Source organism: Hippocampus bargibanti, linkage group LG04 (assembly GCF_051943395.1).
Source record: "Hippocampus bargibanti isolate YZ-2025 linkage group LG04, ASM5194339v1, whole genome shotgun sequence".
Lineage (NCBI taxonomy): Eukaryota > Metazoa > Chordata > Actinopteri > Syngnathiformes > Syngnathidae > Hippocampus > Hippocampus bargibanti.
Genome location: NC_142737.1, coordinates 8,770,813 through 8,914,010, shown reverse-complemented (window position 1 = coordinate 8,914,010; position 143,198 = coordinate 8,770,813). Strand labels below are relative to the sequence as shown.

Sequence of the window (143,198 nt, the reverse complement as noted above, 5' to 3'; positions counted from 1 at the left end):
ATTTTTTTTAACCCAGGCTACGTTAATAAGAAGCAAGAAGCAAGAGGAGCTAAACTGTTGAGTAAAAGTGTAACATATACTGTTAAAAAAAAAATTGTGGCTGGGACAAAGATGATTTTTACAGATACCTTCAGCTCATACTACATTAAACACATACAGAAGGGAATGACACAATCAGGAATGGAAAATACTCTGTTAAAAGTATTTATGGAGGCTTACAGTAACGGCTCTAACCAGAAACTCGTTTCAAAAATTTAGAAGGGGTTACAACTAATAATAAATCAAAATTCACTGCATATAAAACAAAAATGGGAACGCGATGGCAATTTAGTCTTAAATAAAATTAAAAATTGAAAGAGAGTAAAATACGAACATATACTACTAGACAGTGAGACCTCAACTTACGAACTTAATTGGTTCCCAGACAGAGTGTGTAAGGCGAAAAGTGTGTATCTTAAAAAAAAATTCCCATAGGAAACCATTAAAATGGGAATAATCCATTCCCGGGTTTCCATAAAATATACTTTTCAACTAAATAAGCCTAAAAAACTACACACAACATACCTTATTCTATGTATAATAAATGTGCTATTGTATTGTAATGAAAGAAATACACTGCATTCTATCATAAAGTCACTTTTTTACATTTGTGATGGTCATTTATGGCTTGATGGAATGGCGTTGGAGGACGAAGGTCAAAGGGAATTGCTGTTTGGAAAGAGAGGCGCATTAAATGAGGACTGTAATTAAATAAATAAACTGTGCTGTAAAATAAAGTTTTATTTACCTTTTTGATGGTCCGTCTGTGTAAGCTCTCAGTCGTACAGGAGTGGTCCATCGATGAGAAGGTTTCTTCAGCCGTCATCTGTACAAAAGTGAAGGTTTCGGACGTTTCGCCTCCTATCCAAGAGGCTTCGTCAGCGAACTAAAGTCTGACTGGTCGTATCGGCCCCATTTATATATCCCTAATGTCCAGACATGGTGGCGCCGGACACAGCTATGATAGGTCCCTACTCTCAGGTTGGGGGGGCAGGGGACCCCTCCCTGTGGCCCCACTGATTGTTCCTACATTCCTGACTAACGACTGGCCTATTACCCCCACTCCCCCCGGTATCACCTCATCAGCATAACGACCCTCATCAGCATTGCGAAAGTTGCCTAACCTGTTTTGCCTAAGCAGGCTGTTGTATGAACGATCCAAATTGAACCTCACACCACCAGACCGGTTTAATGAAGGATTTTGTTGTTTTACAAGAATCGCTTTTTGATGGTCGTTGATGGCTTATGGAAGGAGAGTCACCTTCCATAAGGACTGTTGGTAACTTAACCTCTGGTGCTGTTCGGTCGTGTCCTTCCGCCGAAGATCACTCCGCCAGCCGTGGTGGGTGTATATTATGAAAATAGTGCTTATTATGAGGTTTAATTTTCATAAATTTGACGTTTGTAAGACGAAAAGTTTGTAAGATAAGGTGTTTGTAAGTTGAGGTCTCACTGTAACTATATTATAATTGTCAATTATACTCAAAGTAGCAAATTAACTCCAAATGATATAAAATTATTGGAGAACCTAAATTACTCAGCCACATTGTACATGAATGAGAGAATAGATTGAGAGATAGAGAGAGAGAGAGAGAGAGAGAGAGAGAGAGAGAGAGAGAGAGAGAGAGAGAGAGAGAGAGAGAGAGAGAGAGAGAGAGAGAGAGAGAGAGAGAGAGAGAGAGAGAGAGAGAGATGCACACGCAAACACACAGTAGTTTATGCTGATGTTTCTTACCTCTCATCTTGCTTTCACCATGGACGGGTAAATTACATTTTTTTTCCCCACTGAACAATGTTTACTCCAATGTGTGTTTGTGTTCCCAACATAATGGAAGAGTGGCCTTTGTGTCATCACCCTCAATGACCCCTGTAATGTATTTAGGTTGCTTTCACATCACAAGCGTGACACTTACCAGTGATCTCAGCGGCCGTACTGCCAATTGGATTAGAGCCAGGTGTAAGAGATGCCTGCAGGGGTGGGTTGAGGTGGGGGGAGGGCATAAAGGCGTACATGTCTGTTTTGTCATCTATTTATGTACCTTCATTGTTGTGAAATATTTTCCAGCTCCTTTATGTACCATAAGTGGTATACATCCAGTGCTCCAAAATTACAAATGTTTTTCTCCATTTTCCTGTCACATTTCAAAAACATGCCGAATTCAATGAAACTTGCAAGTTGAAACAACTGACAAACTGCAAAAATAAAAGGGTCAACTGTAGTTTAAAATTTTAATAAGACCAATCAGCGCGATATGCAAGACATGTCTGAGTTGTGCTTTCACTGTGTTTTGTGTTTTGTTATGCCCTATATAAGAATGTGGTTATGCCAAATGCTTTTTAAGGGGAGGGGGATTTGGAATTCTATGCAGGAAAAACATCCATCCATTTTCAAAACTGCTCCTCTTTGTCACATTTGTTTTAGCGACCAACGGGTGGCACTGTACGGCCCCGCCAGCAGCTGCACAGGTGTTGTTGTTTTAATCAGTGGCAGTTAAAAGGACCCCAGGCATGACCATTCAGTGTCGGGTCATTGCTTGTTTCACCCATGTCAGGTTTGTTTTGTTTTAGTCATGGTTTTGTTTGCTACTTTGGACCTTTTTGTTCTGATGACTTTATTGTTTGAGATTTTGTACCTGTTGACTTTAATATAATTTGTCAAATACAACCTGATCCTCCCTCCTGCCTGGAATTTTGAGGTCCACCACCACCCACCACCTTGAAAATCGTGACAATCTTGTATAATAATAATAATAATAATAATAATAATAATAATAATAATAATAAAACATGGCATTTCTAAGCGCCTTACAAAACTATCAAGGTCACTTTACAGTCCAGAATCAGTTTTTCTGTGGGTGAGCAGCGGCAGCCACACGCGCCAGCGTTCCCTCAACCCAGAAGTAACTCAAATAGATAGAAAGCTAGCTAGCGAGCTAATAGACAGGTTATAGCTAGCTAGCCATTTATCTAGCTAGCTAGACAACTAATAGAAAGTGAGCTAGATAGCCAGCTAGCTAGATAGATAGCAAATAGATAGCAAATACATACTACTAATAATAATAATACATTTCATTCATAAGCGCATTTCATTTAGAAGCGCCTTTCAAAACTCTCAAGGTCACTTCCCAGTCACAGATCAGCCCCTCTGTGGGTGAGCAGCGGCAGCCACAAGCGCTAGCCCTCACTCAACTCGAAAGTAACTCAAATTGTCACGGTTTTGCGAGGTGGTGATGGCGGGTTCGGATCCCAAAAAGCAGGCAGGAGGGAGCAGGAGGTTGTTTGACAAATTGTATTAAAATAAAGTCAGCAGGAACAAAATGTAAAACATCAAAATGATCTGAATGGAAAAAATACAAAGGAGCAAAAGAAGACAAAAAGTAAAAGCCCTCCAAGGTTAAACAAACACGTACATGATGCATGCTGCAACCAAGCAGCAAACAAACAATGAATCGGCACCGGATGATCGTGCCAGGTGTCCTTTTAAGTGTCATTGATTATAACGACCAGCACCTGCGAGGCTGCCGGCAGGGCTGACGTCGCTACCCGCTGGTCACCAATCTGATCGGGACGACCAGCACCTGCGCAGGTGCAGGCGGGGCCGACAGCGCCCCCCGTTGGTCGCCAACCAGATCATGACAGTACCCCCCCTTCAAGGGGCTGCTTCCAGAAGTCCCAACAGTCTCCCAAAAGGTCCACTCGCCAGGGAACGGTCGGTGGAGAGGGCAACCGCTGCCTCTCCAGCATACGACGGGCGGCGGCCTGATGGGAACGGGACTCGGCCTGGGGTGGACGAAGCCGCGGCACGGATCGTCGTGGACGTGAGTGCGATCCCTCTCGCACGTTCACGCGACGGCGCATGGCTATGCGTGGACGTCGAACTGCCAGGCGCAGAATGGCACCCCGTACGGCCGTATGGGACCAGGTCTTGTCCGGACGCCGACATGGGCGTGAACTGCCCGGCTCCGGGGGAACGAGACCAGTCCAGAGCCGCTCCGGGATCCAGCGGTGAGTGGGGTCTCGGACTGACGTTGACGCGGACGTTGCACGGCTCGTCGTGGATGAGACTCAATTCGTCATGCACGACGACAGCGTGGCTGGACGTGGGCGTGCAATGCCAGTCACCCAGTTTCACCCTGGACGGCCACCTGGAAGGAGGTCTCGGCCGGACGTTTACGTGGACGTTGCGGCTCGTCGAGTGACGCAATTCAAACTCGACGAGGCTTGCGCTAACGTGGACGTAGCATTGCCAGGCACAGGGTGGAAATGAGACGGGTCCGATGTACCTGCGGGATCCGATGGTAGGCCGATTCATTCTGTCACGGTTCGCGAGGTGGTGATGGCGGGTTCGGATCCCAAAAAGCAGGCAGGAGGGAGCAGGAGGTTGTTTGACTAATTGTATTAAAATAAAGTCAGCAGGAACAAAATGTAAAACATCAAAATGATCTGAATGGAAAAAATACAAAGGAGCAAAAGAAGACAAAAAGTAAAAGCCCTCCAAGGTTAAACAAACACGTACACGATGCATGCTGCAACCAAGCAGCAAACAAACAATGAATCGGCACCGGATGATCGTGCCAGGTGTCCTTTTAAGTGTCGTTGATTATAACGACCAGCACCTGCGAGGCTGCCGGCAGGGCTGACGTCGCTACCCGCTGGTCACCAATCTGATCGGGACGACCAGCACCTGCGCAGGTGCAGGCGGGGCCGACAGCGCCCCCCGTTGGTCGCCAACCAGATCATGACACAAATAGATAAAAAGCTAGCTAGCGAGCTAATAAATAGCTAGCTAGATAGCCAGCTAGTTAGCCAGCTAGATAGCCAGTTAGATAGATAATAGATAGCAAATATTGTACAAGGTTGCAGGGCGGTGTTGGAGACGATCTTAGTTGACGATGAGAAAGGCGGACTACACCGTTAAGTAGTTGCCAGTCAGTCGCGGGGCATGCAGGAAAAACATGGAGTGTAAGAATTTTGAATACATTGATTTTCATATGACAAAAAATCTGAAATGAGTTCTTGGACTGTCTATCAAACATTAAAACACAACAATACCCATCTCTTAGTGACACATGTCAATGTCTACGAGAATGATGGGGTAACAAAAAAAATGGTGAAAAGCTACATTCGGTCTTGAGCATATGTCCCAGAACCATAATCCACGATAACAAACATTGGTCTGCATAAAGGTAACAGCAGGGAGGGGGAAGCAAGGGCAAGTGACGAGGAAATTAATGCCAATTGGCGAGATGGCGCAAGGCGAGTAAGAACCACAGAATGTCAGCATGAGAGCCCCGCCATGTGCAAAACAAGACAATTACGTGAGAGACTTCGCCGTAATCAGTCGAAGCATCATGCAAATGATGTTTTTTTTTTCTTTTTCCACCTGCCAGTGATCGCTTTAATATCAGTCGCTATCACAGAATACAAATCAGGGACTTAATTTTGATGAAAAGCCTGCGTGTGAAAAGGGTCCTCGGTAAAGGCTCTATAAAGGAGGTAATTGGGAAGAGAAATAACGCTGTTACACAACTTGATATGAAACCACTTCAGCCTTTCTTTGCCCCTCCCCTACCACTCCTTTGCACGCAGTTGCCATTCAACCTTGTGTCATCAGCCTCATTTGGATACATGACACAAGAATTTTGAAAAAAGAAAAGTCATAACAAATTTGCTCAGATTCCAGCTAGGTAACAAAATGTCCTTTTGCTGAAGGAAAAAAATGTCAACATGTGAGCCAACAGGCTATGCAACATTTCCCAATTGTTTCCTACTGTTTCAGCCTCAAGTTAATGAACAAATACAGCAGAGCTTCAACCACAAAGGCCTGCAAAACCTCTGCACTCATGTCATTTCAGGGTCATCAAGGTCAAAGGGTGCACTAAAAGATTCAGACCAAACATTCTCAAAATGATTATTACCGGTCGGTGTCTGGAAACACATTGGAAATGAGTGTTATGTGTCTGCAAAGTGGCATGGGTTGATTTAACTGTGGTTTCATCATGACATCATCACCATTAAGGCCTCTGTTTTGGTTAAAGACAAGAGGCTCAATATTTCAACAGGTTCTAAGTCTCTACACACACATACACACACACAAAGTAAGCAGAGCTGCAATGAATTTATCATTTCATGATCACGGAAAACAATTTTATTCTCTTTATGGGAGCTTGGTCATAAAATCTGTCCTTATCATTCATCCAGCATTATGTAGGGTGGGCTGTATAATTATTTACTTTTGTGTGGCAGTTTTTTAAAAAGGGGACAATTTCAGTCGGATGTGAAATAGGCTGTGTCAAGCATGTTATAATTCCTGACATTAAAACACGTCACAACATGTAGTTAGCCGGGGAACTATTTAAATACATATGTGTCTGCCAGACATGTAAAAATGTGTCCACTCCAGTGCCAGGGTTTTTGTCATTTTCACTCAAATTCCAGGACCCATAGAATATTGAGTTTTAGGACTACATAAACAATCAATGCAGCATAAAAACTTGAGATTCTTCTTTTATTATAAAAAAAGAGTTAATTCCTAAGTTATATGGGTCTGGAGTATTCAGAATCAGAAAACCTTTATTCGTCCCACAATGGGGAAATTTGTATTCTGAGCTTTAAATGGGGCGACTGTCCAAAATACAATTTCCCAATTACCATGCCATTATCCTCTTTACCATCACGACTCTAGTAATAATAATAATAATAATAATAATAATAATAATAATAATAATAATAATAATAATAATAATAATAATACATTTCATTTCTAAGCACCTTACAAAACTCTTAAGGTCACTTTACAGTCTCAGGATATGTTTTTTCTCTGTGGGTGAGCAGCAGCAGCCACACGCGCCAACCTTCACTCAACCCTGAAGTAACTAAAATAGATAGAAAGCTAGCTAATAGATAGCTATTAGATAGCCACCCCCGTAGCCATTAGCTAGCTAGCTAGATAGCTAGTAGCCAGCCAGACAGCTAGTAGATAGCCATTAGATAGCTAGCCAAATAGCTAGATAGATAGCTACCATATAACTTCTGCTGAAGTAAAATAACACTCTTGAACTGATTCATAATATGCCGTCATTTAATCTGTTACCAAATTAATGCGTTTGGGTGTTTGACTTCAAAGGTTCCATTATAGCTAAACCACAAGGTTATATGGTAAGGGGGTCCCACAGCATTAACGCACACCCACAAAGGGGTTGCCTCCCCACCATCCCTTGAAAATTCATTTGCCGAAAAATAAGAGCACAGATAAGTCAACCTTAATGTCCTGAAATTGCATCAATCGGCAGACTATTACCAAACATGCGCATCAATAAAAATGGTTATGGAGGCTTTGAAACATTTTGATAGGTCGGTTGGTACTTTTAGATTATTTGCAGTCACCTAGGTAACCGGAACAAAAGAGCGTGAGGGAGGCACATTATCTTGTCAGCACCTGCAAAATCATTGTGAACTGTAAACGCAGAGAGTGCTTAGTTATGAAGCATCAACACACAAACAGCGCACGCTAAAAGCATACATGATGTGCTGCATTTATTCGGAATATACCACACAAAGGTGGAACGGTGAAGAACTGGTTTGCACGTCCGCCTCACAGTGCCGAGATGCATGTTTCGATTCTGATTCTGCCCTTCCTGTGTCGAGTTTACACGGTCTTGACGTGCCTGGGTGGATTTTCTACGGTTCCTCCAGTGTCATCTCACATTCCAAACAAATGGATGGAGGATTAATGGAACACTCTAAATTGTCCCAAGGTGATTCATGGTTGTTCATCTATGTGCAATTGGATGGCAACCAGTTCAGGCTGATTTTTTTTAGGGATGTACAATTTGGAAAGGGCGGTCCCGGAAGTGATGATACGAAAATTGGTCCCCAGAAATGAATAAAAACACGAATGTGTGTGTGTGTGTATTTTGATTTATAATACAGTTTGTGTGAGGTCCCCATTAATCAGGTGTATCTGGCGTGAATTAGTGAAATATATTTAAATATATTGAAATTTAGTCCCTGTTACGCATGTGAAATTGTTTCTTCAGGTAGAGTGAATGCTGGCGCGAATGGTGGCCGCTGCTCACTCGCACAAAAAAAATCCAGTGTCCTAGAGTTTTGAAAGGCGCTTAGAAATGGAATATATGATGATGACGATGATGATGATGATGATTATTATTATTATTCTCTGGCTAGCTAGCAAGCTATTAGCTGTCTAGTAGCTAGCTAGCTAACTTTCTGTCTATTAGAGTTACTTCCGGTTTGAGTGAACGCTGGGGCATGTGGCTGCCGCTGCTCACCCACAGAAAAACTGATCTTGTGACTGTAAAGTGACCTTGAGAGTTTTGAAAGGCGCTTAGAAATCAAATGTATTATTAGTATTATTACCTAGACATCATAAACATTAACACCCGAGGATCTCAGCAACCAAGAAATACCATCCAGAAGACCTGACAGGGATTCTGCAACTGTGTCCTGCACCTGGTTCAGAACAGACAAAGACAGGATGCATGTGGGCACTTCGGTAGAAACCAGGAAGCCGACTAGAATTTTGACCACAGCGGCTTTTGAATCCACTTGATGACCACAATTCATTCATTTGAAATAATTACCATCCAGGGATTTGGTAACTGAAGAAGGTTGAGTCTCTTTGCCATGTCAATACAGGGTGTTTGTCGGCAGCTTTTCATTCTGGTGGTCCCAACTGCTTCACTTTCCTCCCTGGAGACGCACGAGAGGACCAGCAAGGGTTTGGATGCGGAGCACAGCAGAGCACTGATTTGAGACCCCTCAGACTCTCCTTCACCTGTGTGGTGAGTGAAAATCATGATACTTTGCAGAATAGGAAAATAATGTGTTCATGTAATTCCAGCAGAAATTGCGTGTGAAGGCCCAAGCATTTCCAGGAGTTCGACTTCGCTCAAGGAAAGGTGAAAATGACGCCAGTTTGAGTTTCATACCTGTCAACCTTAGCTAAAGCTATCTAGCTAGCAGCTATATAGCTATCTAAATGGCTCGCTATCTAGCTAGCTATCTGTTGGCTATCTGTGTATTTAATAGTGGCATTCAGTGACTTAGCTAACTAACTATCCAGCTAGCTATAAGCTATAGAGCTATCTAGGTGGCTATCTATCTATCTAGCTATCTGTTGGCTATCTATTAGCTATCCAGTAGCTGGCTAGCTAGGTTTCTATCTATTTACTTCCGGGTTGAGTGAACGCTGGCGCGTCTGGCTGCCGCTGCTCACCCACAGAAAAGTTATCCTGTGACTGTAAAGTGACCTTGAGAGTTTTGAAAGGCGTTTATAAATGAAATGTATTATTATTATTATTATTATTATTATTATTATTATTATTATTATTATTTTTATTATATTTTTATTATTATTATATTTTTATTTATTATTATTTTTATTTTATTAAAGTACCCAGAGAAAACCCAACCTGGAACAAGGGGAATATGAAAACTCCACAAATAATAATAATAATAATAATAATAATAATAATAATAATAATAATATAATAATAATAATAATAATAATCATCATCATCATCATCATCATAATACGTACATTTCATTTATAAGCAAAGGAAGGTTAGTGCATGTTGGCGTGCTGCCATAATTTGGACCAATTAACTCATTCACTGCCATTTCCGACGTTATTCGGGAATTGAAAATATGACGTGGAGCGCCATTCCCGTATTTGTTCGGGTTTTGGTTTTTCTTGCGCAGTGGTGCCGATAAAGCGCTGGTCAGACCTCTGGCAATGTTTTTTTTTTTTTTTTTTCCCATCCACGAGGGGGTAGCATTTGCCTTTTGTACAGCCACCCCCATTTCATGCTCAGATAACTTCAGACTCATATAACTTGGGAATTAACTCTTTTTCTGATGAAGAGAGTCTGAGGTATCTTACGTTCGATTGAATCTTTATGACATCTTAAAACTCAATACTCTGTGGGTCCTGGAATTTGAGTGAAAATGACAAAACCGTAGCATTGGAGTGGACACATTTTTGCACGTCTGGCAGTGAATGAGTTAATTGGAATTGATTCCTTACTGGGAACATTGGTAGAGTCTGCTTTGCATCATTTGCACATATAAACCCAATTATTTGTCTCTTACCTCTCCCCAGCTCGGCGTTCGCCACATAGATAACCCCTTCCACAACATGGCACACCTGCTGCACTTGAGGGGCTGGCCTGTAGATCGGCTGGCCCGAGACGTTAGTTCCTACCAGAGTGAAGAGTTTACCACTCATGTACTGCTTCTGTAGTTTGGCGCGGTCCCGCTCTGCTCTGCACACAAACCACCATCTTACAATACAATATAATACATATAGATTTATATAGCACTTTGACAACAGCTGAAACTGTAACAAAGCGCTTAACATGGACAACTATCATATACAAGAAATAAAACATCTCACTGTACATACAATACAATACAATACAATACAATACATATTGATTTAACATTCAAGGTACATAACACTTACTTATTAGTCGAATAAAGTGTAAAGATGTTGAACTTGTGCTGATTGTTGAACATATAAGCGATGCCTGAGCCGATCACTGAAGGTCCTGAAGGATGAAAAAGAAGTTTGTTTTCGTAGGGGAAGAAGTGGGATGACATAAAAAAAAAAACAAGACTGCCACCTGTCGGTGGACAGAGCACAAAGCATTCTTGCAAAGCACAGTGCAAGGGTGTGTACACTAAGGGTGTACACAATTAAATATAATAGTGTATGGGGTACTACACCATACAGTATTATATTTAGTTGTTACGTGATGCTACATCCAGAAACGTACATTTATGAAAGTTCCGTAGCATTTAACTTCTTAATTAATACTGTTCAATACAACCGCAGCTCCAAATGTCACACTGAGTCAGTCAATTTGTGGGTGAACGGAGACAACCGATTGAATTGATACCCTGAAAAATGAATAGAAGTCACTGCAGATATTTGGAGATGAGTCTAGTGTGTATGTGTACCATTGATCTGACTGCTCGGAATGATGGCCATTGGTAGAATATCAGAAGCGTGCATCAGCCTGGTGACAAGAGAGACATCCAGTTGCTCCATACCGGGCCCGAACATAACGTAACGTGGTTCAGCTGAGGGCACCAGAGACTGCAGAAAGGATGTCAATACTCGATATGGTGGCCATGAAGGAAGCCATTTTTGTCTGCATGCAGGGCATGCTTTTAAATACCTGCAGGGGACGCAAGAATCATTGAATTCTGTACAAATAAAAGTACTATATCAGCTGATTGCAATGTTACCCACTCTGCCATGTAGTCAACATTGAATTGCGTCCTCTCGTAATCATCCCGTTCTGCATCATCACTGATGACTGGGCCTCCCGGAGCGTCCAGTTGTGGCATTGTTAAGTGATCAATGGATGGCCATGATGGCATGTCTCTGAGAAGAAAAAACTTCCACAGCAATGGGTCTCGAGCCAAGGCCCTCCAGTACCGGCTGGTTGCTCCCAGGCGACAGATGTCCAAAGACGACAGTAAGGTCATGATCTGGAACTGCACGTCTACCTGTGGAGTGGACTATGTTTATTACAGTAAAGTCTCGTTATATCGATATCGGATATATCGATAGTCCCGGTTATATCGATACTATTTCTATGCACGCACAGAGAAAATTACATGCAAACAGGGTCGGATATATCGATAGTCCCGGTTATATCGATATTTTTTCGGACTATCTTGAATATCGATATAACGAGACTTTACTGTATCTACATTTATGTAATTTGGGATCTCCATCTGAAAAATGTTGATAGCATTTGTATAGTTCATCGTTATTTTATTTGTTTTTGTTTAGTTTTCGGATTTGAAATTGTGTCTTTTTGTTGGGGGGGGGCTTGCTGGGATTTGATTGATCATCCCACAATTCATGTAGCTTTATCTCTTGTTTCTATTTATAATTTCATTTTATTTATTATTGTATCTATGCACGTCCGTGACTGCAAAGTGTCCTTGAGAGCTTCGAAAAAGATTGACGACTGTCTGGGTCTTTTGTGTTGTGTCACATTATTTGTGATTCGTTTTTTTTTTTTGTTGTTTTTTTTTACTTCAAGATGGCGCTGCGAGTGGCTGCCTTTATAGCACCTTCTGTATTTTTTTTTTTTTTTTTGCTGCTGTGAAATGCCAATTTCTTAACTGTGAGACAAATAAAGGCTCATGTAAACTAATCTGTACTTTTCTTTCATTTTTTTGAGTGTTTTGGGTTTGTTATACTTTCTTTTTTGTAGTTTTGCACTTTCCGTTTCAAGTTTCATTCTACACAGTTGCAGGCATCACCATTTAATGGCGTTCCAAAACAGAAACGGTATTATAACATGTTCGATTGTTTTCTTCTCCAGAATGACATTTCCTGGCACGTGGCTATTTTTAAATGTAAAATGTTTTTATCCGTGTCTAACGAGACACGAGAGTATAATTCTTGATGTTATCAGTGCTGTCTTTAATGATGTTCATTAATTTCGGGAAGAACGATATTTGATTCGCTCATTTATTCGAAAATTGTCTCAACAATTTCTACTTTAAGATCACTTTTAATTAAAATGGACCTTTAATTCAGGTGGATAAGGAACTCTTTCACGTAAGAAACTCTTCAGTCAAAACTCACAGGTAAACATTCCAAAAAGCCGGGTGCTTCCTCTTCGTGATCCAAAACGACGACTCTCACATTGGAAGGCCAATAAATCTCTTTTAAGCGCCGTAGGCTTCGAATAACGACTGATTCGTTATGACTATGAATCTTCCCTGCCATGATTGTTGAGTCTTTAGGTTTATATGCCGGTTGTGCAAAAATCATGCAGTTTCAAGAAATATGACGTGCAGCTTTTGACTCACTTCCTGTTGATTACAGCAGCGGTGGGTTGTGGGTATTGTAGTCACTAGAATAGGCACACGACGCGCATATTAAAACAACACGGACTTTATTGTCACCAAGGACATAAAAAACTGAAAATTGAATCCAAAACAGCACGTTCTCTATTAAAAGCTAAACAAAGGTAATTATGTTGATTTTTTTTTGCAATAAAAGGGGGAATACAAGTAATGGACTATGAATAAATCTGAGGACTTTCACTTTCTGGAAAAAAATCCTTTGCTATGTGTGTATTTTATACACATTTACAAACGTGCGTATAGATTATAAACATATGTCAAATATTCAAAGCATACCAAAATGGCAACTTAAGAATAAATAAAAATGTTACTGTGCAATGTTTCATTTCAGGCTGTTATGAAATAAACCTTAAAAAAGGAAACATTTTTACTAAGAATATTTTATATTAATGTTATTATAACAGATTCTTAGAGCAAAACAAGTGCCCTAGTCAACAGTCTAGTATGAAGAAAACTGCTTTGTTCCAGCTGAATGGGTAAAAAATAAAATACAACTAAAAAAAACCAATACGTCATTGTCAGCTTCAACCAACTTGTCTTATAATGCCACTGAACTGGATCATGTGATGTGGAGTGAGGTCAAGCTGACCTTTGCCCAAATATTTTTTTTCTTCCCATGCCTCCTCTTAACCTTCCATTACACATACTCTGACTTGCTGGCTTCTTTTCATCAATTTGTAAAAATTTAATTTAGGGATTGGGGTGGGGAGACATAGAATACTGATGTCAGATCTGTGTCCGAGGACAACCTGGACACGGTGGCGGCTGAGCTTCACTGTAAAACACTGAGGATCTCCTTGGCGTTCTCTGTATTCCAGCCCTGGCCCTGGAGAGGTCCCTCGCAGGCGACCACATACTTGTTGAGGATCTGCGTGCCAATGTCCCTAAACTGGAGGCGATCTTCTTTACAATCCACCATGTCACCGCTGTAGTCTTCGTACTTCACGGCCCAGAAGCACATTTCTCCAATGTACATCATGGTGAGCAGGTGCGTATCTGAGAAAATATCTTTGGAAACAAGCGATATGTTGTCATCACAATATTTAGGTGATGTAAAAATCAGTGATGTCAAACAGTTCAGGGTGGCCTGCTGCCCCAAGACAGCTGGGAGAACCGGTTTGGATAATGATGGATGGCGACTTCTAATTTTAGAGTTCACTTTCATTCAACATTTAATTAAGTTAATGAGTTGAATAAGTACATCTGTAAGTATATTTTATGCATCTGTAATTATGGAATATTAATTACGGAGACTGAGTACTTTTCATTTTTGCAAAATATGGATGAAAAAAAATGTACCTTCAGATAGGAAGCCTGCGGTTGCGGTGTCATGGAGGACCACCCCATCATTGAGCTTCACCGAATTCCTCACCTGCAGCATCCGCATTAGATAGCGCACTCCTTCCTGAATACACTGCAGGAACACATCAGGGTGACATGAAGCATAGAGACAGGCTAGCTTGCATTCAGGCTTGTAAAGTAACAATTGTGAAAATAGTAGCCTACGCTGTCATATTTGATGTGCTCCATATTATTTACTGTGTTATCTCATCTTGCATAAAATGTCCAAGGACAACCGACACAATTTTTTTGTTTCCTGACATCAGAAAAAAGTTTTATAGCATCTAAAATACCCAAGAAACCCAAAACACGCAGGCTGATATTTTTAGTCAAATACAAAACACCAAAAAAAAAAAAAATGACTTAGTGTCCCAAAAATACCACAATGAGCTCGGAACTGGGGAAATTCAGAAAGTCCCGCCCCATTTGTTCGTGACGTCACACCTGCCTTGCTCCAGAATCAAAACAATGGCTTCAGAGAGTTCAGATTCAAAGATGCTTTCTTGTTACTCATCCAGTTATGAATATGATTCAAATAGTTCTGAAGAGGAAAGCATAAGTGTTTGCAATCGATTAAAGAAGTCCTTCTGTATCAATTCGAGCCGTCTGGACTCCAATGTAGCGCCCAGAAAATGCACACGATAGCCCACAAGCTCCGTTGGAAATGGGCTTATTGGTCCGCTGGGAATTTGTGTAAACGTACAACTTCTTTATGCATCTTACCGCAATTGGCTGCGACACAACGATTCATCATCACATTATTTATGCAGTTTTCATTCTAATTTCGCGATCAACGCAGTGTTTTCAGACACAAAAAAAAAAGTACCCAAAATGCATTGTGTGCCGCTTTCTCAGTCAAGGGCGTTCCCTCTGTGACGTCACTTAGGGCATTGTCATCAACTCAAAAACAAGACTTCATGAATATTCAGTGCGTGTCTTGAAACGTAAAATATAGCTATATGCGGGGGAATCTTTGTAAAATACGCTCAGTAGAAGTCATTTGAAGTGATTTTACAAATTATGGGTGCAACTTGTCCGGGGCGTCGGTTGTCCTTTAAGGCAGGGACATACAACTCAAACCAGTGAGAGGCATGTTTTATTAGTTTTTGGCAATTCTGCAGTTTTGACCATAGGGTACCTTCAGGAATGTCTCCTTGTTTTCCTTGATCCATTGCTTCCGTTGATGAAGGGTATGGCAGTACATGTAGAGCAGAGCACCACGTCTCCAATAGAGGCATTCTAACAGCTCTAGACCCAAAACAACTTGCACCTGGTAGACCAAGAAACAATGTCAGAGTCAATGTAGGATACATAATTAATTTGTTTAAAACGCCTATCATTGTTGGACTTTGTCACTCTCTTCTGATTCAGTGTCACTACAGGCCATGCTGCACAAAAAGAAGAGACATTTCACACAGAAGGGGCAACCAACCACACCTCTTGAGATGGTGCTAGTCTCCCCACTAGGACTTCTGGCTCAGTCAGATCTTGCAGGAGCTGCTGGATTTTGAATGGTGAGCAGTCTTCTGGAAACTCTTGATCCACCAGTTTGTTCTCTTCGTAAAAGGTGATATCTAGGATCACCTGCCGTGCACAAAGTCTAATGTTAATATTTGTTCTTGTTTTTTTACAACAGCTCTACAGGGTCTACAGAGTTCAGTCACAAAATGAAGTTGTTTGGTTAAGCTAACTGTACAATGTATCAACTTTATCAATTTGCAATGACCGTGAGAACTTGGAAGTTAAGTAATCAGAAATCGTTTGTTTCTTTGCAATAACAATTGTGTATATCTCCCACATAGAAACAGGTGAGGAGTTTAGTGTAACCATGCAGCCAAGTAGCAGCAGTGCCTCTGGTATGTGGAAATATTATCTGAACAATGAGACGGACAGGAGGGAAGTCTATCCGTGACTATTGTTGTTAATATGAATGAATATGACTATTATGAAATGGTAAAACAGTTTTATCATTTCTCAAGTTTGCACTTTGATCACATGTTTAACTGAAGACTACCTGTCCAACAAATATGGCATGTTTGATGCAATGAAGTACCTGTGTATAATCCTGAAGCAACTTGGAAAGGTTGCTGCTTTCCCCTCCTTGTCTGTAATAGCTTTTCAACTTGTCCAGTATGACAGAAGCATTTTGTAAATAATCATCATCTGTGGGAAAACGTGAAATCAAAACATTACTCATTGCAGATGCTTCACTACTGTTTGCTGACAGTAGTGAAAAATCAGCCACCCGCTTTATAAAGAGTGCTGTCATTCATCATAAGGGTTGAGGGTGGATGAGATGGCAACATTCCCAGCTGACACTAGGCGAGGAGCGGAAGCCACACAAAGCCAGACGGCATCCACACATTAGGGCAATGTGGATTTTTTCAATTAACCTAAAGCGCATTTTTTTAGGGATATGGGAGGATGGACCTATAAAACATTTGAATCTTTGGTCTCCAAACTTTAAAGTAGCTCTGGGAACTGCCTTGTACCATGCTGTTATTAGTATTTACATATTCTGTACTTCACCACAGGAAACAACAGAGGAATGAATCTGAAAATAAGATAATCACTATGAAAACACAAACACAATATGGCCAACGTTCATTAATTTTTTTGTATCAATATGTCGATTGCGATCGACCGGTCAATCTCCAAGGTACTTTTGGTAGATTGCATGACAAGAATCCTCAATATATTTCTCAACAAATATAACGGGTACATCGTTTCAAAAGTAAATCCCATGCTGAAAGCGTGTGACCACCCTCCCCTACAGCAATAGAGCTTATTAATTATGACAACTTCCCAAAACCATAAGCATGCAAATTCACCACAACAGCTAATTTTGTTGTGATTCCACGTGGTTTTTGAAAACTGACATGTTTTTGAACTGTCCCATGTAAAATGGAGGCCTAAGACCCGATTCAAAGCGAGAACCTTACAATTGCGAGGCAGCCGTGCTAACAAATTCGAGTTTTAGAAGGGTGCAGGGAAAAAAAACATTCAATGTGGAATGACTAAACACCAAACCAAATCGGCATCAGCAAACGAACAGCTGGTTGAGAACAATAATGGATCCGAAGTCAGCAAGTTTCGAAGGTAAGTGGTCACATTGTAGGCTTAAGTCAGGGTCGCTAGCCAAATGTTTGCTTCTTAATGTTGAAATTCAGAAACCATTCACGGGTTGAATAACTTTACGATAGTTTTATATCATTGCCCAGTGTGCATACATTTAGCGATGCCTCTTAGTAGGTTATTAAAAGTTATAAACGTTACAGCGGTGCAGCTGCAGTGGTCGCGTCGCACGATAAGGCTAACAACAGCGAGCTCGTTAGCCGGCTAATAACGAAGCACGACAGGCAGGCGACGCCAACAGATAGCAAGAATTAGATTATTGCCATTTTTGGATCGTTACCTTGCTTCTCTGCTTTGAGAGCAGAACACTTGGCGTCAAACTCGAATATTCTTCTCTCCAAGTCGAGGCCTAGTCGCCTGTAGTCGTCGGCCATGACTAAAACTACTAGTCACGTGAGGGTAGGTCACGTGTCCAAGCAATGCGACGACGTTTTGTTTATATTATTATATTATTCGAATGTAATTCTGTTTCCATAAAGAAAGTGAAGTGAATATGAAAAGTGTATTCGTAAGAATTTATAGGGCTCTCCGTAATAATGCAAGCACGATAAATAAGTCTTCCTAATTATGTCGAGTATGACGTAATTCAACGTGACATCTTTTGTTGACACGTTTTGACGAAATAACGTGCACGTGTATGTTTATTGTCAGAGGAACCTTTCTTTGTTACATAGTCCAGTTGCAAATTGTGTATGGTTTAAGTTTAGAATTGCATTACTGTTGTCATTAACACATGTTTTGCACTGCACGTACAAACATTTTCGCTCATTAGATTTACATCATCGTTATTATGGATGTCTGTCTCTCCAATAAAAGATTATTCGAAATGAAAACGTAAAGATATAAGAATATGCACGAAATTGTCTCTGAGATATTGCATATCCTTGATGAAAAAAACACGTTTTAAAAGATCATCACGTTAATTTATATTTACAGTAAATGTACAATGACACCAACAAACTCATTGCATCCTACCCTCTTGAATTAATCAATATCACATCAAAGAAACATAATCCCACTGAAACAAACACAATCACATCCTTCCACTAGAAGCATTGATAATTACCCAGACGGTCCCCTCTTGTTGAAGGACACATTGACAAGGTCGCAATGACCAGGGATTGAACCCCAAACCTCTGGGCCACTCTCCCATGTCACCACTGATATGATCCCATTTTTACAAATACAAGGTGATTTATTCACAGTTTATTTTAATTTCGGTTTTGTGGGTTTTGTGAGATGGAAACCCAAATGATGTAAAAAAAATAATCATTTAAATCAGAATCATTTCTATTGGGCAAGTATGTAGAACACACAGGGGAATTTGTCTCCAGTAGAACATGCTGCACAGGTATCATAATAAATACATGTAAAGACATGACACATAAGTATGGAAACGCATTCCTTAATGTAAGTTGTACCTCTCAGGAACAACTGTGTGACAATGTGCATTGTGCAGAGTATCAAGCACAGATAAAGTGATCAGTAGCAGAATAAAATATGATAACAGGAGTACAGTTGGCGCAGAAAATCAATAAACCATGTTAAAGTGATCCGTCGGTGTACTTGTTGCACTGCGTAGTGCAACAAGTGTGCAATTAGGCAGATGTCCATGGGCACCTCAAAGTCACTTTGAAAGTGTCTGGAATCATGTGAGTCCGGAATCTACAGTCTATGAAAATGTAACTTTTGAATATAACGATGGTAATAAACAGCTCAATGCAATGCAGAATTTATGTAAATGTTCTAGTTTTAAAAGGTAATAATAATAATAATAATAATAATAATAATAATAATAATAATAATAATAATAATAATAATAATAACGAATATTATTATTATTATTGTTTTTAATAACACCAATTATTATTATTAATAAAAATATTATTATATTACAAATAGTACTACTACTACTACTACTACTACTACTACTAATAATAATAATAATAATAATAATAATAATAATAATAATAATAATAATAATAACTAATAGTATTATTATTAGTAGTAAACTAATTTGCAAAGAAAAAAGTGAGCTTACTTTCGTAAAACCTGTATTTAAAAAAAATGATTCTACAAATGGTGTTTGTAACAAATCAAATATAGATTATAAAAATTATCATTGTTATATACATGCTATTGATGTCACAATATTCAGCACGCGTATCGCATGTTTTTTTTCCAAATTTTATACGTATATCACACGTAGTTCTTAGGTGCGTTTACTCATATAAACATCGAAAGCTCCACTGGCTCCCGGTCAAGTATACTTTTTAAAGTTGATTCTATATATATATATATATATATATATATATATAGAATCAACTTTAAAATTCTTCTTTATACATTTCCAACTCGTACGAGCGGACAGAAATGAAGGCAGCGGTAAGCAGAAAGGAGGGGGGATTGCTGTATTTGTGAATGACAAATGGTGCAATCCTGGGCACATCACGGTGAAGGAAAAACTTTGCACTCGGGACATCGAGCTGCTAGCCGTTAGCCTTCGGCCGCATTACCTGCCACGGGAATTCTCACACGTCATAGCCGTGACGACGTACATTCCCCCTACGGCAAATGGCGGCGCTGCCTCCGATGCCCTCATATCTGTTGTAAACAAGCTGCAAACCCAGTCCCCCAACGCCTTGTTTATCATCTCAGGGGACTTCAATCACATTTCCCTGAAATTCTCCCTCCCAACATTCACACAGTATGTAACTTGTGCCACCAGAGACAATAACATATTGGACCTATTTTATTCAAACGCCAAGGATGCATACAAACCCTCCCCCCTCCCCCCTCTCGGAAGAGCAGACCACAATATGGTTTATCTCCAGCCTGTGTACAAACCCCTTGTCCAGAGGCAACCAGCTGTGACCCGCACGATCAAAAGATGGTCCACAGAAGCTGAAGAAGCTCTGCGGGACTGCTTTGATTCAACCAGGTGGGAGCTCTTTACTGAGATTCATGGGGAAGACATTGACTCACTCACCAACACCATCACAGACTACATTAACTTTTGTGAACAAAACACCGTACCCACCAGGACTGTGCGGTGTTTTGCCAACAACAAACCATGGATTAATCCCGACATAAAAGTCCTCCTGAAGGAGAAGAAAAGGGCTTTTGTGTTGGGCAACAGAGAGGAACTGAAGGCCGTGCAGATCCAACTGAGGAGGAAGATCAGAGAGGGGAAGAAGGCCTACAGGATGAAAATGGAGGAGCAGCTGCAAGCCAGCAATGTCGCTGGTGTCTGGAAGGGCCTGAAAAACATCTCAGGCCACAAAAGCCCAGTGACATTGAACGAAAAAGACAAGGACTGGGCAGATGAACTCAACCGCTTTTTCAATCGGTTTGACAAGACGCCAGCCGCCCCCGGCCCACCGTCAACTTCACCTGTAGCTGCACCTGCACCAACTCTCACTGTGGCCTTACCCTCCCTGCCCCCTCTCACGACCAGCTCTCCACAACCAACATCTGCCCTCCCAACCGTTGCCACACCCTCAGCCGCCACTCTGCCTCCTGGTTCCTGCCTGTCTGTCACAACTGCGCAGGTGAGGAACCAACTAAGGAGGATGAAGGTGAGGAAGGCAGCAGGTCCGGATGACATCAGTTCCCGACTCCTCAAGACCTGCTCCGACCAGCTGTGTGACATTGTCCAGCACTTGTTCAACCTGAGCCTGAAGCTGGGCAGAGTTCCACAGCTGTGGAAAACGTCATGCCTGGTCCCAGTGCCCAAGATTGCCAACCCCAAAGAGCTCAACAGCTACAGACCGGTGGCGCTGACGTCTCACCTGATGAAGACGCTGGAGAGACTCGTCCTCGCCCACCTGCGACCGCTGGCAAGCTCATCGCTGGACCCGCTGCAGTTTGCCTACCAGCCCAGCATCGGTGTGGAGGATGCCATCATCTACCTCCTCCATACGGCGTTGCTGCACCTGGAGAATGCTGGGAGCACGGTGAGGATCACATTCTTCGATTTCTCCAGTGCCTTCAACACCATCCAGCCCAGTCTACTGGGGGACAAGCTGCAGCATGCCGCAGTCGACCATCACCTCACATCCTGGATTACAGACTACCTCACAAACAGGCCACAGTACGTGAGGGTAAAGAACTGTGAGTCGGACAGGCTTCTCTGCAGCACCGGAGCGCCGCAGGGAACAGTCCTGGCTCCATTCCTCTTCACCCTCTACACCTCGGACTTCAACTACAACACCCCAACCTGCCACCTTCAGAAGTTCTCTGACGACTCAGCTATTGTCGGCCTCATTACAGAGGGAGACGATAGGGAGTACAGGGGACTGACAAAGGACTTTGTGGACTGGTGCCAGCAGAATCACCTCCAGATCAACACTGGCAAAACCAAGGAGCTGGTGGTGGATTTCTGCAGGAAACAATCGTCACCTGCACCATTGAACATCCAGGGTTCGGACATTGAGAGGGTGACCTCCTACAAGTACCTGGGTGTTACTCTCAACAATAAACTGGACTGGACAACAAACACGGATGCCCTAATCAAAAAGGGACAGAGTCGCCTCTTCCTCCTCAGGAAACTGAGGTCTTTTGGAGTTCAGGGGTCACTCCTAAAGACTTTCTATGACTCTGTGGTGGCATCAGCCATCCACTATGGCATTGTCTGCTGGTCAGGCAGCATCACCACCCGGGACAGAAAAAGACTGGAGCGCTTTGTCAAGCGGGCCAGTTCTGTCGTGGGCTGGTCGCTGGACTCTCTAGAGGAGGTGGGCAACAGACGGACGCTAGCTAAACTAAAAGCTATGACGGACAGCCCCTCCCACCCCCTCCTGCCCATCCTGACAGCTCTGGGTAGCTCCTTTAGCCAGAGACTATTACACCCGCGCTGCAAGAAGGAGAGGTACCGCCGCTCGTTCCTACCGACTGCTGTCAGGCTTCACAATTCCCAATGATCACATGTGAAAAAAAAAAAAAAAAAAAAAAAAACTGGACACTTGTAAATATGGGTTGTTGCAATATATCTAAATGCATCTCTTGATTCTGCACTATGTACAGTCTTGTTTATAGAACGGTTTTTGCACATCTACATTTGCACAGTATACAGTTGACATTTTTATTTTGTTATGCTTAGAATATCTTGTTTTCTATCCTTTCACTCCCACCCCAACCCCATCCCTCTTCAATTGCTGCTGTGGACTGCAAATTTCCCCATTGCGGGACGAATAAAGGTATTCTGATTCTGATTCTGATTAAAGCTATCCATAACCTTGCCCCCCATACCTATCTGATCATCTGATCCTCTTCCTCCCCGTACCTCTGTGTGCCCCTGCCCATCTCAACACGATGGGGGACAGAGCTTTCAACCGCTCGGCCTCCAAACTCTGGAACTCACTCCCAACATTCGTAACATTGATTCTCTTCCCACCTTCAAATCCCATGTCAAAACCCACCTATTTAAAATAGCATTTTCTGTGTAGCTTTATCTCTTGTCTCTATTTATAATCGTATTTTATTTATTATTGTATCTATGCTTGCCTGTGGCTGTAAAGTGTCCTTGAGCACTTTGAAAGGCGCTTGAAATAAAATGTATTATCATTATCATTATCATTATCATTATCATTATCATTATCATTATCATTATCATTATCATTATCATTATTATTATCATTATTACTCCCTGCATATTTTGAATTCATTTGTATACTATTAACTATGGTTATATACTCGCATTTCTAATTTGATTATTTTTTCATTTATATAATATTTCACCAATTATTAAATGTTTCGTCGTCCCACACGCTAAATAGCTTGATTACGACGACCACGAATGCATCAGAATACCTGCCCACAGAGTCAGCCAATGCGATTGCAACATTGAGTTTTCACCGAGCACGAGCTATTAGCTGTTAGCTTGATGCTAAGAGCTCGAATCTGTCGTTTCTATGCCTCTTCTCCTGTCAGCTCCCGTCCGGTGCATGAGCCTGAACATGGCCTTTAAAGGCTTGTGTCGATCGGACACTTTTAAATACCTCATTGGGCCATGCAGAACCACGTTAAACTTCGATAAGCGTCCATTAACCAAGGTTTGTATTTGCTTCTCTTTTGTTTGCTCCACAAATAATGTGCAGAAGGTCAGAACGAACAAAATTTCCCATACATAGGTATAGTTTTGCTTTTAATTTTTTTGGTACGTGCTGGTTAACTGTTCTGAGGCCAGTCACTTCATGAAATGCTTATGTGGTGATATTTTTTTCAGCAGTATGAGCAAAAGCAACACGGCAATGTAGTGACTGAAATTTCTCATATTGGAGGTCACAATGGGCTTGCATGATTCACCTTCACTGCCACAAATTAACCCCCAAGCAAGTTTTTCCATCATGTTTGCCCGTGATGCTTGGATGCTATTTATATCAACCAGTGTCGCGCCCGGCATCTGATTAAAAAATATCAGAAGCACATTTAGTCGTAACTACAAAAACAAGAAACTTGAGCTGAATTTCCGTTATTGATTCAAAACAAGAATTAACAACGTGAAATGGGTGTTGCCTTATGTTTGTACGTTTCCTTGTTCACAATTGGATATAGAATTTTGCGAATTTTGAATTCAATTCCTGTTTGAGACACTTGTTTTCATTAAAATAAGTTTGCTTTGTTGCAAGGTTACAATTGTTCGGGAGCTGATCTTATCTTCCGCTGACTGGTGTGCAAACAGCTCTTTATCTTGGACAATCCTAATTTACCTTCTAAAAAGCTAATTTATCATGCCTTTTTCCCCAAGATACACACACACTTAATAGGTGTGTGTGTTTACTTAAATCTGTCTTCTTTCTCTGCTGTTTACAGACATGTAGCTGCTACTTTTCGACTTCCAGGCAAAGAAGTTCAAAATTCTACTCCGATCCTGCTGAGGCAGTTAAGGATATTCCAGATGGGGCAACAGTACTGGTCGGAGGTAAATGCTACAGGAAGAGTTTTTTCTAAACTTTTATCCTTAATATCATTGTTTTCTATCCTTTCACTCCCACCCCAACCCCATCCCTCTTCAATTGCTGCTGTGGACTGCAAATTTCCCCATTGCGGGACGAATAAAGGTATTCTGATTCTGATTCTGATTCTGATACAGTCAATTTTGGAGATTACATTTCTACCTGTGCTTTCGTGGATTTTCTCCTGGCACTCTTTGTCCTCCTCCCTTAATACAAAAACATACATGTTCAATTTATTGAAGACAAAGTTGTCACTTGGTGTCAATGTGACTTTGACAGGGTCAGTAGCTTTAGGTTGCAACTTCCAAGGTTGAATATATGACAACAAAGGCCCTCATGTAAAGCTGTTCTTTAGTTGCATTTGTCTTTTGTTTTTGTATGATACTTTGATAACCTTTTGTTCATCATTGTAAAAAAATAAATAGAAATCCCTCCATCTCGGTTGATCGCTCTATCTTAAATACAGCTCCTTTGCTGTCGAGCTGTAAACTTCTCAGGTGGACTTTTAGATTTAGATGAACAAACATCAACTCACATGTATAATTTTGTAGATTTAATCAATTTATTCTGGTCTTGTGTGTTGTCTGATCAGCTGCATGCACATTCCACACTACACACTCAACCGCTTATATTTATAGTGAAGCCAGCTGAGACAACTATAAAAAAATTCCATTGTCCTTGCCTACATTCAAGACTGACCACATAGAGAGAAATAACCATGGCACAGTCTTTAATTTGTAAAATAGATTGGGTCAAAATATTCAGTGTACATCTACATCAATATTTGTCTTAAGTAATATAATAAAAACAGCACAGTTTTTGTGTCCAGAGTTTTATGTGAAATTATTAATTTTTAAGTTCTGAAACCATATGTTACAGTACACTGAATACTCAGTTGATGTGGTAGCTCAGTTAGGAAATCATAAGTGCTGAAATTGGAGCTATAAATGTTTGTTTTTGCTCTAACATAGGTTTTGGATTATGTGGCATCCCCGAGAATCTCATCAACAGTTTACTGAAGAGTGGTGTGAAAGGACTTACTGCAGTCAGCAACAATGCAGGGTGGGTGATATTGAATATTCACGCACATGTGCTGAGACTCTTCTTTTTACATATATTGGAAAGTTTTTTTTCTGATATAAAACTGGTCACAACTGCATACAAAACCGACTGTGAATGTGGAGGGTAAAATGCTGTTTTGTTTTTACGCATATGAGAGCAGGACATTGCATTTTCAACAAGGTCAGCAGGTTTGTGGCCAGTATTCTCCTGTTAGTCCGATTTAAAACGTGAAGCAGATCTTCGTATTTATCAAGCATCAAGGAAAATATTTTTCTGGGATCACATTCCTCCTTAATTTTGTCTATGGGGTCATTTTAGTTACCGGTTATTAAAAATAAAATTTATTTATCTGCAAACATAATGTATGTGACTAGTTGATGCATCACATTCTGAAACCAGTAGATGGCAGCAAAGTACCCAAATTTTATAAACGTCAAGACAGAAAGGTTCTCTCCACCAGGACGTTATACTGAGTGTACACTGTACAGCCGTTTGTATAATTGTGTACGTTTATAACCTGAATAATCATCGACAGACTCTCGGTCCTGGAGTAGACAAACAGGAGTCAGAAGCGCCTAATTAGCAACAGATATACCAAAAGTACCCCCCCTCCAGAAAAAAAACATATCCGCATGTAGTATCATGTAGAATTGTACCACATTTTTCAGTGGTTTAATTCTTTATCCAATAAAGTTGCGGTATTTTCTGGTGTATAAGGCGCACCGGCGTATAAGGCGTACCCCCAATGAATAGTGTATTTTAAAACGTTTTCCATTTATTAGGAGCACCTGACTATAAGGTGCACCTCCCATGAATGATAAAAAGTTTTACAAATCTAATATATAAATGCATAAAAGTGTTCCAAATATAAGGCACACCACATTATAAGGCGCTACAGTAGAGGCTGGGGTTACCCACGACTTCTTCCATGGGGGAAATTGAGTCGTGGCTGCTGACAGTGGTTGCAAGACCAGTTGTGGCTCCATATTAGGCAGTATAAGGCGCAGGGTCAACCTTTGAAGAAAATCCCGGGTTTTGGGTGCGCCTTATACACCGAAAAATACATTAAATTTATCAGTATGACATTTTATGTATTGACTCTTGCATTAATTTAAAAAAATCCTCTTCTCAACAAGGCCGTCACTGTCAACAATATCAGTTCAGAAGAAAACGCAGTAAAAGTCCGACTCGATTTTTGCCCCGCAGGGTAGACAACTTTGGGCTCGGCCTGCTTCTTCAGACCAAGCAGATCAAAAGGATGATCTCCTCTTACGTCGGGGAGAATGCAGAGTTTGAACGACAGTATTTGTCTGGAGAGTTGGAAGTGGAACTCACACCACAGGTTAGTTCGGAGAACAGACTTTTTTAGTTCATGTTTTGACAACAGAGTTGTCAACATGGTTGTCAGCAACTTTCTGCTAGTTCTTTATGACATGCCATTATCAGTTTTGTTCTCTGTAAAGAAGTTTATACAGTACATATTTTTGTTTTGCAATCCTCCTATTTTGCCTCATTTCCACCACAGGGCACGTTAGCGGAGAGAATCCGAGCCGGCGGGGCAGGGATCCCCGCCTTTTTCACCGCGACTGGCTATGGCACGCTGATCCAACAGGGAGGCTCTCCTATAAAGTACAGCAAAGATGGCAGCATCGCCATCGCGAGTGAAGAAAGACAGGTACAATTATTGTTTTCATTCCTTTGAAGACATGTGGGAATACATTTCTTGTGGTAAATTGTGGGAAACAGATAATGACTTTTGGAGTGGTTTTGCTAATGAAAAAGCCACATGAGTTGACCAAAAACCACAGTGCAAAATACGTCTGAATTGCCATAAACTATCATTTTAGTTTATTGTGTTTTCCTTGTTTACATTCTATATTGTGCAAGCTTGCTGTCTTGAAAAAAAAAGCAGAAAACAAGCAACAAATTCCAAATGCATTTGTCTTTGTATGACATTTGACCGCATCAGTTATCGGTACTGAAACTCAGTTTGATCTTCAACTGTGCTTTGAATCAGGTGCAGGAGTTTAATGGCAGACATTACATAATGGAGAAGGCCATCACTGGAGATTTTGCTCTGATCAAAGCATGGAAAGCTGATCGGGCCGGAAACGTTGTGTTCAGGTAACAACTGTCATGGAACAAAGAAAATAAAAATACTAAATTCATTCGCTGCCATTCCCGAATTTATTAGGGAACTGACATTTTTCTCCAGCCGTTCCAGCCTGCCTGGACACGCTTCTCCACCTCTTTTCCACACTCTCCATTGCTCTGGACAGTTGACCCCAAGTACTAAGTCCTCCACCTTCTTTATCGCTTCTCCCTGTAGCATCACTCTTGCACTTAGATCCCTCTCATTCACACACATATATTCCGTCTTGCTGCAATTGATCTTCATTCCTCTCCTTTCCAGGGCATACCTCCACATCTCTAGTTTCTTCGCCACCTGTTCCCTGTTCTCGCTACAGATCACAATGTCATCTGCAAACATCATGGTCCAAGGAGATTTTTGCCTAACATCGTCTGTCAGCCTGTCCATCACCATAGCGAATAAGAAGGGGCTCAGAGCTGACCCCTGGTGGAGTCCCACCTTCACCTTGAATTCCTCCGTCACACCGACAGCACACCTGACAACTGTCTTACAGTCATGATACATGTCTTGCACCGCTCTGACATACTTTTCTGTCACTCCAGACTTCCTCATGCAATACCACAGCTCTTCTCTGGGCACCCTGTCATACGCTTTCTCCAGATCTACAAAGACACAATGCAATTCCTTCTGCCCGTCTCTGTACTTCTCTATCAGCATTCCTAAAGCAAACATTGCATCTGTCATACTCTTTTTTTGGCATAAATCAATATGTATGGTATTGTATTTTGTGGAGCTGCCCCCATTTCAAGGTCAGATAACTCCAGACCCATAGTCCTTAGGAATTAACTCTTTTTTTATGATGTAAGAAGCGAGTCTAAGGTTTCCAACGCTGCATTGAATGTTTATGTTCTGTGGGTCCTGCAATTTGAGTGAATGACAAAAACCCTGCCACTGGAGTAGACACATATTTGCACATATTCGTCTGGTCGTTAATGAGTTAATAAAATACTCGCTTACTTGACAATGCGACAAGTGGCGTTTGCCTTGTAAGAACTTTCTTTAAAAAATGCAATGAGCACAAATGGAATGAGAAGCCTCCAAAACCCCCATAACAAAGCTAAATTCAACCCCCCTCAAAAAAAAAAAAACTGTTAGAGTGCATGACCTGCTCCACTGCCCACATTTCTGTTTTCACAAATCATGCTTCATTTGCGTTGGTCAAGTTGAATATTTGAACCGTTTCACATCGAAGTAGCAAGCCTTTATTCTTAAAAAATCATCCTTGCTAACTTTTATATAGTGTATTTTATGTAGACCTTGACCAGAGCAGCACCATCGGCTCGATTGAATCGATACTATTTAGCTCGGCATTAGCTGCGATCTGTCATGAAGATGAACCTAGCAAAGATAAGGTTGATGAATGATTTAGCCTTTCAACTAGACAACTTTTTCAAGTGCAATTTCAACAAAGCTATATTCTGAATCGCCCATTACACCGTAACCTTTACTTCTATATCAGATAATTGCTTTCTGCAACCTAACTGTGGCCCTTCTCACCCACCTGATTGCATTTTTTTTACCACAGTTGTCGCAAACGGCTGTGGTACCATCCTTGGCCACTAGGGTGCGTGACGTGCAATAGCTTTAATTTGTGCCTTCCAGTTTGGGATAATCCTACTTTGTGTTTGATTTGGCTGTCACAGGAAAACTGCGAGAAACTTCAACCAACCTATGTGCAAGGCGGCCAAAACCACAATAGTTGAGGTGGGTGCCGTCTGATTATACATCATGTTCAAATAGCTTTACAGAGTTTTGAGCATTGTCTTTTCTCACAGCTGATTTTTTTAATCCTTAATGCATTGTGTAGATTTCTATTTGCTGCGTAATGGCCCCACATGTATCTCCATAATCGAGACCAATGTCACTTTTGAAACGCCACATGCAAAACAACTTGATAGAATTTAAATCACCACAGTACAATATGACCCACAATGGCACAAAAAAAGTAAAACAGGCTTCTTTGCTTGCCGTTTTTCATGTCATAGGAGTTGGAGGCAAATGGAATTAGAAATAGCCAGATCTGAAACAGGCCTCTTCCAAATGCGGCTCATAATCAGATTCGTGTATCGTCATCTGTATCCCGCCAATGCTAGCCTAACATCCTCGAGATATCATTGATTGTGTGTGCGTGTGCATGTGTGTGTGTAATCAATGCTACAGTGAAAACGTAGCCTATTTAATAGGATGTGCATTGGCGGTGCACAGACTATTCCCAAAGGGAAACGTAAAACGAATCAGCAAAGGCCAAAAGAATGGCATGTAACGTTTTACAGATGCATGTAAATACACCGTCAAATCCCATGGAGGATAAAAATGGAGCCCCGGGAACCCTGCATTGTCTACCCAGCCACCAAACAATTTACATATCAATGCAGTTATTTTCTCTGCACTAGAGACAGCCATCATATCTGCTGGTTAGTTATGCATCAAAGTCACTGTAAAGAGCACATTCTCTTGACAATTGGAGTTAAAAATGCCTTCATACCACCTCACCTCCTGTGAGAGCAAGTCAAGCAACACCAAAACAGCATCGGCCTATGCGGCACATTCATCACATCGAGCCACCTACAGAGGACAAAAAGGTTCCCTCTTTCTTTTTTTGTGTGTGTTGCCGAAACATTGGAAGTTTTAATATCTCCAGTGAACTGCCGCCTCGGCTCATTTACGATGTCAGGTCGCTTGGCTTCGTGTCACATCTCGTTTCAATCTCTGCGTCTGGTTATCCGCCGATCTGTCGTTTGGCAGTAAAGAAATATGAGGGCCAACCTCTTTTTCTGTGTCCTCTGTGCATTCTCAGTTTCACACCTCCCATACACTGTGGGCAACCGTTGAGTCCCTCGGGTGTGTGAAAAACTTGAGAGAGAGAGACAGAAGCAGAACTGTTGGCTTTTAATGTCGATCATTGTCTTCTTTGACCCAGCAGTTTAAAGGACAACCGACATCACTTTTTTGTTTCCTAACTGACATCAGAAAAACGTTTTATAGCATCTAAAATATCCAAAACACGCAGTATGATATTTTTAGTCAAATGCAAAACACCAATAAAAATCACTGAAAGTGTCCCAAAACTACAGTAAAGTCTCGTTATATCGATATTTTCGGAAGTCGGAAAAAATATCGATATAACCGGACTATCGATATATCCGATCCTGCGGCATGTAAATTTTCTCCTTGCGTTCATAGAAATAGTATCGCAATAAGCAGTACTATCAATATAACTGATATCGATATAACGAGACTTTACTGTACTTCGAAATGACCTCAGAGAGTTTCAGTTTCAGAAGGTCCCGCCCCCTTGTCCGTGACATCACGCCAGGACATCTTGCCTTGCTCGAGAATCAAAACAATGGCTTCAGATTCGGAAAAGATGCTTTCTTGTTACTCATCCAGTTATGAATATGATTCAAATAGTTCTGAAGAGGAAAGCATACATGTTTGCAATCAATTAAACAATTTATTCCAGTCATTTTGATGCATCTGGAGAGAAATGTAGTGACAAACTTTTTAGTACTCACAGTACGCAAAAAAAGGCAGAAGATGGCGACAAAGCTCCGTGGAAATTGTCTCCTGGGACGTTTTGTAAGCGAACATCAAATACACTGTAGAAGTCTTGGCGCAACACACGATTCACCATCGTGTTATTTATGTGTTTTCCTTCTAATTTCGCCATCAACACAGATTAACACGAAGTTTTCAGACCAAACAAAGTCCCGCAAAATGCATTGAGGTGATGCAAGGTATGTCCTTTCTCAGTTAGGGGCGTTCCTTCAGTGACGTAGGGTGAGAACTCATCACCAATTCAAAAAGACTTCCGGAATATTCAGCGCGAGTCTTAAAACGTAAACTATAGCGATATGCGGTGGAATCTTTGTAAAATACGCTCAGTAGAGGAACGCCCCGGACCGAGAAAAGACACATTGTAGTAGTCCTTTCATTCACGTCAATGCATTTTGCGGTACTTTGTTTGGTCTGAAACTTTGTGTTGATCCGTGTTGATGGCGAAATTAGAAGGAAAACACATAACGCGATGGTGAATCGTGTGTTGCGCCAAGACTTCTACAGTGTATTACAGTAAATTACAAACTAGAAAATTGTGTTTTATGGGACCTGGGAACGGATTATTCTCATTTTAATGGTTTCCTAAGGGAAATTAATTTTTGGGATACACACTTTTTGCCTTACACACTCTGTCTGGGAACCAATTAAGTTCGTAAGCCAAGGTATCATGTCAAATCCGCACATGGATCAATTTAATGAGGCAAGACAATGCCACTTTTTTTTAAATATAAAGTTACAAATTGAGATGAACATGTTGGCCTGGTTCTCAGCAGCCCAATTTTCAAAATTAATTACCCAGCTGCAATAACAAAATAGCCCTTTCATACACCTGTCGTCCACATAGAAAAAGATACAAACCTAAATGGTGTGTAATTAAGATATGAACATTATCTGCACCCAACCGGCTAATTGATGACTACAACTCGTTAATCCCCCAAGAGAAGAAGCAGCGGTCAGATTGTGAGAGAATTACCATCTGGCTGAAAATAAATATAGCCTTGGCATTCTGTGCAAGCCAGGCTATAAATTGGCCGTCTGTATTGACACGACGGACACGTCACGGTTCGTTGAAGCCGGGAAAGAAAACAATAGTTGGTTTGGTGTGTCGATTTGAGCAGGTGTTTTCTGCTGTCAGTCTGTATGCTCAAGCAAAGCATGCAAAAAAATGATCTAATAGGAAATCTTGTGTGTCTCCAGATCCATATTTTGTTCCCCAAAGGTGTGTTAGTTTTGTTGTTGTCAATTTAATTTTTACTGCCGTATTTTCCGGTATATAAAGCGCACCCGAAAGATGACCCTGCGCCTTATGCGCAGCCGAGCCTTATATGTGAAGTAATATTGAGCCACAAAGGGTCTCGCAACTAATTTCAGCAGCCACTGACTCCATTTCCCCCTGTAGAAGAAGCCGTGCGTAACCCCAGCTTCTACTGTAGCACCTTGTAATGTGGCGTGCCTTATATTTGGAAAACTTATACATTTACATATTATATTTTTACTTTTTTTTCATTTATTGAAGGTGCAAGGTGCACCCTATATATGGAAAAAGTTTGAATATACACCATTCATTGGGGGTGCACCTTATACACCAGAAAATATGGTACAGTAAAGTCTCGTTATATCGATATTCAAGGGAGTCCGAAAAAATATCGATATAACCGGGACTATCGATATATCCGACCCTGTTTGCATGTAATTTTCTCCGTGCGTGCATAGAAATAGTATCGATATAACCTGGTCTATCGATATATCCGATATCGATATAACGAGACTTTACTGTACTTTGAATTGAACTGTCGAAAATAGACAAAAGGCATTTTATTTTATTCTATTTTTTTTTACGAATTGAGACAAAACATTTTTTTTTCACAATGAACATAAGAAAAGAAAATAATGCATAGGATAAAATAAAGCAGTTTGAAAATTGCCAAATTCCAATCAGCTATTTCTGTGGTTGCCAGGCAACCAAAGACTGCCATTCAATTGTTGAACGTACCATGGTATCCAGCTGGTGCCTTATCACAGGTACACTGAAAGGCCCTGGTGCTTGGCAGAACACGACACGCCAGGAGCCGCATCAAAGCAATGCTTTTTTTTCTGCTACACACACATATAAACACACACGCAGACACATCTGTCCTACCGAATGAATTCAGCTGTATCCTTTTGTGCATCATGGCTCAGCATTATGTTTGTGTGTTTTTCTTCACAACCGCCCAGCGACCATTAATTACGGGATGATACTGTAGGTATGCATGCTTTGCATTTCTACCAAATCTTTTGTTACCTTGCCTCAAAAATAATGCTATTTTGTGTTTCTGAGTTGACACTTCCTCTTGGAATGTAATTTATACCCGGCGGCAGACTTTCGGCAAGCTTTTATAGTTCTAATGAAATCCAAAGTAGGAGTTGTAATGAAAAAAATATACTCAGTGGTAACTTGAACTCCATGAATGGAGTATAATGAATTTGGGATGTTTGTTACATTCGCTTATCATCAACCCTGAAATTTAAATGTATCATTTGTCTTTACAAAGAGATTTCTCAATGAGCCTCTCTGTGCGGAAGATGTGTATTGGCCCAGTTATGCAAATTCTGACCGTTTTTGTGTTTTGCTAGGCATTAGCAACATGGTCCAGTGGATCAAGTGATGCAAAACGCTTTGAATAATGAAAAAAAGGTGTGGGGTGAGGGGGGTGGCACTTTTGCTTAACATATGCACCAACTGAATGTTTGAAGTAGCATATTTGCACATCACACATTGTGACTGTTGGTTCAAAGTTCTGCTACCTATCATCTGGAACTGAAGCAAATGGTACAGATATACAAGTGTCATTTGAAGGGTCACCATTAAAGTAGCACCAATACAGTGATACCTCAGCTCACGAACTTAATTGGTTCCTAGAAAGTGTGTGTAAAGCGAAAAGTTCATCTGTCGAACATTTATTTCCCATAAGAAACCATTAAAAATGAGAATAATCCATTCCAAGGTCCCATAATTTTCTACTAAATACACCTATTTTAGTTAAATAAATAAACTGTACTGTATAATAAAATCGTTTTATTTAACTTCGTGATGGTCGTTGATATAGTTGCCTCTTGATGATATCCGAGTAAAGATGCTGTACTTTCTCACTCGCATGGTACCCCGCTAGCTGCTTTTCGATAATCCAAATCAACAGAAGTTTTTCAACCTCTTCTATTGCCTGAGACCGTTGCTTAGACAACACAGAAACACCCTTAGCCACACAGAGCAATGGTCAACTTAGCATACTGGTACTGGGACGCTAAGTCACACAAACGCACACCCCGTTCGTGTTTTTCGATGATCTCCTTCTTCTGCTCGACCGTAATTTCCTTTTGTGTTCTCTTCAGCTTCACACTAGCCTGTGATGGGGTAATTTTTGGTCCCTTCATAGCAAACATACTCAACTCGATAACAAACCACGTCTGCACTCAAAGAAAGGGGATGACAAAAACGAATCCGCCAGCCACCATGGCGCTGTTAGACTGTGTGGTTTGGTGTTCATCCGCCGAAAAGTAGTCCGCCAGTCACCATGGCGCTGTGTGCTTTGGTTCATCCGCCGAAAACTAGTTCGTTAGCTATATATATGCTTGCGAATTTAATGTTCGTGAAGCGAAAAGTTCGTGAGCTAAAGCGTTCGTAAGCTGAGGTATCACTGTATCTCCAAATTGGCCTCTTATTTATTTATTTATTATTTTTAAGCACAACACGTATGCCTCAAGATACCCCAGCTTCAACAAGAGGTGCTAAGAGGGAAACTATAACCTGGAAGTTAAATAAATAAAACATACTAACTTGAATCACATTGAAATCCGAAGGGCATGCTAACATTACTGAATATTTCAGTGGCATTCAGAGATGATGCAATGTTGACATAACTAACTTTAAGATTGTGAGACTGAAGACTTCCAGAACGCAGGTTCAACTTGCCCATCTTAACTCCTCGCGTTAGTTGCTAACTAGCTAGCCGCTTGTTAGCTAGTTGCTGTCTTTAGTTGGCAACGGTGCTAGCGAGCGATTTATTTAATTCTGTGATAAAACACTGAAATGTGCAGGTGATAACATTGTATTTATTTCATTTTTAGCTTTAATTAGCAGTCAGTCTGATTAGAAATATGTCATTTTAAGAAACCTTCACTTTTGTACAGATGACGGCTGAAGAAACCTTCTCATCAGTCTGATTAGAAATATGTCATTTTAAGCTTGTGTGATATGTTCTCCCGTATCTTTGGATGCTGGAACCCGTCCGTTGAGAGGAAACACATTTCTGTGTTGTCACAATTCTGGGCAGTGTGAGCATCTGGGTGCCGAGTCCACCTCCCCAAATGTGACAGTGAAGCCTTGTCCGATTGCCCACACATTGAAACATAAGGAGGGAAGATAGAGGGTCTATAAATACATGGGGATAATGAGAGTGTGGTGTCGCTGTCCTCCTCATCCACTTGTCGCCTCTTGCCGCACCATCCCTTTTCCTACATGTTGCATCTCAGGTTGCCTGTTCATAAATCGATCCAATGTGACTCATGGTAAAAGATAAATTGCAATTAACGTACACATTATCCACCCGAGAAGATAAAATATGACAAGTGTGAATCTTGAGTGCCCCAAATGTTAATATGAGAGCTTTTTTATGTGGTGTGGCGTCATGAGATCATGGAATGTGTGTCAAAATGGAACGTGTTGTCTGCATGGTGTTTTTATTTTATTCTTTTTTTTTTTTTATCCAATTTGTACAGTGAAAACACTGATATATTTGCAGTTTTATGTAAAAGTATTAGTTGAACCGAGATTTTTACATTTGGAATGCGCAGTGATAGGGGTACTGAATCATTCCTCATCTCAGGAAATTTCAAGAATCATCTATCATGACTTGGACCTGTTGCATTTTTATCTTCATCATGGAAATCTCCCTTGTGAAGATTCCTTTATACAGTTTTTAGTATTGTGCCCTAGATAATGGCGATTCACATACATTGATTACATTTTCAAAATGCAAATTAGTTCTGAGATGCTGGGCATCCAATATCCAACGTTTTATACCATATCGAAAAATGATGCAATTAGAAATTGTCTGTTTGTGCCTTATTTCAATTACAATGTGTCCTTTTTTCAGTCAGGGGCATTCCTTCAGTGACGTAGAGTGAGGACTCGTCACCAACTCAAAGACAAGACTTCCCGAATATTCAGCGCGAGTCTTAAAACGTAGAATATAGCTATTTGCGGTGGAATCTTTGTAAAATACGCTCAGTTGAAGTCATTTGAAGCCATTTTACAAATTATGGACATAACTTGCCCGGAGACGTCGGTTGTCCTTTCAGGGCACATGTAGACAATCATTCACACCGAACACACAATTTAGAGCACAGGGGGGAAAACGTCAAGCCAGATATGGTGCACTGTGTAATTTTGTGTCATTTGGCACCTTTTTTCTTCAACTTCTGTTCAAAAGCTGCTGTACCTATCATCAAAATAATTGCATTTGTGTTTTTTTTGGGTGTAGGGGTGAAACTGTTGGCATGAAGCATTTATTAACAGCGTAAAAATAAGTTAACCGCTGTTTGCTGGTTGCAAAATGTGAATGTGAATTGTTCTCATACATATGCGCATACCACCACCTAGTCACAAATGAGAAAGTGTTCCGCAGACCTGGAAAATTTGGTGTTATTGGATTAAAAAGAAATTGTAGTTTATTTAAAAGAAATTGAAGTTTATTATTATTTCGTATTCAAGCAGCCCAAACATTTGACTACCCCTCAGACACTGAAAGTCTTAAAAATGGTCCCTCCGGGAGACTTTGATTCCCAGAGCATCCCAGCTAGCTTGCCTTGTTTTGCTCTCATTGATGTGAAAATCGACTTACTCCGTCCGCACACCTGCTCATTTGCCTTTGTGTGTGTATGTGTGTGTTGTTTTTCTTCTTCTTTATCTATGTTGTTCATTTGTGTGTCTATCATTTCACTTTCTAAATTAGCATTCCATGTGTTTTAAAGCGGCTGTCAGAACTGCATCTGAGCACTTCATTCAAGCTGGAACAAAACAGAGATGAAAGTGTTGTTTTTTGTTTGTTTGTTTTTTATGGGGGGCGTGGTGTTTTTCTCCAAACTTGTATTTATATTAGTTGAGCTTTGTATGTCTCGACTTAGCCGTGTTTGGCTAATGAGAAATTTAGTGACAAAAATCATTTATTGACAATATAAACACTGAATCGAAACTCTGAATATTGGTAATTTTGTAAAACAACAATGCTTAACTCATGTTTCAGTGTGGGCGAGGCGAGGAAAGGCAATGAAGTGTAGCTAAAGAAATGGTAATCAACAATAAAAAAAAGGAATGCGCGTGATCCGGGTCTTTCCGAGAATCGAAACTGAACGGATAGAATAGCCATGGAAAGGCTGCCCCCTCCTGGAAGGGATAAGGCATTAAATATACAGTATAGTCTCGTTATAACGATATCGGTTACATCGATAGTACTGCTTTTATCAGCACCCGAACAAGAAAAAACAAAACCCGAACAAATTTGGGAATGGCACTTCATGTCATATTTTCAATTCCCGAATAAATTCGTGAATGGCAGTGAATGGGTTAATGTTTCCCTTTGGCCTGTCTGCCCTAGTTTAAAGGACAACCGACACCACTTTTTTGTTTCCTAACTGACATCAGAAAAACGTTTTATAGCATCTAAAATACCCAAAACATGCAGTATGATATAGTATCATATGATATATTCAACACAAACAAAGTACCGCAAAATGCATTGACGTGATGACAGGACTGCTACAGTGTGTCCTTTCTCGGTCAGGGTCGTTCCTTCCGTGACGTGACGTGAGGACTCGTCACCAACTCAAAAACAAGACTTCCGGAATATTCAGCGTGAGTCTTACAACGGAAAATATAACTATATGCGGTGGAATCTTTGTTAAATACGCTCAGTATAAGTCATTTGAAGCAATTTTACAAATTATGGACACAACTTGTCCAGAGGCGTCGGTTGTCCTTTAAAATAGCCGTCAGGGCTGAGCTCTGTCTTGCTTTTTGAGAGCGTTTATGCAAATCGGCAGTCTCACAGAAATAGGATGAAGCCAATCAGAAAGGCGTGGGAGGATGTATGGGACCGCGTTATCGGTTCCCCAAACAGACCAATCTCATCTTGCGTGGCCCAGTTTTCACGGCGAGGCTGTAGATTTACCGTATCCCAATCAAAAGGAGAAGGGAAAAAGACTTAAACGGTCGCAGCTTCCTCAATGCCGACAAAAGTCTGCGTATCCATGACAACACCAAGACCCACTCTTAACTGCTGACTCCTCTCAGTCAGCGCTGAGTGCTGAGGGAGGAAACTGAGATAAGAAGCGATTAAATTCAATTTTCGCTAACGGCTGCTTGCCCCTTGTGTAAATGGATTAAGTAGGTTACACAGCGTTACAGGCGAGTACTGTACTTTCTCGTGGTGGGGGACAGGAATTATGTTATGTCATGTCGGCATTTGCTCTCTTGTGATTGGTTGTCATCTTCTGTTAGAAATGTGTTCACTTTAGAATCTTCAGGAAGGAGGAACCTTGTTCTTGTTCCCACCGGGCTCTTTATGTATTGGCTGCTCTCCAAAAAGTGCAAGAAAAAAAAGGAACTACCGGCCTCTGAGTCAAAAGCCATGTTCCGGACACGGCATGTTGTGAATGTCAAGACAGAGTTTTAGATGCTAGAGTAGAGACTCCTTTTTTGGAACATTGTTATCAAAGGGGAAAGGAGCAGGTGCGTTCATTCCTGGACCTATAAGTTATTGCCCCACCTCTCTTTAAATCAATGTCTCTTTGCTGGGTCTTGTTAGTTAGCTACAAAAGACCTCTGACATCCAGTTCGACCTTGCTGTCACCTTGAGCTCGCTTCTGCCATTTGTGGCCACTCGAACAGCGTGGTGTGATGTAGATGCAAAGTTGGTCTGGCGACAAAGTTGTTGTGAGGTACACTTTGTTGAATAAATGCCTACTCCACAAAATCCCATCAATTTTTTGGGCTCTGGGTGCTTTTGTTTAAATTGAATGATTCCCCCATTTATGTATTTATTTATTTGTTTATTTATGAGCAAATTCCATTATTCAAAGCATGTCTTAACTCATTCACGGACATTCACGAATTTATTCGGGAATTGAAAAGCATGACGTGGAGCGCCATTCACGAATTTGTTCGGGTTTTGTTTTTTTCTTGCGGGTTTGCCGATAAAGTGCTGGTCAGATCTCTGGCAAAACATTTTTCACTTCCACGAGGGGGCAGCATTAGCCTTTTGTCCAGGTTAGTTCTTTCTTACAACTTCAGCTGTTGTTAAGGTGCTATATACATCAATATGTATGTAATCTATTGTATTTTGTACAGCCGCCCCCATTTCAAGCTCATATAACACCAGCCTCATAGAGCTTAAAAATTGTGTTTTTTTCTGAGTGAAAAAGAAGAGCGTCTAAGGTTTCTTACGCTGCATTGAATGTTTATGTAGTCCTTAAACTTAATATTCTGTGGGTCCTTTAATTTGAGTGAAAATGACAAAAACCCCCGGCACTGGAATGGACACATTTTTGCACATCGTCTGGCAGTGAATGAGTTAATGGATGTTCTTTGAACAATATGACTGTAAACAGAACTTTTTTTTGCTGCCGCATCTTTTTATCTGGTGTCCTTGAAGACAACTTTCTTTTACGCCTGTTTTTTTTTTTGTCAGTAGCCGAGAAAGCCTAAAAGAAAATTGAGTTTTACAACCGTATCCATTGTCTAGAGCTCCAGCCTCGTACATTTGCCTTCCTGTTTCAATAAAAAGAGTTCTGTTTTGAATTTGTCACACATGGCCCAAATTAGCATTTTGTATTTCCACAATCATAATAACAATACTAATAATAATATGGTCAATATGCCTTCTTTTTGACATGAGCGTCTGCCCCCTTAAAGGACAACCGACGTCTCCGGACAAGTTGTGTCCATAATTTGTAAAGTGGCTTCAAATGACTTCTACTGAGCGTATTTTACAAAGATTCCACCGCATATAGCTATATTTTATGTTTTAAGACTCGTGCTGAATATTTTTGAGTTGGTGACGAGTCCGTACGTGACGTCACTGAAGGAACGCCCCTGACCGAAAAAAAAGGACACATTGTCGCAGTCCTTCCATCACGTCAATGCTTGTTTGGTCTGAAAACCTCGTGTTGCACCAGAAAGAGCCAGAAGAGGGTGTCCAAACTCCATGCAAGGAATTTATCAGCCTGTGGAAACGGGCTGATTCATTCCTCACAGGAGCTCGGTGGCCATTTTCTGCCTCTTTTTGGGTGAGACATTTCCCCCCAATGTTGCCTCAAAATGGCACGGAATAAATTCTTTAATCGATTGCAAACATGTATGCTTTCCTCTTCAGAACTATTTGAATCATATTCCTAACTGGATGTGTAACAAGAGAGCATATTCTCCGAATCTGAAGCCATTGTTTTGATTCTCCAGCAATGCAGGACGTCTTGGCGTGACGTCACGAACTGGGGGCGGGACTTCCTGAAAATGCCCAATTCGCAGCTCAATTTTTTGCAGATTTTGCACACTTTAAGTCCTTTTTATTGGTGTTTTGCATTTGAATAAAAATATACTGCGTGTTTTGGGTATTTTAGATGCTATAAAACGTTCTTCTGATGTCAGTTAGGATACAAAAAAGTGACTGTGGTTGTCCTTTAAAAGAAAGGTCTCTGCACACCCTTGTTTAGTGATATTGCTCACCCTGGTCACGACTATTTTTCAGAAAATAGTCTACAGAGTTTAATTTCCGCCATGAAACAGACACCATGAGCGGCATCACTTTTGCAAAGTGTACTTGTCCTTATGACCCGAGAGAAGCACGGTGGAAGGAAATCACTGAGTCGCTCACACAGGGCATTTTCATCCCAAGGTGTTGTTCCCTTTTATTTGTTGAAAAGTAGTGATTTATCACTGTCAGATACTTTTGACTCGAGGTACGTGCTTCGAAGCTGGAAATATATGAGCAGGGTTGCTTGAGACCACCCCTGTGCAGCTCTACATTGGAGATGAGATTGGAAGTGTTCAAATTGATAATGGAGGCATGCAGCGTATCACCTCTTTTTGCAATGTTAAATTACATTTCATATGTAAACGTTGAATACATTTAAAATGTACATTTTTGCATGCTTTGCATTGAAGCTGTTTTTCCAAAATATATCATTTTCTGTATTTTCACATTATCTGCAAGGAACAAATATTTTTTTGTTCATCTGTGGTTATTCATGCTATTTAAGTACTGTATGTGTATTAGCGGAAACAAATTTTAGACATATTTTACACATTTCAGAAATAGGGTTTATATATGTCAATATTGTGCTTGTTTGATTTAAAAAAAGGGAAATTGAATTTATCTGAAAATCAACCTGAATCAAAAATATTGCCGATATGATCAACCTTTTTGAAAATGTTCTATTTTGCAGGTAGAAGAGGTGGTGGATGTCGGCAGTTTTGCTGCGGAAGACATTCACATCCCTAGCATTTACGTCCACAGGGTTGTCCAGGGAGGAAGCTATGAAAAAAGGATTGAGGTAAAAAAACATTGCAAAAATGGCATTGCTGTCCCTTGAATTTCGCCCCTTAAATGATGTCATTTACAGTATTTTCCATTGTATGAGGATCACCCCAAAACCTTAATTTTCTTCAAAAGTTGACCCTGTGCCTTATATGCAGGTGCGCCTTATATGTGAATATGAGCCCAAACAGATCTCGCAACTACTGTCAGCAGCCACCGACTCCATTTCCCCCCCCTTTGTAAAAGACACATTGCATAATCCCAGCCTTTACTGTAGCGCTTTATAATGTGGTGTGCCTTATATTTGGAAAAGTTGAATATATTTATATATTATATGATTGGTATATGATGATAAAATGATTATTGAAGATGCGGCGTATACTCCGGTGCGCCTTATACAGGTAACATCCGAGTTACGACCAGGTTCCATTCCGACAAAGCGGTCGTAAGTCAGACGGTCGTAAATTGAAATCCATTAAAAATGCCCGATGTGACGTTTACACGACAGGATAGTTGTTTTTAAGCAACGTTTTCTATTGACTACTATTATATACCAAACTGTTTACAGTTCATTTATAAATGTTATAACTTTTAGTGTCATTTTTATCATTTTTATATTTCGTATTATCGATTTTTATTACTGTATAACTGTACTTGTAATGTATACAAAACTGTTTACTGTACAGTTCATTTATAAATGTTATACTTACCCTGCTCTCCCTGCTAACGGCCAGAAGAGGTCGGACGACACACGCGCTCGGACTCAGGCGAACGGCAAAGGAAAAAAGCAGTGTACAGTACTACAGAAGATGTTGCCGAGACAGCCTCTGCACTGTATAACTACTGTATTGAGTGTAGTCACAAATTGCTGTGCAAGTGTGTGACATGCTGGCTGGCCAAAATTGTAGTACGTGTTGCCAGTTGCTTGTGCGTTGCGGTGCCAGGCATAGAATAAAAAAAAAAGGGGGGGGGGGGGTCTTGGTACGGGTGGTCGTAACTCGGGCCGGTCGTAACTCAAATGTTACCTGTGCATGGAAAAAGTTTGAAAATACACCATTCATTGGTGGGGCGCATTATACTCCGGTGCCCCTTATGCATCGGAATATACGGTAATTTTCCCAACGCATCACTTAAGCAACCTTTTTACTGTTTCTAGAAACGCACAGTAAAGAAATCCCATGACGAGAAGCCCAAACCAAAGAAGGATTCCGATATTGTCCGGGAAAGAATCATTCGTCGAGCAGCTTTGGAGTTTGAAGATGGGATGTATGGTATCCTTTTTTCCGGAGATTTTTGGAAGGCGTCTTCGTTGCCGTTGCTCCATCTCATTCGATTGAAAGCCACGGGAAGCCGTGTTCCGGCTTGCCTCCTTTTCCCGCTTTCCTAATGAATTATCTACCCTTTGCACAACGGTACCAAATTATTTATTTAGTTATTAATGTCAAGTGATGTGGAATTTAATCAACGGGCCACGCAGAGCTTATGATGGAGAGCACATTAGAGAGATTATTTGTCCTATGCCGCTGCGAGCAAACATTAAATGACCGCCTTTTAAATTGACAAGTTTCTCAATACGATCCTTAAAAAAATGTTGACCAGCTAACCTCGGGATTGGCATCCCGATGTTGGCCAGCAATTTCATTAAGCCTGACATCACTGTGCACCTGCAAAGCGAAAATGGAATTTTAGGACTGGTAAGTATTTCATTTTGAGCATTTTTCATATTTTTCTGCTCTGTGCATTGCGGGGATTGAGAAGCCAATTTGTTATGCAACTCATTATGGCGCATCGACTAATTTTCTTTATTTGTGTGTGGGAAAATCATTATTGACTAAGTGCAGAGAAAAGAATGCTGCTGCAGAGATGGAATAACTTCCAAGCATTTTTTTGACAGGCGAGCGTAGGCGTCCATGGCAATGCCTTATTTGTCAAAACGCTTTAATTATGTGTGCCAGCTTTGAACAAGTGATGCACTAAGCTCTCGTTGAGTGAGAGAAATGCGATTGTCTCCAACAGTTTTGAGTCACTGTGTGTACACGTGAAGCAAATCCCAGTTCATTATATTGTTTTTTTTTTTTGTAATCTTTACAGGGCCCATACCCCGCTGATCCCGAAGTAGATGCAGACCTGATTAACGCAGGTCAGTCTGATCGATACGCATTAAAATCTTCACAATGAAGCGTGGTCGCAAGCCTAATAACACGAATACAAATTGATTTAATTGGTTATCTTTGTGCATGACCACTCAACATTTGCTCGAACTGAGAGTTGTGTCAATGTTCTGCAGGAAAGGAGACAGTCACAGTGCTTCCCGGAGCTGCCTATTTCTCCAGCGATGACTCATTTGCCATGATCCGAGGGTAACACTCAAAAAAGTTGTGCCAATCTGATATGCTCGGCATATGAAAACAAATTTAGATTTAGCCAATGAATTCAATATTCTCTTCAACGGGTGTGTTTGAATCAGAACCTATTTGATAAACACCACAGCGAGCTTCAAATGTCAATTACTAAGCCGCATTTTGTACAAAGGCAATTGCGCAGCAACCCAGCCAATATTCCCAAACACCTTGGTTACCATTGATTTTGTCAGCCGTCTGGTATTGCCCACCTGTGTGTGCATGTGCGCGTACACATGGACACCCCGTGGAAATCCAATCATGCTCAGAAATAACCCTTTGCAGTCACACAGGCAACGGTCACACGGTGAACCTCAGTTTTGGCCTTTGTGCAAGATTGGTGGAAGTTTGGCAGGAGTCATTAAAAGTGTTTTTATTGCCCATGCCACAACGTGCGGCCGGTGCTGCACGCACAAGGTTCGACATCAGTTCAAACAAGAAATTGTGACCATTTCAGGAACACAGTGGGTACATCAATGATGCAAAAAGCAATGCTAAATATTTAAGAAGCTCTGTAAAAAATGCTAGATACTAAATTAAGTACGACAGAGGTTTCCAATAAAGATTTAGGCAAAACCCTGTGTACAGTCAAACCTCAGTTTTCGACCATAATCCGTTCCAGAAACCTGTTTGAAAACTGAATTAAAAAAAAATCCCATTATAATGAATGTAAACACTGTCTGTTCTTAAAAAAAAAGAATACAAACACACTTACAATGGAATGATACACGAGGATAATGGGTCGGTCACAGTGTGACACAAAACAAGGAAGTGACGTATAAGGAAGCGGAGGCAAGTCGATGGTGCATTCAGGTGCACTCAGTTTGTTTGAGAATCAGAATCAGAAAGCCTTTAATCGTCCCACAATTGGGAAATTTGCAGTCCACAGCAGCAATTTGAAAGGGGATGGGTGTGTGGGGGTGTGGGGGGGGGGGTGGGGGGTGAAATGATAAAAAAAACGATATTCTAAGAATAATAAAAAAATGTCAGAAGACTGAGGTGTATACTGTAACTGTGCCAAGTTGTTTCATAAAAAACTACATAGTGCAAGTATCAAAGAACCCATTTTTGGTTGTAAACCGAGGCATGAAAAACCCTCAATTTTTGGTCGAAAACCGAATTGGTTAAGAACCGAGACGTTCAAATATCGAGGTTTGACTGTACAGTGATACTTTGGTTTACGAACCCCTTGGTTTACAAACTTTTCGGTTTACGAACGTGACATTTATGAAAATTTTACCCTGGCATACGAACTTTACCTTGGCATATGAACTTTTTTCGAACACGGAGTTGCCTCAATGAGTGATGTGTCGTTTGCGAACGAGCCCGTTCTTCTAACAACAAAATGGCAGCCGACTGTTTTTGTCCTCTATTCCCCGCCCTCAGTCTTCGGTTAAAGCCACGTGATTTGTCAAGAACACAGCAGTGAGGGGGGGTGGTTTAAACATTAAAGAGACAGGCAGACGACAGTGAGAGTTTCAACTTTGAGTTCAAAAGCAGAGTGTAGACTGCAAGATTAAAATATCCCATCAATCAGGCTCCACAAACAAACCGCACAAGCCATCTGTACCCTTAATGCAAAAAGCGATCAACCCAGCTAAACACAACACAATTGAACGAGGAACTAGATAAAATTATCACAGAGAACGCACCTACAAGGGATTATTCCTCAAGATGGTGAAAGAAGAAAGTTACGTTCCTCATCAAGTGTTTAATGCTGATGAAACTGGCCACTCCATTCCATCAAGCCATCAACGTCCATCACAAAGGTAAATAAAACAACTTTATTATACAGTACAGTTTATTTCTTTAATTATAATACCATAGCACATTATACATACAATAAGGTATATATTGTGTAGTTTTAAGGCTTAGAAAATTAGAAAGCAGAAAATCATGTTTTATGGGGACCTGGGAACGGATTATTCTCATTTTAATTGTTTCCTATGGGAAATTAATTTTTGGGATCCACACTTTTCGCCTTACACACTCTGTCTGGGAACCAATTAAGTTCGTAAGCCAAGGTATCACTGTACCTTAAAATACCATCACATTTAAACCTGACTTGGATCCACATTTAAAAGGCAATGGGGAGATTTCACCACAGATGCTTGTAACAATGCCGGAAAAAAAAAAAAAAATCATCATCATTTTACTCCAGAGTTCCGACTCAAAACGTTGACAGCTGTCTTCTGTTGTGACTTTTCTCTTCAGGGGCCACATCAACCTGACAATGCTCGGAGCCATGCAAGTGTCAAAGTACGGAGACCTGGCCAACTGGATGATCCCAGTAAGATTGTTTTTCATCTTCCTTTTTGTCCCCACAGTCCCACCCTCATTTGCCGTGGGTTCAAATGCTGACAGTCTATTAGGACCGCCACTTGTGTGGCAATCTTATCGGATGTCATTTTGTGCTCTTGCTGGTTGTGGGTGTTGCCTGCGAAGGACTTTTTTTCCCATTTTTATGACTGCCTTGGGTCAAAATCATTAATATGTTAATACAAAACATAATTGACCACGGAAGAGGGCTTTCAATGTTGATGAGAATCTACATGCCATTCGTGCATTTTTTCAAGTCACTGTGGTATCGTTTTGAAAGCTCCCCGCACGCCTTCCCCACAGAATCATCACAACACAGCCGATGGGATTTTTTTCCATGAAGCCGAGGAAGTACCCTCCAAATAAATTTATGGAGCGGCACTTTATGAACTACCCCCCGCCTCCCAGTTAATCCTTTGTGGTGGGTTCGCGCTCTCGGCGCTCGTAATGTATATATTTGGAAATGGTTCTTGTAGCGTTGCAGAAACGGTAAATCTAATGGTGACACGAGGGACTCTTTTGGCCACACCAATGTTTCCCGTTAATGTTGTGTGTATTCCAGTATTTCCTCATTTGAAGCAAGGATTGAAATGTCGCATGACAAAATCTCACATCCCCCCTCCCATGTTATTTCCATTCAGCCGAAAACAATCATGAATAGCCTGATTTTATTGAATCCCGTGTTTTTCTTCCAAAACGACAGGGCTATTTGAGGAGAAATTACATGTTCTTGGCAGCGCTGAGGTGCTGCACAGGCTTCAGAGAAAACATTTTTCTTTTTAGGGGGCTACCTCTTATCTGATGTGGTCTCTTGTTGTGCCAGAGTACATATAGATTAGATTTTTCATCACTATTGTGTTCATTTTATGCACAGCGGTGTTCGCAAAGCAGTAGCCTGCTCATAGACCAGAACATGGCGTTTTTTTCTTATACGTGGGTGAGCTCGCAGGCGCTGAAAGTGTAAATGGCTGTGGGGTGGGATTTTAGCAAGATGTATGATTAGGTCAATCGGTCTCTGGATCAAGGCAGCCAAGGCCCATCTGAGTCATGACGAAGGTCAAGAACCCATTAAAAAGCTTGCGCAGACTGTTGGAGACAGGGAGGAGGGGTGGGGGGGTGGATACAACCCTCCCCCCGATCACATTGTAGTTTTTTGCTTGACTGAAGTGTACATGTTGCTTCGGGCACTGCATTAATTTCAAGATGCAGCTGCCCTCATTGGCAATGATATGGACAGTCATTTCACAGGGTTGGTTTATTTTAGATAAACCTCCGCTCTTCTGTTTTTATTCATTTGTGTTTATTTATTTAGTTAGTTAATCATTCATTCGTGTCTTTATTTATTTCGTTGTTTTTGTCCGTTTATTTATTTTGTTTATTTCTCTATATATTTATTTATTTATTTATTTATTTATTTATTTATTTATTTATTTATTTATTCATTTATTTGTACCTATTTTCATTTATTTATTATGGATCTAGTTCCCGATTTATTTATTTTTGTCGATTTATTTATTATTGTTTATTTGTCTATCTAGTTGTTTGTTTATGTATTTGTTTATCTATTCATCTTTTTTCATCTAATTTTATTTATCCAATTCCTTATTCATTTATATATTTATTTCTTATGGATCTAGTTCCAAATTTCTTTCTTTCTTTCTTTCTTTCTTTCTTTCTTTCTTTCTTTCTTTCTTTCTTTCTTTCTTTCTTTCTTTCTTTCTTTCTTTCTTTCTTTCTTTCTTTCTTTCTTTCTTTCACTGTGTTGACTTAGCTTGGAGGCTGAATATGCTGGATTTTTTTACATATCAGTCATATTTGGCCAGACTAATTTACGGGGCGATCACTTATACACCGCCGTCCTCACCTATGCCTCAATTCTCATTATCTCTCATTTTTTGAAAGCGTGGATGAAGAGAATTACAACACTCCCCACCTCAACCCCTTCCTCTGTCTCTGATAATGAAAATTATTCACCATCTAAAGATTGGTGCATGGCATGAAATTGAAAATGTTTTAACGTGGGAGTCAGGGATGCGGCGCACTCAGCGCGATTTCGATTTTGAACGCTTTCAATATGCAAATGCAGATAAACGTTTTTCCGGTTGAAGGCTTTGAAATGCTTTTACATCTCCACTCTGGCTAAAACATCTGGACGGACAATAGCTTGTAAAAGAGCACTAGAGTAGAATACTGTACAGTTCAACTCACTGACCAATAAGAGAAGAGAGCTTCATCTTCTTGGTTTTTCTGTCACATCTGTGATTGTACGAGTGGGGAAAAAAGCCATTAAGCTATTATACCCCAAAAAGAGAATTATAGGTGTCAAATGTACTGTTCATTAAAACCCCAGTTTGTCCAAGGCTGCCAAAAAAAGGGTAGCTTGAGTGATGATTACCTGTCAGTTTTGGGTGCATTTTAAATGCCTGTTTTAATCGCGTGTGTGCTTTGTTCCATGCGGATGGCAGTAGAATTAACCGTGGCTCAGGTTGAAGCAAAATGGTTTGCTTACACAGCTTCGACTGGCTCCTAATCAAAAGCCATTGCATAACTCATTTGAAGCCAGGAATCATTGGAAGTCGTGCAACACAACAATGCACACACGCAGAAAAAGAAACTGAGCAAAACGCAAGCCTGGCTGAATCCTACCCGGGATGCATTGGAGAGTTTGTTTGCCCCCCCCCCCCCCACCTTTTCACCCAACCCACGTCATTAGTCTTCCGCGGAAGCAAGACAGGCGACAGCTTTTTGCAAGGTGATTAAATGGAGAATCTTTTGGGTAGGACTGCGGAGATTGTCATCCACGTTGAACGGACGAGAAAAGCAGAAGCTTGGCAAATGGCAACTATTGGATTGGAAGCGGGAGTGGAAGGTTGATTTCAATTGCCTAAACAGCCAAGTAGTAATGGCAATTGAAATTTAAAAATGCGACCTGCTTCATCCTCACAGGAGTCACGGGTGGTTGCTGGAGCCTATCCCAAATGTCTTTGGGCAACTGGCAGGGTTCATCTTGAGAGAAAGGGAGAGGTGGAGGTAGGTGAGGTGGAGGGAGAGACAGAGAGAAGAAGGGAGGGAGAGAGACAGAGAGACAGGAGAAGGAGACAGAGACAGAGAGTGAGAGAAAGACAGAGACAGGTAAATATTGAGAGAGGGAGGGAGAGAGAGAAATGGAGGGGGAAGAATAGAGAGATAGAGGGAGTGAGAGTGAGAAAGGGGGAGAGAGGGAGGGACGGGGAGAGTGAGAGAGAGGGGAGGGGGAGGAGTGAGGGGGGGGTAAGCAGGAAGAGAAAGAGGGAGGGAGAAGGGGGATGGGAGAGAGAGGGAGTGAGGGAGAAAGACAGAGAGGGAGGGAGATAAGGGAGAGAGAGCAAGAGAGAGGGAGAGAGAGAAAGAGGGAGAGTGGGAGAGACAGAGAGAGGGAGGGTGGGAGATAAGGGAAAATATAGAGAGGGGGTGATGGAGAGAAGGATAGATTGAGAGAGGGACGGAGAGAGAGAGCGAGAGAAAGAGATAGAAAGATGTTGGTTCCAAGACACCGTTTGCTTCCTCGGTGAAGCATTGTTAATAATTCAGAATAAACAATATGACTGACTTTATGCATCAAGTTAATTGCACCGTACATCTCAATAACAACAGAACATTGGTTTGCCATGTCCACACTCATCCTCTTGCGATATAGCGGTTCCTCTATCACTTTTGCCCTTTTGTTGCAAGTCCTGGAGCCTATTCTGGCTGACTTGGCGATCACGTGAAGCCTCCTTTTAAATCAAAAAGTCAAGTTGACGTTATTCATGTTGTTCTCCTTAAAATAGCTTCAAAGAAAAAGCATAGCTGGGGAAAAAACACTTGGAACGGTGACTTCGATGTCATCTGCTCTCTCTCATTAGTCCTGATCGCCTCCATTTTAGCAGCGCGTCAATTTCAGGTGTCTCTTGTAATCTGGGTTCGATGCCACCGATCCAGCATCTCCCAACCTCCCACATGATCTCTCGCTTTGAAAAAGCCATTGCCACTCATATTTTCCCTTAACAACAATTTAACAAGCACAAGCCTAGATGCCCTCTATGCAGGCTTAATTTAAAGAGCAGGCGAGTCTACCATTAGTATATGGAAGGAAAAAAAAGATGTGAAGAGAAAAATCCTCGATTGTGCATTTCAAAACATTGAATAAACAGCTTCAAAAATCAAAAGGGGTTGTCCAAAAATGTTGGGATTGATAAATCAGTGCGGCCTGATATTTGATCACAAGCGTTAGATGTGTACCTTATTTTCCGGTGTATAAGGCGCACCCAGAAGGCTTCATTTTCTTCCAAAGATGCTCCTGCGCCTTATACGCAGGTGCCTTATATGTGAAGTCATATTAAGCCACAACAGGTCTCGCAACTATTGTCAGCAGACACTGACTCCATTTCCTCCAGTAGAAGAGGTAGTGTGTAACCCCAGCCTTTACTAAAATACCTTATAATGTGTCTGTACTTCTTTGAAGGTTTCGGACGTTTCGCTCTTCATCCGAAAAGCTTCGTCAGCGAACTAAAATTGTGTTGGTAGCTCTGGCCCTATATATACCCCTAATGTCCAGAGGGGGTGGTGCCATACCTCTGCTTTGATAGGTCCCTGCTCTAAGGTTGGAGGGAGCAGAGGACTGTCCCCTGAAGCTAATCTGACCTTATAATGTGGTGTGATTTTTATTTACAAAACTTTTATATTCATATAATAATATACAGTAAAGTCTCGTTATATCGATATCGGATATATCGATAGTCCCGGTTATATCGATACTATTTCTATGCACGCACGGAGAAAATTACATGCAAACAGGGTCGGATATATCGATAGTCCCGGTTATATCGATATTTTTTCGGACTCCCTTGAATATCGATATAACGAGACTTTACTGTATTTGAAAAACCTTTTTCATTCATTGAATGTGTGCCTTAGAGTCCGGTGTGCCTTATATATGGAAAAAGTTTGCAAACACAACATTCATTGGAGGTGCGCCTTATACTGTGGTGCGCCTTATACACCGGAAAATGAGGAAATTGTATCAATAGCAGACTCCTCAGTCAAAACAAAACAAACAAGAAGTCTTTAATACTGAACATCAGGAGCCATCAACCAATCACCAAATCTTTGGTTCGTAGAGGATTTCCAATCGTCAATATTGTAATATTGAACATTTACTCTTTGTTCATTGCTTGTTTGCAAACAGATCAGGAAACTCAATTATTTGACCACGTCTTACAAAACGGGATCATCTTTCAAAGACTTCCAATATCTATTTTCTTTCAATTGGCTATCTAAATGACTAGCTGACTATATAGCTAGCTAGCTATTTTCTGTCTATTAGCTATCTAACTAACTAGCTGGTTATCTAGCTGGATATCTAGTAGCTATCTATAAAACTATCTATCTATGAGCTATCTATCTAGCTGGCTATCTAGCGATCTATTGACTAGCTATTAGCTAGCTAGCTAGCTTTCTATCTATTTGAGTTACTTCTGGGTTGAGTGAACGCTGGCGCGTGTGGCTGCCGCTGCTCACCCACAGAAAAACTGAACCTGTGACTGTAAAGTGACCTTGAGAGTTTTGAAAGGCGCTTAGAAATGAAATGTGCTATTAATATTATTATTATTATTATTATTATTATTATTATTATTAGGACGGCGGAAAAAATCATTGGCACCGCCCTACCCACTCTCGAGGACTTGCACACTGCAAGAATCCGAACAAGGGCGCGGAAAATCCTACTGGACCCTCCGCACCCTGCCCACCACCTTTTCCAGCTACTCCCCTCAGGCAGGCGCTACCGATCCATGCGCACCAAATCCAGCAGACATTTAAACAGCTTCTTCCCCCAAGCCATTAACTCTTTGAACTCTTCAACAGTAGCCAAAATGGAACTGTATAGTGCCACTTAGCAGTTTTTTTGACGACGATACTAGTGCAGCGTGTTCTACCGGAAACAAATTCCTTGTGTGTCCTACATACTTGGCAATAAAGATGATTCTGAGTCGATCCTTTGATGTCTATCCTTGGAAGTGGGTGGCATGCTCACATTTGATCGTTTTTTTTTTTTGCCATGCGTGGATCTGCTTTCCATAGCATACGAACTGATCAAGATCAGATCTACAAATGCAATGCTGAAAATTACAAGGAGCCAAATGTCAGTCGACACAGCAATGTATCATCGATCTCGACAATCGCAGGCGCAGTTAGGCAGACATTTGTCCTGACTCACAGATTAACGGCAGCTCAGGTCATTGTGAGGAAGGAGTACTCACAGGTGTCTGGCTCACACCCATCATCACACAAGTCAGACTTGCTCGTATCAGGTCAGACGTGGCCACCCCGGAGGGCCTGCGCGCACACTAGCGAGCTCTTTGAATGTCAGAACGTGCATTAGCATCGATCGCTTGGAAAGAAGGACGCCGTCGTATCAGAGTAAAAGAAACTGCAGGAAATAAAAAGCAGAGGTGGGCACTTTATTGCCGTGTTCGAAGATTAACACACATCGTGGACCCCTTTCTTTCAACTCATTTCGGGTACTCATTTACAGTTTTTTAGTCGGTTGCTTCCAAAGATGATGCGTGACAGCAGATTCGATTAAATCAGACTTACCCCTGCGCTCCTTTTCGCCGCCCTCGCACTGCGCTGGGTTTGATATCTTTCCTACCCAGCTGGCCTCCCTGGAGGCAGTCGGGATTCTTATGATGCTTTCCAGCAGCTCCTGTGTTTTGCTTTTCTACTTTCATTTCTTTCATAACTTTGCTGCTGTGAAATGTAAATTTCTCCACTGCGAGACTAATAAAGGCAAATCCAAATCCACACACACACACACACACACACACACACACACACACACACACACACACACACACACACACACACACACACACACACACACACACCACATAGTCAGATAAAACCCAATTTGAATCTTTTTGTAATCTCAACAGATTTGGAGTGCTTTTGCAAGGATAATTGGGCAAACATGGCCAGCTCAAAATACTAAAAATGCATTAACATTATTTTTAACTTTCTAAAGCCTCACTAGACTTTTGCAGTCAGCGTTCTTTGAGTGTTTTTGCCCATTTTTCTTCCATTCACCGGTGTCCCCCTCGGACAGTTTTCTCAAGTGCTTAACATGGATTCAGCTGACATTTCTGCCAAAATACAAAAATGTCATTTCACATCGGAGACAAATGTCATTACTCGAATTCAATCTCTTCACAGCTGCAGGCTCTCCGGTTAAGATAACGTGCAGGGAACATGGCAACTTTTTGTTACCGCCGAGACCTTATATTTAAAGTTGGATTTAAGTTTCGGGAATGCAGTGGTTTATAATAGTTGACACTTCTGTAGAACAAATTTGTTTTTCCACTTTTTATTAAATTTATTTGTTATTAAAAACTGTAAATGAATACCCGAAATGAGTTTGTTAATTCAACTGTGTAGCATGGTAAAATGTCATCATCAAATCAAACACTGTCAAAAGTGTGAACACAATACAACATGATTTTACAATTTCAACAGTAACTATAACAAATAATACAGTTTGATTGTGGTCAGTGTACCAACACCAACTATTCTGATTTTAAAATGATGATTTAACCCTTTCTTGCACCATGTAACCTGATAACATGATAAGCTGTCCGCAGTAGTAACTATTCTCACTGAAAGAGTTAATTACAAAGCCAAGAAAATGAACTAAAGAGGGCAAAAATCATTTATAAAACATTTATGTCTGAATTTTGCAGGACTTGGAATGGATTAGGGCAGGGGTGTCAAAGTCATTTTTTGTTGCGGGCCACATTGTAGTTATGGTTTCCTCTCGAGGGCCGTTATGAATTTGGGCAACCCAATAGAATGTTTAAATCCCTTCAAATATTACATAAAGAGCACACAGCAAATTAATGAATAACTCGTTTTCAAATCTGAAGTCAAGAATAATGACTTTTATTGTGGTTGACATCCAAAAAGATGAAATTTTGGCTCAGATTTTAGCTATCATCATGGAATTTAACAAGTTTGATTTGCTTTTGCGGGCCGAAAAAAATGATGTGGCGGGCCGGATTTGGGCCGCGGGCCTTGACTTTGACACCGTGGATTAGGGCATTTACATGGAAAACGTGCCTTGATTTATATTTTTTTTTGTTCAGAAATTCCTTCCAGAATCAATTAATTTCATAAGTAATTCAGTGGTACAGACGTACCACTGAATTGTTCTATGCATGTTCTAGGCATATTTTTATTCCAATGTCCTGTTCTAAATTTGTTGCTATTATCATGTATATTTGTTGATCTCTGCCATCCACTGAAGTAACCACTGTCACTGAAAGAGTTAATTCCGATAATTTTACGAAAATGTTTATAGTACAGAAAACCAGTCAGGTGATCGCTTACTAAGATAACGTTTGTCTTACGACATTTATAAAGGATTGTTAAAAGCCGACAAAAGTAAACGTCCTTGGATCAGTTCTTTACAAAACGCCAGGAACATGAAATAAAGAGGGCGAAAAAACAACAAGGGTGCGGTTAAAAGTTAATTCACCATCATTTGTATTCTTTGTAACATGTATTTGTTGCATATTTTGATGCATTTTATCATATATACAACATTTATATCTGAATTTTGGAGGATTTGGAACGGATTACGGCATTTACATTGAAAATGTGCCTTGACTTACAAAATTTTCTAGTTGAGACTTTTCTTTCAGAACCAATTAATTTCATATGTGGAGGTACCACTGTATAGCGCAATAGATTTTTATTCCAATGCCCCGTTCCAAATGTGCTGCTACTATCATGTATATTTATTGATCCTTGCCATCTCAGGGTAAGATGGTGAAAGGAATGGGCGGAGCTATGGATTTGGTGGCCAGCGCTGGAACTAAAGTAGTGGTCACCATGGAGCACTCAGCAAAGGTTTGTATCATTAGAGTGTACCATATATACCGTATATGTGTGCATTCCCTCATTTTTCTATGTGGTCCCATGTCTCCTTCCTGCACTAATGACTGCGAGTGTTCTGACTGATTAATGGCAATTCTCCTAATGGTTTGCTTAATGGCTCTTAAGCAGAAAAGGGTCAGCGTGCATACCAGTTTTCTGCTCATTTGTCTTTAGCTAACTCAAACACAAATCTCCAATTGGAGTCAAGAGTTGATTAGTCAGAGTGCTACACTTTTGACTTTGTGTAATGAATAGTAAAAGCAGTGAAAACGCATACATGCCAGGACAATCGAAGACTGTGTGGTGCCTCACGACTGTCCAGATGGTACAGCAGGTGAACACAAATTCGCAGCCCTGAAGGGCGTTGTCATTCATGATGGAGCACGTGTGTAATGTGTGCGTGGTGTAGCGACATGAGAGCCGCTCTCACTTAGAGATTGAATACTGAGGAGGTCGACTGAGTGGTCTTAATGCCTGACTTTGAGTCCTAACTTTCAGCTGAAGCTCTCTGACGAATCTCTGCTGCTTTCATTTAGGGAGGTAAACACAAGATATTGGACAAGTGCCTTCTGCCGCTGACAGGGAAGCAGTGTGTGGACCGGATCATCACAGAGAAGGTTTGTATTTGTTTAGTTAACATACACATTGAATAAAGAAAACAATAGCTTCCCTCATGAAAAGTTGAGTGCTGCAATTAACTGAGATCACTTTTTGACATTTGTTGACTTTTGTTTTTATTGCAGCATTTTTAAAAACGTTTTATACCAATTACTACCTGAAATGGCTGTATGTATGTATGTATGTATGTATGTATGTATGTATGTATGTGTGTATGTGTGTGTGTGTGTGTGTGTGTGTGTGTGTGTATACAAATGTGTATATCTGTAGATATACATATGTGTATATATACATATGTGTATGTGTGTGTATGTATACATATGTGTATATCTGTATATACATGTGTGTGTATATATATATATATATATATATACAAATGTGTATATGTGTGTATGTATACATATGTGAATATGTGTATATCTGTATATACATGTATGTGTGTGTGTGTATATCTGTGTATATCTGTATATAGATACATATGTGTATATACATATGTGTATATCTGTGTATATATATAAATATGTGTTCATTTGTGTATATATATATACATATGTGTATATCTGTATATACATATGTGTGTATATATGTGTATATCTATATATACATATGTGTATATACACGTGTGTGTGTGTGTGTGTGTGTGTGTGTGTGTGTGTGTGTGTGTGTGTGTGTGTGTATATATGTATATGTGTTTATCTGTATATATATACACATATGTGTATATTTGTGTATATATATGTGTGTATATATGTATATATGTACATACACAAACAAACACAAAGTCACTTGGTCACTTGTGGGATTTGCTGAGGTCATATACACCAAAGTGCGAAAGATCTTTGGTACAGGATATAAAAATTCGAATAAATTAGTCCTCTTCTCATAAACTTGATTGCGGATCGCACTGCAAATGTATTATCTATACAACTAAGGCTTGATCACTTGTGTATCAGAGCATCCTGCCAGATATTGAGATAACAACATTACCCAGTGGTAATAAGCGACTGTTGACACACACACACACACACACACACACACACACACACACACACACACACGCGCGCGCATATAAAAACAAGTTGACTGATGATTGATGCAACAAGGGTGGACCGATATGACCTTGATTCAATTAGTACCAATTAGTTTCTTTGGAAGCTGATTATTGATTTTGTTTTCGTGTTTTCATTTTCACACTAAGGCGTGGCTTGTCTTATTATGTCATTTTTTGAAGCACTTATCCGTGTCTTGAAACGGCTGCCTGGCATGTTGTTGCTCCGGCTCCAATACAAAGTCAGATGCATGCATATTATTGACCTATTTAGTGTCACCGAGCTGAACATGTTAGACACACAAGCTCTAAACACAAATGTGATGTGAGGGTTTGTGGAACTTTTCAACCTCCAACTTCCAAAAATATTTTTCTCATATCATTTTATGCTTTGGGAGGGTCTGTCCATCATAGCAGTTAACCAAATAGCATCCTCCAGTTGCCAATAGCTGAAAGCCACCACCGAGGCATAGGAGTGACCCCTGCCCCTTCCTGATCAGAGCAGTAGTACAGGCTAGTTTTTTTCTTTAGAACACCACATCTGTTCAAAAATCTGGAGGGGATTCTGCAGGCAACAGTCCACAAAGTCCTCCGTCAATCCCCTGTACTCCCGATCATCTCCTGTAACGAGGCCGACGATGGCGGCGTCAACAGAGAACTTCAATAGCTGCTATTTTTGTTTGTTGAATTTATTCGAGAGCCAAGATGCTTTCCCGCATTCTTGTCGTCACCTGTCGTCGTGCCTCCTACACACCAAATGCTCGAGTAGGGCAATGTTTCTCAACCTGTATTGGGCCAAGACACATACAGTATTTGAAATGAGAAAAATCTCCAAACAAATCACACAAAAAAAAAACACGCAAGGTAAAATTCATGAAATTAGGTCCCGATTTACACACAGCTGTTATTCTCTCTGGTGAATAGCTACAGGTGGATACATAGCTGAGTCACACTTTCTGCCATCAAGTAGAATACTCCTGTATTTTCTGGCCTATGAGGCGCACCCAAAAGCCTTCATTTTCCTTAAAAGATGACCCTTATACGCAGGTGCGCCTTATATGTGAAGTCATATTGAGCCACAACTGGTCTCGCTGTCACTACTGTCAGCAGCCACCAGAAAAAAAGAGTTAATTCCTAAGTTATATGGGTCTGGAGCTATCTGAGATTGAAATGGGGGAGGATGTCCAAAATACAATTCAATGCATTCATATTGGATTATATAGCGCTTTAACAACAGCTGAAGTTGGAACAAAGCGCTAACATGGACAAAAGGCAAATGCTGCTCCCTTGTGCAAGGGAAAAACATTGCCAGAGGTCTGGCCAGCGTTTTATTGGCACCCAAGCAAGAAAAACCAAAACCCGAACAAATTCGGGAATGGCGCTACACGTCGTGCTTTGCAATTCTTGAATACATTTAGGAATGGCAGTGAATGAGTAAAGACAGCTCTTCCGTGGCATTATAAGTTCCAATTACTTGTGTGGTTTCTCTGCAATATCCTGATTGCGATTCTCACCTCCAGTCATAAGAACCAACATGGTGTCCATGAAGCCAGGTTGAAAAAAATGACAACAATTTGGTGTATATTCTTCCTCTGGTTGTATTTCATAACCAAAGGTCCTGTAAATTAAAAAGGTGGTTTAAATGATTCCTGGCTGAGAGTAGGCAAATGAAAATATTGCAATAGTTTTGGCTTTTGACCTTAACTACCTCCGCCATCTTGTGCCTATCAATCAATTTGAGTTCTTGCTTTGACAGCATCCCGAAAAAGAAGGAGGCATGTCGGAGTTGCCATTTTGCCATTGTGAGTTTGTGGAGGACATCATTTCCAACTCAAAAGGCTTCCTGATTTAAGACAGAAAAGTCATTTGTGCAACTGTGTGGAAAAAAGTCAAGTAAATAACAGTTACACATTTGGCGGTAATTACCAGAGGAAACGGCTTGACCCCTCTGGGCTGTAGGAAATGAAAGGCTATAAACATGGCAAATGATGCCTTTAATGAGTGCCATAATCCCTGGCCTGTTTTTATTGTTTCATTCGGGTGCATCTCTGCTTCAACACAGACAGGAGAGAAAACGTTTTGTAAAGGGAATGAATGTTGTCCTTCCCTTGCACTCACGTGTTGTCCTGAAAAGGGGACCAGACCACATTTTGTCTTTTGTTTCTCAATGGGGATTGATATACAGTATTGATTTACAGATTTGTTAGATTTGCGCCGCACCATTTATGGCATAACCGTTATGGTTTGTTTTTTTTCGGTCAGTAAGGGTACTTGATGATATGCAAAAATGTGTCCATTCCAGTGCCAGGGTTTTTGTCATTTTCACTCAAATTGCAGGACCCACAGAATATTGAGTTTTAGGACTACTTAAAGGACAACCGACACCATTTTTTTGTTTCCTAACTGACATCAGAAAAACGTTTTATGGCATCTAAAATACCCAAAATATGCAGGCTATTTTTAGTCAAATGAAAAACACAAATAAAAATGACTTAAAGTGTCCCAAAACTACTTCAAATTGACCTCAGAAAGTTTCAGTGTCAGAAGGTCCCGCCCCATTGTTCGTGACATCACGCCAAGATGTCTTGCCTTGCTCGAGAATCAAAAAATGGCTTCAGATTCGGAAAATATCCTTTCTTGTTACTCATCCAGTTGTGAATATGATTCAAATAGTTCTGAAGAGGAAAGCATAAATGTTTACAATCGATTAAAGAAGTCCTTCCGTGTCATTTTGAAGCGTCTGGACTGAAATGTAGTGTCCCAGAAAATGCACAAGATGGCGCCCAAGCTCTGTTGGTAAGCTAGTATCAAATTGTAGTCTCGGTGCAACATACAACGATTCACCATCGCATTATTTCTGTTTCCCCATCAACACGGATCAACGCGAAGTTTTCAGACCAACCGAAGTACCCAAAATGCATTGTCTGTCGCTTTCTCGGTCAGGGGCGTTCCAGACGTGACGTCAAATCAGGCATCGTCGCCAACTCAAAAACAAGACTTCCTGAATATTCAGCGTGAGTCTTAAAACGTAAAATATAGCTATATGCTGTGGAATTTTTGTAAAATACGCTCAGTAGAAGTCATTTGAAGCCATTTTACAAATTATGAACACAACTTGTCCGACGGCGTCAGTTGTCCTTTAAAATTATCCCGTGTGAGCAAACACGCAATTTTTGGTTGGGGAACATGCAATTTTTCACACTGCATTTGAGATCTTAGTTCATCAGGCCCAGACTTCTAAAGACGAAGTGAAAGTTAAAACTATGCAAAAATCTGGTCATTATGTGTGTTCTACATTGATGATTAATACATTTTTGATGCCCCTATCATGTATTATTTTTTTCTCAGACGACCGCAATTCAATGTTCCATAATGAACCGAGAACATTTGCGTCACACAAATGAGACGCGTGTCGTCGCTCGTGTCTGTATATCCTCCTACTCCCTATGCCACTCCATCTGTCTTGCTATTTCGGAGTGATATGTCAGCCCCCTGCCGAGCACGTGCGCGCGCCAATCTAATGAGCTGAACCGTGATGGGCTTTGTGGGGAAGAGTCCTCAGCCTGTCACTCCCCGCTGGGAGAAAGCAACAGGATTTCGGGTCACTTTGTCTTCTGCACTCCCGTTTTCTCAAGTATCTTATGTGGCCTTCAAGTACGTCCTCAATTTGGGAATGTGTTTCAGATGGAGGCTGTTTTTTTTGTAAATCAAGATGTATGTATTGCATTGTATTTTGTACAGCCGCTCCCATTTCAAGCTCACATTACTCCAGACCCATATAATTTAGGAATTCCAGTGATACCTTGGCTTATGAAGTTAATTGGTTTCCAGACAGTGTGTATCCCAAAAAATAATTTCCCATAGGAAACCATAAAAATGAGAATAATCCGTTCCCAGTCCCCATAAAACATATTTTTTTACTTTCTAATTTTCTAAGCCTTAAAACTACACAAAATGTACCTTATTTTATGTATAATAAATGTGCTATGGTATTATGATTAAAGAAATAAACAGGACTGTATAATAAAGTCATTTTATTTACCTTTGTGATGGCCATTGATGGCTTGATGCAATGGAGTGGCCGGTTTCATCAGCATTAAACACTTGATGAGGAACGTAGCCTTCTTCTTTCACCATCTTGAGGAATGATCCCTTGTAGGTGCTTTCTCTGCGATCATTTGACCTAGTTCCTCATCAATTGTGTTCTGTTTAGCTGGGTTGATAGCTTTTTGCATCAAGTGTACAGATGGCTTGTGCAGGTTATTTGTGGAGCCTGATTGATGGGATATTTTAACCATGCAGTCTACACTCTGCCTTTGAACTATCAAAGTTGAAACGAGTCCAAATTTCACTGTTTTCGATCCATTTTTCTCACTCTCTCTGTGCCTGTTCTCTAATGTTTAAACCACCCCCTCACTGCTGCGTTCTTGACCAATCACGTGGCTTTAACTGAAGACTGGGGGCGGGGACACAGGACAAAAATGAGTCGGCTACCATTTGCTAGTTAGGAGAACGGGCTCGTTTGCGAACAACACATCACTCATTGTGGCAGCTTTGTGTGTATCCTGAAAAATAGTTTGTATGCCAAGGTAAAATCTTAATAAATTTAACGTTCGTAACCGAAGAGTTCGTAAGCCAAGGGGTTCGTAAACCGAGGTATCACTGTAACTCTTATTTTCTGGTGAAAGAAGAGTCTAAGGTTACTGAATGTTTATGTTGTCCTAAAACTCAATATTCTCTGGGTCCTGCAATTTGAGTGAAAATGCCAGAAACCCTGCTGACACTGGAGTGGACAATTTCTTTCACATTGTGTGGCAGCGAATGAGTTAATGATTTGTGCTGTCCGCAATTAATTGCTTACCTGCTGCGTCACACTCGGTAGCACACACGCAAACGCATACACAAATCAGGGTTTCTCAGCATGGCTGACCTGGAAGGTGTTGTCTCCATCGTCCGTGTGATTGAATTGATTTCTCGAGAGCCCAATTGAGCTCTCACACCCCCAGTCTTCCTTTTTCTGCATCTTCAAGTGAATCTACTCCACAAAAACGACTAAAATTTGTCATTTTTAATCTACCTTACAATGGCGAGTTTTTTCTTCTTCTCCGTAATGCTTGCTTATCTTCACTCAGGCCGTCTTTGATGTGGATAAGGCGAAAGGGCTGACTCTCATCGAAGTGTGGAAGGGAATCACTCCAGATGACATCAAGGAGTGCACCGGTGCAGACTTTGAGGTCAGTCCTTCGAAACATAATTTAATAGTCTCATGGATCCATTGATTCATCTTTTTTTTTTTTTTATCGACACTTTCTAGGTGTCCCCCAAACTGAGGTCCATGCAGCAAATCTAGAAGTGAATCCCTCTCTCTTCTAAAATCCTCAATGAAGGCCAAAGCGATGTTGAAGTTGTTCTCGGTAAACTCGACTGGATCAATCGCCGAAAGTTCTCATCAAACAAAAGCCTGCTGCTGCAAGTTTGCGAGTGACTCCAAAATTTAATTCCCACCAACTGTGGCCATCGCGGCATCATAGAAGCCCGTTGCGTCATCTGTCAAAAAGCAAATGAACACCTTCCTCACATAAGCTTCTTGGGAGAAAACAGATCTCAGTTTCAAACACGAATCTTTGAGAATCTGTTGCTAACCAAAACAGCAGCACTGTAAATTCTTTGACCAGTATAGAAACATGTGATCGCTTCACAACATTAAGTGCATCCAGTTTATGGTTGGAGGAGCCTTATTGTGCCCAAACTACTTTATTTTGTGCCGTTTTTTTTAAGTTCAGATTCAATTGACATCAGTGTAATTGGTTATTAATCAGCCACCTTTTGCAGTGATGCAATGTTATTTTTTTAATGCTCTCGTTTGTCAAATACAACGTTTCTATTGCTCACAGTGCAATAACTTTAATTCCCAGAATCCCAGCTACTGTAGAATCAACGTTACTGGAAAAAAGGGAGTTTTAAAGCAATTTGTCATTACCTCACCCAACAGACAATGAATGAAATGTTGATGACAACTCACACTTGACCATATCGACGTAAAAAAAGTGGTAATTTTTTGACAATACTGTACTCAAAGAGAAAACACGAAAACACTTTTTTTTCATAAATCTGCTTTTCCCTCCAAAAAATAAAATCTTGGTTACTTATGTGTTGCTTTTTTTTTAATTGAATGAGCTATTTTTTTTTTCTTTCAGATATTTCCAATTGGAAGGCAAAGCAAAGAGCCTCAGGAAAATCGGTGTCTTCTATAAATGGAACAGTGGGCTCACGTCCACGTTCCCCATGCGATTGCCTCACTCGAGTCGAGAGGCGGTAACGTTACCTGAGGCCTCTTACATAACTGACAATTTTGACCCCCCGTGGGCGTATTTTGGGTTGAAGATCAGCTGGGTTCGTCCATCAAGCGGAAAATCTTGACGAAAAGTGACAAGGGCCCCTGGCGGCCAGCTGTTGATGTTAATCCAGCACGTCCCTTTATAAGTGAACGAGAGAAACCCTTAGGCCTGCATAATGTAACCGAGTTAGTGCGGTGGTGCCGGAAAACGTGAAACGTTTCAAGGGTTAAAACATCGGGAAAAACCTGGATTGTTTTTTTGCTTAGGATGTAGGATGTTGGCATGTCTTGTGAGACTCCGGTAAATTTTGTGACATATCAGTGCAATGAGGGTCAAAATAATTACTGTGTTTTTAGCACTATAATATGAAACTTCCGGTCTCAGCGTACGACGGCGCGTTGTTGTGCTGCCGCTGCTCTCCACTCCCATATAAAGAACTTAACCCAGTCTGCGTACTTCCACCTACGCAATATCAATCGTCTGCGCCCGTCTCTCACTCCTCACACCACTGCTATCCTGGTTCATAGTCTTGTCACCTCCCGGATTGACTATTGCAATTCACTTCTCTTTGGTGTCCCTCAGAAACTTCTCCACAAACTTCAACTCGTCCAGAATTCTTCAGCCCGGATCATCACCAGTACCTCATCCTTTCACCACATCACCCCTGTCCTCCAAGAGCTTCACTGGCTCCCCGTCAAATATAGAATCAACTTTAAAATTCTTCTTTCTACATTTAAAGCTATCTATAACCTTGCCGCCCCCACCCCCACTTCCCTATCTGACCTTCTTCAAATTTCTATTCCCTCTCGTTCCCTCAGATCCTCTTTCTCCCTCCGCCTCTGTATGCCCCCCTTGTCCTTGAGAGCTTTGAAAGGCGCTTAAAATGTAATGTATTATATTATTATTATTATTATTATTATTATTATTATTATCAGAAAGCCTTTCATCGTCCCACAATGGGGAAATTTGTATAAGGCGCACCTAAAAGGAAATATTTTTTTCAAAAGCTGACCGTGCGCCTCATAAACCGGTGCGCCGTATGTATGGAAAACGTTTTAAAATACAGTGTATGTCATTCATTGAAGGTGCCCCTTATAATGCGGTGCACCTTATGTATGGAAAAGGGTTATTAAATATGTCATTCGTTGAAGGTGCGCCTTTATATTTCAGAAAATACAGTAACTACTCAAAGTGATTTTTTTCTTGTGATGCCGCCAGAAAGTAAAAGTATTGATTATAGGGAACTGACAAACTATTTATTTTTTATGCTGTATTATTGGTGCACATGTCTCTGTCCTGGCTGCTCAATACGACTTTGTTTTTCACGTTCTTATTAATTTCATGTGGTCTTCTTTTTTAAACTGACATTTTCATTTTCATCTCTACATTTCCTTTCATCTGAATCATGGTGACAACTAATTCAGTCTTCTTACGCGAGCAGCTTGTTTTGTCCAAGTTCTAAATACAATATTACACTAGAGGGGCAGACATAACAAATTCCCACCCCCTCAGGGCAAATTAAATCAAAGAAAACATGGCTTTATGTGGTTTCTGATTTCCTCTTTGAGCCACAGTTGTCATCTCATGCCCATGACACGTCTCATTAAAAGCCAGAAAACAACATTTCAAGTATTCCTTGGGTCTTTAGGGTTGACCAGAAGCTGCCAGGAAACATTTTCGAATCACATTGCAGAACCGACTTGAGCGTCGCTCAACACGTTATTGCAACCCGTTACAAATTAGGTCGTGAATGTTGGACGTTTTATGAGGCACATCATTTTTTTCTACACTCGTCAAAGCCGCCGTTGATCTTTTCCGGGATCACGTTTGTCTATTAAATGAGGTTTAATGTAACCATTAATTGCACATCTTGGACGTGAGTCATTCGAATGTGACTTCAACGCGACATTCCTTTTATATCCCTTGAGGGGGAATTTCACATGCTGTTTATATAAAGTTCATCATAGAATATACGTGATTATACATAGAATACACGTGTCAGTGACACATGCTTGCTATAGATGTCAGTGGGAATCTCTTCAGCAATTAAGAATTTAAGATTTTGATGTATTTGCAATGTATTTATTTTTTTTCGCACACCTCAGAATGGGGCCGAATTCGATTCGGGAAAAGCCGAAAGGTATAGAAGAAGAATGGGGCATGATCATCTTTGTGAAAATAAATTTATGCAAAACGCTGATAACAACAAATGAGTATGTGACGCTGTACCTCTTGGCGTCAACAACATTGTACTTACAATTACGCGCATCCAGTCAAATGTCAAGGTGGGGGTGGCATACATGTCAACCTTGGCTAATAGCTGCCCTTATAAATGATTAGAATTCCTGTATAAAAGCCGTAGTACGCCATACATTTTTTGAAACGATACAAAAAAATGTGAACAAGCGGAAATGCAGACAGCTCACCGCGCATGCGCACGGTATGCTTTTATCCTACCGTATGCAGCAATAAAAAAAAACATACAATTGAGATTACTTTTGCTGGTTTGCCGTGACAATAGTAGCGATTGGCAGCAGCATTGTCGCTGGCTACCAGCAGTTTAGACCAACTGGATTTGACCCAAAGTGGTCTTTGTAAGATAGTTGACAAGTTGACAGGTATGGGGGCTCACCTGCTTTCTGAGTTTGGTCATGTGATTTGCAAGGTGAGGTGTGAGCATATGTGACGTCATTTTCAGTCGACAACAAGTGGCAAAATGGCCGCTTGCTAAAATGTAGAAACGCAATGGATTTCGCTGCTTAATTCATATTCCACATACACAGCCGTAATCAGAGTACAACATTTCGAATCGTGGAGCCATGTTGAATAATTTGTTCAAGTTTTAAAAAATCCGAATGTATCGGTTCGTTTTTCCTTTTTTGTGTTTTGTAAATTCTAATCCGATATAAAGTTAATTTGAAGCATTTGAGATATAACATTTATTCCAAAGTGCGGTTACTCCAAGCGTCTATTAACTGTGATAACGCCTTGCACATTTCAGTCCAGTTCGAAAGACGATGCCACCATCGTGTGTGTGTGTGTGTGTGTGTGTGCGCGCGCGCCATGTCGACTGTCGCTTAAGTTGCGTGTGGAGCGTGCGTGTCCGTCCAGAAAGGGCGGAGGAGGAGGAAAGAGGTGGTGGATGAGGAGCGCACACCACATCTATCCATCCACCCACCCAACCAGGCAGACTGGTAGGCATCGAGACAAGCTGGTTCCAGCGAAGCGTGTGACGGCTGCAGCGGCGGCATGGCTTCGTCTCACGGGAGAAGTAGTGACCTGCGCTTCGCCGACTGGATGTCGAGTCTCCCGCAGAGCATGCACACCATCCCGCTCACCAACTTGGCCATCCCTGGTGAGTGAAATCCATGTGCTTCGTCGGATGCGAATTGTACACATTCTACAGGAGGTCCTTTACGATCAACTCGTACGTAAGTCCGCACCGTCACTAACCTACGCTACGTCGTAAAAAGTCAAACAATAAATATACGCAGGAAAATTCCCTCGTCGTACATGAATATGAACTATGAAAACAAAAAGGGATAACATTTCAGTTTACTGTAGGCTATGTATTGTGTGATGAGAAGACGGTCTTGCTCAAACGTCGTTCGTAACCTTTCGGAATGTCGTATGTCCACGCTGTTGTAAACCGAGAACGTAATGCAAGTCTCTTTATGGTTGTGCAAGACCTGTTGCGCAACGTGACAAATATAAGTATTTTTCCCTAATAACGTAGACTTGCATTCGGTGGATATATGGATAGATACTTTATTGTTTGAATAATAATAACAATAATACATTTAATTATATAAAGCATGTATTTATATATTATGTATTATGTATTTGTATTTAATATAATAATATTAAATATAAATGGTAACTGCGCTAATAGTCAAATATATGCTCTCTATAGATGAACAATCAGGTTCATTCACATGATACAGTTTTGCATGTACCATAAGGCGTGGTAGCCACACATGCTTGAATCAATTCACTCACCTCACTCCTGGGGGGCGGAGGGGGGGGGGATAAACAGATTAAAGAGTTGTCTGTTGTTGCCAACCAATCAGTGCACAGCCCCCCCCCCCCCCCGCCCTATCCCCGTCTTCCCCTTATGCAACGTATAAGTGAATTAATATTATGAATCCATTATGGCTATCTGCACATTAACATGCACCCGTCCGTGACGCTGTTCTTTATTCTATGTTTTTGAGTAAAGGCAGTTGCTTTATGGCTGCCATGTTTGACTTACTGTCAGGAAAACGGTTTGAATCCCCGTGTGGAGTTCCATGCTACAATTTCCAGGGAAAAACGTGCAAGATTCATTGAAGACTAAATTGTCAGTCTTACTTTCCTTTTGGCTTTTCCCTTCAAGGGGTCACCACAGCAAATCAGTGTCCTCCACCTTGAGAGGTTTGATCCACATGTGTCAGTAGGAGTGAATATTTGTTTATAAGTGTTCGTAGTGACATGCACATGACAAACAAGAAATGACAACATTGTGGTGCAGAAAAACTCACCTATTCGCTGTTTTTGTGATCAGGCAGAAACTAAAATAAACCTATTACATTGTTGCCATCTTGGGGCATAGGAACAATTATGAAGTGTCATCCTCATAAATACTTCAAGACCACGCTTGGCTTTGTGTAAGAGACTTTTTTTTCTACAGGCAGTATTTAAATCATTCACACATATCCTGTGTGTCCTGCAATTTGAGTGAAAATGACAAAAACCCTGGCATTGGAGTGGACACATTTTTACACATCGTCTGGCAGTGAATGAGTTAAACACTTTACATTTTTTTCACAAGCTGACCATGTGCCTAATAATCCCATGCGCTTTATATATGGAAACACATGTTGAAATATGTTTTAAAATATGTCATTCATTGAAGGTGCCCCTCATATTAGCATCTTGTAGTCCAGAAAATACGGTATAAGAGCGACATTATCGCGGTGGATAAAGTCCCCAGTCAAGATCCGGGGTGTCAAATGCACTGCCTGCCACTGCTTATCAGACAGATGTTGCACACCAACATTGACATGTCATAAGTCATGGCAGTAATTTGCTGAATCACACGCCTCATTGTGGCCCGGTTGAGACGCGGCGAGGTCGCGATCAGCATAGGAACACGCGCTTTCCCATTTAATTAGCTATCATTATTTGCTCATTGCCACTTTAGGGTGGAGGGGGTGTAGAGTGGCGATGGCGGGGTGCAACTGAGATGCTCTCCTCAGACACACCTCCTCCGTTTGGATCCATGTTCTGTATAAACACATTGCAATGGTTACTCATCTCGTGTTTTGTGTTTGCACATTTGGCTGAGGTGAGTTGTCAAGCTTTCCTAATCCGAGGAGAATTCTAATTTAGCAGCGACAGTGTGCAGCAATTGGATCGTTAATTTTTCCCAAAGGGAAAACCGAGGGCGTTCAGGTTCTATTTAGGCGGGACCCAAATTGAGTCAGACAGCAACAAACAAGGATATTTTGGCTTCTCTAAAAGGTCCATTATTCACGCTTTTCGATGGACGGATGGTTTGTATCTGAAGTACCAGAGGGTGATTCTCAACGAGGTGGTCCTGGTATAAAAAGGAAAATCAGCGTTTGAATGCCTCCAAATCAGAAAAAAACTCGTTCACTTCCAGACGATGTGCAAAAATGTGTCCACTCCAGTGCCAGGGTTTTTGTGATTTTCAGTCAAATTGCAGGACCCACAGAATATTGGCTTTTAGGACTACATAAACATTCAACTCAGCATAAGAAACCTTAGACTATCTTTTGTCGTGATCTGGTTGGCGACCAACGGGTGGCGCTGTCGGCCCCGCCTCCACCTGCACAGGTGCTGGTCGTCCCGATCAGTGGCAGACGGCCACGTTCAGATTGGCGACCAACGGGTAGCGCTGTCAGCTCTGCCTGCAGCCTCACAGGTGCTGGTCGTTCCACTCAGTGGCAGTCAAAAGGACTCCCGGCACGACCATTCGACGTTGGGTCATTGTATGCAATTGTATGCATTGTATGCTGTGCATGTGTTTGTTTCATCTTGGCAGACTTTTACTCTTGGTCTTTATTTTATTTTCCTATTTGAATGACTTTGATGTTTTAGATTTTGTTCCTGTTGAATTTATTTTAATACAATTTCTCCCTCCTGTCTGCTTTTTGGGATCCACAACTGCCATCACCACCTTGCAAACCGTGACATCTTCTTCCATCAGGAAAAAGGAGTTAATTGCTAAGGTATATGGGTCTGGAGTTATCTGAGCTTGAAATGGGGCGGATGTACAAAATACAATAAACATACTATACATTTATATAGCGCGTTAACAACAGCTGATGCTTTCACAAAGCACTATCATGGACAAAAGGCAAATTATGTCCCTTCGTGGAAGGGAAAAACATTGCCAGAGGTCTGATCAGCGCTGTATCGGCACCGCCCCCGAAAGAAAAAAATCAAACCCGAACAAATTCGGGATTGGCGCTTCACATCACACTTATCAATTCCCGAATGAGCGAATGAGTTAAAACGTATCTTGGAAAGAACTGTTACATTTTACAATACTGCTAAAATTGTTCATATTGTAAAATGACAAGATACTTGTCAAACCGTCTCCCATCGAAACAGCAGCACACTGCGATCTATCTAAATACAAATCAGTTATATTTCAGTTTTTAGTTCAATGAGAAACGTTTTTTTGACTTGTATTCATATTTTTCATTCGACCTGTTCTGCAATGCATTTTGATGGAATCATTGAGTCATTTGTATTAACTCATTCACTGACATCCCTGAATTTAATCGGGAATTGAAAATATGACGTGGAGCGCCATTCCCAAATTTGTTCGGGTTTTGGTTTTTGTTACGGGGGTGCCGATAAAGCGTTGGTAAGACCTCTGGCAATGTTGTTATTAATTAGTGTGGTGCCAAACTAGGGCGCGGAAAATCCTACTGGACCCTCCGCACCCTGCCCACCACCTTTTCCAGCTACTCCCCTCAGGCAGGCGCTACCGATCCATGCGCACCAAATCCAGCAGACATTTAAACAGCTTCTTCCCCCAAGCCATTAACTCTTTGAACTCTTTCAACAGTAGCCAAAATGGAACTGTATAGTGCCACTTAGCAGTTTTTTTTTGACGGCGATACTAGTGCAGCGTGTTCTACCGGAAACAAATTCCTTGTGTGTTCTACCGGAAACATACTTGGCAATAAAGATGATTCTGATTCTGATTCTGATTCTTCTTCTGATCCCTTCCACGAGGGGGCAGCATTCAGCTTTTGTCAATGTTAGCGCTTTGTTCCAGCTTCAGCTGTTGTTAAAACGCTGTATAAACCAATATGTTTGTATTCCATTGTATTTTGGACAACCGCCCTCATTTCAAGCTCATATAACTCCAGACCCATATAATTCAGGAATGAACTTTTTTTTCTGATGAAAGAAGAGAGTCTCTGGTTTCTTATGCAGCATTGAATGTTGATGTAGTCCTAAAACTCAATATTCTGTGGGTCCTGCAATTTGACTGAAAATCACAAAAACCCTGGCACTGGAGTGGACACATTTTTGCACATCGTCTGGCAATGAATGAGTTAATTTATGTTCAAATTTGGACATCATGTTACATTAGCTGGCAACAATATATCCACTTCCTACCCTAGGTCTACTGTATTTTAATGTTGTTATGATGGTTGGTTCTTGAAGAGCGAAATAGCATTATTTTTTTGAGCTGGTACTTGGTGTAAAAACTTTGAAAACCACTGAGTTCAATTCTCAATAGATGTCCGTCGCCAATCAAAGACAAATGCCCCGCTTGTGTTAATTATTTATGTATTTACATTTTTTTTGAGGGGGTAAGAAATGTCCCCAGACGACAGACAAATCCCGACTGGAGTGTTTAGTCAGTTTGGAGTACCCGACAGTGCAAAGCTGTGAGCCAAGTGAGTGTGATGATGCCACTTCTGTTGCCAAACAGTGAAACAGCCTGTGGTGGTTTGCACGGGCTGCCAGGGAAGCGCATCTGTGCATGTGTCATTCTGCTTTATGACGAGCAATTAGTCAGGATGATTATGCATGTGTGGTTTTATCGACCCCTGAATTCCCTCAGAGGATAATTCTGGGTGATGTCAAAGCGACGATATAAGCTAAGTGTTCCTATAAAGTAATCTTCCCGACAGATTTTTCACACTGGCAGAGGCGCAAATCAGGATGTTTAATGATGAAGTCCCGCAGCACATTTGTCATTGTCTCTGTTCTCTTGTGTTAGCCTGACCTTCAGGGGCTCTAATCATCATGCGATCATTCGATCTGACGGGTTGCAAGTTTCTAAATATGACGCGGCAAAAGCAGCTGTTGTTGTTGTTGAGGCTACTGTGTTAATTAGAGCAATGTTTGTAAATTTAGACTCATCGTGTCCACGAAGAGAATGGGCACTGTATTGTATTGACTGTATTGTATTGTACTGTATTTTATTGTATGGGGTTATGCTGATTTATAGTCATAGGCAGCTGGGAAAAATAAGGTACAGTGATACCTCGGTTTATGAACCCCTTGGCTTACGAATTTTTCGGTTTACAAACGTTAAATTGATGACAATTTTACCTTGGCATACGAACTTACCTTGGCATATGAACTTTTTTTCGTACACGGAGCTGCCTCAATGAGTGATGTGTCTTTCGCGAACAAGCCCGTTCTTCTAACAACAAAATGGTAGCCGACTGTTTTGTCCTCTGTTCCCCGCCCCCAGTCTGCGGTTAAAGCCAAGAAAGCAGCAGTGAGGGGAGGTGGTTTAAACATTAAAGAGACAGGCAGACGACAGTGAGAGAGTTTCAACTTTGATAGGTCAGATATTCAGAGTGTAGACTGCAAGGTTAAAATATCACATCAATCAGGCTCCACAAACAACCCACACAAGCCATCTGTACACTTGATGCAAAAAGCTATCAACCCAGCTAAACACAACACAATTGATGAGGAACTTAATAAAATTATCACAGAGAAAGCACCAACAAGGGAAGATTCATCAAGATGATGAAAGAAGAAGGATACGTGTTTAATGCTAATGAAACCGGCCACTCCATTCCATCAAGCCATCAACTACCATCACAAAGGTCAATAAAACGACTTTATTATATAGTACAGTTTATTTCTTTAATTATAATACCATAACACATTTATTATACATAAAATAAGGTATATTTTGTGTAGTTTTAAGGCTTAGAAAAGTAGAAATGTATGTTTTATGGGGACCTGGGAATGGATATTATCATTTTAATGGTTTCCGATGGGAAATTAATTTTTGGGATACACACTTTTCGCCTTACACACTGTCTGGGAACCAATTAAGTTCGTAAGCCAAGTTATCATTGTAATTGATACATATCCTTCAGGTGTGTCAAACTTATTTTTTTGCCGCGGGTCCTACTGTAGTTTGGGTTTCCTCTTGATGGACATTTTGAATTTCGGGAAACCATTAGAATGTTAGTTTTATTTGGAAATGCAATCTTCTTTTTAGCATTTGCATATAAATTAGTCTTTTTTTAAACCAAGTGCTCTTTTCCCCTGCTTCTATGTCCTAAGTGGGATGATGACCATCCGGTGAGCTGAAATGTAAAAGATAAAGAAGAAATACTGTAAACAGCACGGGCATCCATCCATGTTTTCTTGACCTTAATCAGGTCAGGGGTGATCTGGCGTCTCTCCAAGACTTTGAGTGAGAGGTAGGGTGCACCATGAATTGGTCGACAGTCAGTCAGTAAGTTGTTACATCCAAACTGACACACCGAGGTGATGAAAGAAGTAGCCGGAGAAGCGGAGGGAATATTTGGTGTCTTTCCAGCTTCCCCCGAAAGCGGAGACTTAAACTGGATCGCTCGGTTGCCTCTTAATCCCCAAACAAGGAGGATAATGCCGATCAGTTACCGTTGCGCCGAGACTGAACATAGAATCTCAGCATATTTTTGTTTCTTTTCATTCTGTTGGCAATCCTGCAAACATTCCTGATTAAATCCTATCTCCAGATGTCTTGCAAGGGAGGAGAAAATGATTTTGTATGGATTTGCTACACGGGCGCCCTCGGTCACGTTGCTTCCGGCTAATTGAGTTTCCATGCAGGAGGGCATTTGACTTGATTCGAAAAGTCCAGTAGAAACATGGACAGTGTGTGTGTGCTTTTTGCATGAGGAAAAAAAGCGATAAAAGGAAAGTCCAGCCAGGTAGCCGTGTGCACATCCAAAGCTATTCTTGGGCTGCGAGCGGAATGAATTCACAAAGGGAGATCGAAGGGAGTGTGTGACGGGCGTCACAACAGTGACTGTCTTCATTTCCACGATGCTGCCGTATTAATGAAGACGAGACGCGTGGATGTGTCTTTTTATTTCTTTTATTTCTGCAACACAGTATGGCAGAAGGGATGGGTGAAGTCGCATGGGTTTCGTCTTGTGATTAACCTGAATCTCCTCGAGATTGTTCTGGAAACTATGGGCGGGACATAGTGCCACACTGTGCGCCGTTGCGTCACTTCCTTCATAATTTAATAATCTAAGTGCACAACTCCGTTACATACACCCCCCTTAAATTATGCAGAAGTGAGGCAACATACACACGGCTACCAACAGGCAAAATAGACAAGGTTATCGGGCAAGGATGTACAAGAGTGCTGTCTAATTATGTTACTCATCTGACCAGCTACGTCAGGTGACTGGAGTAAGGGATCTGTCGCCGGTGTGTCAGGGTCTGTGCGCTCGTCGGAGATGCACTGTACTGGGTCTGGGAAGGAACTCTGTCCCCACTAACATAAGTGGCCTCAGCTTGAACCTGCCCACACCCCTCTGTACAACCTACACCACTCTGGATTACACTACACAACTGTTACACGGTTGGGAAGCCTCTACCTCTACCAACACACTCATTCAAAGGTGTGCTACTTGTTACTTGTAAGGAGATCATTCTTAGACTTAACACACAAAAACACGTACATGAAAAAAAACACACTAATTGCAAAACAGCAGGTAGACAATTAACACTCTACATGTATTTTCAAAACGGGGGTCGACACACCGTCCACCGAGTGATGGGACTGCACAGCGTCTTCATTGTGCAGCATCGCGGTCCCGGTCCGAAGTGGAGAGTCACTTGTGATCCGGGTCACGGCACCAATGTGACGGGCGTCACAACAGTGACTGTCTTCATCCCCACGATGCTGCCGTCTTAATGAAGACGAGACGCGTGGATGTGTCTTTTTATTTCTTTTATTTCTGCAACACAGTATGGCAGAAGGGATGGGTGAAGTCGCATGGGTTTCGTCTTGTGATTAACCTGAATCTCCTTGAGATTGTTCTGGAAACTTTGGGCGGGACATAGTGCCACACTGTGCGCCGTTGCGTCACTTCCTTCATAATTTAATAATCTAAGTGCACAACTCCGTTACAAGTGGATATCCACAAGATGGATTTCAATCCTGTTCTATGGATGCGCTTTACTTATTTCTCAGTTTCCAAATTCATTCCTTTACATTCTCCCCATGGCTCCTTTTCTCTCTGTCTTCTCATTTCCTTCATTATTTCTTCTCACCATCTTCTCAGATTACAGTAAATACTCTCCTGAATTCCTCCGCTTCCTTTTTTTCCATGTTTTCTCTCATTTTTTTTAACTCATTCACTGCCAGACGATGTGCAAAAATGTGGCCACTGCAGTGCCAGGGTGTTTGTCATTTTCACTCAAATTGTCGGGCCCAAAGACTATTGAGTTTAAGGACTACATAAACATTCAATGCAGCGTAAGAAACCTTAGACTCTCTTCTTTAATCATAAAAAAGAGTTAATTTCTAAGTTATGGGTCTGCAGTTATCTGAGCTTGAAATGGGGGCAGCTATACAAAATACAATACAATACATATTGATTTATATAGCGCTTAACAACAGCGGAAGCAGTAACAAAGCGCTAATATGGACAAAAGGCAAATTCTGCCCCCTTATGGAACGGAAAAAAACATTGCTAGATGTCTGACCAGGGCTTTATCCGTCTACTTCCCGTCTCCTTATTGGCCCTCCCCCATCCCGTCTTTTCTTCATCTCATTCCACTCCACTCTTTTATTTTTATGTTATCATCTCTTTTAATCCTCTCCACCTTCTTCCTCTAATGTCCTTTTTTTCATCCTCCTCTTCATCTCATCTTCTCTTCTCATTTTCACTCGTCCTCACAAGTATTACTCAACTCCAGCTTGCATCTCTCTGCTCTTGTGGACTGTTTTGGCAAGATGGTAAAAAACCCTTCCGGGTGAAAGATGTCCCTCTGAGATGGTTGTGTGTTTTTTCTGCATGGCAACATAATGCTCAAGCTTTATGACATACACATTTAAAAGTGTTTTTAATTTGTAATGCAGCTTTATTTCCTTGCCTGGGGGGAGTTGCAATCCTTTTGAATTTATTACAATCTGTTGTGATGAGCAAAATGTGTTGCATGTCTCTTGTTTATGAATATATTAATATACACTGATACCTCGGCTTACGAACTTAATTGGTTCCCGGAAAGTGTGTGTAAGGCGAAAAGTGTGTCTTCCAAACATTAATTTCACTTGGGAAACCATTAAAAATGATAATAAGCTGTTTCCAGGTCCCCATAAAACATAATTTTCTACTGAATACGCCTTAAAACTACACAAAATATACCTTATTTTATGTATAATAAATAATATTGTATTGTAATTAAAGAAATAAACTGTACTATATAATAAAGTTGTTTTATTTACCTTTGTGATGGTCATTGATGTGGTTGCCTCTTGATGAAGTTGCCATGCTTTCTCAGTGATAATACCCTCACTCACAATGGATCCTGCTTGCTGCTTTTCGTTATTCCAAACAGAAAGTTTTTCAAGCTTTTCTATTGCCTGAGACCATTGTTTAGACAACACAGAAACACCCTTAGCGACACGTAGCAATGGTCGACTGAGCATACTGGTACTGGGACGCTAAGTCACACAAACATACACCTCGTTCGTGTTTCTCGATCTTTTGCTCCACCGTAATTTTATTTTGTGTCCTCTTTGGCTGAATACAAGCCTGTGGTGAAAAAAAAAAAGCAAAAGTATCCACTCGATAACAAACCACGTCTGCACTGAGTGCACTGAAAGAAACTGGGTGTGGAAAACTAGTCCGCCAGCCATTGTGGCACTCTGTGTATTTCCCGAAAACTAGTTCGTATGCCAAGATATTCTCGCGAATTTAATGTTCATAAAGTGAAAAGTTCGTTAGCTAAAGCGTTCGTAAGCCGAGGTATCACTGCATATAAATATGAATAAATATACATATATTGCTCTTTTGCCTATTGCTATACGTTGCTAGCATAAATACAAACAGCATTGGTATTAAATCAATATTATGCAAAATAATCACGAAAGTGATCAGCATCATTTCGCTCATTTATACATTTCAATGAGCAAGAGATTCAATGGATGAGAGTTTGGAAAAGCAGTGAAAATGTTTAACTGCAGTCTGATTGTTTGTCTGTTCAGTTGGACGGTCCTTAAAAAGTGAAGATAAATCCTTCCCGGCGGTTACTCGAGCTCCAGCTGTTCAACTTTGTTGGGGTCGTGCTCTGCTTCAAGACATGACCCGGGCTGCCGTGCCCACCTGCCCCAGTTGTCAATAATGCTGTGTCTCAAAATGTCTTGAAAAAAAAAGCTTAGCTTAGCACAGCACGGACACCGGATGAGAGGCTTCATTCTGGCCCTGCGTGTTTTCTGTTTATTTAAGTCCGTGTGTGCGTGTGTCTGTGTGTGTGTGTGTGTACATGTTTTTACTGCGTGAGACTGAACAGGCCTCGGATGAGATGAAAAAAATTAGTCTGGGGAATCGATTGCAGAAATGAGAACAAGCCGGCGGATGATAAAACAATGTGTCTGTTTTGTGTAGCGTGACAAATACACACACACGCACACACACACACACACACACACACACACACACACACACACACACACACACACACACACACACACACACACACACACACACACACACACACTTACACTCCATTGGGTCATCTCAGGACACAAAACTTTCAGACCATAACACAAGAGTCATGTTTTTCATGATCAGGAATTCAGACGACATTTTTCACATTGGAAATGAAAAGGCTTCACCTCCAGTGAGGGTGAAGGGAACAAAGATGGAGCAATTGAGGTTGAGTCACGTTAGCTAAAGCTTCGATGAAAAGGTTTCTTCAGCCGTCATCTGTACTTCTTTGAGGGTGTCAGACGTTTCGCTTCTTATACAAGAAACTTTGTCAGCAAACTAAAGTATATATATATATATATATATATATATATATATATATATATATATATATATATATATATATATATATATATATATATATATATATATATACAGTAAAGTCTCGTTATATCGATATTCAAGGGAGTCCGAAAAAATATCGATATAACCGGGACTATCGATATATCCGACCCTGTTTGCATGTAATTTTCTCCATGCGTGCATAGAAATAGTATCGATATAACCGGGACTATCGATATATCCGATATCGATATAATGAGACTTACTTATATATATATATATATATATATATATATCCCTACTGTCCAGACATGGCGGTGCCGGACTCTGCTATGATAGGTCCCTCCTCTCAGGTTGGGGGGGAGCAGAGGACTACTCCCTGCCGCTCCACTAATTGTTCCTATTGTTCTGACTAACAACTGTCCTGATTGCCCCACTTTCACCGCTATCACCTCATCAGTATTCCTTATCCTATTTTGCCTGAGTAGGCTGTTGTACGAACGATCCAAAGTGAACCTCACCCCACCATATTGGTTTCAAGAAGGATTTCGCTGTTTCATGAAAATCGCTTCTTTTACTCCCCTTTCAAACCATCTATGTTCTCGGACTCGTCACCAACTCAAAAACAAGTCTTCCGGAATATTCAGAGCAAGTCTTAAAACACAAAATATAGCTTTATGCGGTGGAATCTTTGTAAAATACACTCAATAGAAGTCATTTGAAGCGATTTGACAAATTATGGACACAACTTGTCCGGAGACGTCGGTTGTCCTTTAATGCTTTAGTATATCCGTCCCAAACATTCCCTCGAAATGCTCCTGGCCCGGCCCCTCCATCAAATTGTAGAACCCATTGTGGCCCGCGAGTCAAAAAGTTTGCCCACCCCTGCTCTAGAATCAAACCAATGGCTTCAGATTCGGAGAAGATGCTTTCTTGTTACTCATCCAGTTATGAATATGATTCAAATAGTTCTGAAGAGGAAAGCATAAAATAAAGCATAGAAGTCCTTCTGCATCAATTCGAGCAGTCAGCACTCCAATGTAGCCATCCATCCATCCATCCATCCATCCATCCATCTTCTGCCGCTTATCCGGGGTCAGGTCGCGGGGGCAGCAGCTTCAGTAGGGAAGCCCAGACTTCCCTCTCCCCAGCCACTTCTTCCAGCTCGTCCTGGCGGATCCCGAGGCGTTCCCATGCCAGCTGGGAGACATAGTCTCTCCAGCGTGTTCTGGGTCGTCCCCGGGGTCTCCTGCCAGTGGGGCATGCCCGGAACACCTCACGAGAGAGACGTACCGGGGCATCCTAATCAGATGCCCGAGCCACCTCATCCAATGTAGCGTCCCAGAAAATTCACAAGATGGTGCCCAAGCACCGTTGGAAATTGGCTGATTTGTCTGCTGGGAATTTGTGTCAACTAGGATCAAATAGTAGTCTTAACATACAATGATTCACCATCGTGTTATTTATGTGTTTTCCCTCTAATTTCGCCATCAACACGAAGTTTTCAGACCAGACAAAGTACCCACAATGCATTGTGCGTCGTTTTCTCTGTCAGGGGCGTTCCAGATGTGACGTCACGTCAGGCATTGTCTCGAACTCGAAAACAACCTGAATATTCAGCGCGAGTCTTAAAACGTGAAATATAGCTATATGCTGTGGAATCTTATTGAAATACGCTCAGTAGAAGTCATTTGAAGTTATTTTACAAATTATGGACACAGTTTGTCGGGAGGCGTCGGTTGTCCTTTAATAAACCCGCTGTTGTTATTCAGACAAGTTGTTGCCATGGTGCCAGACCGGTTCTAACCCCACGCTTTCATCGCAGCTTGGGCCACACAAATACAATACAACAAAACATCCTTTCTGAAGGTTGTTTGCTTGTGTGTGTCGCCTCCAGGTTCCCACGACTCCTTCAGCTTCTACATCGACGAGACGTCTCCCGTGGGCCCTGAACAACCTGAGACGGTGCAGAACTTTGTGTCGGTTTTCGGCACGGTGGCCAAGAAGCTGATGAGAAAATGGTTAGCCACACAGACCATGAACTTCAACAGCCAGCTGGAGGCTGGCGTCCGTTTCTTTGACCTGCGCATCTCCACCAAGCCCCGTGACCCCGACAACGAGCTCTTCTTTGCGCACGGCCTCTTCAGTGCCACGGTCAGTCCACCTTTTCACCCTATATCAGCGAATCACTTATCGTCATGACGAGTATTTTCACGGTCATGATGAAGTAGTAAGGTAAACCCATTTGCAGAAGAAAAGGCAAACCAATGCCACGGGAGTGATCTTTCAAACGTGTTTGGGCTGACAAACGCAAACATAAAAGAACTACAAGCAAGATAAAAGAGCAAATAAATAATCAGTCCAAAAATCAAGATTAACTCATTCACTGCCATTCACAAATTCATTCGGGTATTGACAATATGACGACGAGCGCCATTCCCGAATTTGTTCGGGTTTTGGTTTTTTTCTCTCTTGCCGATAAAGCGCTGGCCAGACCTCTGGCGGTCTTTTTTCCCTTGCACAATGGGGCAGCATTTCCCTTTTTTCCATGTTAGCGCTTTGTTCCAGCTTCAGCTGTTGTTAAAGCGCTATACAAACCAATATGGATATATTGCATTGTATTTTGGACAGGCACCCTCATTTCATGCTCATATAACTCCATACTCATATAATTTAGCAATTAACTATTTTTTACTGATGATAGAAGAGAGTCTAAGGTTTCTTGCTGCATTAAATGTTGATGTAGTCCTAAAACTCAATAATCTGTGGGTCCTGGCATTGGAGTGCCAGGGGTTTTGTCATTGTCACAGTGGACACATTTTTGCATGTCTGGCAGTGAATGAGTTAAAAAACAAAACGGATCAATCTATCTCTGTCAATCTATCTCTATCTATCTATCTATCTATCTATCTATCTATCTATCTATCTATCTATCTATCTATCTATCTGTCTGTCTGTCTGTCTGTCTGTCTGTCTGTCTGTCTGTCTGTCTGTCTGTCTGTCTGTCTGTGTCTCTGTCTGTGTCTCTCTCTCTCTCTGTGTCTCTCTCACTCTGTGTCTCTGTCTCTCACTCGCTCGCTATAGCAACATGCATTGCTATATAATGTAGTTTTGTCGACATAGCTTAGCATAGCTACCTTTCTTTCTCTCTTTCTGTCTCTGTCCATCGATCTATTTTTATGTTGTCTGTCTGTCCACCTAACTATATCTAGCTTTCAAGCTATTCACCTTTTTAAACATTTTTATTTCACATCAGGTCGTGCATGAAATGACACCCTTGCCAAGTGAGAATTATTATGCAAAATTAACTCCCATAACTACCTTGACATTTTATCCTATTTTCTAGTAATGAAAGCTTGAGTCCTAATGAAGATGTTCAATTCGGTGCTGATTCAAATTAAGACAAATGGTCGTCTGTGCGCTGCCGTCTGTTTTATGAGCAGTTGATATACCTCAACAGGAAATTTAATTTCATTTTCAATTGAGTAATGCTGAATATACGGAGTGTGGCCACACTGAGCAGATGTATACCTACGTATATGTTGTATTTTACGATGTGTAAGGCGCATCTAAAAGCCTTGGTTTTCTTCAAAAGGCAACCTTGCGCCTTATACGCAGGTGTGCCTTATATGTGAAGTAATATTGAGCCACAATAAGTCTCGGAACTACTGTCAGCAGCCACCAACTCCATTTTCCCCCGTACAAGAAGTAGTGCGTCACCCCAGCCACTACTGTAGCGCCTTATAATGTGGTGCGCCTTATTTGGAAACCTTTTTCATTCATTGAAGGTGCACCTTATAGTCTGGTGCAAAAAGTTGGAAAAAACACATTATGATTATTATGACTATTATGATTATTTGTTGTCATTTCAAGTAGCCGTCACCTCCTTTCTCGATACATTAGAATGCATTGGCTATTCTTCACCATCAGGATTATAATATTGAGCTATCTATCTATTAGCTGACTAGCTATGTCGCTAGCTATCTGGCTGGCTATCTATTAGCTATGTATTACCTAGCTTTCTATCTATTTGAGTAATTCTGGGTTGAGTGAACGCTGGCGCGTGTGGCTGCCGCTGTTTACCCACAGAAAACCTTATTCTGTGACCGTAAACTGACCTTGAGAGTTTTGAAAGGCGCTTATAAATGAAATGTATTATTATTATTATTATTGGGGATGCGCCTTATACTCCGGTGTGCCTTATACACCGGAAAATGCAGTACTCTCACAATTTGATGCTCATCCAAATTTAGATGTCTAAGATTTGTCTGAGGTTTGCCAGTTGTTCTCCATTGTTTGGCTAATTTCTTGAAATATAAATGACACTCTTAAAGGACAACCGACACCATTTTTTTGCTTCCTAACTGACATCAGAAAAAAGTTTTATAGCATCTAAAATACCCAAGACACGCAGGCTGATATTTTTAGTCAAACAAAACACCAATACAAATTATTTAAAGTGTCCCAAAACCACTTCAAAATAACCTCGGAGATGCAGTTTCAGAAGGTCCCGCCACCTTGTTCGTGACGTCACGCCAGGACGTCTTGCCTTGCTCTAGAATCAAAACAATGGCTTCAGATTCAGAGAAGATGCTTTCTTGTTACTTATCCAGTATTGAATATGATTCAAATAGTTCTGAAGAGGAAAGCGTAAATGTTTGCAATTGATTAAAGATGTCCTCCCGTATCAATTCAAGCCAGCAGGACTCCAATGTAGCGTCCCAGAAAATGCACAAGATGGCGCCCAAGCTCTGTTGGAAATGGGCTGATTTGTCTGCTGGGAATTTGGGTCAACTAGTATCAAATAGTAGTCTTGCAACACACAACAATTCAACATCGCGTTATCTCTGTGTTTTCTTTCTAATTTCGCCATCAACACGGATCAACACGAAGTTTTCAGACCAAACAAAGTACCCAAAATGTATTGTGTGTCGCTTTCTTGGTCCAGACGTCAGGTCAGGCATCGTCATCAACTCGAAAACAAGAATATTCAGTGTGAGTCTTAAAACGTAAAATATAGCTATAGTATATGCGGCGGAATCTTTGTAAAATACGCTCAGTAGAAGTCATTTGAAGTGATTTTACAAATTATGGACACAACTTGGTCATTGGTTGTCCTTTAAACGTAAAAGGTCATTTGGCCAAACAGTCTTACACCTGTGCGCAACAATATCGCTATTTTGCAAAAGCTCATATCCCTCCCAAAATTGTTCACACATGTTTCAAACGAGATTGTTTTCTCATATTAGTCAGTACAAGAAAAAATGCAAACATGGTTCTCAATTCCTTTGCTTTTCGCCAAAATAATTTGGATGGTTCAGCACAACACCATAGACTTTCACAGCTTTGCTGCTGTGAAATGTAAATTTCTCCACTGCGAGACTAATAAAGGCAAATCCAATCCAATCCAATCCAATTACCTGCAAAAGATCATATATCTCCCAAAACAATTTCAGAATCAGAATCAGAATACCTTTATTCGTCCCACAATGGGGAAATTTGCAGTCCACAGCAGCAATTGAAAAGGGATGGAGTTGGGGTGGGGTGAAAGGATAGAAAACAAGATATTGTAAGCATGACAAAATTAAAATGTCAACTGTATACTGTGCAAATGTAAATGTGCAAAACCGTTCCATAAGAGAAAACAAACTGTACATAGTGCAGAATCAAGAAATGCATTTTGATATATTGCAAAACCCCACATTTACAAGTGTCCAGTTTTGTTTTTTTCCTTTTTCTTTTTTCCACATGTGATCATTGAGAATTGTCCATGTGTCAAAACTAAATTCCTTTCCAATATAGACAGTATGTCTTCTCCAGAATGCATTATTCCCTTTGTATTGTGTAAGCACTGCTAAGTCAAATGTGCATATGTGTTGCAGTTCTGTAGATTTCCAAGAATGGCAATTTAAATGTTAAAAAAACAGGGCACATATTCAAGATTTTCATAATGAATAATGCATGATTCGTCAAGCGATTGCAGGAGGCGGATCGTTCCGGTATGTAATTTTCTGCTGATTCAAACTATGATTAGCGGTCTGCCCTAGTTTTAAAAGAATCCCTTGTACGTGTTTTTTTTTCAAGGTGAGAGAAGGATTGGAGCAGATCAGCAGCTTCCTGTCATCGCACGCCAGAGAAGTGGTGTTCCTGGACTTCAACCACTTCTATGGCGTACAGAATCTGCACCATGAGAAGTTGGTCACCATGTTGAAGGACGTTTTTGGAGACAAACTCTGCCCAGTTGTCTTTGCCCAGGAGGTATGACACTGATTATGATAAACTCTTTAAAGTCCCTGTCAAGTGAAAATAAATGTCTGTTGAAATAGCGCAACGAAGAGTGTTGTCAACAACTCTGCTAAATTTGAATTCAGAAAAAAAAATCCTTAACCCGTTTACTGCCATTCCCGATTTTTTTCAAGAATTGAAAAGCATGACGTGGAGGGCCATTCCCGAATTTGTCCGGGTTTTGGTTTTTCTTGCGCGTGTGCCGATAAAGCGCTGATCAGACCTCTGGCAATGTTTTTCACCTACCACGAGGATACAGCATTTCCCTTTTGTCCATGTTAGCACTTTGTTACAGCTTCAGCTGTTATTAAAGCGCTATATAAATCAATATGTATGTAATGTATTGTATTCTGGATAGCCACCCCCATTTCAAGCTCATATAACTCCAGACCCATCTAACTTAGGAATTAACTATTTTTTCCTGATAAAAGAAGAGTGTATGGTTTCTTACGCTGAATTAAATATATATATGTAGTCCTAAAACTCAATATTCTGTCCTGCAAGTTGAGTGAAAATGACAAAACCCTGGCGCTGGAGTGGACACATATTTGCACATAGTCTGGCAGTGAATGAGTTAAGTACTAAATACTAATCATAAATACAATTTATAAAAAAAATAATACATTAAAAAAAAACTATCCCTTATCACCACACTCAAACACTGCATTTACACTGAATGCATGAAAAATGTGCCGCATGAAAAATGGATGCAATACCAGTAACTTCATCATAAAGACTCCGGTAGCTGGAATATATCCCATTTGGGTTGTCCTCAGTTGAGTCTGCAGTATCTATGGGAGAAGGAGTACCAGGTGCTGGTCTTCTACCATCACCCTATGGCCCTGGAAGTGCCCTTTCTTTGGCCTGGCCAGATGATGCCCGCTCCATGGGCCAACACGACCGACCCGGAGAAGCTGGTTCAGTTCCTCCAGGCCTCTGTCACTGACCGCAGGTTAGCAAGCAGATTCTGTGTGTGTGTGTGTGTGTGTGTGTGTGTGTGTGTGTGTGTGTGTGTGTGTGTGTGTGTGTGTGTGTGTGTGTGTGTGTGTGTGTGTGTGTGTGTGTGTGTGTGTGTGTGTGTGCGTGTGTGTGCATGTGTGTGTTTGTGCGTGCATGTGCGTGTGCGCGTGTGTGTACGTGCGTGTGTGTGTGTGTTTCATGGATGCACTTTCATCATCCGGTCTGTATGATCGCATCAATGACATTCAAAAATGGACCACAACACTCATCTTTGCATTGCATTTTCTGTGTAGCTTTATCTCTTGTTCCTATTTATAATTGTATTTTATTTATTATTGTATCTATGCTTGTCTGTTATTATTATTATCTTGTCTTGCGAGCCAAACTGAACACCCAAATGTTGCTTTAAATTAATAATAATAATAATAATAATAATAATAATAATAATAATACATTACATTTAGAAGCACCTTTCAAAACTCTCAAGGACACTTTGCAGTCACAGGTTACATAAATAAATACATAAATAAATACATAAATACATGAATAAAAAGATAAATAGATAAATAAATAAATAATACATTTAGTTTATAAGCACATGCAAAACTCAAGGACACTCTACAGTCAGAAGGTTACATAAATAAATATATGCATGAATAATAATAAAGTCAAAAGTCAAAGTCAGCTTCATTGTCAAATATGCTAATATGCATGACATACAGCACAGATGAAATTACTGTCCTCTCGGACCCAGCATGCAAGGCACTTATAATGACTTTAACAAACATAATTAACATGAAAACGAAAGCCAATTTGCCGGGAGGGGAGCCGCTGCGTGTTCACGCGCCTCCATCTTGGGAAAAACAAAAAAACAAAAATTACAAATATGACAACACAAAGACACAGAGTCATTCATTCTTCAGGGCTCGCTGTACCCTCTTTGTGATGACATGAAGCAGTTCTCGATGAAAGAGGAGAGGACCAAAGCATCCATGTCAGCAGTGGATCAGGGACGTCATGGTGGAATTTGTACGTCTACTACAAGCTAAATGTTGAAAGCAAACACGAAGCTGCAGCATCCGTTGACAAAAAGACATTGTCTCACATCTCCTGTCCCACATAAATCCGCTTCGATTCCAAGCCGCGACAGTTCCACATAGGATCTCTGCTCTGCGCTGACGCTGCTTTCTTCTTATCGCGGGCTCCTCAAGCCATGCATCCATCCAACCGCAGACTGTCCAACAGCACCGACCTTTCCGCTGAACAAAGCGGGGCTGTGAAGATGCTGCCCATTACGGGCGCAAAAAAGCACAATGGCCCCAGAGCTGTCCAGCGATTACAGTCGAATGGCTCCGACATTCCTCCCATTCAAAAACAGTACTGGCATATTCATGCTGCCGAAATAATAATAATAATAATAATAATAATAATAATGAAGAAGAGGAAGAAGAAATTTAGTTTATAAGCACATTTCAAAACTCTCAAGGACACTTTACAGTCCCAGGTTACATAAATAAATAAATGAGTAAATGAATAAATATATTAATACATTAATAAATAAATAAATAAATAAATACTTATATGAAAAATAAATGACAAATAGATAAATAAAGAAATAAATAGCAGGGTGTTTATATTTGAAAATAGGACAAAAAATATGAAAAAATGCTTCTCTCTTGCAGGAGGAAGGGCACTTTCTTTGTTTCCCAGGTGGTCCTTACACCAAAGGCCAGCACGGTGATGAAGGGTGTGGCAAGCGGACTCCGAGAGACAATCACAGAAAGGTGAGAACGCATGCAAACGGTTCTCGAGAGAAATTCATAGAATTATGTCGAAAACTAAGTGACATTTAGCTTATGCCAGCAGTTGTGCAGCCTTGCCCTTGGGTTGGATTGGATTGGATGTACCTTTATTCGGCTCGCAGTGGAGAAATTTACATTTCACAGCAGCAAAGTGATGAAATGAAAGGAAGAGGAAAGGAAAAAAAGAAGTAGAAGAACAAAATACAGGAGCTGCTGGAAAGGCAGCCACTCTTGTGGTGCCATCTTTAAGTAAAAAAAAAAAACTAAACTAAATAAATCATATGACAACACAAAGACACAGAGTTCTTCTTCAGCACTTGCTGTACCCTCTTTGTGACATGAAGCAGTTCTAAATGAAAGAGGAGAGGATCAAAATGTCCTTTTCAGCAGTGGATCAGGGACGTCATGGTGGAATGTGCATGTCTACTACAAGCTAAATGTTGGAAGTAAACACGCAGCTGAAGCATCCATTGACGAAAAGAGTTTGTCTCACATCTCCTGCCCCACGTAAATCCCCTTCAATTCCAAGCTGCGACAGTTCTACATACGCATCGGTGCTCTGCGCTGACACTCCTTTGTTCTTATCGCGGGCTCCTCAAGCCATGCATCCATCTATCCGCAGACTGTCCAACAGCACTGACCTTTCCGCTGAACAAAGCGGGGCTATGAAGATGCTGCCTATTACAGGCGCAAAAAAAACACAATGGCCCCAGAGCTGTCCAGCGGTGACAGTCAAAGGCACCGACATTCCTCCCATTCAAAAACAGCACGGGCAATTCTATAAAAACATAACGATAACAACGTCCTTGTGGAGGACACATACAGTATTGATCCATGAGAGATAAAGTGTGTGTATTTTCATTATTTTTGTTTGTATCTTTTCCTTCTCGGTGTATAATGCATGAACAGCTCAAGAGCATCTTCAAAGCGTACAAAATTGAAAGTTGTGATTTCAGCTGTTATTGGTGAAGTGAAAAATTCAGGAATTGAAAATACGATGTGGAGCGCCATTCCCAAATTTGTTCGAGTTTTGGTTTTTCTTGCGAAGAGGTGCCGATAAAGCGCTGGCCAGACTTCTGGCAATGTTTCTCCTTTTTTCCATGTTAGCGCTTTGTTCCAGCTTCAACTCTTGATAAAGCGCTATATAAACCCATACGTATGTGTTATATTGTATTTTGGTCAGCCACCCTCATTTCAAGGTCATATAACTCCAGATCCATATAATTTAGGAATTAACTCTGCAGTGGATGCGTTAATAACATTTGTCGGGTCTTAGTGATATTGAAGTTGATGTTTTTGTGTGTGGAGGGGGAGGGACTTTCTGTCTTTTCCTTTTCTTGTATTTTTACCAAATTTAATGCGTTTTGGATTGGATTGGATTTGCCTTTATTAGTCTCACAGTGGAGAAATGTACATGCAAATTTCCCCATTGCGGGACGAATAAAGGTATTCTGATTCTGATTCTGATTCTGATTCACAGCAGCAAAGAGATAAAAGGAATGAAAGTAGACAAAACAAAATACATGAGCTGCTGGAAAGGCATATCAAGCCTGAATTTCTTCTTTTTTTGCGAGGGGTGCTGATAAGCGCTGGTCAGACCTCTGCCAATGTTTTCTCTCCCACATGGGGGCAGCATTTGCCTTTTGTACAGCTGCCCTATTTGAAGCTCAGATAACTCCAGACCCATATAACTTAGGAATTAATTCTTTTTTTTCTGATGAAAGAAGACAGTCTAAGGTTTCTTGCGCTGCATTGAATGTTTATGTAGTCCTAAAACTCAATATTCTGTGGGTCCTGCACTTTGAGTGAAAATGAAAAAAACCCTGGCACTCGAGTCCACACAAAAAAACATCAACTTCATGATGACTAATACCCGACAAATGTTATGAACTCATTCGTTGCAAAGTTAAATCCTAAATTATAGAAATAGAGTGATACCTCGGTTTACAAACCCCTTGGCTGACGAACTTTTCAGTTTACGAACGTTGAATTTATGAAAATTTTACCTTGCCATACAAAGTATTTTTCGGAATACACGCGGGGCGCCACAATGAGTGATGTGTCGTTCGCGAACGAGCCCATTCTAACAAGAAAATGGCAGCTGACTCATTTTTGTCATTTATTCCCTGCCCCCAGTCTTCGGTTAAAGCCACGTAATTGGTCAAGAACGCAGCAGTGAGGGGAGGTGGTTTAAACATTAAAGAGACACGCAGACGACAGAGAGAGTGTCAAAATGGATAGAATCAAGTGTTTAATGATGATGAAACCAGCCACTCCATTCCATCGAGCCATCAACGACCATCACAAAGGTAAATAAAATGACTTTATTATATAGAACAGTTTTGTTCTTTAATTATAATACCATAGCACATTTATTATACATAAAATAAGGTATATTTTGTGTAGTTTTAAGGCTTAGAAAATTAGAAAGTAGACCCAGGAATGGATTATTCTCATTTTAATGGTTTCTTATGGGAAATTAATTTTTGGGATACACACTTTTCGCCTTACACACTCTGTCTGGGAACCAATTAAGTTCATAACCCAAGGTATCACTCTAGATAGAAAGATATACAGTATATACTTTGACTGGAAGATAAAGCATCTTAAAGGACTTTGAAGTTCTGTTTGTGGTGTAATAGTAGGGAAAGAGACGCCCATTTCACATTTCTATGGCAACGGGGCAGTGGAGATTGGATTGGATTTGCCTTTATTAGTCTCGCAGCGGAAAAATTGACAAACCAGATGACAACCAGGTTGACGTTGTCCCATCTTGGCTGGCTGAAATGCGGCTTCGTGCTGTGCCTCGTGATAAGCATCTTTTGGGTCATTCACTTGACGGAGCGGCCCACCCCGGCGCTCACAACGTGCCGCCCCTTCTCCGACCGCTGTCGAGCTCTTCCTGATGCTGACGCATGCTGCGAAGATACGTGACGGACGACGAGTTTCAGTGCTCTAATCTGACGCGAGACCTCCACTTCGTCACGAGAGCTCTGAGCCACGAGGAGGAAGAGTACCCGCTGGCATTCATCTTGACCGTTCATAAAGAGCTGGGGCTTTTACTACGGCTGCTGCGGGCCATTTACGCGCCCCAAAACGTCTATTGCATTCATGTGGACGCGAAGGCCCCGCGGGAGTATCGGGCAGCCGTTCAGAACCTGGTGGGCTGTTTTAAAAACGTCTTCCTGTCCAGCCGCAGCGAGGCGGTCACTTATGCTGGCTTTTCGCGCTTGAAGGCGGACTTGAACTGCATGACCGATTTGGCCGCGTCCGAGGTCGGTTGGAGGAAGGTGCTCAACCTTTGCGGGCAGGACTTCCCGCTCATGAGCAACCTGGAATTGGTGCGCTATTTGCAGAGCAAGAAATGGCGGGACAGGAACATGGCGCCGGGGATCAAGCAACCAGCGCATAAAGTAAAACGGACCAAATTCCGATACAAGGAGATGGGTACCCACATGGCTTTAATCGCAAGTAACAAAGAGCCGCCTCCTCACAACATGCAAATATACGTTGGCTCCGCCTACTATGCACTCACGAGAGACTTTGTCAACTTTATTCTCGAGAGCCCCAAAGCCCGGGACCTCCTGGAGTGGTCACGAGACGCGTACAGTCCAGACGAGCACTACTGGGTGACACTCAATCGCGTCAGAGAGGCACCGGGCAGCAACATCGATGACGGCCAGGAACGAGGCATTCGGGCTATCAAGTGGGAGGATCAAATCGGAAAGGGGCACGACCCCTGCCACGGTCTCTATGTGCGCTCAATCTGCATCTATGGAGTCGAAGATTTGCCGTGGCTCATCTGGTCCAACAAGATGTTCGCCAACAAGTTTGAGAACGACTTCCTGCCGGAAGCACTGGACTGCCTCGAGCAGTGGCACAGGAACAAGGTGCTGAGCAACGCCAGCGTTCCCATCGAGTCGTCATGGCTGTTGGCCACACCGGCCGACGGTCGCCGTGACAGCGCGACGCTCGACGCTGCCCCGAGGGGGATGGGAAGACGGAGGCAGTAATTGTTATTTAGAGGTTTTTTTTTCTTCTTTTGACTTCCAAGATGGCACCGCGAGAGTGGCTGCCTTTCCAGCAAACCCGAACTCATTCTGGAACGGCGCTCTCTCTCATATTTTCAATTCCTGAATAAATTTGTGAACGGCAGTGAATGAGTTCATAGCAGTTTTGCCTTTTCTTACATTACACGTGGTTTGCACTAAATTAATTACAAAGTCTCGCCAAAACTCATTAAATTTGGTAAAAATAAAAGTAAAGGCCCAAAAATTCCCTCCCTCTCCGCACACAAAAACATCAACTTCAATATTACAAAGACCCGACAAATGTTATTAACACATGCACTTCATCCCTCAATTATATGGATATGGAGTTATATGAGCTTGAAATGAGGGTGGCGGTCCAATATACAATGCAATACATACATATTGGTTTATATAGCACTTTAACAACAGCTGAAGCTGGAACAAAGTACAAACATGGAAACGCTGTCTGGCTGGCTAGGTATTTAGCTAGCTATCTAATAGCTATCTAATTGCTATTTAATAATAATAATAATAATAATAATAATACATTACATTTTAAGCACCTTTCAAAGCTCTCAAGGATACTTTACAGTCACAAGCAAGCATAGGTACTATAATAAACAAAATCTAATCACAAATACACTGCAATAAATAAAATACAATTATAAATAGAAACCAGAGAGCTACACAGAAAATTTTAAATAGGTGTGGTTAATAGCTATCTACTAGCTATATAGCTATCTATTGGCTATCTAGGTAGCTATCTATTAGCTATCTATTAGCTGGCTAGCCATCTTTCTATCTGAGTTACTACTGGGTGAAGGCTGGCGCGTGTGGCTGCCGCTGCTCACCCACAGAAAAACTTATCCTGTGACTGTAAAGTGACCTTGAGAGTTTTGAAAGGCGCTTAGAAATGAAATGTATTATTATAAAAAGAAGGATAAATGCTGCGCCCTTGTTGAAGGGAAAAAAAAACATTGCCAGAGGTCTGGCCAGCGCTTTATCGGCACCCAAGCAAGGAAAAAAAACAAAACCTAAACTAATTCGGGAACTGCGCTCTCTGTCATATTTTCAATTCCCGAATACATTTGTGAATGGCAGTGTTAAAGGACAACCGACGCCCCCGGACAAGTTGTGTCCATAATTTGTAAAATCACTTCAAATGACTTCTACTGAGCGTATTTTACAAAGATTCCACCACATATAGCTATATTTTACATTTTAAGACTCATGCTGAATATTAAGGAAGTCTTGTTTTCGAGTTGGTGACGATTCCTGACGTGACGTCACGTCTGGAACGCCCCTGACCGAGAAAGCGACACGCAATGCATTTTGGGTACTTTGTTTGGTCTGAAAACTTCCTGTTGATCCGTGTTGATGGCGAAATTAGAAGGAAAAAAATTAAATCATGCGATGGTGAATCGTTGTGTGTTGCACCAAGACTACTATTTGATACTAGTTGACACAAATTCCCAGCAGACAAATCAGCCCAATTTCAACGGAGCTTGTGCGCCATTTTGTGCATTTTCAGGACGCTACCCTCAAAATGAGACGATTGCAAACATGTATGCTTTGCTCTTTAGAACTATTTGAATCATATTCATAACTGGATGAGTAACAAGAAAGCATCTCCTCCAAATCTGAAACCATTGTTTTGATTCTCAAGCAAGGCAAGATGTCCTGGCGTGACGTCACGGACAAGGGGGCGGGACATTCTGAAACTGAAACTGTCCGAGGTCATTTTGAAGTAGTTTTGGGACACTTTCAGTGATTTTTATTGGTGACTAAAAATATCAGTTTTGGGTATTTTAGATGCTGTAAAACGTTTTCCTGATGTCAGTTAGGAAACGAAAAAATGGTGTCGGTTGTCCTTTAATGTACAAGTAAAAATGTTGACTGGCCCGACACCAATCCCTGGGGAATGCCACAAACAAGGTAAAGAAACTTTTGCCCCGTCCAACACAAATGACTAATGATCCAAAACGATTCTAAACTTGGTTATGTGTCCCTTAGGGCTTTGCCGGGAATGATGCAGTGGATCCGCTCGCAGAGACCCGGCGAGAGTGGCATCAACATCATCACCGCCGACTTTGTGGAGCTGGGCGAATTTATCAGCGCCGTCATCACCCTCAACTACCACATGGACGACGAAGACGACGACGACGCCACATGAGAGCCATCAGAGGTGTCGCCATCGAGCGCGGTCGCACCCCTGCTGCCCAGCAGGGGGCCGGGCGGTACCGTCTTGGTCTCTGCTCTGCCTCTTTTTCCTCCTTGCCGTTTGTTTCAGAGGAGATGTGCTGCTCCTTCCACTTCATTTAGGGCTAGAGTGAAACGGTGAATGACACGGAGATGAGGTTGAGAAGAAGAAACTTTGCCATGGTGAGTTCGATGGTGTGACATGACAGTGTCCATCTGCTTATTCGGGGACAAAAAAAGTCCCCTTTTAAGTAAGATGTGTACACGAGTTGTAAAAATGACCGCTTTCACTCTACATTTGTAAAGCATTTTCTATTCTGTATGTTCCCCATCTGGTATTTTGGGTTCTCTTTGACGATCTTGATCACAAAAGGTCACGTGTGAAATAGTTTAAATGTACACCTGCCTCAGAGGTCATGTTAGACACATCCACATCTTTTTTTTTAATTTTAATTACATTAATTTATTTATTTGTACAAATAATGTCAATATTTTTTAACTATTTCTTTGCACAATATTATTTGTTAAACTTATGTTAGATATATATTCAATCATTTGCTGTGTTTTGGGGGTGGGTAAATTTGGGAGTGAGATTTTACCTACGCTGTAATTTTGGGAATATGTTCGGAAAAAGAAACGTTTTAATTATTAATGGTCCTCTTTAACTCATTCACTGCCATTCACGAATTTATACAGGAATTAAAAATATGACAGAGCACCATTCCCAAATTTATTTTGGTTTTTTTTTTTTCATGCTTGGGTGCCGATAAAGCGCTGGTCAGACCTCTGGCAATGTTTTTCCCATTCCACAATAGGGCAGCATTTCCCTTTTTTTCAATGTTAGCACTTTGTTCCAGCTTCAGCTGTTGTTAAAGCGCTATATAAGCCAGTATATGTATGACATTGTATTTTGGACAGCCGCCCCCACTTACACCCCATATTACTCCAGAGCCTTATAATTTATGGATTATCTCTTTTTTTCTGATGAAAGAAGAGAGTGTAAGGTTTCTTACGCTGCATTGAATGTTTATGTAGTCTGAAAACTTAATATTCTGTGGGTTCTGGAAATCGAGTGACAATGACAAAAACCCTGGCACTGGAGTGGACTCATTTTTGCACGTCTGGCAGTGAATGAGTTAATTATGATATCTTTGATTGATTTCAACCCGCCCTGTCACATTGAATGTATGTGGCGAGATAGTTAAAATAACCCCCCCCCCCCCCAAAAAAAAAAAAAAAAAACTAAATAAATCAAATAAAGATTTAACTTCCATCACTTATTTAGATTTAATGAATGCATTTCTTGATGAATCATATTTATTTGTATTTATTCGAAAGGCAACCTTGAGAGAAAGTGTGAGGTGAAACAATAATATTGTTTGTACAACATTTGTGATACATTTTTAATTCTTAATATTTTTTTTTTGTGGATTCATTTTAAACACATTTTACGCCATTGAGTGGATATATAAAAATCATCAAATTATAAAATAAATTTCCACATTTTTTTACAAAAGCTTTTCTTCTTTCTTAATGTATAAATAAATATATTTAAAAATATTTTTTGAAAATATATATTTATTGGGAGCATCTGGTTAATTATTAAATTACAAAATTCCTGTGCTGTAGATTTTTGCTATTTTTTTCTCCTTTATTTTTATTCAATAAATTTGACCTATCTCCTTCCACAAATAACCACCACCAAAATATTCATGTCGCACATAAAAAAAAAATACCGTGATACCTCGGTTTACGAACCCCTTGTATTACGAACTTTTCGGTTTACGGTGACGTTAAATTTACGAAAATTTTACCTTGGCATACAAACTTTTTTCATACACGGAGCCGCCTCAATGAGTGATGTGTCGTTCGCGAACGAGCCCGTTCTTCTAACAACAAAATGACAGCCGACTGTTTTTGTCCTCTATTCCCTGCCCCCAGTCTTCGGTTAAAGCCACGTGATTGGTCAAGAACGCGGCAGTGAGGGGGTGGTGGTTTAAACATTAAAGAGACAGGCAGACGACAGTGAGAGAGTTTCAACTTTGATAGTTCAAAAGCAGAGTGTAGACTGCAAGGTTAAAATATCCCATCAATCAGGCTCCACAAACAACCCGCACAAGGCATCTGTATACTTGCTGCAAAAAGCTATCAACCCAGCTAAACAGAACACAATTCATGAGGAGCTAGATAAAATTATCACAGAGAAAGCACCTACAAGGGATCATTCCTCAAGATGGTGAAAGAAGAAGGTTACGTTCCTCATCAAGTGTTTAATGCTGATGAAACCGGCCACCCCATTCCATCAAGCTATCAACGACCATCACAAAGATAAATAAAACAACTTTATTATACTGTACAGTGTATTTCTTTAATTATAATACCATAGCACGTTTATTATACATAAAATAAGGTATTTTTTGTGTAGTTTTAAGGCTTAAAAAATTAGAAAGTAGGAAATTATGTTTTATGGGCACCTGGGAACGGATTATTCTCATTTAAATGGTTTCGTATGGGAAATTAAGTTTTGGGATACATACTTTTCACCTTACACACTGTCTGGGAAGCAACTAAGTGCGTAATCCAAGGTATGACTGTATTTATTTTGATTAAATCTCACCTTAAACTGTCAAGCATTTGCATGGCTTTGGGGGAAGCAAATAAGATTTTACTCTTGTTGAAATCAACAAGGTGTTGGTGTTTATGAATAGCCCGCTGGCTCCCAATGAATTGATGGTGGGTGCTGAGTCGTGATGTATAAAAATATTGCTCACAAGAGTCTATCCAGTGTTTGCTTTGGCTCTCAATCTCCTCCTTTGTGCGTCTGTATCGACTGCGGTGCTGCAGCGTCTATGAGTCACCGTCATGCTTTTGTAGTCTTTCTACTGACACACGATATCAGAGGTGAACTTTATTTCAAGTCAGCTGTTTGTTTGTTTTATTTTATTTTATTTTTATTTTTTTGCTGCACTCTTACATCATGTTTAGATAGTGGTAGCATATTGGTGTCTCTATCTGGTGTTATTGATTGTTTCCAGATTTCTGAATTTCACAATATCTGGAATTGCTGTTCCATTATTTGTTGATAAAATACATTTTGTGGTAAATAAGGGTTGTCATATCAATTGACAAGATTATGAGGTGCAGTATATGCCAAAAAGCTCTCACCTGCAATCCACGAACAATGATTTGTAGTCATGGTGAGTGAAGTTTTTGAAAATCAGACTACTACCGTATTTTCCGCACTATAAGGCACTTTGGCGTATTATGCGTACTTTCAATGAATTACCTATTTTAATTCATTCACTGCCATTCATGAATTTAATTATAATACCATAGCACATTAATTATACATAAAATAAGGTATACTTTGTGTAGTTTTAAGGCTTAGAAAATTTGAAAGTAGAAAATTATGTTTTACACGTACTTGGGAACGGATTATTCTCATTTTAATGGTTTCCTATGGGAAATTAATTTTTGGGATACACACTTCGCTTGACACACTCTTTCTGGGAACCAATTAAGTTCGTAAGCCAAGGTATCACTGTGCATATTGATTAATATAGGGCAAAGCACTTAACATGGACAACTATCATATGCAGGAAATAAAGCAGTCACAAAGATAGACAGCACCGGGGAGTAAAACTAAGATCATGTCTAAATCATGCAGAGTGTATTATTAATTTTATAATAAATAATAGTACATCGGATTATAAGGCGCACCGTCGAGAAAATAGAATATTATTTTTTTAGGTGTGCCTTATAGTGCATAAAATACGGTAAATATTTATAGGGGGCTATACGGTACCTCAAAAAGAATTGTATGATGTCATTCCAAACAAAAAAAGCACTTGTCAACTCGTCTCCCCCTACCATCCAACCAGAACGCAAAGCTATTTGGAATCGGTGAATGTGTCTTCAAAGTCAACTGTGTCGTGCGCTTGCGATGAAAAGTCGACGGTTTGTACGCTTCTTTGACTCAAGTCGCGATGTTTTTTTATGTTTTATATTGTGTTTGTAAATACTGTCATTTCAAGAGGACATTGCCAAGAAACTGTAAAGTAGTGAGTGACTTCACTACATTACAATCTTTTTTTTTTTTTTAATACCAATTTGGTAGTGATGCGCATGAGCGGTAGACTTGAAAATTCAAGTCCCATTTGGATTTTATTATTTCTATTTTTACAATTGCATGACTTCAAGACTTTTTTTTTCTTCCTGATTGCAGTCAAAAAGGCTGAAATTTCACAAACGACCAGAAACTTGATAAGGGCCAACAAATTGTGTTGTGGGGTCATTATTGTCTTTCCTCGTCAAAGCTGTTGTTATTGCTTTTATGTCCTGATGTATAAAAAAAACACTCAATGAATAATACAATAAAAGAGTCCTTTGCTGTCGTAAAACAGTGGCAGATAATAAAAGCTTCGAATACCAAAATCAATCTCTCCCTCTGCCTGCGTCACTTTGGTGAACTAAAACTGAAAGTATTTTTTTCCACATACAGTGATACCTCGGTTTACAAACACACCTTGGCTTATGAACTTTTCGGTTTACGAACGTTACATTTATGAAAATTTTACCTTAGCATACAAACTATTTTTCGGGATACACACGGAGCTGCCACAATGAGTGATGTGTCGTTCGTGAACGAGCCCGTTCTCCTAACAAGAAAATGGTGGCCGACTGTTTTGTTCTCTATTCCCCGCCTCCAGTCTTCGGTTAAAGCCACGTGATTGGTCAAGAACGCAGCAGTGAAGGGGGGGGGGGGGGGTTCAACATTAAAGAGACAGGCAGACGACAGAGAGAGAGTGAGAAAACACAAACACGAAAGGGAGACGACAGAGCTTGAAACAAAAAAAAAACAAAAGTAAAAAAAAACAAGTGAAATGGTGAGAAATTGGATAGAAAACAATGAAATTTGGACTTTTTTCAACTTTGATCGTTCAAAAGCACAATGTAGACTGGGAGGTTAAAATATCCCATTAATCAGGCTCCACAAACAACCCGCACAAGCCGTCTGTACACTTGATGCAAAAAGCTATCAACCTAGCTAAACAGAACACAATTGATGAGGAAAAAGGTAAAATTATCGCAGAGAAAGCACCTACAAGGGATCATTCCTCAAGATGGTGAAAGAAGAAGGCTACGTTCCTCATCAAGTGTTTAATGCTGATGAAACCGGCCACTCCATTCCATCAAGCCATCAACGACCATCACAAAGGTCAATAAAACGACTTTATTATATAGTACAGTTTATTTCTATAATTATAAGACCATAGCACATTTATTATACATGAAATAATGTATATTTTGTGTAGTTTTAAGGCTTAGAAAATTAGAAAGTAGAAATGTATGTTTTATGGGGACCTGGGAACAGATTATTCTCATTTTAATGGTTTCCTATGGGAAATCATTTTTTGGAATACACACTTTTCGCCTTACACACTCTGTCTGGGAACCAATTAAGTTCGTAAGCCAAGGTATCACTGTACGTAAGATGTAGGATGAATTTTCTGAAGCACGTACACAAGACACCCACCCCCTTCCCAACAAAAAAAAGTGAAATCTAAAACACACCAAAAAAAATCAATCTCGTTACCACGGTGATGAGAATGGAAGTGGGAGAGCGGTGGCACATAAGGTGACCTTGCGCAGCCTGTCTTGTATAATTCATATAATTCACCATGTCATTCACGATCTAATTCACTGTGCGAGCTGGCAACAGAGATGAGTTCAAATTGGACCGCCCGCTCGTTTCCATACGTGTTTGTCATACATGCTGACAAACAACATTGGAAAAAAAAGGTCTATTTTGGAGATGGGTTGAATTTGGCAATTGAATGACCAAAGAAATAATTTTAATTTACAGTGATACCTCGGTTTACGAACCCCTTGGCTGACGAACTTTTCGGTTTATCGGCGTTAAATTTATGAAAATTTTACCTTGGCATACGGACTTTTTTCGCACGACTCTTTTTGTCCTCTATTCCCCGCCCCCAGACTTCGGTTAAAGCCACGTGATTGGTGAAAAACGCAGCAGTGAAGGGATGTGATTTAAACATTAAAGAGACAGGCAGACGACAGTGAAAGAGTTTCAACTTTGATAGTTCAAAGGTGGTGTAGACTGCAAGGTTAAAATAGCCCATCAATCAGGCTCCACAAACAACGCACACAAGCCATCTGTACACTTGATGATAAAAGCTATCAACCCAGCTAAATAGAACACAATTGATGAGGAACTAGGTAAAATGATCGCAGAGAACGCACCTACAAGGGATCATTCCTCCAGATGGTGAAAGAAGAAAGTTACGTTCCTCATCAAGTGTTTAATGCTGATGAAACCGGCCACTCCATTCTATCAAGCCATCAACGACCATCATACAGGTAAATAAAACGACTTTATTTTATAGTACAGTTTATTTTCAGAATCAGAACCAGAATCATCTTTATTGCCAAGTATATAGAACACACAAGGAATTTGTTTCCGGTAGAACACGCTGCACAAGTATCATCAGTATCATGCAGTTCCATTTGGTTGTTTTTTATGGCTCAAGGTTTATAAGGTTTGCTCAAGGTTTGCCCAAGGTTTGCTCAAGGTTTTCAAGGTTGCTCAAGGTTTTCAAGGTCTCTCAATGTTTTCAAGATTTGCCCAAAGTTTTCAAAGCTTGCTAAAGGTTTTCTCAAGGTTTGTTCAAGGTTTACTCGAGGTTTTCAAGATTTGCTCAAGGTTTGCTCAGTTTGCTCAAGGTTTTCAATGTTTTGCAAGGTTTTCAGTGTTTTTCAAGGTTTTTCAGGTGTCAAGGTTTTTCAGGGTTTTTCAAGGTTTTCAAGCTTTTTCAATGTTGTTCAAGGTTTTTCAAGGTGTCAAGGTTTTTCATGGTTGTCCATGTTTTTCAAGGGGTTCAATGTTGAAAATCCTTCAAAACCTTCCTTCTAATCCTTCCAAGGTTTTTCAAGGTTGTTCAAGGTTTTTCAAGGTATCGAGGGATTTCAAGGTTTTTCAAGGTGTCAAGGGTTTTCAATGTGTCAAGGGTTTTCAATGTGTCAAGGTTTTCCATGTTTTTCAAGGATTTTAAAAGTTTTGATACCTTGAAATTTTTTTGAAAACTGGAACCTTGAAGAACTTGGAAATTCTTGAAAAACCTAAAAAAACATTGACACCTTGAAAAATCTTGAAAACTTTGCAAAAAACCTTGAAACCCCTTGAAAACCGCGGTTTTTCAAGATTTCCAAAGTTTTCAAAGGTTTTCAAAATTTTCAAGGTTTTTCAAGGTTCCAAAAAGGTTCAAGGTTTTTCAAGGTTTCCAGGTTTTTCAAAGTGTCAAGGTTTTTTTAGGTTTTCCAAAGTTTTTCATGGTTTTTCAAGGTTCGAACGTTTTCAAGGTTTTTCCAGGGTTTTCAAGGTGCCAACATTTTCAAGGGTTTTCAAGGTTTTTCAAGGTTTTTCAAGGTTCCTAAATTTTACAAGGTTTTTCAAGGTGTCAAGGGTTTTCAATGTGTCAAGGTTTTCCATGTTTTTCAAGGATTTTCAAGGTTTTGATACCTTGAAAATTTTTGAAAACTTTGGAACCTTGAAGAATTTGGAAATTCTTGAAAAACCTAAAAAAACATTGACACCTTGAAAAATCTTGAAAACTTTGCAAAAAACCTTGAAACCCCTTGAAAACACCGGTTTTTCAAGATTTCAAAAGTTTTCAAAGGTTTTCAAAGTTCCAAAATTTTCAAGGTTTTTCAAGGTTCCAAAAAGTTCAAGGTTTTTCAAGGTTTCCAGGTTTTTTAAAGTGTCAATGTTTTTTTAGGTTTTCCAAGGTTTTTCATGGTTTTTCAAGGTTCGAACGTTTTCAAGGTTTTTCCAGGGTTTTCAAGGTGCCAACATCTTCAAGGGTTTTCAATGTTTTTCAAGGTTTTTCAAGGTTCCTAAATTTTACAAGGTTTTTCAAGGTGTCAAGGTTTTTCAAGGTGTCAAGGGTTTTCAATGTGTCAAGGTTTTCCATGTTTTTCAAGGTTTTCATACCTTGAAAATTTTTGAAAACTTTGGAACCTTGAAGAACTTGGAAATTCTTGAAAAACCTAAAAAAAACCTTGACACCTTGAAAAATCTTGAAAACTTCGGAAAAAAACCTTGAAAACCCCGGTTTTTCAAGATTTCCAAAGTTTTCAAAGGTTTTCAAAGTTCCAAAATTTTCAAAGTTTTTCAAGGTTCCAAAAAGTTCAAGGTTTTTCAAGGTTTCCAGGTTTTTCAAAGTGTCAATGTTTTTTTAGTTTTTCCGAGGTTTTTCATGTTTTTTCAAGGTTCAAACGGTTTCAAGGTTTTTCAAGGTGCCAACATTTTCAAGGGTTTTCAATGTTTTTCAAGGTTCCTAAATTTTACAAGGTTTTTCAAGGTGACAAGGGTTTTCAATATGTCAAGGTTTTCCATGTTTTTCAATGATTTTCAAGGTTTTGATACCTTGAAAATTTTTGAAAACTTTGGAACCTTGAAGAACTTGGAAATTCTTGAAAAACCTAAAATAAACCTTGACACCTTGAAAAATCTTGAAAACTTTGGAAAAAACCTTGAAAAACCCGGTTTTTCAAGATTTCCAAAGTTTTCAAAGGTTTTCAAAGTTCCAAAATTTTCAAGGTTTTTCAAGGTTCCAAAAATTTCAAGGTTTTTCAAGGTTTCCAGGTTTTTCAAAGTGTCAAGGTTTTTTTAGGTTCTCCAAGGTTTTTCATGGTTTTTCAAGGTTCGAACGTTTTCAAGGTTTTTCCAGGGTTTTCAAGGTGCCAACATTTTCAAGGGTTTTCAATGTTCCTAAATTTTACAAGGGTTTTCAAGGTTTTTCAAGGTGTCAAGGGTTTTCAATGTGTCAAGGTTTTCCATGTTTTTCAAGGATTTTCAAGGTTTTGATACCTTGAAAACTTTGGAACCTTGAAGAACCTTGAAAAACCTTGAACCCTTGCAAAACCTTGATCCCTTGAAAACCCTGGAAAAACCTTGAAACCCCTTGAAAACGTTCGAAAACTGGACACCTTGAAAAAAAAATTGAAAACCATGAAAAATCTTCGAAAACCTAAAAAAACCTTGACACTGAAAAAACCTGGAAACCTTGAAAAACCTTGAAATTTTTGGAACCTTGAAAAACCTTGAACATTTTGGAACCCTGAAAACCTTTGAAAACATTGGAACCTTGAAAAACATTGAAAACCCTTGAAAATGTTGGCACCTTGAAAAACATTGAAAAACCTTAAAACCTTGAAAATCATTGAAAACTTTGGAACCTTGAAGAACTTTGAAGAACCTTGAAAACTTTGGAACCTTGAAAAACTTGGAAATTCTTGAAAAACCTAAAAAACCTTGACACCTTGAAAAATCTTGAAAACCCTTGAAACCCCTTGAAAATTTTAGGAACCTTGAAAAACATTGAAAACATTGAAAAAATTGAAAAAATTCAAACCTTGAAAACATTAAAAACCTTGAAAAGTTCGGAACCTGGAAAAACCTTGAAACCCTTGAAAAACATTGAAACCTTTTGAAAACCCTAGAAAATCCTTGATATTTTTTCAGAACCTTGAAAAACATTGAAAAACCTTAAACTTTGGAACCTTAAAACCTTGACATCTTAAAAAACCTTGAGAACTTTTAAACACCTTGAAAACTTTTGAACCTTGAAATCCTGGAAAAACCTTGAAAAAAACACTAATTTTTTTAAGAACCTTGAAAAACCTTGAAAAAGTGGAAAACATTGGAAACCTTGAAAAACCTTGAAAGACCTTGAGAAACAGTGAAATACCTTAAAACCCCTCAAAAAACACATTGGAAACCTTGAAAACTTTGGAACTTTTAAAAACATTGAAACCCTTGAAAAACCTTGAAGATCTTGAACCCCTTGAAACCTTGAAAACTTTAGAAACCTCGTAAAACCTTGAAAACGTTGAAAAGCCTTGAAAATCTTGAAAAACCTCGACACATTGAAAAATCTTGAACAACCTTGAAAAACCTTTGAAGGTTTTCAAAGAAAGTTTTGAAGGATTTTCAACCATGAACCCCTTGAAAAACCTTGACACCTTGAAAAACTTTGAACAACCTTGAATAACCTTGAAAAACCTTGAAAACTATGACATCTTATAAAACCTTGAAAACACTTGAAAACCCTTGAAACCCTCGAAAAAGCTTGAGACCTTTGAAACCTTGAACAGCCTTGAAAACCTTGAAAAAGATTGAAAACCTTTACAAACATTGAAAACCTTGAGCAAATCTTGAAAACCTCGAGCAAACCATTGAGCAAACCTTTGGCTTTTGAATGATTTTCAACCTTGAACCCCTTGAAAAACCTTAAACCTTGAAAAGCCTTGACACCTTGGAAAACTTTGAACATTGAAAAACCGTGAAAAACCTTGAAAAACCTTGAAACCCTCGAAAAACCTTGAAAACCCTTGAACACGTTCAAAAACATTGAAAACCTTAAAAAAAACTTGAAAACCTTGAGAAAACCTTGAGCAAACTTTGAGCAAACCTTAAAAACTTTGAGCAAACCGTAAGCTGTTTTTAGCCCCCCAAAAAATTGACGATGGCATTTTTTGCCTAAAAAAACATGTATCGTAAGGCTTTTTAGTTAAAAACGCCCATGTATAAGAAGCCGTTTTTATCCGTAAAAAACAGGCCAGTCGTCAGTCAGGACAATCGAAGTAATCAGTGGAGCCACAGGGAGTAGTCCTCTGCTCCCCCCAACCTGAGAGCCTGAGGACCTATCATAGCAGAGTCCGGCATCGCCATGTCTGGACAGTAGGGATATATATATAGGGCCTATACTACCAGTAAGACTTTAATTTGCTGATGAAGTTTCTTGGTTAAGAAGCGAAACGTCCGACACCTTCAAAGAAGTACAGATGACGGCTGAAGAAACCTTTTCATCGATGGACCACTCCTGTACGACTGAGAGCTTACACAGACGTGCCTATTTTAATATGCAAGCTATGATCTCAAACTGGGTTCATATCATTTTCATCTCTATTAACAGCATCGCCCTTGAAAATAAATGAGCTGTGAATTTTATTTTGAAAAAAGGAAATGTACCGCTGCAAGTGCCCACACGGCGATAGAAGATATCTTGGATTTCTTCCATAAATTTACTAGATTAACTCAGGACACGCTCATAAGAATTTCCAAATCATTGTCTCCTTCTTTTTATAATTCACAGTTTTTATATAATTTTAGCATAGACATTAGCAGTGTAACTGATGTACCTACCTAAATGCTCCCTGCCCTAATAACGTCTGCCCGGATGCCCGAGGCGTGTAATTTTTACGCCGGCCGTACAACTTCCAGAACCTCTCTTCCCGCGTGGCCGACAACTTTTTCCAGAAATGTTTGGGTTTTTTTTTTTTTCCAAATCAAACGTTTGCTTTATTCCGATTTCGAAATATTCATCCGGTTTGAAATTTCGCAATTTCGGTTCGTTTGGCAATTTTTAATTTCGGTTCGTTTGGCAATGGACATACTTGGCAGCCAATCAGAAGCCTGCATCGAATAACTGCATGATTCCGGGTGCATTTGCATACCATTTTCAAAAGTGGACGCACAGAAAACACAAGAAAAATGAATACGTGGTTAGGAATCAAGCCAAAACCCCATCCCCAGAAGAGAGACTCAAAAGAAGCCAACATAATTTATGACGCTACAAAAGGTAAACGTACATTGAGAGCATCGTGGAAAGAGGAGTTTCCGTGGCTTGCGGCAGACGACACAACGCAAATATTGCACTGTGCAACCTGCAGGGAAGTGTATGGACCACCATGATGTCCCTGATCCACTGGTGAAGAGATGCTTTGATCCTCTCCTCTTTCATCTGGAACTGCTTCGTGTAACAAAGAGGGTACAGAAAGTGTTTAAGAATGAATGGCTCTCCGTGTCTTTGTGTTGTCATGTTATTTGTTATGTAGTTTTGTATGTTTTTTTTTTTTCACTTCAAGACGGCGCCGCGAGAGTGGCTGCCTTTCCAGCAGCGCCTGTATTTTGTTTTTCTACTTTCATTCCTTTCATAACTGCTGCTGTGAAATGTAAATTTCTCCACTGCGAGACTAATAAAGGCAAATCCAATCCAATCCAATTCAATCCAATGGACAAACGACAACTGGAGCAAAATCAGCAGCAAAGGATATTTACGACAAATTAAGCCAGGGAACATTTAGGTAGGTACATCAATTACTTAATTTTAAAGTGTTGTTCTGTTATATATTCTGATTATAAATCCTTAATACTTTGAAACAATGTTTTTTGTTTGTTTGTTTGTTTTTTTGCGATTAGTCGTCTTATTGTGTTTCAAGTTGTGAAAAATGGGGCAGGCAACTTTATGGCCAGGCAGGCAACTTTTCAGAGTTGTCTGCCGTGGTGTCCGCTAACTTTTTGTCATGAGTTTCAGACACTGACATTAGGGACTTTGTCTTTTAGTTGTTGTTCTTAACTGACATCAGAAAAACGTTTTATAGCATCTAAAATACCGAAAAGACGCAGTATGATATTTTTATTCAAATGCAAAACACCAATAAAAATGACTTAAAGAATTAAAAAAGCTGGTTACCAAACAACAATAAAAATGACTTAAAAAATTGAGCTGCGAATTGGGCATTTTCAGAAAGTCCCGCCCCCAGTTCGTGACGACACGCCAAGACGTCTTGCATTGCTAGTGAATCAAAACAATGGCTTCAGATTCGGAGAATATGCTTTCTTGTTACACATCCAGTTATGAATATACACCTTACATATACCATCTTTGCCATTTGTCGCCTACTCCCAATTGATTACTTCGGAATGCTATATCTGTAGGTAGCCAAGATATTGTTTATTAACGGGGAAAGAATCATCTGTCACTGTCGCATTCTAATTTGTCCTGCGCCTCAGTTGCACTCGCTGCTGAGGTGACAGCGTGTAATGGCTCGGCAATTCCACTGGAGAGCTCAATGACTTTGACAGCAGCGCGGAGGGAAGGTATTAATACAACTCGGAGAAAAGTGTCAAATTTCTCTGAAAGTGAAGAGTAGGAAATGCATTTTCTCCCGAATTTGGAGAAGAAATCGCCATTTGCATTTTTGGAAATGGATTGCCAGCATGACATGTTCATGATCATTTAATCCAAGTGGTTTGCCAATCGAGACAAATGTGCTAATGGCCACTCTCCCCTCAGATTAAATACAGACGTTCCCCTACTTATAAACATTCGAGTTACAAACAATGGCATATCCGATTTTTTTTTTTTTTTTTTTTGCGGGTCTGTGGTAAAATTGATTTTGTGTTGCGCCCCTCTTTCTGAGTAGTGCTTCTTTCCGTCGCTAATATCAACGTGAGGCGCTGTGAGAGCTCGCCCAGCATCCACGTTCTCTGCCCAGTAGCAGTGTCCAATGTATCTCCAGCGTGCTAAGAACTTTTTTTTGTTAAATATTGTTCGACCATCTCTCTTCTCTCTCTCTCTCTCTCTCTCTCTCTAACATATACAGGTAACATCGACTTAGGACCACCCGTACTAACAACCATGACTACCCAGACCCTATTTTTTAACATTTTAATTCCACGCCTGGTGCTAGCAATGTGCTAGCAGGCCGGCAACACGTACGACAATTTTGGCCAGCCAGCCAGCATCTCACTCTCGCACAGCAATCGACCGTGTGATGGCACCAGAGAAGGGGAGTTTGCGAGTCATTTAGCCTCCGAGTTTCTATTCAACAATTTGAATGGATTTCGACTTACAACCATTTTGACTTACGACCGTTTGGTCGGAACGAAACTCGGTCGTAAGTCGGATGTTCCCTGTATAGTATTCTCTCCCGTTGTACATGTACAGAGCTTTATAGAGCATATATTTTATTAAATGTTTATTTTTCACTACTATAAACCTTAAACATAGTTATATAAGCCTTAAACATTGGCAGGCAAAATGTAACACTATAAAACATGTCAAATTGGACTTGAAGTTGGATCTGAAATTCAAACAAATATGTCGAACTTCAAATGGAAACTTGGAGTTAGAATATGAATATGTTTTTGTTGGTCTGTATTAAATGCTTGTGTTAAAAATGTAGGAGGGTTACTATAGGAAAATAGTTTCAAATATGAGCCTATTTTGCAAAGTTCTAATTCGAAAAATTACTCATTATTCATCATATATTATAATTATTAAATTAAATTATATGAATTGTAAAAAGTGTTCTCAAAACTGCAAGAATTGATGTCATGGCAAAAAGTGTGCGTTAAAGGAATGTGAATTGATTCTAAATCTCTATTGCCCTCCTGTGTTTGCTCGAGTAAATCACATATAGGGATCGTTCCGCTAAAAATGATTGTGATGACTGGTAGATTTTTATATATTTCATTTTAAATTCAATTACCTACATGGGAATGAATCCGCCATGTAATAAAAGCGTATGTCATAGTTTTGTATCTTCCCATCTTCACGTCGAGTTCAGGGGTCACCAACTTTTTTGAAAATGAGAACTTCTTTTGGGTGACGATTACTGTCAAGAATTGATACAATCTTTGAGAAATTACTTGGTGGCATTTTTTAAATCTTCTTCTTCTTTTCCTTTCGGCTTTTCCTTACAGGGGGTCGCCACAGCAAATCAGTGTCCTCCATCTTTAGAGGTTTGATCCGCATGTTTGTTTTGGCCAAGCTTTTTACGTCGGATGCCCTTCCTGACACAACCCTCTGTATTTATCCGGGCTTAGGACCAGCACAATAAGATTTATGTCCCTTTGTGGCTACACAACAAGCAACTCGCTCAGTAAAAGACTCCCAAACACAAAATGGTCATCGGCACAGCAACATTGAAGAAGCAAAAACTATACTTACGATTTGATGACAATGCTCTGATCTTACCATGAAATGGGCATCTCAGTCACAGGATATATGTCTAAATGAACATCTCTTTAAATAATTTAAAATAATTAATTTAATCCATCCATCCATTATCTGAACCACTCATCTCCACGAGAACCACAAGTTAGTAGTTGACAGCGACCCCAAGCGGTCATAGCACAACACTACATGAGTAGTCACAAACCGACACCAATTTTTGTTTCCTAATTGACAACAGAAAAACGTTTTATAGCATCTAAAATACCCAAAACACGCAGTCTGATATTTTAAATTAAAAACACCAATAAAAATGACTTAAAGTGTCCCAAAACTACTTCAAAATGACCTCAAAAAGTTTCAGAAGGTCACGCCCCTTGTTCGTGACGTCACGCCAAGACGTCTTGCCTTGCTTGAGAATTAAAGCAATGGCTTCAGATTCGGAGATGCTTTCTTGTTACTCTTCCAGTTATGAATATGATTCAAATAGTTCTGAACAGGAAAGCATAAATGTTTGCAATCGATCAAAGAAGTCATTCCTGTATCACGTTGAGGCGTCTGGACTCCAATGTACCTCCCCGAAAATGCACAAGATGGCGCCCAAGCTCCGTTGGAAATGGGCTGATTTGTCTGCTGGGAATTTGTGTCAACTAGTATCAAATAGTCATCTTCAGTAGAAGTCATTTGAAATGATTTTACAAATTATGGACACAACTTGTCTGGAGGCATCGGTTTTCCTTTAATTCATGGTGCACCTCCACCTAGTGCAGGTTCCATGGTAAAATGACAAACTCGACAGATGATTTCCATAACAAAAGTTTTATTCACAATGTAAAATGATCTACATCATCCTCGTGTACTTCCAAGGGGCCTTAAGCAACAACACAAACAATCGTCCACAAGGTGGCGCCATGCTGAGGAACAACCAGTAACAGGCCAATTTATTCAGAGAGCAGGAAGTGTATACAACTCGTAAGATACATTTTGTGTGTGTGTGTGTGTGTATGTGTGTGTGCGCGTGTGTGTAAATAGAGTTCTATCTCTGTCCGTTTTATCAAACAGTATACAGTATTGCACTTTGAAGTTGTCAAGTTAAGATATTAATTTATCTTTAATGGAAGACTAAATCAAGAACAGGGAAGAGGACAAAACAAGAAACTACTGAAGAGGACTACCACTGAAATGTCTTCCTTACCATCCTGAAACATTTCAGTCTGCATTTATTCAACTTGTTGTTTTGGACAGAACAAACATTTACATCCCTTCTGTTATATTATATTGCGGATTGATTTGATCCGTTTGAAAATGAAATCATATATTGTAGAAACTTGAAGTAATATTTATGTTTAAAATTATAATAAAACATAAAAATCTTGTAATTAAATACATGTGTTTCGAAGCCGTTCGTCTGACACACGCACACAAACTCACACAACCACATTGTCGTGTATTTGGGTGACACTGTCCCTTTAAGAGGGCGTGGCAAAGTGAATTACCGGAAGTCTCCATGTTCCTTGCAAGTGTTTTCATTTTATATTGTGATACCTTGGCTTACGAACTTAATTGGTTCCCAGACAGAGTGTGTAAGGCGAAAAGTGTGTATACCAAAAATTAATTTCCCATAGGAAACCACTAAAATGTGAATAATCAGTTCCCAGGTCCCCATAAAACATAATTTTCTACTTTCTTATTTTCTAGCCCTAAAAACTACACAAAATATACCTTATTTTATGTATAATAAATGTGCTATGGTATTATAATGAAAGAAAAAAACGGTACAGTATAATAAAGTCGTTTTATTTACATTTACCTTTCCTCAGCAGTAAACGCTTGATGAGGAACGTAACCTTCTTCTTTTACCATCTTGAGGAATGATCCCATGTAGGTGCTTTCTCTGCAATAATTTTATCTAGTTCCTCATCAATTGTGTTTTGTTTAGCTGTGTTGATAGCTTTTTGCACCAAGTGTACAAATGGCTTGTGTGTGTTCACTCGCTTTCTATCTGTAAATCCCCCCCCCCCCCCCCCCACTGCTGCGTTGCAGCTCCGTGTGTATCCCACAAAAAAGTTTGTATGTCAAGGTAAAATGTTCATAAATTTAACATTCGTAACCGAAAAGTTCGTAAGCCAAGGGGTTTGTAAACCGAGGTATCACTGTATTTTTAAAAATGTGAACAAAAAGGGGATACAGCAATGTTTTGCTAATCTCTTCTTGTAATCAAAATTTTTGCATTTTTAAAAATGTATGTTTTCAATGCCTAAACATGCAATGGCTCCCTTTAATCATAAAAAAAGACATAATATGAGGGTTAAACAAAAATAGTGTTTCTTGTGTGCATTAACACATTTTCTATTTTACAATTAACAGTAGACAACTGGCTCAATTGGCCAAAAACCATAGGAATGTGTTGCTATTTATTTTCTGTTGAACATAAATCTAACAACTGGCAGGCAGCCTTGTTCTTTTGTGTGTGAGTGTGTGTGTTGGAAATGGCAGTAGTAGAATAGTGGAGAGCAGAACAGCGCAATGTTGTCTCTTGATGTTGTTTTTTGTTGATACCTCAGCTGGTTACCAAACAACAAAGGCCAAAGAAGCGTCTCTTCCTCTGTCGGACCAGCGGGTAGGGAGACAGGTTCAGCAAACTGCTGTCATCTAGAAGCCACAAGAACACAAGGGACACAAATTTTCATTTCACAATGTTTCTGAATTTTTATCGACATATCCTTTAAACGACAACCGGCACCGTTTTTTTGTTTGCTAACTGACATCAGAAAAACGTTTTTTAGCATCTAAAAGATCCAAAACACGCAGGCTGATATTTTTAGTCAAATGCAAAACACCAATAAAAATGACTTAAAGTGTCCCAAAACTACTTCAAAATGACCTCAGAAAGTTTCAGTTTCAGAAGGTCCCGCCCCCTTGTTCGTGACGTCACGCCAGGACGCTCCAGAATCAAAACAATGGCTTCTGATTCGGAGAAGATACTTTCTTGTTACTCATCCACTTATGAATATGATTCAAATAGTTCTGAAGAGGAAAGGATAAATGTTTGCAATCGATTAAAGAAGTCCTTCCGTCTCATTTTGAGACGTCTAGACTTCAATGTAGCGCCCAGAAAATGCACATGATGGCGCCCAAGCTCCGTTGGAAATGGGCTGATTTGTCTGCTGGGAATTTGTGTCGACTAGTATCAAATAGTAGTCTTGGTGCAACACACAACGATTCACCATTGCGTTATTTATGTTTTTTCCTTCTAATTTCGCCATCAACACAAAGTTTTCAGACCAAACAAAGTACCCAAAATGCATTGTGGGTCACTTTCTCGGTCAGGGGCGTTCCAGACGTGACGTCACGTCAGGCATCGTCATCAACTCGAAAACAAGACTTCCCGAAAATTCAGTGCGGGTCTTAAGACGTAAAATATAGCCATATGCCATGGAATCTTATTAAAATACGCTCAGTCTAAGTCATTTGAAGTGATTTTACAAATTATGGACACAACTTGCCCGGAGGCGTCGGTTGTCCTTTAAACTACTGTGGGTATAACATTCCAGACCATCCCTGTAAAATGTGAAATTTGCAATCAAATTAAATAATCACCGATCTTGTTTTTGCATTTTAAAATGAAATTAGAGTCATTGCTTTCGGTCGGCATAAAAGGCAGGATGGGAGAGGAACTCGACAATCTCTTTCTAATAATAGCAGCAAAGTTATGAAAGGAAGAGGAAAGGAACGAAAGAAGAAGAAAAACAAAATACTGGAGCTGCTGGAAAGGCAGCCACTCTCGCGGCGCCATCTTGAACTCTTAATTAAAAAGAAAATGAAGAATTCCCTAATTCCTTAATAAATTAAGAATTGTGTGCCGAAAAATTTCAACAACATCACTGAAAGATGGTTGATTATGATAAATCTTGATATCTATGATACATCCGAACACACCTTGGTTCTTCAGTGGTAAAGGCATCGTCTCCCTGAGTTTACTGAGAAGGTTCTTCATTTCTCTCATGTCCCTGCAACAACAACAAGAAATCAAAAATAAATTGAACATTTCATGTTACAATATTAAGTGTGTCTATTTTGGCAAAATATTTGCTTAAAGATTGCAAAAATTCATTGATTGTTTTTGTAACAGGCATTACTTTGTTCAAACATTACATCATTTTAAAAAATATTGTCTTAAAATTGCGCAATAGTTGCACTGTATACTGAAATATTGGGTTGTCTCTATTTTACATTGTTTCTGAAAATAAAAGTCAGTTTATCTGTCAAATAAAAATGCGGTGCAATGTCAAGTTAACAGTTGTATGAAATACAGTGATACCTTGGCTTACGAACTTAATTGGTTCCCAGACAGAGCGTGTAAGGCAAAAAGTGTGTATCCCAAAAATTTATTTCCTATAAGAAACCATTAAAATGAGAACAATCTGTTCCCGGGTCCCCATAGAACATCATTTTCTACTTTCTAATTTTGTAAGCCTTAAAACAACATAAAATAAACCTTATTTTATGTATAATGAATGTGCTATGGAATTATAATTAAGGAAATAAACTGTACTGTATAATAAAGTCATTTTATTTACCTTTGTGATGGTTGTTGATGGCTTGATGGAATGGAGTGGCCGGTTTCCTCAGCATGAAACACTTGATGAGGAACTTAACCTTCTTCTTTCACCCTCTTGAGGAATGATCCCTTGTAGGTGCTTTCTCTGTGATAATTTTACCTAGTTCCTCATCAATTGTGTTCTGTTTAGCTGGGTTGATAGCTTTTTCCATCAAGTGCACAGATGGCTTGTGCGGGTTTTTTGTAGAGACTGATTGATGGGATATTTTAAACTTGCAGTCTACACTTTGCCTTTGAACAATCAAAGTTGAAACTCTCTCATTGTCATCTGCCTGTCTCTTTAATGTTTAAACCACCTCCACTCACTGCTACGTTCTTGACCAATCACGTGACTTTAACCGAAGACTGGGGGCGGGGAATAGAGGATAAAAACAGTCGGCAGCCATTTTCTTTTTGGAGAAAGGCTTCTCTCTCTCTATCTGTAACCCCCCGCCCCCTCACTGCTGCGTTCTTGACCAATCACGTGGCTTTAACCGAAGACTGGGGGCGGGGAATAGAGGATAAAAACAGTCGGCAGCCATTTTCTTTTTGGAGAAAGGCTTCTCTCTCTCTATCTGTAACCCCCCGCCCCCTCACTGCTGCGTTCTTGACCAATCACGTGGCTTTAACCGAAGACTGGGGGCGGGGAATAGAGGACAAAAACAGTCAGCTGCCAGTTTGTTGTTAGGACGGGCTTGTTCGCGAACGACACATCACTCATTGAGGCAGATGCCAAGGTAAAATTTTCACAACTTTAACGTTCGTAAACAGAAAAGTTCGTAGCCAAAGGGTTCGTAAACCGAGGTGTTACTGTATTTGGATGGATCTCAACTACTCAATTGAACAACATAGTATCTTCAACGTGGACCTACTTTTCAATGTTTGCAATGTCCGTGGCCACCAGACATGTGAGTGGAGAGCCCTCGGTGGGCGAGGAGGAGGTGTCCTCAAGGATGGGGACGTCTGAGTTTTCATCCACCTTCCTGTCCACTGATGGCAGGCTACAGGGATCTTTGCCTGACACCACAGAGTCAGAAAAAAAGAATAATACACACCATTTCCACCAAAATGGCTTACTAGTGTGTTTGTGTGTTTACCTTTCCTGTGGAGCTGCAGGGAGCCCAGCAAGCAGAAGGACTTAAGCATTTCGGTGATATACATCTCCAAACAGCACTGCAGTTGGATGAAAAGCCTGCAAATCTCAGGGTGAATCTCGCCATCCTCTGGCCTGAAGCACATAGGAGCAATAGGGATGAGTGATAAGTGGGGCTACATTTCTCTCTATAAAATGACATCAATTTGACATCTTTTGAAGAAAATCAAGGCTTTGGAAAATACAGAATTTAATTTTAGTTTATTAGGTTGTGCCAAAAAGCTAATAATAGAGTGTGGGGTGATCATGTTTGGTCATGATCATCATGGTGGTGTTTTTTGAAGAGAAAAAAACGACTCTCACCCTGCTATCAAGGTGAGACTGTGGTGTGCCGCCCTGGCCATCTCACAGCCTTTGGTTCGAGTCTTCTGCATGTCGCCTCGCAAATTGGGACAGTCGACAGTGATCTCGCCGATGGAAATGACCAGCTCTCGGTAAAGTGCCACCAGCGTGTTGAACTCTTGAACGATCTGCGTTATAATCACAGAGTGAACAAGAGCTGTATTCAAAAGTTCTTATTTTTTTTTAAAAAGAAATACAATAATGCTCAGTGTTAAACTCTTAATGCCTGGTTGTACAGTATACCATATCAGTTTTCTATCTGGCATCTTAATTTGTTTTAAAGGACAACCGACTCCTACGGACAAGTTGTGTCCATAATTTGTAAAATCACTTCAAATGACTTCTATTGAGCGTATTTTACAAAGATTCCACCGCATGTAGCTATATTTTACGTTTTAAGACTCGCGCTGAATATTCAGGAAGTCTTGTTTTTGAGTTGATGACGATGCCTGATGTGACGTCACGTCTGGAACACCCCTGACCGAGACAGCAACACACAATGCATTTTGGGTACTTTGTTTAGTCTGAAAACTTCGTGTTGATCTGGAAAACACATAAATAGTGCGATGGTGAATCGTTGTGTGTTGCACCAAGACTACTATTTGATACTAGTTGACAGAAATTCCCAGCAGACAAATCAGCCCATTTACAACGGAGCTTGGGCGCCATTGGAGTCCTGACGGCTCAAATTGACACGGAAGGACTTCTTTAATCGATTGCAAACATTTATGCTTTCCTCTTCAGAACTATTTGAATGATATTCATAACTGGATGAGTAACATGAAAGCACCTTCTCCGAATCTGAAGCCATTGTTTTGATTCGAGAGCAAGGCAAGACGTCCTGGCGTGACATCACGAGTAATGGGGCGGCACCTTCTGAAACTCGCCATCACCGAGGTCATTTTCAAGTAGTTTTGGGACACTTTAAGTCATTTTTATTGGTGTTTTGCATTTGACTAAAAATACCAGCCAGCGTGTTTTTGGTATTTTAGATGCTATAAAACGTTTTTCTGATGTCAGTTAGGAAACAAAAAATAGTGTCGGTTGTCCTTTAAGGCTTTTTAGAGTTATAAGTGGAGGAGAACGCTAAACAGCGCCACTGGGTGGTGACATGTGGACATTACAATTGGACTCTAGGAATATACCTACACATAAAATGCAACTGTAAATTGTTTTGGGTTCACGAATGCATTAAGGGGGCATACTTTGCAGCAAAATGCCATAACTTTTGTAGTGAATCTTTAGCACACTATGCAGCTGCAACTATAGAAGACAGTGTTCTGAATGGATTTTATAATAATAATAATAATAATAATAATAATAATAATAATAATAATAATAATAATACATTTCATTTTTCAAACGAATAAAGAAATAATATTCCAAATAAAATAAAACAAATTATAAAATACCACAACCAATCAAATACACGGAACAACCAAACCAGACAGGCAATAGACATCTTTAAAATAAATGCAAATATATAAAAAAAAATCCAAAATAACTGGGTAAAAAATCTAATAATAAACAAACTATTGTTGCAATCATCATTAACTCATTCACTGCAATTCCCGAATTTATTCGGGAAATGAAAATGTGATGTGAAGCGCCATTCCCAAATTTGTTCAGGTTTTGGTTTTTCTTGCGGTTAGGGGTAGTGCTGATAGCGCTGATCAGACCTCTGGCAATGTTTTTCCCTCCCACGAGGGGGCAGCATTTGCCTTTTGTACAGCCACCCCCATTTTAAGCTCAGATATCTCCAGGCTTATATAACTAAGAAAGAGTCGGTTTTCTTGTGCTGCATTGAATGTTTATGTCGTCCTAAAACTCAATATTCAGTGGGTCATGCAATTTCAGTGAAAATGACAAAAACTCTGGCACTGGAGTGGTCACATTTTTGCACATCGTCTGGCAGTGAATGTGTTAAACAATTCAACTATGAATGAAATGAAATCAAAAACAATCAACCACAATAAACATTTAAATGTAAATGTAAAAGGACCACAACGTTGAAAACTAGTAGCCTTATAAAATTTATCAGAGCAAAAAATATTTGACGTCGTAATAAAATAGCTCAGAGGTTGCTTTAAATGACTGCGTTGATAATCGATCGCGATACGTTGACTTTGCACCACCTCAGACAACCCTCCCCTGCTGCCCCCACTCCCGAAAAAAGACAACTGTTCGACTTGCGTGCACGCCTCTGCAGAGCGTTCATTGCACACGTAGTCTCACACGACGTTCTGACATGCTTCAGATGTCTCACATCATCACAGCAAATGGACATTCCATTCATGCAGTTTAGAAGACAGCGACCGTGCCTCGTTTTAAACTCCATCTAAATAAACAAATAAATAAATACATGGATATCAACACTGCACCACCCTGACCGAGTCAAATAAATGCACATTAGAGTGTCACGCAGGCTACGATTCGTCGTCATGTGTGTCATGTGCATGAGAGAGCGTCCTGGACGCACAACGAGAAGGACGGACAAGCCCCGGGATGGATGGCGTGGACGCCCGCTACCTACCATCCTGCATTCGGCCACGGCGCGTTGGGCTCTGCGGCTGCTCTCGGTGCTTTCCCGCCGCTGGGGGTCTTGGTAGAGGGGCTTGCCGATCTGGAAGATGTTCCCGGCCGATCTGGGGCGGGTTTTGCGCCCATTCGATGCAGAACTCATGCATACACACCCTACGAATAAAACGCTCCTGATACGGAAGGATGTCTTGGCCCCTCACCGCCGCCACCTTTCTCCTCGCCCTCTTCTCAACTCTTCACCGCTCCGTCTTGTCTCCAAGCGGGCTTATGGCTGCCAGTCGGTTGTCCTCTCAGACCCCACCTCCTGAGAGTGGGGACAGTCGTGCGGCGGAGGGTGCGGGTCTTTTCTCTGCATCAAGTCACCTTCACTCCCGCGGCACGCCAAGCAAGCTCACAAGCGGGCTCGTCGCTTTGTCTCCTCTTCACGAATCATCCAGCGAACGCTAGGCGTCCATATCTTGTGCTTTTTTTTGCACTCAGCACCGCTGGCGGAGGCGACAGATAAGCATCTGCTGCCTGTTCGCAGCGTTGAAGGCTGCGAACGTCACCGCCTAATATTTTGGGGAGGGGGTGTCGCACTTTAGCGTGAAAATCTGCACATTCATTCACAAATCTCCCCCCTCCTTCCTCCTCTTGTAACCTTGGAGGGGCGTTTTGTAGCAGGCTGCCTAAGGGGGAGGACAGTGAAACATTAACACACACACACAAAAACTAAACAAACCTCCCCACAGTAAATTACAGTTTACCCCCCCTCCCCCAATGTAATAAATGTAAATGTAAACTAGATGCTAACACAGCTGTGTCAATGTTTTCCTTTTAAATTTAAAATAACCTTTGAAATCATCCATGTTGCGTCGTACGGGATAGCTAATATAGCGCGAAGCTAACCTGGGGGAATTCGTCTCTCTATTTCGATGTCCAAGTTTAGAAACTCAGTTTTTGCTAAGATGAGGTGAAAGGCTGACAACAAATAACTTATAAAGGCATACGCACCTTAGATGGGGTTCATTGACTTATTGCTTAACAGTTTAACTCATTCACTGCCAGACGATATGCAAAAATGGTCCACAGAAGTCCGTGCCAGGATTTTTCTTTGTCACTCATGTTTCAAGGCCCACAGAATATTGAGTTTTAAGGACTATATAAACATTCAATAAAAATTCTATATATAAAAATAAAAATTCAAGGTAAGAAAGACTCTTCTTTCATCAGAAAAAAAGAGTTAATTCCTAAATTATATGGGTCTGGATTTGTCTGAGCTTGAAATGAGGGTGGCTGTCCAAAATACAATGCAATACATACATATTTATTTAGTCATTTATTTCTCTATTTATTTTCCAATATATCTTCCTATTTATTTGTTTATTTATGGTTTACCATAAGTTCTTCCAAAAACATTACTGAAGGGTGAACGTGAATGCTTGTTTTCAATATATTTTGTGTACAAGTAAATAAAGCTGGTGAATTCATTATTCATGATTGAGAAATCAGTTTTCAATGCACATTGTATTTATTTATTGTTCATGTATAGTATATCTCTATGTATTTCTTTATTTATGTATTTATCTACTTATGTATTTATGTATTTATTTTTCATATATTTTTTTGTGTATATCCCAATTTATTCCCCTATTTCTTTCCCTACTTATTCATCAATTTATTTATTTACTTGTTTATTTTTCACGTATTTATTTATTTATGAATTTATTTATTTTTTAAATGGGTGTACCATAAGATGCATCTAATGTATCAATAAAGGTTGGGAAGCACTGTTGTCTAAACCACCACAATCATTGCAGGGACAGTTATCAATGAACAACCCTGAGTTGACAAGCATGTGCAAGTGTCCCTAATATTATGTCTCTCCTTGTTTTAATGGCGATGAATCATGCGGTTTTAATGCTTCTGATCGACCCCCCGCCATTGAGGTACAGAACATGTTGTTTATCACCTGGAACACAGAGAACATTGGATGCCCAAATGTGCCTCCTACACAATATACCCTTTCAATCGTTTATTAATGGCTGATAACAAGCTGACACCGCCGCTGTTTTCCCTCCACTCAACATCCCACCTGCTTGTCTACACAGTAAAGCAAATGGCGTATACTCATCATCATCATCATCACCGCCAGGCTGTCAAAAAGAGGGAAGAAAAAGGTAACAGAGGATGCAAAATACAACAAAGCCAACAATCCAGTTGACAGAGTAAATGTAGATGATGACCATATCCATGTCAAAATGCCAACTGCGGGTGTTGTCGTCAAAATCCAACGTGCTCAGATGGAAACCGCCTCCTGCGTGGGGCAACTGACGCCGCGCCCCGGGACTGGAGGGCCTCCTGAAACCTGGATGGAGGAGGAGACATTTTGTTTGCAGACCTCTGGTTGTTTTTTTAGCAGGGATGAGCGCTCAGGCTAGACAAATAAAGGCAGTGGTCACCAGTCATGAAGTAAGAATGAAGCCGATCCACTTCCATTTCTTCAATGCTCGATTTAGACCTGGATGTTTTTTTATTCAACATCTTACCTCCAAACATTCGGAAGAATTTTCGGCCGCTCGGAAGAGGCCATTTTGCACAACAGGCTTTCTGGAAGTTCTGGTTCCGACATGCGTACTCCTTCGGGAAGAACGTCCTTGCCATTTGGTTTAACTCTGCGGAAGAAAAATCCAAAGACTGAATGAGATATGGTTCATTCGGTTTAAATTTTGAAATGTTAAAAAAATACATTTAAAAATGTAAAAATTGGTGAATTTTAAAAGGTTTTAATTCTGTAATTTTTAAATTCTTAAACGTGTATTTTATATTTTCAAATGTGAACTTTTCACATTTATAAATTTGAAGGTTTTACATTTAAAAAAAGTAGTCTATTAATTTTTACATTTTAGAATTTTAAAGTTTTGTAGTTTTTATTTTTGTATTTTTATGTTTTTATTTATTATTTTATTAATTTTTGTTATTTAAAAAAATGGGAGTTTATTTTTTAAATGATGTATTCTTGTATTGAATTTAATTTATTTATGTATTTATTTATGTGTCTAGTTCTTCATCCACCCATTATTTATGTATTTATTTATCCATTTATCCATGTATCTATTTATTTATAGATTGAAATGGTAAAAGTGCTGGAATACAAAGGTATGTTTTCGAGAACAATTCTAGGTGCACCTCAAGTGTATTTATTTATTTATTTGTTTGTTTGTTTATCTTTTTATTTAGTTATCTATTTCTTCATCCACCCATTATTTATTTATTTATGTATTTATTTATGTATCTATTTATCTATGTATTTATTTATAGATAGAAATAGTAAAAGTGCTGGAATACAAATGTATGTTTTCGAGAACAATTGTAGGTGCACCTCAAGTTATGAGTGCATGCATTCCACCCAAGCCAGAACCAGTAACCATTCTTATCAAAAATCTGATGAAACAACATCTGTTGACTTTGTCTCATTTGCTCCGCGACACGGTCTCACCCTTCTGGAAGAAGACGTGCGTGATGATGGTCCTGCAAAGCGGGCAGGGCGTGCTGGTAGGACAGTTCTTGGCCAGGGTCCTCAGGCAAGGTTCACAGAAGATGTGCTTACACGGCTTACACATGTACGGGCTGAAGTAGATGTCCAAGCACACGGCGCACATGTAACCCTCCTTAGTCACGTCTTCTTTGTCCTCCTCGTTGCTGCTCGTACTGCTGCTGCTAATACTACCTGTGGAACACTTCAAGAGGAGAAAGGAGACACAAGATGAATGAAAGGAGTTGAATTAGTTTGGTAACAAAGTGACGCTTGCAATGGAAATGACTCGTAAAACAAATCGAGTTTCCCCAATGAAATAAAGGTCAACTGTCAAGTCATTTTCTAAAATCCCAAATGCCATATTTAAATGTCACAAGTCATTGAGAGCAAAATAAATTCAATCAAGCATGAAAAGAGAATCTCTATTCCACGGATTTGTAATTAGAGTCATGCTTGTTACAATATTTGCGCACATGGACCAGCCAGAACAATTTTCATTCGCAAAACTCCAGGTTTAGTGTTGCTAGGTATACATCCGAACAATAGGGAGCCCTAGAGTAAAGAATTAGCAAAACAAGTCAATATGTTGGTCTTTATTTCACCTGAAAATATATATAAGTAAGAGATAAATAACATTATAGACCAGCCAAAATCAATCTCAAGACTTACAGCAATGGTGTCAAACTCATTTTAGTTACGGTTTCCTCTTGGGGGCCGTTTTGAATTTGGGGAAGCCATTAGAATGTTTAATCCCCTCCACATATTACATATACAGCACACAACAAATTAACTCATTCACTCCCATTCCCGAATGTATTTGGGAATTGAAAATTTGACGTGGAGCGTCATTCCCGAATTTGTTCAGGTTTGGATTTTTCTTGCAGGGGGTGCCGATTAATAATAATAATAATAATAATAATAATAATAATAATAATAATAATAATAATAATAATAATAATAATAATACATTTCACTATAAGCGCCTTTCAAAACTCTCAAGGTCACTTTACAGTTACAGGATTAAGCGCTGGTCAGAACTCTGGCAATGTTTTGCCTTCCATGAGGGCACAGCATTTGCCTTTTGTTCATGTTAGCACTTTGATACAGCTTCAACTGTTGTTAAAGCACTATATAAATCAATATGTATGTATTTTATTGTGTTTTGTACAATCACCCTCATTTCAAGTTCAGATAACTCCAGACCCATGTAAATAAGGTATTAACTATGTTTTTCTGATGAAAGAAGAGTTGAATGTTTATGTAGTTCTAAAACTCAATATTCTGTGTGTTCGGTTTAAATTCTTGTTTCTTTCCTGGTTCGGTGTTCAACGAAGTTCAGTGATAAAAATATCAGTGACGATGATAGATGGTGAACAAAAAACTACTTTATTCTAGTGAGACAGAAAAAGCACTTCTATCGTCTAGGCAGGAGCGAAGTCAGAGCACACGAACAAAGATAGGAACAAAGAGAGCGAGATCCCGCTCTGACTAGTTTTTGAACGTCTACAGCAGCGATCTGTTGTCCAATCAGCTACGGACAACTCAGTGTTGGGAGGGTCTTAGACTGAAGTTGGAGCCGTTGCCTCTTTGCAACTACTATTGAACTAATAAGCTTGATAATGCTATGTAACTAAATTAAACGTGCAATAATCATAATGTGTACTAAGCTAAACATGAAACAACATAATATGTTTACTAAGGTGCATAAAACACTATTATTGTGGGTCCTGGAATTTGTGTGAAAATGACAAAAACCCTGTCACTGGAATGGATACATTTTTGCACATCATCTGGCAGTGAATGACATAAGTGATAACTAGTTTTAAAATTTGAAGTCAGAATTAATGACTTTTATTGTGGTTTACATACGACAATTTGAAATGTTGGTTCGGATTTCAGCAAGCATCATGAAATTTGACAAGTTTGAGTTGCTTTCGCGGGCCGGATAAAATGAAGTGACGGGCCAGATTTGGCCCCAGGCCTTGACTTTGACACCAGTGGTTGACAGGTTCTAACATCAATGTTCAGTGTCAAATGTGAACATTTTCTTTGCTTTTTTTCATTTGTATCACTACCCAGAGATTCAATACTCCACCGATGAGGTTTTTAAACATTTATGATCACGATGGAATATCCTTACTTCTCTCAGGAATCTCCACACATAGGCAACCTCCCATTTTAATGTGTGGAGGTTGTGTCTCATCTACTTTTGGAGTTTTGTCTCTATTCGTTGACACCCACATGCACAAGATAATATGTGTGATTGAAAAGTATCATGTAAGGTCAGGTGAGACTTTTCCCGGAGCGAGGCTGTCTGTCGCTAATGTTTTCTCACATCTAGTGCCGTACTAGAGTGCGGGGGCAAACAGAAGGGGCGTTAGGTAGAATACGGAGTCATTTATACGTGAAGAAATATAGCTTAGGGCATATTCTTAACCTGCTTTGCATCTCTTTCCATAGCTCTACCACCACAATCCCCGCTCATCTTCCCCTGGGTTAACTATCCCGAGAGCCTGACGAAACTAAAACACACACACACACAGCTTCCCATTTCCCAACTGACAGCTGTAAACTCCCCAGGGGAAAATGTGGCTGACCTCTTTATGCCGACATCTGCCCCTCAAGCCCCCCCACCTCCATCTACACCTTGAAATAGTGCCACGTATAGACAGGCGACACATGTTCACCTCTTACATATGAGCGGAACAAAGTGTTGCTTCCAGCGTAATTACCGCTAGAAAATTCCCATTGGGAGCGGAGGGGGGCACCTCAGCAGTGGCGTCACCCCCACCCCCCCTCGCCGCTCCCAAGGTGTGTTATTAACACGCATGGACCAATGCAATCGCTGGCAACGCACCGTGTAATAACTTCCAGAGTAGGTGAACTGAATCCTTACCCGTGGAGGATCCCGCAATTGTTTCGGGAGGATAATGTCAAATAGTTACGGTTGGGGTCAGCAATGATTTAGATTTTGTTGACAAGTGTCCTTTGACGTCCATATTTGACCGTGTGAACTCTAATACGGGAGAGGAAAATTGTATTACAAAAACCAGTGTAGCAATATGTTGAACCTGACCAAGTGAATCTCTTTTTTTAAAAATCCAGCTTTGAAAACGTTTGAATTACCTTATTTTCCAGTGTGTAAGGTGCACCGGACTATAAGGCGCACTTTCAATGAATGACATGTTTAAAAAGGCTTTCCATTTATAAGGCACAGCACATTATAAGGCGCTACAGTAGCGATGGGGTTGCGTTATAGACCCATTACAGCAGGGGTGTCAAACTAATTTTTTGCCGTGGCCCATAGTAGTAACGGTTTTCTCTCGAGGGCCATTGTGAATTTGGGGAAATCATGAGATGAGAATTTTTCATCAGCTCTACATATTATATATAGAGCGCACAATAAATTAATGAATAACTAGTTTTTACATTTGAAGTAAAAAATAATGACTGTTATTGTGGTTTACATACAATAATTTGACATTTTGGTTCGGACTTTAGAAACATCATGGAATTTCAAAGTTTGATTTGCTTTCGTGGGCCGAATAAAATAATGCGATGGGCCAGATTTGGCCCCCGGGCCTTGCCTTTGACACCTGTGTATTAGAATGGGAATGTTAACAAAACAATCAGATTTCACCATCATTTTCCTTTTTTATGTCAAACATGAAAAATTGCAGAATAGTATACAGTAATGTGTGGTATTTTCTCAATTTTGATGACCTGAAAAATTATTCCAGGGTTTTATCAGAGTTTATCACAATAAAATAATAACTATAAATTTTAGAGATGACTAATCTTCCCTCTTTAAAACGTTTATGTTCCTTAGAAGTTTTCATGGAATATTTTGGCCTTAAAATTTTCATAAATAAACTACTGTATTTTGCAGTGTAGAAGGCGCACCGGAGTATAAGGCGCACCCCTAATGAATGGTGTATTTAAAAAAAATGCTGAATGAAACACTCAAAGGTTGATTGGTTCTGCCTCTGACGTCACCCAATCCCAGCACGATATTTCATGGTTTACAGCCATGTTGATTAAAGTTATATTCTTGACAATGCAGTCATATTTTTGAAATTCAACTTTAAATTTAAGTTAACATCCGATCAACTGCCGATTGGTTTCACAGAGTATTCAACTAATTTCTGGCCTGCTGTCATGTGCATACCTGTTGCTGACTTTGCCTCAGTCGTTCCTTCCTCCTCTGCTTCCTCCTCACACATTTGATTCTCTTCCTCTCTTTCTTGCTCAAACTTCTCTCCAGCACTCCGCTACAAGAAGGAGTTGTCGGGTCCATAACACCGCCCCCCTCCTCGTCTTCCTCTCCCTCCTCATCCAACTGTCCCACCTCCTCTTCGTTCATCAAAGTCCGCGACAAGTCTCCAGCTATGCTGCCTTCCGCATAGAGGGGGTCTCGGGTAGGACTTCCGGGTGGTCTCACGGTGGTCGTCCTGGATGATGAAGCTCTTTGAGGACGCGAAGGGGTGGTTGATGTGCTCTGAATGATGGCGACGGACGGGGGAGGACGCCGATGAAGACTTTTGCTGATGGAGGATCTTCTACTTGGCTCTTGGGTTGATCTATCAGCAGATTCCACTTGATCCGAACCAGAACTGGACAAGTTGGATCCTTCCCCTGATCCATCGGCAACATTTTCAATCCTGATCCAGTGTCTCCCTCTTCTCTCCCAACCTCTGGTGTGACTTCCTACATCTCCACATCGTCTGTTCTCGCTATGGACTTTCCTACCCGGAAGCGTAGGTCGCAAAAGCTGCTCCACAGTGATCCCGCTTTCATTCTCATCACCGACCCCCACATGGGAGCTCATGGCTGCACCTTTAAGCCCCAACGACGCTCTCCTTCTTCATCTTTACATTTCTCCTCACTTTTTTGTTCTTCGGGCTAATTTTGAGGGGATGGTTCCAGTGTGCAGCTGGCGAAGCCTGAAGCCCACCGGCTCCCCTGCTATTGCCCCTCTAAACAGAGTGAGGCCACTGGGATGTTCCATGTTGTTAAAAAAAGTTCCATCACCCTGGCCAGTGCCCTCTTGTTATAATAGAGTACAATAGATGAGGCCTGCTTGTGGTCTCTTTGTACGGGCAACAGAGTGCAGGGCGGCCACACAACTCTCCACCTCCCCAAAAAAAAAACACAACATAGTCACCTTATACAGTCAGCTTTTTCCCAACAAAAATGAACTACAGTATTAACAACCGCACACATCCGCGCTCAGGCTTGCGCTTCAATCACAATTTAACTCATTCACTGCCAGACAATGTGTAAAAACATGTGCATTCCAGTGCCAGGGCTTTTGTCATTGTCACTCAAATTCCAGAACCCATAAAATATTGAATTTTAGGTCTACATAAACATTCAATGCAGCGTAAGAAACCTTAGACTTTCTTCTTTAATCAGAAAAAAATATATGTGTCTGAAGTTATATGAGCTTGAAATGTGGGTGGCTGTCCAAAATACAATGCAATACATACAGATTGGTTTATATAGCACTTTAACAACAGCTGAAGCTGGAACAAAGCACTAACATGGACAAAAGGGAAATTCTGCCCCTTGTGGAGGGAAAAAAACATTGCCAGACGCCAAGGCCAGCGCTTTATCAGCACCCAACCAAGAAAAAACAAAACCCGAATGGGAATGGCGCTTTACGTCATATTTTCAATTCCCGAATACATTTGTGAATGGCAATGAATTAACAATTGTTGTCTTTATTAATTTATTAAATCAATACATAACATCAAATCAAATACAGTAAAGTCTCGTTATATCGATATCGGATATATCGATACTATTTCTATGCACGCAAGGAGAAAATTACATGCAGACAGGGTCGGATATATCGATAGTCCCGGTTATATCGATATTTTTTCGGACTCCCTTGAATATCGATATAACGAGACTTTACTGTATGTAATTTACTACATATTGGTTTATATAGCACTTTAACAATAGTTGAAGCTGGAACAAAGTGCTAACATAGAAAAAGGGGAAATGCTGCCCCTTTGTGGAAGGAAAAAACATTGCCAGAGGCCATGGTGAGTGCTTTATCTGGACCCAAACAAGAAAAAAAAAAGTCGGGAATGAAGGACATAATTTTAATTCCCGAATAAATTCGTGAATGGCATTGAATAAGCCTTTTCACCCTGCTGTTGTTTTACAGTACTGTACTGCAGTGACTTTCACTGCCATTTGCGGCCTTTTTTTGAGGTTCAAAAAAAATCTGCGATGCATCAAGGTCCTTAATAATCGAACCGCGAAGTAGCAAGGGATTACTGTATTCTGGGTGAAAGGTCGATTGCTATGGTTCTTGAACGCAGAATGCGAATCCTGCTACTTTAATGAAAACGATAATGGGAAAAATAATTTTTTTTGTCATCGTATGTATTGTATTTTTAAAATGATTGATTCGTGTGATATGATTTTTTTTCTAATGGGAACTCGGTCAGTTGGCTTTCCAAAATTTCAGACACAGCTCGAGAATCAAAATCTCGCCCGGAAAAGGATGCAATACTGCTTGCGGGCAGCAGATAGCAGCAGCTGCTATGCTTTCTATAGACTTGTTACATTTGTAAACTATCTCACATTTCTTTTTCGAGAACTATTGTTAAAAAATTGTTTTAGAACCCACAACATCGTGTCACATTCAAAAAGTTGCGATTTTTTTTTAAAAGAATCGAATGATGTTCACCAGAAAAATCCAGATCGAATTATATCATGTGATGTTCGCGTTAGTTAAAATAAACCCCGTTAATCAGTGAAGGGAGACAAAAGACAGCAGCGATCCGTCGGAGTGAGATGGGAAGTGAAAGAGAGGAGTAAAAAAAGGGGGGGACGAGCAGTCGGCGTACGAGCGCCTCTTAAAGGGGGAGAGACCCCGGTTCTGACGTGTGGCGAGGCTGCCGCTATAAAACCATTCACGTTGTCACCGAGCTCAGATGACTCTCGGCACCAGTGAGTGGACAAGGCTGTCACCTCTTTCGGGGACCCCCCCTCCCTCCTCCACATGTAAACCAGTACGCGCGCGCGCACCCGAGCGCGCGTCATGCGTCCTGAGAGTAACTCGCAGCTTCGGCTGGAGCGCGTCAGGACGCACGCGATGAGCACCGGTTCCGGTACCAGAAGTAGCTGAGGTGACAGCCAGCTTTGCACGATCTTTCCTGGGCTGGCTGCATGCCCCCCTCCCCTCCTCCGAGACGGGAAAGTTCCGCTCGAAGTATGGATTACCTTCCAGGCAAAGGTAACAATAGCAACGCCACCGTTGGGTACTCGACTGGGGTGGAGGTGGTGGCGGACTGGCTGGGCTCCATCAACAACAACAACAACAACACCACCGGCGACGGTTCTGACTCGTTCCCGTACGCGCAAGTGGGCTACCAGATCGTCACCTCGTTACTGCTGGGTGCGCTCATCCTGTGTTCCATATTCGGCAACGCGTGCGTGGTGGCAGCAATCGCCCTGGAGAGGTCTCTCCAGAACGTGGCCAACTATTTAATCGGATCCCTGGCCGTGACGGACCTCATGGTGTCGGTGCTGGTCCTGCCCATGGCGGCTTTGTACCAGGTGTTGAACAAATGGACCCTGGGCCAGGGAATCTGTGACTTATTTATCTCTTTGGACGTCTTGTGCTGCACGTCGTCCATCCTGCACCTTTGCGCCATCGCCCTGGACCGCTATTGGGCCATCACGGACCCCATAGACTACGTCAACAAGCGCACGCCGAGGAGAGCCGCGTTGCTCATCAGCGTCACCTGGCTGGTGGGCTTCTCCATTTCCATCCCGCCCATGTTGGGTTGGCGGAGCGCCGAGGATCGAGCAAATCCGGACGCCTGCATCATCAGCCAGGATCCGGGTTACACCGTTTACTCCACTTTCGGGGCGTTCTACATCCCCCTCATCCTGATGCTGGTCCTCTACGGGCGCATCTTCAAAGCCGCTCGCTTCCGGATCCGAAAGACGGTGAAGAAAACCGAGAAGGTCCAAAGTGAGCGCTGCTTGACTTTGTCCCCCGCGGCACTCCAAAAAAAAAGCAACGGGGAGGTGATCGGCGGGCGGCCGTGCGTCAACGGTGCCGTCCAGTTCGGCGACGAGGCCGAGTCCCTGGAGGTGATGGAGGTGAGCGGCTCCAAAAGCCACCTGGCCCTCCCCAACACCCCGCAGTCGTCATCGCACGAGAACCTCAGCGAGCGGAACTGCGGCGCCAAACGCAAATTGGCTCTGGCTCGAGAACGCAAGACGGTGAAGACGCTCGGCATCATCATGGGTACGTTCATCTTTTGCTGGCTGCCTTTCTTCATCGTGGCCTTGGTGCTTCCATTCTGCGCTGAGAGCTGCTACATGCCCGAGTGGTTGGGGGCCGTCATCAACTGGCTGGGCTATTCCAACTCGCTGCTCAACCCCATCATCTACGCCTATTTCAACAAAGACTTCCAAAGTGCTTTCAAGAAGATCGTCAAGTGCAAATTCCACAGGCCCTAAACGCAACTCGCCTGCCACTCCATTAAGTGCACCTACTGCACTGTCCACCGACGTCCAAACGCACTTTTTGGAGAATGAACCATGTCTCTTATTGTGGTTGTAGCATCACAAAGGAACAAAGAAAACACCAGCCGTCTGCTTCGCTTCTTCCATTAGCATCAAAGCTGACACAAAACTAAAATACATTTTTTCATCTCTGCAGATGGGATGTTGGACTCGAGTGGACTGACGCTATCATAGGTTTTATTTCCTGACTTTGTTTAACTCATTCACTGCCAGACATGTGCAAAAATGCGTCCACTCCAGTGCCAGGGTTTTTGTCATTATCACTTGAATTCCAAAACCACAGAATATTGAATTACATTGCATTACATAAACATTCAATGAACATTCAAGGAAACCGTAGACTTTCTTCTTTCATCAGGAAATAAAGAGTTCATTCCTAAAAAATATGGGTCTGGATGCATCTGAGCTTGAAATGGGGGCGGCTGTACGAAATATAATACAGTAAAGTCTCGTTATATCGATATTCAAGGGAGTCCGAAAAAATATCGATATAACCGGGACTATCGATATATCCGACCCTGTTTGCATGTAATTTTCTCCGTGCGTGCATAGAAATAGTATCGATATAACCGGGACTATCGATATATCCGATATCGATATAACGAGACTTTACTGTACATACATATTGATTTTCAAATAGCAGGAGCCACATAATATTGTGTTTTAGGACTACATAAACATTCAATGCAGCATAATATACCTTAGACTCCCTTCTTTCATCATAAAAAAGAGTTAATTCCTAAGTTATATGATTCTGGTGTTATCTGAGCTTGAAATGGGGGTGCTGTCCAAAATACAATGCAATACATACATATTGGTTTATATAGCACTGAAGCTGGAACAAAGCGCTGAAATGGGAAAAAAGGGAATTGCTGTCCCCTTGTGCAAGTGAAAAAAAAAAACATTGTCAGAGGTCTGACCGGCACTTTATCGTCACCCAAGCAAGGAAAAAAGAAACCCGAACTAATTCAGGAATGGCGCTCTACGTCATATTTTTAATTCCCGAATGAATTTGTGAATGGCAGTGAATGACTTAATGATTGTCATTCATGACTTATTTATCCCTTGATTATTTATGTAATATAGTGATCATCCTAGTTTTATATTGTTTGGATATAATTCTGTCAGAGATGTATTAATTTCATCAACTACTTTTGATTTTAGTTTTTTATTGATATTTTTTTTAGTTACGTCTAATTGTATATGAATATGTTTCCTCTGGATTTTTTACAATATTAAATGCATCTTTTTATTCCATTTAAATATTGGATTGTATTTATTTATTTATTTTAATAAAGAAAACAATTGTTGACACATTCACTGCCATTCACAAATTTATTCGGGAATTGAAAATATGACAGAGCGTCATTTCCGAATTTGTTGCTGTTTTTTTTGTTTGTTTGGGTGCCGATGAAGCGCTGGCCATGGCCTATGGCAATGTTCCACGAGGGGGCAGCATTTCCCCCTTTTCCATGTTAATGCATCAGCTTCAGCTGTTGTTAAAGCACTATATAAACCAATATGTATGTATTGCATTGTATTTTGGACAGACGCCCCCATTTCAAGCTCAGATAACTCCAGACCCATATAACTTAGGAATTAACTGTTTTTTTTTTCTGATGAAAGGAGAGTGTTTAAGGTTTCTTACGCTGTAGTCCTTAAACTCAATATTCTGTGGGTCCTGGAATTCAAGTGACAATGACAAAAACTCTGGCACTGGAGTGGACACATTTTTGCACATCGTCTGGCAGTGAATGAGTTAAATATGTCTGTTTTTACAGGCAGATGTTTGTTTGTTTTTGATTTTGATTTTGCACCTCTTGAATTCATCCAGGTGTACCGAATAAAGTGTGCCATGAGACTGCAGGGAAGGAGCCATGTTCAGCCACAATTTTTGGGGGAGTTTGTCAAAGGACAAGAAGATACAGTATGTTTACAGACTGTACTGAGAGCAAAAAGAAAGGAAAATAACAATTCAAACGCACAGACTCCAATTACGGATCACCCTTACGGCCTCTGACAAAAAAAAAAAACAAAACAAGACAAGGACTCTTCATACATGTGTCGATGCGGTGTTGTACCCACTTCTGTGTCTTTGTTGCCTGTGTGCAATGATGCTCTGTCGTTGCCATGCGCTCTCCATCCATGCATTTCTGTCATGCAGGTCAACATCACAAGCTTTGTAGCACTGAAACAATAAAATGCAATCCAATGTCAGTCCTTTTGAAGCTAACTGGAGTCCATTTCTGTAGTGTGGTTGGGGAAACGAAGAGAGCAACGAGGCAGCTTGGTTATTAACTTATTTCTGCTCGTAAATCTTCATATACGTCACATGGCATTTATCATGTGTGGTGCAGCTTAGGGACGGCGTGCGGGAAAGCAACTTATCATACGGATGAGGATGATGATGATGATATTATCAACAGCGCGTCTGCTACGGGACACAGAGAAAAGGCTTTCCCGCAGCTATTTATGACAAAAACAACAACAACAAAAACAACAAGAAGGCGAAGATAGAGAGAATACATGTGCTGTTGTCTTTATAATTCACACAACGGACACTACTACATCTACTATAATGATAATACATTTCATTTTTAAGCGCCTTTCAAAACTTTCAAGGTCACTTTACAGTTACAGGATATTTTTTTCTGTGGGTGAGCAGCGGTAGTCACACGCGCCAGCGTTCACTCAACCTGGAAGTAACTCAAATAGAATACTAAGACACATAGATAGAAAGCTTGCTAGCAAGCAAGCCAATAGATAGCTAATATCTGGCCAGCTAGATAGCTAGCCAGCCAGATAGCTATTGTACGGTATTACAGAAAAGACAAAGAGAATTGAGTTAGCAAAAGATTTCTTCCTAATGTCGACATAAACCAAAGTCAAAAGACCATACAATAAATACTTCTACCACTTCCACTACGACTACTCCTAAAAAAGTCAGAAAAAATAATAAGAACAAGTAGCACGGTGGGTAACCAGTTAGCACGTCCGTCAGGTTTGATTCCAGCTTCAGCCTTCCTATGTGGAGTTTGCATGTTGCCTGCGCGGGTAATCCGGTTTCCTCCCACATTCTAAAAATATACACGGCAGATTAATGGAACACTTTAACTCATTCAGTGCAATTTACAAATTTATTCGGGAATTGAAAATATGACAAAGAGCGCCATTCCCGAATTTGTTCTGGCTTTGTTTTTTTCCCATGCTTGGGTGCCGATAAAGCACTGGCCGGACCTCTAACAAAGTTTTCTCCCCTCCACTAGGGGGCAGCTTTTTACTTTTTTTCTATGTTAGCGCTTTCTTCCAGCTTCAGCTGTTGTTAAAGCGATATATAAACCAATATGTGTGTATTCCATTGTATTTTGGACAGCCGCCCCTAATTTCAAGCTCATATAACTCCAGAGTCATATAATTTAGGAATTAACTCTTTTTTTCCTGTTAAAAGAAGAGAGTCTGAGGCAGGGGTGTCAAACTCTGGTCCTTGTGGGACGCCGTCCTACATGTTTTCTAAGTCTCCCGATTGAAAACGAACCGGAGTCAGGGAATGGGCTCATGTCAGACTTCTGCAGAACTTGCTGATTATCTGATTATTAGAATCAGGTGTGTCCATTGAGCCTGTTCCCTTGAATCAGGTGCGTTGCAACGGGGAGACTTGGAAAACATGTAGGAGGCGGCCCTCGAGGACCGGATTTCGACACATCTGGTCTAACTAGTCCTAAAACACAATAATTATGAGGATCCTGGAATTCAAGTGACAATGACAAAAACCCTGGCACTGGGGTGGACACAGTTATGCACGTCTGGTAGGGAATGAGTTAAATTGTGACATAAGGACAAGCAACTCTACATAGGACGGAGCACGGATACAAACCCATGACCTCACAACTGTGAGTCACATCTGCTAACCACTTATCTCCATGCCACCAATAACAATGAAAAATGAGAATGTACAGGAGACCACCACTTGCGTAACTCTCGCCGCTCACGCCCAAACTGGCTACAAATCCACTTAGGGTGGATGACAGGAATTTTAAAAAAGTGGAAGAAGGAAACGTGACTTTCAGGAAGTTGGCGCTACAGGGAGGTGCGCACGCCACACCGGGTGGCTGGCTGATTACTCAACTCATCTCCGCAGCAACAAATCAAAGCCAAGGCATTGAGCGTCAATGGCAGATGGAGGGAGGGGGTCCCGGTAAGGGGTCGGATGTGGGCGGCCGCCAGACAGCAACACTAGACAGCATCAAAATGTCAAGACAACACCTGTGGCATACAAATAACGGTGATCGGGGCCAGGAATGATGTCGAACATCACACTCACGGGTCAAAACATGAAGGTACACCTGCACACTTCAAAGAGAGCAAAGTGAACCTTCTTTCAAAGGAATCCAAATCCAAGCAGCTTCTATGGCTGTATACAGACACTCCCCAATTTACAATCATTTGCGTTACGATGTAACGGTACATACTGTTAGGTTAGAATTTCCTTCAATACGAACCTTTTTGCGGGTACAGTAGGTCGAAAAATGTTCGGACGTTGTAAATTAGATTTTGTAATTCGCGCCTTTTTCCGGCCTAGCTCGCTTGCTACTGGCTGCGTACTGTGCCACAGGTACACGCACGCAACCTGACACATTTAGATGTTTATGCGACGGACACCAAGGCTGACCAATCGGCGCCGTGCTAGGCTGAAGCGTTGCCTACGAGTTCAGGCCCTGATCGCCGAGCTCGTTTACAATTGGCTGCGTAGAGTATGTGGGCGGGGAAGAAATTCCGCTTCCCAGTTGACGCTTGGAGGAAGAGGCGCCGAACTCGCTTACGATTGGCTGTGTAGAGTATGTGGGCGGGGACGAAATCCCTCCTTCCAGGCTCCGATTTGAAGGCGAATGGCGCTGACTAACAGAAAGTAAGGGCACGTAATTCGGCAATTACGTTCCAGCAGCTTCAGTAATGGTTTCCTGATGACCCAAGGATATATGTCGCCTAACTACATTAGGCGTGAATTTATTTTACGACTGTTAGAGCATCTGTGTTTTATCCTTCCCCGTTCAGTGTTTGACTTAAACATACATTCCATACAAAATATAGAACTGAAGCAACTTAACGATCAAATTCACCTCACGAACGACCGCCCGGAACGTATCTCGTTCGTAAAATGGGGAGTGTCTGTCTTCATCAAACAATGTTTATTATTGTGGTTGGAAATGTGTGCTGCATCATGCAGAGGTCCACTTTACTAAACTGGCGGTTATTGTGTAGCTATGGAAGTCAGTATGTTGTCTGAAGGCTGTCGCTTTGGAAAAAAGAAAAGATATAAATATATTTTCTTTTTCCCCCAACGATGTAAAAATGTCCTGGTTAGGAATTCACTGTCCACATTTCAAAGAATAGGATATGTCTTAAAGTGGTTGAGCTATTTTTCATTGATGGCCCACCATTTGCTTTTTGCATTTTTGACAAAATGACCGTATTTTCTGGTGTATGAGGCGCACCGGAGTGCAAGGCGCACCCCCAATGAATGGTGTATTTAAAAAAAAAATCCTTAAATAAGGCGCACCAGACTATAAGGCGCACCTTCAATGAATGAAAAAAGTTGTCGAAATATAATGTATAATGTATAAAAGTTTTCCAAATATAAGGCACACCACATTATAAGGCGCTACAGGGGAGGCTGGGTTTATGGACTACTTCTACAGTGGGAAATGGAGTCGGTGGCTGCTGACAGTCGTGAGACCTTTTGTGGCTCACATGTATAATGCAAACCTGTGTATAAGGCATCACATAATGCGGCTGTGAATGGGTCATCTTCTGAAGAAAATGAAGGATTTTTGGTGCACCTTATACAGAAGTGCTTTGACATATTCTGATATCTGATTTAGTATAGGTTACATTTAAAAACAATGTCTGTTCTGCATAATTTAAATGTCATCTAACATGAAAAAGTCAGGTTGATAGATGAAACTTTTTTGTCGCTTTGATCAAAGCCAAGACATCTTCAACAGGTCAGAGCATCTTTAATTGCTTTTTTTCCCTCCCTTTTTCTTCTATCTATATTTAGTGGCATGGGCAGTCCAAAAAGCGCTCATAGGAGAAATTTATCACAAGTGACCTGCAGCTGGAATGACAGCAGCCTCAGAGAGCGGTCGCCCACATGCTTTTACGGCATATTTTTCAAACCCTTCAGATCACAACCATTTTGATCTCAACAAGGTGAGGGGATTATCATCATGATATTAAACAGATGAACTACGGTAATCTTCTACGTTTTATGAAGTAGGACTGCAGTAATCCCACCCACAGTGGGATTGTTCATGTAAAGTAGGTGGGTGGTCCCATGGTACTGACGCAGGAGTCCCACGTTCACCCCGACCTCAAGGAATTACATCAAGAGGCCCGCTGGCAGGGATTGTAAGATTTATTTGCCATGTACGTCTTTCTAGTCTAAAAGTAAAAGGCGATAGAAAAGTTCAGGCTATGATTGTAATTTGTAAATAATAAATCAAATATATTAATAAAAACTAACTATGAATTATTTGTATTGATATATCATGTGTGGTGCACTTGAGATAATCATTACGTTATGCCGTGCCACATGTGTTGGCGATGCTTCTCTTTTAAACCCAATGTCTATTGGAGTACCAAGACTGACCTTTCAGGGGCAGCATAGTGCCATAGAGCATCAGTACTTCAAAATAATGCAACGAAGAAATAGCGGAAGTTACTTTCACACTTTTCCAATTCGGTGTCAAAGATTTATCATTGTCATTTTTATTCATGCGATTGATATAAATTCACAGCAGAAGCCAATTTCTCCAATATTTGCTTGGAATTTGTTTTCGTTTTGTTTTCGTGTCACAGTCACGTAGTTGTGACTCGGGCCAATCTCGATGTTGAGCACGCGCGCGCGCACACAGGCGTTTAGAATTGTGAGAGAGACGATCCTCCAATTTGCCAAAACTTTTACTCTGACAAAATTCCCCCAAAAGAATGTGTCAGGGGAACCAACAGTCAACACAATACATGTTCCTATTTCAACACATACTTCACAGCCGTTGTTGTTTGTCTTCTTTTGTTTTTCTGGGTGAGGTCCAAGCGTGAACGGCTTTGGGGAAAGCATCCGCAGCTGTCGACGTGCCAGACCTTTTGACGCAGAGAAATGAGGGGCAGCCGTTGGTCTCAGATATCGTTTTTTTTTAACTCATTTATTTTTATAAGGATGGAGCTGAACTGCCTCTATTTGCTAGAGCTACACACAGAAACACACACACACACTCACGCACACACACGTAGTTGCGATAGAGGACAGGCTCAGTGCACTCAAGGCCAACAAACAGAACAAGCAATGTTTAATGCAGGCTGCCAAATGGCATCAAATATTCCAAAAGCGCAAATGAGAAGCTGTGCTGTTGGTAGCGCTTTAGATTAGATTGGATTAGCCTTTATTTGTCTCACAGTGGAGAAATTTGCATTTCACAGCAGCAAAAACAAAATTCAAGAGCTGACAAGAATACTAAATAACGCAACACAACACAAAAGACACTGACAGTCTTCATTCTTAAGCACTTTCTGCACTCCGTATCATAAAGCAGTTCTAGATGAGAGGAGAGGATCAAAGCGTCCTTTTCACCAGTGAATCAGGGACATCATGGTGGAATGTGCTACTACAAGCTAAGTTTTTAAAAGCAAACATGAAGCTGAAACATTCATTGATGACAAAGAGACTGTCTCACATTTCTTGACCCACATAAATCCGCTTCAATTCCAAGCTGCGACAGTTCCACATCAGCGCTCTATGTTGAGGCTCCTCAAGCCCTCCATCCATCCAGCTGCAGACCTTTTTCCAAAACGTGCACAATTTCCAGTCACAGCTAACCTAGCACACGGTATTTCCCACAGATGTCATCATACTGCCCCCCCCCCAAAAAAAAAGTATTTGCAGTTTATTTTTATTTCAATTTGACGGTGACACCAAGATTTTAGTGTTTATATGTCCACCGCGAAAGAGAGTTAATGGCTTCCAAGTTGCTACAGCCTTTAAAAAATTGACTAGCCTTAATTAAGCAGCACATACTTTTCAGCCATGGTGATCCCTCATTCACACATTGCGCAGGCAACAAATCTAATACTGAATGAATAATAAAATAAAGGGACTTGCCACATTCCTAACGCAATAGTACTCCCTTTCTGAAACCAGCACCCTTTCTCCAACCAGGATGGTGCAAAATGTCTCAATTTCCATCACATTATTGAACGACTTATTTATTTGAAGAAACTTGGCCTATAACAATGATTGTGAGAGTCAAGTGGAAACAATTTAGCTTTTCATATTTTCATTCACAGGGCAAAAATCAGTGGTGTGGATTTCATCGCTTGGCCTTCAGTTGTGCTATGTCTGAATCAATCCAGACTGAAAAAAGTGAGGTGTGATTTACTACAAGACCACTAGAGGGTACCATTAGCCAGGAAATAACTGACCGACCTTTCTTAATGATGTCCAGTTTTTCTTGAAATTTCCGTCTTTAAAATGGCTTTAACAGTACATCTGCAACCAAATCAATTTCTTGTCCTCCTTCCGCCATTGCAGGGTGACAAAACTGCTATTAAAGCAACACAATATATTTGTTTATGTAGATTGCTACCGATAAAGTGTGCTAGCTTTGGCCATTATGCTCTTATCACCAGAGGCTAGTGATACTATGATTGGCCAGTAACTAATCTAGTAATAAATCTCATTGGTTAAAACAACAGTTTTATCTACATTGATTTTTATGCTCCAGGGCCTGCAGAACCGATTGTGAAGGGGTCCATGTAGATTTCTGACCCTGGTAACAAATGATGGATGAAATGTAATTGGTTAAATGCTTAAATACAAAAACACACGTCTGGAAGCAGCGCAACAGGGGAAACGTAATGAAAGGAAGATAAAAGACAATTTGGAATTATTTCATAAGAATTCATGGACAAAATAATTAATATCAGTCCGTGATTCAGATAATTTTAGGCCAGCAGAGAAGGCTTTTCAGGCCTTGATGGTCTACCACTGTTAAAAAGTCAAAAGTGCACCATGCCTGTAAAATGCGACTGAGTGTCCTTATTATTATTTGTATTATTTCTAATTTTTCAAATGCGATGATTCGTGTCCAAAAACAATATGGCGGTTCATGTACAGTACAACTCACTTGCAGGCATGGAATCGACCCGCACAATCTATATTTGTAACAGTGTGATGTCTGGTGCCAAGTTATCACTGCAAAACAGCCTCAAGCATTGTGCCAAAAGAGTGAGTGACTTTGGATTTTTTCCCCCAACAGGGCATGTGAATCACACTCCAGTGATGAAGAGTTTAATCCTCGAGGGTTATACCAAAGAACGTATGTTCCGGGACATTCATGAAGATACAGTGAAACCTCCGACATCAGAAATTGGAAAAATAAATCCCATTGGGGGAAAAAAAGGAAATAGATTGCTCTCAGGTAAAAACTGTCTCGATCATATAACCAGGATTAACTTCAGAGACACATTTGGCTCTTTTTTATGCCTAGTGCAAGCCTAAATGTGCACGTTTGTAGAGTTTAATTTCTTTTGGTGTTTTTGCAAATGTGTGTTGGTAGAAACGTGTGTTTGCGCCGTTGTGGGTGTGGACACAGCCGACTTGCTTACCCAGCAAATGGACACATTTTTGCACATCACTTGGCAGTGAATGATTTAATTTCACTGAACACCCCAATCTGTGCACAGGTGTTAATTTGAGTATTAGTGGCTTTGTGTAGTTGACTGGCCAGCGTACCAGGGGGCTGTTGACTTCAACTCACCAGTGACACTGAACGCAATTCACGATAATAAAAAAAGAATGGATGATCCTCATTTTTACAATAGGGTTGCCAGATTGGATTGGATAAGGCATTATTAGTCTAACAGTGGAGAAATTTACATTTCACAGCAGCAAAGTGATGAAAGTAGAAGGAAAGGAAGAAGTAGAAAAACAAAATACAGGACCTGCGCCGCTATCTTGAAGTCAAAACAAAAAAATAACTAAATAACAAATAATGTGATACAATACAAAAGACACAGACCGTCATTCAATCTTAAGCACTTTCTGCACCCTTTGTCGTATGAAGCAAATCCAGATGAAAGAAGAGAGGATCAAAGCATCCTTTTCACCAGTGGATCAGGGACCGTCACGGTGGAATATGCACGTTTGCTACAAGCTAAATGTTGAACGCAAACACGGAGGTGTAGCATCCATTGACGAAAAGAAATTGTCTCACATCTCCTGTCCCACATAAATCCGCTTCAAGTTCAAGCCGCGACACATACGCCTATGCGTTATATTAACGAGAGGATTCCCAGTCAGACGTAATGAACTAAAAATAGGTAGTGAATATTTTACTTCCAAGACAGGGTAAAGCGATACTTCCCAAACAAAGATAAAGTGAAAAACAAGTCACTTTTATTGGCTCGGGTGTTTTGCCATATTTTGTTTTTTTGTCAGCAAATTTGAGACAGAGAAACATTGGTGAGGAAACATTGCTTGGCTTATTACATCATCCCCATCGCTCATCGTTATGCATTGTCCATTGCCAAGTGTTAGATTCACTGCCTTAAAATGAATTCAGCTTTCATATGCTGCCGGCTCTTGTGGTGCCGTTTGACATCCTGTAAACAGGTTCTGCCATGATTTCATGAAGTTAAAAAATAGGATTACATAATTTCGTCAGCGTCTTTTGCTTCATTTGTAAAATCGGCTGAGGCGATGTCTGCCTCATCCGGATCAATTTTTCCACTAAAAAAATCCAAGTAGCCGCCAAAAACTTTACCGGGGGCGCCATCCTATTGCCATACTCCTACTTCCATTGGATCCTTTCTTTATATACAGTATGCCCAAGTGCCTCCTTCTACACGTCTGCGAGTGAGTGAGTGAGTATGCTGCCCACTCATGACCGAACGACGCTAGCGGCCTTCAACGTTGATCCCCGTGGCAAAGACTCTCCATTAGTTTCTGTCACAGAACGTTTGCGGCGGGCACATCTCCACAGGCTGACTGAGAGTGGGCCCGCACTTCCATCACGTGAGCACTAAGTCTCTAAAGGAGGCCAATTAGATGTCACAGGGATGGGAATGGGGGGGGGGAGTTATCCTATGATCCCCTGGCCATGCTCTTTAGCAGGGGGATGAGATGGCACATGGGCGGTATGTAATGAAGTGAGTCGTTGCGCAGGGTAATTTGTGCCAACGTTAAATGCGCATGTTGTGTATACGATCACGGAAGAAAACATTAAGGTCAAATGCGTATTAATTAACAATGGACACGATGCTGTGAATTATTCATGACGATGATGTGATGTGAGGAAATGTGGCATGATGTGATCCCGTGGGCAAGCCTGGCACAGAGGCCCTTTTTTTCTTCATTATTGTCAATTTGTACTTGGGGAAAGAACAAGTCCAGGTCAGAAAATCACTTTTACATAGGAAATGAAATGAAAGTGCATAAAATGATGAGTGATAAATACTGCCCTTTAAAAAAAAAGAATCCTTCCATTAAAAGCAACCTTCCACTTTCTCGTTATTTTCCATTTTTTATTTCTAACCTTTTTCTGTCTTTCCCTCATCGCATCGCACTTGCCACATCAGAGGAGAAAAAAAAAGGTCACAAAAGAGCAAAGCCCATTGGCGGTCTAACTGCACTGTCTAACCTTTGACCTTTCCGTACTTGTTACCTCTTTTCTGAGGCTGTCGGGTGAGCACTCATCTTGAATGTTAAGAACACCTTTTTGCACGTGGTCCATCGGGAGCCAGAAGCTACTCGTGATGAAATGAAAATATCTTGTTCTAATCATGTTTGGACAGCAAGTTGAGAGAAGAGAGCGCGGAGTACTCTTCCGGTCATAAATAGATCATATTTCGCCGCAATGCCCTTTAAGCGAGTTTGAGTGTCTCGAAATAAATGTGTTGAGATTGTGAAGCGGCCTGGGGAGCGTAAATGGCAGGAGATGAATAAGAGAGTAATCGTAGCGCATCACACGTGATGCGCTTATATCCTTTGGGGAAATAAATATTGTTGTTTATTTCAAATTTTGCTTTGCATTCCTCAAATAAGATCAATACTTTGACAATTATGGCAATGTCTAATTTATTTAGTATATACCATTAAAAATATGCCTCACAGCCGCAATGACGCAACGCCAATTAGGCCTAAAAATGGGCAGAATTTCATTTTCGCAGTTCGTACAATAGCCTGCTTAGGCAACATCGGTTAGGCAACATTAGTAATGCTGATCATGTGATACCGGAGGGAGTAGGGCAATCAGGCCAGTCGTTAGTCAGGAATGTTGGAACAATCGGTGGGGCTGCAGGGAGTGGTCCTCTGCTCCCCGCGACCTGAGAGTAGGGACCTATCATAGCAGTGTCCGGCGCCGCCATGTCTGGAAATATATATAGGGCCGATACTACCAGTAAGACTTTAGTTCGCTGAAGAAGCATCTTGGATAAGAAGCGAAACGTCCGACACCTTCAAAAAGTACAGATGACGGCTGAAGAAACCTTTTCATCGATGGACCACTCCTGTACGACTGAGAGCTTACACAGACATATTAGTCTGTGATTTAGATATTTTTAGGCCAGCAGAGAAAGCCATGAAGGCCCTGATGGTCCACCACTGAATTTTTGTATCAGTGCATGCCCAAACTAGTCTGTTTGAAGCTTTCGTATCCCTCAATAACTCCCCATAGTCCGATAAAGACAAAGTATAATCATAAAAACATGATTGGAACATGACAAAATAATAACTAGCCCAGTTGAATCATGGTAGCAAACACACCGCCAGTCACTACTGCTACTAGTTCACATAATGAGTGTGTGACAAGCCATTAAACGGAGCCACCCACAAAACGCAGGACATGTTGCATCGTCAGCATCAAACTTCTTTCACTTCATTACAAAGACTACCGGCGAAATGATCCATTGCCACTTTTTAGAAGCCTCAAGCTAACCAGATGCAGATTTTTATTTTGTTGAGATCTTTGACTGCATCGTCAGCTTGTTTCATCAAGATTGTAGAAGTGGGTTTAGGGAGTATGAGCTACCAAATCCCTGAATATGGGCTCTTCGGTCTCTGTACAGTTTTTGTCTCCCGGCTAGTGTGTGAATGTTTGTGGATTTCCTCTGAAAAGTTGGACAAAGTGGCCGGGGGGAGGGAATAGGGGACATATATTTGGAAGTCACTCCATAAGGACAAAAAAAGGACTGTTCTAAAGAGGTAATTGTCATCATATTATTTTCCCAGACATAAATGAAAATTGAGCTTAGTTAGCTTGTTACAAATGCGAAACAAGAGATTGCTCCGCCCATTGCTAGTTTAAATGTGACAAGATAAAATCGCGAAAAATATAGCAAAATGTTCCAGGAACTGAAAGGTTTAATCAGAATTATGGTTATTATAGTTTGGAGGTAAACGACATTGTTTTTCAACATAAAAAAATAACATAGCACAGTTTTAATTAGCGCTCCATATCTCTGGCAGTTTTAAAAGGATAATAAAAAAATAAAATCTTAAATTGGAAATTAAAAAATATATACAGTAAAGTCTCGTTATATCGATATCGGATATATCGATAGTCCCGGTTATATCGATACTATTTCTATGCACGCACGGAGAAAATTACATGCAAACAGGGTCGGATATATCGATAGTCCCGGTTATATCGATACTATTTCTATGCACGCACGGAGAAAATTACATGCAAACAGGGTCGGATATATCGATAGTCCCGGTTATATCGATATTTTTCGGACTCCCTTGAATATCGATATAACGAGACTTTACTGTATTCATTGTAATTTTAAAACACGACGGTCCGGTGTTTGAGTGGTTATAGCCCATTCGCCTCACAGTACAGAGATCATCGGTTTGATCCTGGCTCTAGATCTCCCTGTGTAGAGCTTGCATGTTCTACTTGGGCCCGAGTGGGTTTTTCCATGGGTACTACGGTTACCTCCTGCATTCAGAAAATATGTATGGCAGGCTGAATGAACACTCAAATTTGTCCCTGGGTGTGTATATGTGGATGGGCATTCATTTCTGTGTGCCCTGCAATTGGCAGGCTACAGGTTCAGGGTGTCCTCACCTACTACCCCGCCACCCTCGTGAGGATAAAGTGGATTGGAAAATGGATCTATGGATTAATTTAAAAGCAATTTTGCTACTGTAGCCACGTCGTTGCAGCAAAACAGACTTTCTGGACATTTTTAATCTGCTCCCAGGAAGGAAGGAACATTGAAAAAAAGTGTCTAGAATGGATACGGCACAAATCTATATGGGGCATTTCCATATTATGTGCCAGCTTTCCATTAATGATCTATTCTCTGGAGGAACCGAATGTCGTTTGCAGAATCAGTGCATACCCGTACAATCTACAGTATGTGCCATTCCAATGAGATTTTCGCCTAATGTACTAAACCCATATCAACTACTAAGCCTCAATGGCACGGACTGATACGGATACACATAATTACAGGCATTATATGGTGATATATGACGGTGCGCTCGTCATGTCGGCAGCTAAGACACAAGCAAGGTGAAAAGAAACAGTCTCACATGTGCAATGTGATCGAGGTCACCTCAATGTTGCTCATATTGAGGCCCATCCCCCCCCCCCAAAAAAAATCCGTCTTTGCAAAGATACCAATGCTCGATTTTGATTGACAGGATG

The 143,198-nt window shown here is 40.7% G+C and overlaps 7 protein-coding genes and 1 pseudogene across 8 annotated transcripts in view; 4 read left to right on the top strand and 4 right to left on the bottom strand.

The window, feature by feature from the left end:
• Positions 1–6,138: 6,138 nt before the first annotated feature.
• Positions 6,139–12,890, bottom strand: fbxo4 (F-box protein 4). Its single transcript, XM_088993853.1, has 7 exons — positions 12,674–12,890; positions 11,318–11,577; positions 11,023–11,243; positions 10,526–10,610; positions 10,153–10,325; positions 8,643–8,836; positions 6,139–8,511 (listed from the first exon to the last, which is right to left on the bottom strand). The coding sequence occupies exons 1-7, from the start codon at positions 12,860–12,862 to the stop codon at positions 8,419–8,421; spliced, it is 1,215 nt and encodes a 404-aa protein (XP_088849979.1). The 5' UTR covers positions 12,863–12,890; the 3' UTR covers positions 6,139–8,418.
• Positions 12,891–12,969: 79 nt separating this feature from the next.
• Positions 12,970–17,847, bottom strand: rimoc1 (rab7a interacting mon1-ccz1 complex subunit 1). The gene is made up of 6 exons (XM_088993854.1): positions 17,714–17,847; positions 16,352–16,461; positions 15,736–15,882; positions 15,437–15,568; positions 14,257–14,371; positions 12,970–13,965 (listed from the first exon to the last, which is right to left on the bottom strand). Exons 1-6 carry the CDS (start codon positions 17,805–17,807, stop codon positions 13,730–13,732), a joined length of 834 nt encoding a protein of 277 aa, XP_088849980.1. The 5' UTR covers positions 17,808–17,847; the 3' UTR covers positions 12,970–13,729.
• Positions 17,848–23,282: 5,435 nt separating this feature from the next.
• Positions 23,283–63,214, top strand: oxct1a (3-oxoacid CoA transferase 1a). The gene is made up of 17 exons (XM_088993852.1): positions 23,283–23,486; positions 24,247–24,355; positions 25,361–25,451; positions 26,658–26,793; positions 26,977–27,126; positions 27,469–27,575; positions 29,247–29,307; positions 41,641–41,748; positions 42,889–43,003; positions 43,332–43,426; positions 43,824–43,872; positions 44,020–44,092; positions 46,346–46,421; positions 55,283–55,372; positions 55,936–56,016; positions 62,198–62,299; positions 62,380–63,214. The coding sequence occupies exons 1-17, from the start codon at positions 23,346–23,348 to the stop codon at positions 62,413–62,415; spliced, it is 1,620 nt and encodes a 539-aa protein (XP_088849978.1). The 5' UTR covers positions 23,283–23,345; the 3' UTR covers positions 62,416–63,214.
• A 3,249-nt stretch (positions 63,215–66,463) lies between these two features.
• plcxd3 (phosphatidylinositol-specific phospholipase C, X domain containing 3) lies at positions 66,464–97,397 on the top strand. 2 transcript variants are annotated; one of them, XM_088993850.1, is made up of 6 exons: positions 66,464–66,758; positions 79,580–79,836; positions 83,767–83,940; positions 84,744–84,919; positions 86,610–86,711; positions 92,774–97,397. In XM_088993850.1, the coding sequence occupies exons 1-6, from the start codon at positions 66,653–66,655 to the stop codon at positions 92,931–92,933; spliced, it is 975 nt and encodes a 324-aa protein (XP_088849976.1). In that variant the 5' UTR covers positions 66,464–66,652; the 3' UTR covers positions 92,934–97,397. The 2 variants fall into 2 exon arrangements, with proteins under 2 accessions (XP_088849976.1, XP_088849977.1); XM_088993851.1 differs by lacking the exon at positions 92,774–97,397 and adding an exon at positions 86,794–87,682.
• Positions 89,379–90,742, top strand: LOC148898886 (putative beta-1,3-galactosyl-O-glycosyl-glycoprotein beta-1,6-N-acetylglucosaminyltransferase 7 pseudogene; annotated as a pseudogene).
• A 12,400-nt stretch (positions 97,398–109,797) lies between the features above and the next one.
• rgs7bpa (regulator of G protein signaling 7 binding protein a) lies at positions 109,798–116,852 on the bottom strand. The gene is made up of 6 exons (XM_088993849.1): positions 116,410–116,852; positions 113,838–114,004; positions 113,479–113,609; positions 113,254–113,398; positions 111,721–111,791; positions 109,798–110,433 (listed from the first exon to the last, which is right to left on the bottom strand). The coding sequence occupies exons 1-6, from the start codon at positions 116,557–116,559 to the stop codon at positions 110,342–110,344; spliced, it is 756 nt and encodes a 251-aa protein (XP_088849975.1). The 5' UTR covers positions 116,560–116,852; the 3' UTR covers positions 109,798–110,341.
• A 1,567-nt stretch (positions 116,853–118,419) lies between these two features.
• rnf180a (ring finger protein 180a) overlaps positions 118,420–143,198 on the bottom strand; it is a 36,313-nt gene continuing 11,534 nt past the window's right edge. The window contains exons 4-8 of the mRNA XM_088993845.1: positions 130,576–130,678; positions 124,103–125,068; positions 119,896–120,136; positions 118,946–119,071; positions 118,420–118,764 (exon numbers count right to left, since the gene is read on the bottom strand). Of these exons, the coding sequence (XP_088849971.1) occupies positions 118,556–118,764; positions 118,946–119,071; positions 119,896–120,136; positions 124,103–124,762 (1,236 nt within the window). The 5' untranslated portion in view covers positions 124,763–125,068; positions 130,576–130,678 and the 3' untranslated portion in view covers positions 118,420–118,555. The remainder of the gene's footprint in view (positions 118,765–118,945; positions 119,072–119,895; positions 120,137–124,102; positions 125,069–130,575; positions 130,679–143,198) is intronic.
• Positions 126,899–130,614, top strand: htr1aa (5-hydroxytryptamine (serotonin) receptor 1A a). The gene has a single exon (XM_088993844.1). It carries the CDS (start codon positions 127,120–127,122, stop codon positions 128,422–128,424), a length of 1,305 nt encoding a protein of 434 aa, XP_088849970.1. The 5' UTR covers positions 126,899–127,119; the 3' UTR covers positions 128,425–130,614.

What these genes read in the sequence shown, in the direction of transcription:
- fbxo4 (XM_088993853.1), bottom strand. Translation starts at nt 12,862, where the DNA reads ATGATTTTTGCACAACCGGCATATAAACCTAAAGACTCAACAATCATG. An exon ending in GAACGCCGAGCTGGGGAGAG is followed by an intron (nt 8,837 to 10,152) that starts GTAAGAGACAAA and finishes CTCACCACACAG; the next exon opens with GTGAAGGAGAGTCTGAGGGG. An exon ending in AGTTACCAAATCCCTGGATG is followed by an intron (nt 8,512 to 8,642) that starts GTAATTATTTCA and finishes GTTCTGAACCAG; the next exon opens with GTGCAGGACACAGTTGCAGA.
- rimoc1 (XM_088993854.1), bottom strand. Translation starts at nt 17,807, where the DNA reads ATGGCCGACGACTACAGGCGACTAGGCCTCGACTTGGAGAGAAGAATA. An exon ending in TCTCAAAGCAGAGAAGCAAG is followed by an intron (nt 16,462 to 17,713) that starts GTAACGATCCAA and finishes GTTTTCCCACAG; the next exon opens with ATGATGATTATTTACAAAAT. An exon ending in GACTAGCACCATCTCAAGAG is followed by an intron (nt 15,569 to 15,735) that starts GTGTGGTTGGTT and finishes TTGGTCTACCAG; the next exon opens with GTGCAAGTTGTTTTGGGTCT.
- oxct1a (XM_088993852.1), top strand. Translation starts at nt 23,346, where the DNA reads ATGCCTCTTCTCCTGTCAGCTCCCGTCCGGTGCATGAGCCTGAACATG. An exon ending in AAGTGGAACTCACACCACAG is followed by an intron (nt 26,794 to 26,976) that starts GTTAGTTCGGAG and finishes TTTCCACCACAG; the next exon opens with GGCACGTTAGCGGAGAGAAT. An exon ending in GCCGGAAACGTTGTGTTCAG is followed by an intron (nt 27,576 to 29,246) that starts GTAACAACTGTC and finishes TGGCTGTCACAG; the next exon opens with GAAAACTGCGAGAAACTTCA.
- plcxd3 (XM_088993850.1), top strand. Translation starts at nt 66,653, where the DNA reads ATGGCTTCGTCTCACGGGAGAAGTAGTGACCTGCGCTTCGCCGACTGG. An exon ending in ACGGCCTCTTCAGTGCCACG is followed by an intron (nt 79,837 to 83,766) that starts GTCAGTCCACCT and finishes TTTTTTTTCAAG; the next exon opens with GTGAGAGAAGGATTGGAGCA. An exon ending in CAGTTGTCTTTGCCCAGGAG is followed by an intron (nt 83,941 to 84,743) that starts GTATGACACTGA and finishes GGTTGTCCTCAG; the next exon opens with TTGAGTCTGCAGTATCTATG.
- rgs7bpa (XM_088993849.1), bottom strand. Translation starts at nt 116,559, where the DNA reads ATGAGTTCTGCATCGAATGGGCGCAAAACCCGCCCCAGATCGGCCGGG. An exon ending in CCGTGGCCGAATGCAGGATG is followed by an intron (nt 114,005 to 116,409) that starts GTAGGTAGCGGG and finishes ATTATAACGCAG; the next exon opens with ATCGTTCAAGAGTTCAACAC. An exon ending in CCTGCAGCTCCACAGGAAAG is followed by an intron (nt 113,399 to 113,478) that starts GTAAACACACAA and finishes CTGTGGTGTCAG; the next exon opens with GCAAAGATCCCTGTAGCCTG.
- htr1aa (XM_088993844.1), top strand. Translation starts at nt 127,120, where the DNA reads ATGCCCCCCTCCCCTCCTCCGAGACGGGAAAGTTCCGCTCGAAGTATG.